This window comes from Liolophura sinensis, chromosome 5, assembly GCF_032854445.1.
Source record: "Liolophura sinensis isolate JHLJ2023 chromosome 5, CUHK_Ljap_v2, whole genome shotgun sequence".
NCBI lineage: Eukaryota > Metazoa > Mollusca > Polyplacophora > Chitonida > Chitonidae > Liolophura > Liolophura sinensis.
The window spans coordinates 1,971,392-2,115,570 of record NC_088299.1 but is presented as its reverse complement, the minus strand read 5'-3'; the positions used below and the strand labels follow the sequence as shown (position 1 = coordinate 2,115,570).

Sequence of the window (144,179 nt, the reverse complement as noted above, 5' to 3'; positions counted from 1 at the left end):
AATGTTTTCGAGCCATTCTTTCAATATCCGTATCACGTATTAAACGTAGAGCATTGACAGACAGAATGTAGCCCAAAAGTAAGCCAGTAAATGCCAAGAAATCGAGCTACGTGCACTGCGTTCTTTATTACCAACCGTTACACTCTCAATACTCCAATCATTAATTCAATTTTGTTACTCTATTTAATACACCAAATACACCCCTAGTCTGTATTGTTCCAGTACAACTCTGGGGAGGGGGGGAGCTTAAGTCTTACGCCTTATTTCAGTGAATTGGCAAAAACAGCATCATGGAAGATCCGAAGATTTCCGTGAATTCCAGTTATTCACATATATTAGCCAAATCATCAAATATTCCTTCAGAATCAGCACTACCATTTGCGTCAGAGCGTATCAGGGGGAATAACTCTGGCGGCTTGTTGACCATGCAATAGATGATGAACAGTCTTTAGCAGTTTAAAAATATTACGACAGGTATACGTGCTGGAATTTCTACCTAACCGTAATCCTTAGGTATATTTTAATATAAGAGAAATAACTCTTTAACTCATATAGTCACAGTTCCTTCAGCATAACACTAAATATTTCCTGTGTGATACACTGAACATAGCAAATCTCCGGAGGGATCGAGCAAATCTCCCGCCAGATCATATACACAAACTCCGCCCGCTGTCAATCAAGAGTGGCTCCTCTTGGGAAGAGCGGCGATCCCTGATGAATCTCTATGCTGATTCCCTATGAGATGCTCGTCGATGTGTAGGCTGCATCTTGAGAGCGTATGGCCGCCTTGCATCTGTAAATTTTCATCTGTGATATCTTCGAATTCTCTGTGCCTTTTCTTGATCTCGCCTTTGCCTTGATCTGGCCTTTGCTCTTGTCTTCTGTCTTCGATCTTGCCTTGCCTTTGCCTTTGCCTTGATCTTGACTGTCGTAGACCTCCAGGACCATCTGTCAGACGCCATGATCGTTGCCCTTTTATACCGTGTAGACAAAGTAGGCGGTGCTAATCACCAAAAATCCTAGACTTTGATTGGCTGTCGTGCATTGAGCAGCGTTTGCCTTCTACTACGCTACGTGACCACGACACTTCTGACGATGTGTCTCCAGGGATTGAGTCGATTGCAGAGCAGCCATTACCAGCGAGATGTTAAAGTTATCTGTGTTAACAAACTCGCTTATTTCGTCCAAGGGGTATCTTCCTTCAGAAGAATACAACCAAGTGTTAGGGGTTTGTACTCTTTGTCCAAAATGAACACATCTGCTCGCAAGTGCTTCATCCATTATGATCATTAATATATAGACAGTACTCGTCCAAGAAGTCACAACCTATTTATGCGATTACATCTGATTTTACCCAATCAAATCTCTTCTTTATTTTCTGTTTCTTGATTATGTCCGTGTATTCTCTCAGTGATATGGTCTTTGTCTGACATGCCGGCTTCCGGTCCAGCCGTTCGTCCCAGCAACTTGTGGATGGTCGTAAGTTTCCATCGGGCTCCGCCTAGTTTCCTGACTCCGTAATGCTGGTCGCCATCGTATAAGTGAAATATTCTTGGGTGCGGCGTAAAACACCAATCAAATTAATATACAAATAAATTTATCTGACAAACATCTCGCTTCTCGTATCCGTTGTTACAAAAAGAAAGTAATGGGACAACGTTATTTGTTAAATTACATAACTTGTCACATAACTCCCGTTTTTTTTTCAAATATATGGTTTCTTCTTCAAAGCGGAATATTAATGTCACATTTAAATGAAATGTTCAGCAGAGGATTCGCATGACACTTCTACATACAGAGAGTATTTAATGTTTCAAGGCAGGCCTTGGACGACATCAAATATGAACAACCTCATTTCTGTCCATCATTACATCCAGCCACAAGAATATGCCTTGTCACTTTAGTTTGATTCTATGCTTCGAAACAAACATTCGTATACCAGCCGTCAACGAAGATGGACGTTCCAGTTCCATAGTCATAAGGCCAGTTCCAAAACGGAGTTGAACACAAACCACCAAAGAACTAAGAAAGTGTGTGAAGTACGAAAATAGAACGGAATCATGCATAGAGAAGCGGTCAACAGTTTTCAATGGTGTTGGAAAGACGCAAGGTATGTTCTCGGCGACTGAGTGAAATCAGCATTCCAACGGCGTACCATGCCAGAATATAAGTTGTCGATAATTAAATATGTATCTCAGTTGCGCTTTGATTGAAACTGGTCATATAGCCAACGTAGCGATCTAATTCAATGAATATACAGCCCCTAGCACGACCAATCACGGGTTTTCTAAGAACTTCCGAATTTCTTTCTAGATGCCCTATGCTGCACTGTACCGGTAGCAGTATTCAGTTGTTTTTTATTCCTTCAAGGAGTGTCCGTCGTTTTCTCCATGCTTCTGTAATCTTAATATTTCATTTGGGGAAACAAATCATTGTTGAGAACAGACAAAATCTTCTGTCTGGCAAAGACAGATTAAGCACTGCCGTTGGCAAGACTGGTATAAAGCAAACACCCGTGGTCATGTTCTAGGTTCATGGACAAACAAATTGACCAAGTACTCGAATGCATGTTAGAATGCGTAGAGAATAGTCATCTACTTGGGTGATCATCCTCCATGGGTTAAAAATCTCCTCTGGCGGCGAGTAACTCCTAAATAGCCTATATGTTTAATAGGAGACACTGAGAAATGGTTTTTATATAAGCGCTCTCCAGACAGTTGATGGCCACCTTATGAATGTGGATAATCTATATGCTCCATAGAATGTATAATATTGCGCTCTGACAACCCAAGCTGACAAATGCAATTGGTATTGGACTGTTCGTGAGTATCTATCGAATCTAAACTGCTCACTACTCTACCAATAAATAATGTCAAACTTTATTCAAGCAGGGATTATCCGAGGTATTTAATTATTTCCATGTCACGTCATAAAAGCCAGTTTCACTGACTGTTTTAAAAGATGAAATGATTGTTTTTATTAAATTACTTTTCATTTGCATAAAATCAGAAGCATTCTTAAATCCATTAACCGCTATGTACACTGCTGTCAATTGTGTGCCAATAGAAGCATTTTTGCCAGGGTTTAGTGTCGAGTGTTATCCCCGACTCCTCATGGTGGCGAAGTGTGATACGCTTTACAAGGGAGTCATGTCTCCTAGAGATATAACAGCCAACAATGTAGACAATGTAATCTACTAGTATCAAGAGAGCAAGTCTGCATAACAAACCAGGCGACAGGCGACGTGCTACGGCCATGGAATAAACTATTGCTTCCCTGATCATTTTGTTAGGACCAGAACACTCAAAATGTGATCTGGTTTGATTTGCTATCGACTTTTCAAGAGAGCCTAAAACGATGGAGTGAAGACAGAATCCATTTATTAGAGCTAACTTGTAGTGAAGGTGTGAGGCAATTCGGCGCAACACGGCCGCCACGTTAGGGCTAATTGAAGGAGGTCGGAGCTAGCCCTTGAACCCATCTCCACCAGTTCCACTAGATGGAAAATTGGCTGGGCCTGCCGTCCACAGTCACGCACGTCTGGATGGCGCCAACAGAACACGTGATTGACCAAGCCTCCTATCGTCGCCGCCTGTAACCGTGCGAAAGTTGCCGAGAAGCATCCTCTTCTCCCAGAGGCAAATGCTGTGTTAATCTGGAGGTTTGGTCAGTCACACCACGTGAGGGAGGAGGAAGGAGTATACTTATCCGTGGTTATGTCGCCGGCTGTGGAAAACTGTATTATCGTGCTCTGCAGCTGTACTAGCATGATATGTTCCGTATCAGGTGGTTAGCTCGTGGGATTGCTATATTATATTCTCTACATAATGTGGTCTGCTGACCAGCTATATATCAACAATAGCATAACCTAGTGATGTGCTCTAGCTATCTAAAAGACTACAGCATAGTAAGTGAAACCAGAGCCATGACTACCATGTAATGCTTGGCAAATGCAAAAAAAACGGTACAATACAGCCTCCTTTTAATTTACCTTAGGGTTTTTTTCCAACTGCTCATGTAAATGCTTAAATAGCATGCAGCAAATAACATGTCCTTTAAAAAAAACTATGTAGTTATGCATTTAATTGATATACCTTTGAGTATTGCTCGAAATACTGCATTAGAGCATAACCGAGATAACCATACTCCCTGTCCAAGCTGCACTTGTTCATCTCCGTGTGTAAACGTTTTTAAGTAAAGTCACATCTTTACATAATCGGTTAATTTGATCTCTTCCAATGGTTCATATCTCCAAGAATTCCTACAAATACATCGTTTATCTTCTGTACAAAACTTCGCTTGTCTTAAAGCGGTCCATTATTTGCCTGATTCTGACAACTTTAGTGCCCGCAATCTGGGATGACGCAGTGTTGAGTCCAAATTCATCATCTTTAATCTCAAATGCTGACAGTGATAAATAATCACCAGCCTGCATACGATATTCACCTATTTCTCTTCATATCTCCCCTCTGTTATTCTAATTACTGGCAAAACTACTGTTAATTGTTTTCAGTGTCTTGTAAGAGCCAATCGACCAACAACTCAATAAAATTCTCTCCGCTTATCTTCTGCCCATGCCTGTGCATTAAATGCTTTTTCCTTAACTCAATCTATAACAGAATCGCAGTGTACAACCGCTATGTTATTGAGTAGACACTGAGGAAATGTGGTAAATGGTAAATGGGTTCTTTTGGTTTTGTCCATGAGGTCGTTTTCAGGCAGAGAGTAACAGCTGGTGAAATCTGCCCGATAGTAAATCTGTCATCGTGTGAGGTGTAATTATGTTTGGCACTAAAGCTGATACCCACGCCGAGATATTTAGAGAATTGTATTTAATGTGAAGTAAACCCGCCTAATAACATAACCAGTGTCAAAAGGTGTTAAATATGCTGTATGCTTTCTCAAATTTAGAGAGAGTATCTTTCAAACATGTTATAAAATCATCGCTAAAAATGGAGGAAGCATGATGCATTTGAAGTCTTCCTCAATTCGCCATATGCCCTGATTGCCCGAGATACTATCAAATTGATTTTGGTACCATTTTTCCGATGAAGCAAACGTTTTGGCTGTGAACAGCAATGTGCGCCCGTTGCAAGAAATATTATTATGAAAATCTTTTTTAATCCGGTAAACGGTGATTGGGTTGGGTATTTGCATTTAACATTGAGATATTGCAGACTTTTCACAATATTTCCCAAATGGAATTCCATGAAGACATTGACAGGTAGCTCATATACGAGACAAGTAAACCGTTCTCTGCAAATGTTGATTGTAATCAACTCATTGACTAGGCAGTTTTAACACTTTGTGAAAAAAATATGTGTGAAATTACATCTACGCACTAAATGGCGGTCAAATCCTAATTTAAGGTTACAATATGGACATAAGAATAGGTTTTTTACCTCACCAAAGGGACTGGGAAAACTTTTGTGTGCGATTGTGTCTGAACTGAATATCATTGGCTTACCCTCTGCAATGACCTTATCTAATAAGCTAGATTAAATTAAGTATGGAGAATGGCTTAACAAGCTGAGTGCTTTGCTGTCTCACCACGCCACCAGGTGTCTCTGGGCATGCGAGTATCTGCCTCCAGTGAGATATGAGGCTTGTCAAACGTGACAAGTAGTGATTCACTGTTGCAGCACAGAATGAGCATGCGAGTGTGCCTCCTGCGATATATGAGACTCGTTCAACGTGACAGGTTGTGATTCACTGTTACAACACAGAATGGGCATGCGAGTGTCTGCCTCCCGTGAGAAATGAGGCACGTCCAACGTGACAAGTAGTGATTCTCTGTTACAGCACAGAATGGGCAGGCGAGAATCTGCCTTACGATGCTCGCCCAACGTGACAAGTAGTGATTCACTGTTAGACATGAGGCTTGTCTAACGTGACAAGTAGTGATTCTCTGTTACAGCACAGAATGGGCAGGCGAGAATCTGCCTCCTGTGAGATACGATGCTCGCCCAACGTGACAAGTAGTGATTCACTGTTAGACATGAGGCTTGTCTAACGTGACAAGTAGTGATTCTCTGTTACAGCACAGAATGGGCAGGCTACAATCTGCCACCTGTGAGATACGATGCTCGCCCAACGTGACAAGTAGTGATTCACTGTTACAGCACAGAATGGGCAGGCGACAATCTGCCACCTGTGAGATACGATGCTCGCCCAACGTGACAAGTAGTGATTCACTGTTACAGCACAGAATGGGCAGACGACAATCTGCCACCTGTGAGATACGATGCTCGCCCAACGTGACAAGTAGTGATTCACTGTTACAGCACAGAATGGGCAGGCGACAATCTGCCACCTGTGAGATACGATGCTCGCCCAACGTGGCAAGTAGTGATTCACTGTTAGACATGAGGCTTGTCTAACGTGACAAGTAGTGATTCACTGTTACAGCACAGAATTAGTCAATCCGATAAATGAAGAGTCATCGAACGAGTTTGGTCTCCCTGTACTCGCATCTGCTGGCATCAGGAGTTATCTTTCAAGCAATCAGATATAAACAAGATTACTTGATCTCACGAGCTGTAATAAAACCAGGTTCATGTAATAACCGACTTACACAGATTACACAGGAATGTCGTGAGGAGGCAGTGGATCGTGGCAACACCAAAATGAACGTTAGATTGTACAGCTGTGACCCAAAATTACTTTCGACACGAAGGATTCCTTCATTCATGCAAGACCCTATATAGCGTTTTCAAACCTTATATACGGCAAGCTTATATCTGTAGCATAGATACCGATGTAGGTAGGCCTGTATACGTGACAGTGGTATATTTCTCGTTTCTTTGCAGCAATACAATGACACGTACCGTTTCGAAATCAGTGGATTACTCCCCTGGTTTATGATGATAAATCGTGGAAGCCTTTGATTTTGCAATTCCTTTCCTTATATTTTCCTCCTGTTGCACGAGGCGAGGGACGGAGGTTAAAAAAAGGAGATATAGATAAACAAATTATCCCTATCACTAGAGAGACAGAATAGCTACATTCGGATGTGATATATTTTTGGTCGTCGCCTCTACGGAGTTTTCAGGACTCGTAATTACCTGATCACAGACAATGACGCGAGGTTTCTAGTCGGGCGCAAGTCAAGGCTCAGCTGCACTGTTCCTGGCATTAACACTCGAGCAGTTTTTTCGTAACTTAGGGACATTATCTTGGAATTTCGGACAGTCTGAAGGATAGCCTGAGATTAACGTGATCCAGGCATCTAATACATCTGAACGGCATGGTTTGTAGTGTAAACTCCTGCTGATGAAGTCTCGGGAGAATCATATCAAAAGGGAACACATCTATTTAGCTTACTTGCACTAGAGTTTTCCGGTTAAGGATTTTACATCAAGGAAATCTTATCCATGTGCATTCTTCCCCGTGGCTATCATATCCGACTCACTGCCAAAAGACGTCACTGTAGTCGCTCCTTTGTTTGCCCAGTTAGAGGTAAAAATCTTGAACTTTAAATGGTAGTGGCTAACCTCTTGCCTTAGTTTTGAGCCATTTCCAGTATTAAGGCTGGTATCTTCTGTTACGGCCCAAACTGTCTGTATTATAAAGAGATGGCTTGTTCGAAATACACGACAGTTTAGCCGAACAAAAAAGTAACCAAAACCAGCAGATTTTATTTTACAACAATTTATTAGGTTTAACAAGAACAGATAACAAGACTTTTACAAATACTAAAGTACTTAAGTTTAACAAGAAAGGATAGCAGTATCTATACAAATACTAAAGTACTTACATGTACAACGGTGTCAAGTCCAAACGGACGCATATATTCCACAATGCGGAAAACCATACAGGCATAAATGCACAAATAAGAGGGAAAATCCACAGTATAACTGAGTGTATGACGAAATACACACAAAATTCCACAGACAGGGTCCGTGTACTAATAAGCACTGTGTACACAAGAGCACAAATTAAATATACAAGTTCAGACTGAACAAGTGCTCGGTGGATATAGGATATAACAAAGCCAGAGGCTATAAAGACACCAAAATTCAGCACAAAAGGCCTACTAAAGTAATACACAGCGAAAGCATCCAAAACTCTCAATAATTCTCCTTTCTCCTCCTTTGGCCAGCTTTCATAGGTCTTAAATAAACTTTCTAGAATAAGAAAAGTCTTAAACACTTGTGGTAAACAAACAGGCCCCAAAATGAGCGTATTCTGGAACATTCTAAGGCAGAGGCAGACAGCAGCCCCTGAACTCAGCATATGTAAACAGTGGCAAGCTAAATTTAGAAGCTGACGGCTCTTGTGCACATAACATACCCACCCTTCAAGAAAAAAAGTTTTCCTAGCCTTTTTTTTTACTTACAATATATGTTAAACAATAATATATACAACATTGTAAAACCACATGCAATTAAAGATTTTATACACAACTTATACACGAGGCAAGCAATCTGCAATAACATTATCTTTTCCCTTACCACGTTTGATTTCAAGATTGTATTCTTGCAACAATAAACTCCACCGTAACAATCTCTGATTCTTTCCCTTAACTTTCTGTAGAAACACAAGTGGATTGTGATTAGTATTTACAATCACAGGTTGTGTCGAAGCTGTTACATAAACTTCAAAATGTCGCAGAGCTAAAATAACAGACAAACATTCCTTTTCAACAGTTGAATAACTTCTCTGAAACTTGTTAAGTTTATGGGAAAAGAAACAAACTGGATGATCAACACCAAGATTGTCTTCCTGAAGCAAAAAAACACCCAGAGCAACATCGTGAAAAATGACATCAGTCCTTGATGGTACATCCAGAAACAAATGTGAAAACTCATAAACAAGCTCAGACAGTTGCTGTTGCTGAATGGGTTCCAGATGCAGTTTAGAATCAAGTTGTTTTAAGACATCTGAATTCTGAAGCTTTAAAGAATTGAGTTTAGAATCAACCAACTGTTCGCCAATGTCATCTGTATTACAGCAACTCTGGTCAATGTCAGCAGCAGCAACAACATTAACAGAATGTACAGCAGTGTTGTCAGTGTCATTTCTGCTTACATAGGGTTTCAACATGTTAATGTGACATAACTTGATTTGCGTATATCAGGTGTTTTAACAACATAGTTAAGCTCACTCAGCTTTTTGTCAACAACATATGGACCAAAATATTTGACATCAAAGCATTTACCAGGTACAGGTAACAATACTAAAAATTTCTGACCAGGTTGAAATGACCGAACAACAGATTTCTCATCACATCTACGTCTCATATTCTCCTGAGTAAATTCAAGATTGGCTTCAGCCAATTCACATGCTCTGACAAGCTTAGCACGAAAATCCAAAAGATTTACATTACTTGTGTCATCATTGAGAAACTGTTCCTTATAAATTAACAATGGCCCTCTAACAGTATGTCCAAATACTAAATCAAAATGGACTGAAATCCAATCATTCTTGTACTGACTCTCGAACAGCAAATATAAGAAATGGAATACCTTCACCCCAGTCTTTCTCTGTGTCATAACAATAAGTCTTAATCATGTTCTTTAATGTTTGGTGAAATCTTTCAATTGCACCTTGACTTTCTGAGTGGTAGCCAGAAGACTTGTATTGTTTAATCCCTAACTGGTACATAACTTGCTGAAAAATACCAGACATAAAGTTTGAACCTTGATCAGACTGTATGGATTTGGATAAACCAAACAGAGTAAAAAACTTTGTTAAAGCTTTTACAACAGACTTGGTGTTTATATTCCTTAAAGGAACAGCCTCGGGAAATCTGGTTGCTGTACACATAATAGTTAACACATACTGATTCCCAGGCTTCGTCTTAGGTAGAGGGCCAGAATCAATATTCTGCTGAATGACTCTTGAAAAGCTGGTACAGGCTTTAATGGTGCCTTAGGAATAGTCTGATTAGGCTTTCTCACTACCTGGCATATATGACATGATTTACAAAACTGGGTTACATCTCCCTTTAATCCTGGCCAAAAGAAGTGGTTCAGTATCCTGTAGTAGGTCTTGTTAACATCCAAGTGACCAGCTAATGGCATTTCATGTGCCATACGTAAAATTTCAGTTCGGTATGCCTTAGGTACAACATTCTGATGTTTAACAGCCCAGTCATCATCAACAGATACATCAGGTGGTCTCCATTTACGCATAAGTATATCAGACTTGACATAGTAACACACAGGTTCAGATGAAATAACACAATCATTGAGAGCTCTGTCAAACAAACATGAGTGAGTGCTTGGGGTTTAACGTCGTACTCAACAATTTTTCAGTCATATGACGACGACAAACAAACATGAAATTTCCCGGTCTTTATGCTGTTCAGTTACAAGCTGATGTTTAGAAACATGTGATATGTCACTAGGTGTACAATGGTCTGATTCATCATTATCAATACAGTCGCCTTGAGTAAACATTTGTGTAAGAATTGTATCTTGTATGTCCGTTACTGTGTTTTTGCCGTTATCAGAAAGTTTGTTTGACTTAGACCTCGTTACAGCACAAGAGGGATACAAATCTGGAATTTCTTTCTCAACAGGATCAACAGTTTGATTTAAACAAGGTTTATCAGTCACAATAGGATTAACCATTACTTTGTCACCAGCAAGATCATTACCAAGTAGTAGATGAATTCCTTTAAAAGGCAAAGTAGGCCTAATGCCGACAGTAACAGGACCCGAAATAATATCTGATGACAAGTAAGCTTTGTGAAGAGGCACAGATTCAAATTCAGCAGAACTTACACCTCTAATTAATACATTTGATCCAGAATATGACTCATCAGAAAATGGCAAAACATCTTGTAACAATAAAGACTGAGAAGCTCCAGTATCTCTTAATACCTTGATCTTTGTATCACAAGAAATGTCACTTTTAAGTTAGACTTTACCGTCACAAATAAATGGCTCATACAAATTCATAACATTATCCTGTGAATTCTGTGTACAATCTACTGGTGGAGTCTTAACATAATCAAATGCATCAACATTGTTCACTATGTCAGACTTTTTAGCAGTAACACACAAACCAGTAGGCTTGGAGCCACCCTCCTGTTCTTGCTTTCTCTTTAAAGCATAACAGTTTGACATAACATGGCCTGGCTTCCTACAATAATTACATGTAACCCTGCTAAATTGTCTATCAGTAAATGTATAGACAGACCTTTGTTGAGTAGTGTTTGAATTAACAGGTCTTCTTTCCTCACCTGATTTGTCAAAATTTTGAGTCTGTTTCGGTGGGCCTGAATTTGAGTTAAATGAACTGCTGGAAAAGGGTTGAGGCTTTCTAAATCTAGACGGCTTTTTCTGAAATGAGACCTTATGTGTAACAGTGTAAGTATCGGCCATAGTGGCTGCTGCTTCTAATGTATCAGCCTCTCAATGAAAGTTCTGACATCATCATTAATACACCTTTTCAAGTCTTCAATCAGAATGATCTGTTTTAACTTTTCATAATCTTTATCTACACTTTTAGCAGAACACCACCACTCAAACAATTGTTCCTTCTGCCTAGCAAATTCAATGCAAGTCTGATCTCTTTTCTCAAAATTTCTAAATTTCTGCCGATAGACCTCTGGCACAAGCTCATATCTTTTTAAGATAACATCTTTCACAAAATCATAATCTGCAGCCTGTTCTGTTGATAACTCTGTGTATATATCCATAGCTTTGCCTGTTAACACACTCTGTAAAAGGGTAGTCCAAAACTTTTTAGGCCACTCTAAATTTTGAGCAATCTTCTCAAACTGTAGAAAATATTTATCTACATCAGTCTCACAAAATTGTGGCACCAATGTTATGTTTCTAGCGACGTCAAATTTTGGAGGCATATCAGAAAAACTTAAGCCAGACCTATCTCCTAGTTTCCTCGCTTCAATTTCGCTCTGAAGTCTCCATTTCTCCAATTCGAACACTTTCATTTTCCCTTTCTATAAACAATCTCTCATTTTCCTTAAACAATCTTTCTTTTTCATTTTCTTTCTCTTAAAACAATCTTTCATCTTCCTTTCCTTTTCTTTAAACAATCTTTCATTTTCATTTTCTTTCAGTTCTTACTCCTTCAGTCTTATTACAGTAGAATCATCGCCCTCAGGCCTGTACGCATCTAATGCACTTTCATCAAACTCCTGTAATTCTACCAAACATTTAGCAATGCTAAACTGCATATCTTTCTTGCGTAAGGATCTTTTGATGTTAAGATTCAGGTACTTGCTTAATGCATAAAAATCATTCTTATATAACACTCCAAAAATGTCCTGATCTGGCGCTTCCATAAACTCGTCGGGCTTAAAATCCGACATGATGAATAAAATCTGCTGGCAAAATTTTCTACAAAGTCAAAGACTAGAAAAATGACACAACTTAAACAAAATTCAAATTCAAATTCACTTCCCGGACAAACCCCCAATTTGTTACGACCCAAACTGTTTGTATTATAAAGGGATGGCTTGTTCGAAATACACGACAGTTTAGCCGAACAAAAAAAGTAACCAAAACCAGCAGATTTTATTTTACAACAATTTATTAGGTTTAACAAGAACAGATAACAAGACTTTTACAAATACTAAAGTACTTAAGTTTAACGAGAAAGGATAGCAGTATCTATACAAATACTAAAGTACTTACATGTACAACGGTGTCAAGTCCAAACGGACGCATATATTCCACAATGCGGAAAACCATACAGGCATAAATGCACAAATAAGAGGGAAAATCCACAGTATAACTGAGTGTATGGCGAAATACACACAAAATTCCACAGACAGGGTCCGTGTACTAATAAGCACTGTGTACACAAGAGCACAAATTAAATATACAAGTTCAGACTGAACAAGTGCTCGGTGGAGATAGGATATAACAAAGCCAGAGGCTATAAAGACACCAAAATTCAGCACAAAAGGCCTACTAAAGTAACACACAGCGAAAGCATCCAAAACTCTCAATAATTCTCCTTTCTCCTCCTTTGGCCAGCTTTCATAGGTCTTAAATACGCTGGTGAAACTTTCTAGAATAAGAAAATTGTTGTAAACAAACAGGCCCCAAACTGAGCGTATTCTGGAACATTCCAAGGCAGAGGCAGACAGCAGGCCCTGAACTCAGCATGTGTAAACAGTGGCAAGCTAAATTTAGAAGCTGACGGCAGTTATGCACATAACATTTCCTTGTATTCCAAACCAGTGCTGCAAGAAAACGCAGACATTTGTTCGTTCCCGATTAGTCATACCTAGGCTAATATGTCTGGGCAGATAGAAAAATAGCTTGTTACAAAGTGTAATGATCCAAGGAGTAAAACCATTCACTCACAACAGACATTGGCTTGATGGATGTCTTGTCAGTCACAATAAACTATCAAAACTACCACAGTCTTCCATTGGCATCTGCTAAAGTGACTTCAAGCTTTAATATATTTTATGAGCCTTTGTATATTTTATGCAGTCCCTTGTTTTAGGAAGTCTTGAACAAAGCTCTAGCCATTGCGATGGAAAACGTATCCCATTAATACTTTAATCAATCTCTCACAATCCTAGAAGTGGTTAACATTATTGCTGGCATCTTGTTACCTCTGCCACAGCTGTTGTCTGCCACCTGCCGCTGTGCGAATTGAGTAAACGAGGTTATCGTACCCAAACCACTTCTCCAACCACACAGCTCTGGCGCCTAGAGTGGCATAGTGACTCAGGAGCCTCTCACTAACGCTGCCCCTGTAAGTTCAAGTCCAGTTCATGCTGGGAAGGCCTGTCAGCAACCTGTGGATGGTCGTGAGTTTCCCCCGGGTTCTGTCCGTTTTCCTCCCACCATGATGCTGGCCGCCGTCGTATATGGGAAATATTCTTGAGGACGGCGTAAAACAATCTATTTAGTGTTTTACAAGAATGTTTCACTTATAGGACGCCTACCAGCATTATGATAGGAGGAAACCGAACAGAGCCCGTGAGAAACCATGCTATTCGCAGGTTACTGGCAGACAGTCATGTCCGGCCGGAGAGGAAGACAGCATAAGCTGGACGAACTCAGAGCGACCGAAATGGGGAGAGGCTCCTGGGTCATTGTGCCGTGCTGGAGTGCTAACCACATCGACCATGGAGGTGATTCAACACTAATCAAATAAATGAATAAAAACTTATTGTAACTGATGGTGTGATTAGAGAGGTCCGGAGCCAGGCAGAATTGGTTTCCTTTTATTCCCTCCATTCATATGTATAATTGTGAGGGTACCACTATCGGAGAGTAAAGATGAGAAACTAGCTTGTTTAACTCTCAGATCAGCGATAGGCCTTACACAAGATCAAACAAAGAAATCGCGAAGATGCTTGAATCAGTTCAATACATATATTTGAACAAGACAGACAAATAATACAACTGACAATAATATACAAAACAATAAAAATAATTACAAAGTATATGTATATAGTCAGACAGCCTCCAAATCCGGACTATTCAGGCTTCCAAAAAGGCGCGTCAGTCGACATATAGAATCCACAGTTAAGACGAATTCCTCAATCTACAGATGACAGTCCGATAAGTGGTTTATTTCCCAACTGCGTGTGAACTTTGAAGGCGGACGGGTTGATGGTGTCCGCGATGCCGAGCTGTCGATGTAGGTTTCTTTGCAAATATACACAAAGTCACTTTCAGGGTAAACTGAATGTCATCTTCTTGTGGTGTGTATCATGTCCTTAATGCTCACCCGCATGAATATTTCAGGACTGGTAACGAATTCTCCGAGATCAAAATTTGGCGGCGAAAAATCTGGTTGTCTTTTATGGAATTTTCAAAAACGACCGATTTTCAGTTTGCGCGTGCTCATTAGCGTAAAAGTGCACCTGCACCTTAATCCTTGACATATCAAACAATGTTTTTTTTTTGGGGGGGGGGGGGGAATCTTTTGTTGCACTGTTTACATTCACTTCCTCAGGACACATCCGAGTGATGACGCTCCATGTTCGAAGGAACTTCGCGGATCTTCTGAATGCAGTCACCGTAAAACCTAGTCTTCTCCGATATTTTCATTTGGCCTCCGTCCCCTTTGTCGTTCTTTCATCATTCATTACCCTAGACACTGACCTAAGCCTAGTTCATTAACCTTTAAAGTTCACGGTGTCCGCAGTTTGAACCAGGTTGAGGTTGATCATTGTCGATCAATACATCCATGCATTGCCAATCCTTAAATAGTCCAGTTTGAATTGGACTTCAAGGGAAATATAAACTACAGGTGGAAGATCGATAGCACGGAGGTACTTTCTGAAGTTTAAAATGAAAATGGACACTATGTTATCCCTTTGAATGTGAATGACACTGACGTGGTGGATGAAGACCAGGACAAGGGGGAAATGAAGTTATGTAGAGCGGGGGAAGGGCAGATGTTGGGATGGAGGCAGGTGTTGGGAGGGTGGGGGGCAGGTAGATTGAGTGGAGATGGGCTTCAAATCAATGATCCATACGTTTTTGCGCTGCACAAAATGTGGTTACACAACGTTCAAATTACGAATCGGATATGAATACACGTCTGTAAACTACACATACGTGAAAGACCAGTGCTCAGCAAACGCCATCAGTCCGTGCCTAATATGAAGCTTTCATTCCGTGCTAGTGGACTTTTAAAGATTTTTTGTCAGATTTAGAAAGGCTGTTTTTTTTCTCTGCCAGATGCATTGGATTTAAGATAAAGCAGAGTCTCCCCGACCCAGCTGTGTACTTTACTCCAGGGATTATTTCCCTTAAAGTGCTTTCGGGGTTTTCAAAGTTATTGGCAAATAGGTTGTAATCAGGCAGTTCTAAATTTATTAAACTTGACGTGTCATACTACACCTTATTAATCAATATGATGTAAATCCTGAAATTAAACCCGAAGTATAACCTTTATCTCAGGCTAGCATTATCTTGGGATACAAGCCTTATGAATTTGGCTCTTCCTCGAATAAACAGTTTTGAAGTCTTTCAGTGTTCTGGAATTGCGTATCATTCGTAAGTCTCATTTACCAATCCAGGATCGACGAATCTAGAAATTACTTTCTACGGTCGTGTGGAAAGAAAAAAAAATGGGTTCTGATTATGGCATCGATCTGTGTTTGTCGAAACTGTGCTGCTCGGTAAATCGCAGGTGATTAAGGCACCAGTAACCTTGAATACCTACTGACCTACACAAATTACATAAACAAAAACTTCGAGGGTGAGGGCCGCGGCCGAGTGGCTAAGGCATTAGCCTTTCAAAGGCTCGGTAACTCGAAATATAGGGTCAAACCCGGGATCTTGGTGATAGTATATCATGTTCGTCTGTGCATGTGTAAACCCAACAGTGTATATTAAGGAAACGCCTGCTGGTGATAACCCGAGCTTTCAAACAGGATTTGATACAAACTGATCTTGCCATGCTTAAATAAGAGATCTCTTTAATATAATAATAAAGAATTTTTTTTTTTGGCAGTCTATGCCAATCTCTCGTGTTGACTTGGATGACGTTCGCTGGAGATTACTTGGTTTTCACCACTGTGGTATGTAGGAGAGTTAACCAGTGGCTGGACAAAGGTCAGTGGTTTAATCCGGTCACTTCAGTTTCCCCCCTCAATAAAAACTGACAGTTTCGTATAAAAAAGGAACTTTTTATACCTCTAGGTTTGCGTTATATAATCAAAATCAATAAACGGCATAGTATCTGAATGCACTATTACGCCAGAAAACTAGGCTTTTCAAGAGTAGCCTGTGACGACTAACAGTTTTAAATCGTGCGAGTTAAAAAGGTCACTAATCTTTATACACGAGGTCACGTGTTCGAATCCAACTCAGACGGTCTCATTTACGGCCGCGAGTCCGGTTATCAGGGAAACTACCAAGGTGCGGTGCTTCACGTTGTCTAGTTTCCTTCAGCTATAAATCCGGACACAAAAACAAAAAAAAAACAAAAAAAACAACAAAAAAAAACCGTTGTACTCTATTTTTCTCTCCCCAGTTTTCTGTTAAATAGAGGACCTAGCTATTGCATCTTAGTCTCCGTTATATTGCTGTAAAAAGAATGGTTTCCTTTCGATTACTCTTTTCTATTCCATTTTGTGTACACAAATTAAGATATACTTACTGGGCTGGAGATTCGGCAACATTCTCACGAAATAATTATTCCCAGAAAACAACCGTTTGCACATCTTCGCTAATGTGGTCACGTGTTTGAATCTAGCTCGGGTTCGGTTTGTCAAGTGCTGGTTTCTGGTTTCTTTTAGTACACTTAAAAATTAATCTTAATTTTAACAGAAAGTCTGTCCGAGTGACCCTAGAATGTATTCTGTTATAACAATATTCAGTCATATTCAATATAATGTCCCGCTAGTCTCAGAATCTTTATGTGGAATTAATACAATGTGGAATTAATACAAAGTGGAATTAATAAAATAGGCTATATTTTAACAGAACAATCTGCTGCAATTGCAGAATACATTCTATCAGCACTAGGACAGACTTCCTGTTAAAATTAACAGGTTAAATTTTTTGGCGAGTGTAAGTGGTCATAAAGTGTTTTGAATACTGCGTAAAAAACACCAAATAAATAGTATGGTATGGTTCATAAAATATGTCTTAGAACCGCATCTATGTGTACAGAAATACACAGAAACAAGCTCAAGAGTTGACTCCTAATGAGATTTTAATGACCCGAAGAATCCAGTGTGTTGTACAAAGGTCACTGAGTTCAGGCTTGCTGATCTCGCTAACGGCATCAACGGCCTAGTATGTTGTAAAAGAGGAAATCGTGTCTGTATAATTCATGGATAAGGCAGCTGTGAAACTTCGCATGAATCGGCTTTGGTACCGATTTCCGTGTAATCCTCCGGAAACCTGATCGTATAACAGGATTGAACACATGTCGGTTCCAATCACACAAGTTATTTTTAAGCCGCGGCGTGAGGACATATCCGGCCCCAATTTGGACGAATAGCGTTAAGTTACGAGGTGAGTTAGGGGTGCCAACAAGGGAAATGAAGAATTATGGGTAAACTCCACTAACACTGCGAATATTAAAAAAAAACAAATGAAAAAAAATATATAAAAAAAATCAATCTAATTCATTTGTTATAGTTGGAGATTTACGAAAATTCGTGCTAACCACCTCGGCCAATGGCACAGGACATGGGGGAAGTTGGTCTGCAGCAGTTTCATTAAAAAAGCTGCACAAAAACAAATGCAGATTAGAAAAGTACATTATGCCGTAAGCCTAGGTGAAATCGACATCAGGTTAAGCAAAACAGTCCTGCCTTGTACGCAGGGGATTGATTACGCGACACCATACCAGTGATGATTACGTCCAGCTTATGGTTACTCCGATCAGTCACTTTTAAAGTTTCGCTAGAAGGTAGTTATAATTTGCTCAGTCTCCGAATAAATCAAAAAGAGCGGCATATGCGTTGCAATAAGTATGGTTCCCGTTTTGGACGTTCGCGCGAAAGGTGAACACCTTCCATTTTCACCCTCACTCAGTCGAGATGAAATATCACCATTTTTTTTTGTGGTCTTCTAATTTAAAAAAAAAAAAAAAAAAAAAATGCTCTTTGGGCTAACAATTTACAATAGATGAATGTAAATGAAAAGAAAACACTTTTACACCTATAGTCAGGTACATTTCTCGAGTAGCATAGAAAGAAATCAGAAATTTCAAAGCCATACATTTAAGTTGTTTGGTCATATCGATGGCTGGTCATCTGGGGAGTCTGGAGTGTGGGTGGTACAGTCTTAGTGGTAGAATCTGAAATGGAGCTTTAAAAGAAAAATATATATCATCCCCTCCCCTACCCATACAATGCAATATATTTCTCCTCGTTACAAAATACATTTTAAAAAACTAGAATTAAATAAGTATTAATATTTAAGTTTAATTCTGTGAATAATATAATGAAAGGTCAGATTCAACTTAATTTTACAAAGAAAGTTCAAAAAGACGGTCAAAGACTAAATATTAAAAAAAATCCATTTCCATGTGCGGTTAACATCCGGATATCTGCTCTGACGAAGACTGGGAATGTGGGCATGATTGGGATCTGCTCTGGCTAAGACTGGCAATGTGGACATGGCTGGAATAAAAAAAAAAAAAAATTAAAAAATAGGTTAAAAAACGATGATCAAAATATTTTGATAAAATTTTTGGCTGCATGTACACTAACTGTGCATTGATAAATATATATCTGTTACTTTTACATCCATCCGTTGTTGGTATTGCATCGCTGTGGCGTCAAAGTCATTAACTGAGTGATGGTGAAATTGAAAGTTCGCAAGACGAACGCCGGGTGTGTTCACCTTCCGCGCGGGCATCATTGGGCCTATTTTACAAAAACCGTCGCGAATTGCGCCTGGCCTAACTTCCATGACAACACGTAGTGAAGAGGGACATAACCAATGGGAATGGATGTCCGAGACGATTCGCGTTATGCAAGTGTTGGCAAGGGCTGCAATCTGTTTTACAGGCAATGCAAGGGCCTTGCAACTCCGCAGGCATACCATAGGCTGGATTATGCTAATTTCATGTCTGGTGTTACGACAGGGTTACCTTTTCAGATACATGTTAAACATTTGCATCGGCCCAGGTCCGATTTTCTAGCGACCAAAAACTGTTGGTTTAAAAAATGCAGGAGACCAAAATGATTACCAAACGAGAAAAAACGTCACTTGGTCCATACCATTCTTGCAAGGTCCGAATTTTTGTCACCACATATCCTTATCTCAGCTGAACATCAACGTATTCCTAAATAATATATTTGTATTCGATAATATCGTGCACAGTTACCGGTTTCTCACAGAGAAAAGGAATATGCCAGTCTGGGAATTTTAGAATACATACATTTACGTTGTTAAGTCAAAAACGGAAGCTAGACCTTACTAGGTGCTATGCTGCCAGAATCGGAAAGTAAATTCTAGAAATAAACACTGAAAGCCAAAATTTAAGTCTCATACCAATCCTTCACACATTACCTGAAAGTAAAAGGTAATGATTATAAAACATTTTTAAACGTAATTTTATAAAAATATACGTGTTAAATGAAAAAGATACCCCGATAAGGCAATAGTAATCTGTATGGATGAATAAATACTTGAGGTTGGATAACTGAGGTACAGTTCGATTATCGGGAAATGGCGAGAACGCAGATAAGTGGAACGTTTTGTGGATAAAAATTCCCGAAGAGCTCTTCTAGCACCGTTGGTGTTATTCCCCAAACCTGTTACTCCACAACACCGAGTGCCCATAAAACAGTCTCTTCGCCTTCTGTCACGCTTGCGAAACAGCCGTTCCAGCTTCTGAGGCCTTATATACTGTACTTGAACGCAAGCGCCCCCACGGATCTGCTGCTCGGCAAGCTTGATTGTGATGGAATACTAAAGATATGCAAACACGGGGAAAACTGTGATTGTTTGGCAACTACTAGTGGGAATGTTAGGTAAGACATTTCTATGGGGCAGGCCTACGTCATGAGTGGTTATTCATTTAAGGCGACATCACGCTTTAGAGCGAGATTTGCAAGTCATTAAACAATCATTGCGTTCACCTGCCAGCCCTTTCATTTTGCAGGAAATTAAATTGAGAAATGGGATTTTACACTACTTCAGCTTTATCCCCTTAGGTTGACGATATTCCTCCGTCTTGTGCACAAATTACGGCTTTTTCTTGTCGTCTTCAAAACATATGAGGATTTTTGGCATCTTCAAGAAATTCTTGTTCATGTTATTTTCAGTATGTGCAACTATAAATATAGGTCGCATTAAAGGTCTAATAAGACGACGTAAAATAGTCCGCGAGGTTATTAGATGGTTTGGGTACCTAGCTCCTTGGCCTGGAGAGGAGTTGCATATCATGCCCTATGCTATGAAGATTCAATAACAAAATTTACCATCGCGAGTACATGTTCTTAGTGTTATGCATAAAGAAACATGTTAGTGAACGCGCCTTTCGGTATTATATATGAATGTCTACATTTTCAGCTGCAATATATATATATAAATGTAAAATATGTAATGTAAATGTATCTTGATGTGACATTTGTCAGAAATGTGCATATCTGTATTTCACAGTATGTCCATCTTTTATACAACACTGCAATATCGAAATAATCTTCCAAAACCAGTAAATTTACAGCACATATCAAGACTATGCATTAATTAAATCCTTTCTTATTGTTGTATTGGGGGCCTCCGTGTCCGAGGTGTCTGGCGTGACAGCACGGCGCAATGGCCCAGGGGCCTCTCACCATTGCGGTCGTTGTGAGTTCAGGCTTCCTTTCCGGCCCTACCTGGGATGGTCTGTCAGGAACCTTCCCATGGTCGTGGATTTCCCGCGGGCTCTGACCGGTTTCCTCTCACCATAATGCTGGCCGCCGTCGTATAAGTGAAATATTCTTGAGTACAGCGTAAAACATCAAATAAATAAATAGATCGTGTTGTATGAAATTCTAAGATTTGGTTTTATGCTAGAACATGCAGAACTTTTTATATTTAAACAAGAAAAAAGTTGGACATGTCTGAGTTGATTTTACCTGATTTGTTCTCACAGAAAGAGACCATAGCACTTTAAAACCTTTTGGTTCACAGTTTTTTTGGGGGGGGAATTGATTTCTGGGGTCCTGTTGATCCCTGAAAAGTCGTAAAGTCTAGTTTCGAAGGACTGCTGTGCAAAGACGAGAGCCGAGGAGATATTACCTGGTTCCATTGCGACAGAAAGAGAATAAAGACTTTCTTTCGAGAATAAATTAACTGTTTCCTTCTCGGTCAATTTGTTTTCGTGATCCAGATGTAATAGAAAATCGGGAATAGAGAAAATGGGAGTCAGTAACTAACTCGTTTCATGTTAAGGGTGGGGTGGGAGGGATGGGGGGGGGGGGGTGGAAATGTATCTAGTGGTCAAAGGGAGACTACTTCATCTCAGTTAATTCAGAATGTCTACGCCATGTATGTATGTGGAGATACACGGCGTGATTTACTATTCCACCATGACGGAGAGATCAACGCCATCATACAGTCATCTCTTTTTCTCTGTTGAACCCAAGTGTGCTTCAAATCCCTATACATTTCAACACCCCAATTCTACTTTTTGGCTGTTAAAGCATTTTGGAAAAATTAAATTTACTTTTCCTCCGAGCACAGGCCTACATGTATGCCAATACGAAAGTCGTGGCATAAACCATCACGTTCACATAAGCAATGAACATTTCACTCTGCATCTTCAACTACAATGAACATTTATATCAATCAATATATTTAATTTCTTGATTTGACAGGTGTTTTACGCCATGCTCAAGAATTTTTAGCTGATCTGTCGACAGTCAGCTTTATTGGTGGAGGAAATGAGGGCCTGGAGTAAACCACCGACCTCTGCAGGTACCTGACCCACCCTCTGACTTCAGGATGCATTCAAGACGGCCAGAGCTGAAAACGTCCACACAACCACATTGGTGACCGTCCCAGAAAAAACACCTGAACCATCCTGAATCAGTGAGGTTCCTATATTCCACAAGCACTCAACACATAGAAGATTAATATTTTCAGATTTATTAAGAATTAACTTTACACAAATTATTATCACAGTAACTATGGCGATTTCAGCTGCATCATACCACGTTGTGCACAACGTCTGCAGCCAAATTAAACTACATGTACAAATGATTTCTACATTCTTTTTTTTTTTTTCACTTTGTCTCTCAACTGACATAATTTTTTGCTGAAAAATAACATTAACATTTGGTGCCTGAGTTTCGTTAAGCCACAACTTTCATGTCCTTGATTAAAAACAATTTAATTAGTAAACACATTTTGAAATCAACATCTCCAGGCTCTGATCTATAATCTGCTAAAGCAAATTTTACAAGCTCGTCTTGTACAAGCTGTAAGTAAACACTCTGTGATTTTGTAATTACTAAGTGCCCTGTGAGACTTTCAGCGAGACACGTACAGTGGTAAATGTGGTTAAGATGAGCGGAACACTTTCACAGAGCTGGAACATTTAAGCGTGCATCAGCCTCTTGTTTAAGCCTCTCCATCTCATATATCAGTGAGTAGGTCGAGTTCAGGAGGTTGTCAGAGGATTTGCTCAAACTTGTGGACGGCTTGCTGCTTTTAGGCAGGCTGTAGGAAAACTGAATACTGCCTCCTCCTTTTGATACACTTGTGTCTGGCATGGAAGCTGTTGGAATGTCAGTGCAACTTCCCCTGGATTGGAGGCCCTCGAGCAAAGAATTATAGCGTTGCTGAAACAGGGAGTCCTTGATGACACGGCGGTCAGTGTGCTCTGTGCTGGAAGAGCCACTGTTGGGCCAGAAAAAGCTGGATGCTACCTTCTCTGCCTCCTCAAGGGTCTGTTATGGCAGAGGAAAAAGAAGTTAAAAATGTAAATTGGTACATAAACATGTTACATCCGAGAATTCATGTCCCACTGTTGTATGCACAACCTGTGCAATGACCTGGCTGCTTTTCATATCTCATCTTTAATTTCCATAAAAAGAGTCTGGTTACATGGTTTTATCAAAATCTGGTCCCATTTGCTTACAGCACGGAAAGCAGGGTTCGAGGACCAGGCAGAAGTACAGACCCCAATTAATCTTTTCACGCCATACTCAAGAATATCTCACTCACACGACGGCGATCTTGCTCATACCATACTGGCGTCATACTGAAGATACCAGATACAGTATAACATTCCATGCAGTCTTACTTACAGTGGCAATGTTGGTTTTGATGCCTCTGCTAGCATCCTTCAAGGCAATGTTTGAGGCAGTGGGCAGCATAGCTGGTCGAGAACTTTCCCATCCTAACAGGCAATGCTGAGGAGCAGAAATATTATGCATACAAACTTCCTTTGGAAGAGGAGCATATACATGTAGTAGATCTCCTGAACACCTAGTATTTATGTATTTATTTGTTCCGTACTCAGGATTTACTTCACGTATAAAAAGGTGGCCTGCCCAGGTTTGCTAGGTACCGGACACACCGCAGCCCCACTGGACAGGACTTGAACATGCAACATCCTCCATCAATGGCCTGATAGTTGCAGCGAACAAGCCCTTAGGTTGACTGAGCCTGGGGCCAATTTCACAAAACTCCTTAAGTCACATTTCTCATAACCTTTTTCATAAAAGACACTGTCTAGGTTCCAGTGTCAAGAGGCAACTTTATTTAACATAAGGACAGATTTATGACGATTTGTGAATTTGGGCCCAGCACTTAAACAATCTCAGCCAGCAAGGGCTTTCCACACCAAACACAGCGCCATGAAGACTCAAATGAACATTTACAATTTTGAGTGTACGCATCTTGATCAGATACAACATAATGTGACATACGAAAAATAAAAACTGGCATATACATACTGATACATGCACAATTTTTAATGAGGTGGCACACCTAATTTCTGGGGCATATTCTCTGGGGGTTTTTGGTTAGTAGTTAGTCCATATAATGAATAACATATTCCTATCTTAAAAACTGAGAAATAAATGGAGCTTTCTGCTTTCAGCACTACTACTATCTGTGCTAAAAACTCTCCAGCCATACGTGGGAAGGTCTGCCAGTAACCTATGGATGGTCATGGGTTTCCCTTGGGCTCTGCCCAATTTCCTCCCACCATAATGCTGACCGCCATCGTATAAGTGAAATATTCTTGAAACAGCGTATAATATCAATCAATGCATACATAAATAAATCTATGGTTAAAATTAGAATTACAATAAATTGAGTACCATGACGCATTTATCTAGAATGTCTTTAAAAATATCAGATTAATGCTTGATATCTGGATGGACTTTATTCCTACCTCTCTGAGCGCCATGGAATCTGTGGCGTCAAAGCTGCGTCGTCGGTGAGGTTTGAAGCGGTGAGGGGACCCCAATGTTGAGCGAGGTATACTGACCCTGCGCAAAAGAATTTATTTATTTATTTATTTGATTGGTGTTTTACGCCGTACTCAAGAATATTTCACTTCTACAACTGCAGCCAGCATCATGGTGGGTGGAAACCGGGCAGAGCCCGGGGGAAACCCACAACCATTTGCCAGTTGCTGTCATACCTTCCCACGTACGCCTGGAGAGGAAGCCAGCATGAGCTGGGCTTGAACTCACAGCGACCGCATTGGTAAGAGACTGCTGGGTCATCACGCTGCGCTAGCACACTAACCAACTGAGCCACGGAGGCCCCCTGTGCAAAAGAAAACATATTTATCAGTGTTATCACATACTCAGATATAGTTCAGATATCCATCCTACAGTGAAAGCTGCATAAAATGTTTGGATCTTACTCTGAACTTTCCCATCACAAAAGGCCAGCATTAAAAAATTCTTTGTAACCCAGACCTGTCAGAAAAAACGGGGTAGGAATCCTTTTTCTTTCCTATTTTTTATTCTGTCAGGGTAGATCTTAAGTGTTGATGCCTTGCACAGGTTGATAGTTAAAGTTCATACTCCAAATTAGGGGGCCTCGGTGGCTCAGTTGGTTAGCGTGCTAGCACAGCGTAATGACCCAGGAGTCTCTCACCAAGGCGGTCGCTGTGAGTTCAAGTCCAGCTCATGCTGGCTCCCTCTCAATCAATAAATAATTAAATTATTAAATAAATAAATACTGCAAATTACCGATATACTTTTCAAAAAAGTTAGCAGGCCAAAGCTCAGAAATCAAAGAGGCTTGGATGAAGATAACAAACTACACCTCTCAACATGAAGTGGTGGTGGACACGAGCAGTAAATGAAACATTTCCACGTGTACAAAGAAGTGTAATTCACACCAGATGAGCTGCAACATTCCTTGTTAATGACATGCTGCCCGCATACAGTCAGACCTTTCACTAAAGTGAATTACCGGTATTAAAGATAGGAGGTCCACCTTGAAGTGTACACAGTATGAGGTCCAAAATTTGACCAACTGGCCAAGTTGCCAACCGACAAACAGTTATAAGAAAAAAAAAAAGAATTGCTTAATCATAGCTTATACAGACAATGAGCTTTGATCTTGTCAAGGTATGAAAACAAATGAGAGTTAATATAAAGATTTATAAATTATTTGCTTTTATATCTTATTATTCTCAAAAGTTTTATACTAGCAGATTTCCCAGTCCGCTTTAAAGGCTCACCTGACAAATCTGGGAGCATCGTAAGACGGTTCCTTGTTCTCTACCGTGTCCTCAGTTGGCTCGCCTACATAGCTGGCTAACAAGTCGTTCTTTACAGGAACAGTGAACAACCTGTCATTCACAGTGTAGGGCTTCACTTCTGTCGAGAACAACACAGTCACAAGGAGTGAGACATACTCCTTACAGCGCATGTGTCACTCTCTACATTCTCTTCACATAATTTCCACCACTAGATAAGAAGGTCGGCTTGTTCAGGTAAAGCCTCACCACTTAGGTCTGTGGGCAGACTTATGATCAGCATTCATCAATAAAGTTGTTTCAAGTGTCCATTAGATTCATGCTGTGCATACTTTAGATAAAAGGATACATGTGTATCAAGTTTTAACACAAAGAAAAGTTGAGTAAGAGACAAAATTTGCAAGTGCTGGCAGTGATGCAGCACAAATAAGGATTTAAGCTCTCTGAGACTGTGACTTTGTACGAGGCTTGGTGAAAAGATTTATTTACGTATTTATTTGTTTGATGTTTTGCACTGTACTCAAGAATATTTGCCTTCTTTGCTCTCAGCCAGTGTTATGGTAGGAGGAAAATGTGAGAAGCCCGGATGGGAAACTCTACACATAAATATGACTGCCATGTAAGTGAAAACTTTTTGAGTACCGATACGATGTTGATCACCAATAAATTACATGTAATAAATTATTCACGCAAACTAAATTATAGTAGTGTTTGGTAATAAAGGAAAAGATATCGTCAGTTAACTGACATACCCGAGGTACATCTAGCCTGATATACACCACACCGACATTTTGATAACATTCATTATCTTTTGATACCAAAAGAACCATCCCCACTCCCCACAACACTCCCCCCACAAAAAAGTCGACATTGTCTTGCATTTCAGCCCCTCATAAGGTCAACAGCCTAAGTTAAAAGATGGGTCAAAAATTTTATCAACTGGCATAGTTTGTCAAAGTTTGAAAGGCCCACAGACTAACCAATCAACTAACTTTTAAAAATTTACAGCCGTTTGATTGGTCCTAAGACCACCGCACTTACTAGCTTTCAAAGCTTCCTGTACCACTGACGGCTCTCTGGCTCTTATAATACTCAGTGGACCCCTGCAGTGAAGATGAACAATCAAAACAACACAGTTTCAAACACAAAGAATTGAGAATTTACCAACGGCATCCCTAAAACAAAAATTGCATTATAAAGCTATATATTCCTGCTTTGCGGACGTTTTAACATTGTAAATTAACTTAATCATGATATAGTTACATGCATATTTAAGAAATGATAATCTTTTACTATGTTCTTTTGTTGTTGGTTTTAGCACAGTAAATTTGCAAGAGTTTGAATTTTAGAATGAGTAGCTACAGGAGTCTGAGCCCTAAAACTTCAGTTCACGTTAACCTCACATTGTACAGGGAATTTGTACATGTAGGTTTCACTATGTTGGACACTGGTTACAGACAGCGGTCAATGACACTCGTGTGACTGTTTGGACGGTCCAACGTCCGTCAAAGACCACTTGTCTTCCACCAATATGACGACCATCAGGAACTTGCCAAAGGTTAATGGTTTTGGAAGATTTTTTTTTTAGTGCCCAAAGGCTGGTGATTTTTTAAATATAAATCTCATCGCTGTAGTATAATTGAGAGATCCTTGAGCTTGGCGTTAAACAACAGATAAATAAATACCAGTGAATATTAAACTGTTCCTGCTTTTAACAACCATGAACTCACTCCATATAAGCTTTGTTCTCGCACTCTTCTTTGTTCACACGTCGAAAATCTCGCAACTCCTCAAAGAAAGCTTCTGATTGGTCAATAATGCTTGGGTCATTGTCGATCAAGCCAGCTATCCAATCATAACCCAGCAACTGTCTGGATGTTTTGTCCTCTAGGAAGCTGGGTGAAGTGCGTCCACATTGTGAGGTGTCATTAAAACTGACTCGGCTGAGAGACTGCAAGAGATGATCAAGTATACAGCTGAATAAAGTGATCTACATGTATTCACCAAGTATACAGTGGTATACAGTGATCTTCATGTATTCACCAAGTATACAGTGGTATACAGTGATCTTCATGTATTCACCAAGTATACAGTGGTATAGAGTGATCTTCATGTGTTCACCAAGTATACAGTGGTATAGAGTGATCTTCACGTATTCACCAAGTATACAGTGGTATGCACTGATCCACTTGTATTCACCAAGTATACAGTGGTATATAGTGACCTACATGTATTCACCAAGTATACAGTGGTATACAGTGATCTACAGGTATTCACCAAGTATACAGTGGTATACAGTGATCTTTATGTATTCACCAAGTATACAGTGGTATACAGTGATCTTCATGTATTCACCAAGTATACAGTGGTATACACTGATCTGCATGTATTCACCAAGTATACATATGCACGGATGAATACTGTACATAAATGAACTTTCTGAGTTAATCAATAATGTGCATATTTTTATATTGTAAAATATATTTGGACACATCTGTTGCAAACTTGAAATACAGAAAGTATTAATATAAAATGTCACAGTAACACCGTAACATTCTGATCATTGTACATGTATATGTGTAACTACTTTATATACTGTGTATCATACACTGAAGATTTCAAATTTTCAGACTTTTTCAAGGCTTTTTCCACCCCAAACATTCACATTTTCCAGGCTACTCCACACTCCCCTCCCCCCCCACAAACGAATTTTGGCTTTAATACTATAGACAAAGCCCATGTTGGTTCTGTAGTGTCAATTTCAAGGCTCATCTAGTCCCAACTACAAAAATCAATGAAAACCGACAGACAAGCATTTTGTGTCTATCCTGTCCAAGGAATGTTGTGGATTGGTGGTAATTTAATACAGAAAACCAGTTAGAGCAATAGGCTTCCACTGAATTACACCCCCCCCCCCCCCATCCTTATCAGTTATTTATTTATTTATTTGACGTGACTCGTGTTTTATGCCGTACTCAAGAATATTTCACTTATACGATGGCGGCCAACATTATGGTCGGAGGAAACTGGGTTGTGCACGTGGGAAACCCATGACCATCAACAGGTTGCTGCCATACTGTCCCACATACGGCTAGCAGGATTTTCCTAGTTTTTAAGGCCATCTGCGAATCCTGCCGTGTCTGCATAATGAACACATAAATGTGTTTTATACAGGTGTCTTTAAACACTGAATCACTGACTGTCAAGCATATTGTGTCTATCCAATAAAATAGATGTAGTCGATTGGTGGTAATTTAATACAGAAAACCAGTTTGAGTAATATGCATCACACCACCATCCAAGATGTGATGAGAGATTACATGTAGTTTGTAATGCATAAAACCATGGAAAGTTAAGCCTAGCTAGCTTGTCTCTAGTGTAGATTATAGTCTGTGTCATACAGAGAAGTCACCTGGTTAAGGAAACAATAAATATATGAAAAAATCTTACTCCATTTCGCTTCTTTGCACGGTAAGGACCTGCACTGTTCAGAATGGATTTGGGTTTCAGTGTCGCCTCTTTAATAAAGTTGACCTTTTTCCTGTCATTTCCACCATCTGTTAACTTCTTGTAGTAATAGCTGTCCTCTTCTGAATACTGACGATGATCATGTGACACGCCTTGGTCTCCTGTGACCTGACTGTGATTGGTTGATTCTGTCCTGGGCAGGTCTGAGTCCCTGCCAATCACATTATAGGGGCGGTGAGTTGCAGTTCTTTCTGTGGATAATACGGATGTAACATGATTGCTCTCTCTGTGATTTTTTACTGTCTCCACTCTCACATTGCGGTCAATGATCTCTCGGCCTCTCCTCACAGAAGTTGGGGTCATAATCCTATCCGTGGCCCCACCTCCTTTTTTCACCGGGGTGGTGCAGGTTATTCTACTGTTCAAACCATCAGTCTGACAAAGATCTTTATATGGATCAAAGGCTTCAGTGTCTCTGTGCAAGGAATCATCAAGTGTTATCACCCCTTGCGATAATTTTTTTATGCCCTGGCCTTTTACTTCCCTCGAGTCTGAATTCTCAATATGCTTGCTTAAAAATTTTGTATTAACACTGCCTACTTTTGAACTCAATGATTTTTTAGCTTTTGTTACATTTCCACTCCCTGAACCTAAATCACTCAAGGTCAGGACATCGTTCTGTGCTGTGAGTCCACCATTATGTGCCAATGAGATAGCTTTTCCCAATGTTTCCTGTTTTTCCTTCAGCTGGTCTAGTAACCGTTTGCTTTGAAACCTCAAGAATTCATCTGAAGGCATTCTGAAAACTGTAAGACCTATCAAAAGAAAAGTTTAAAAATGTATCTCTACATGCACAGTAGTCAGTACAACCAGATCCCATCCGTATATGATTATGCTATACTGTATCACCATGGCGACTACACTGCACATGCATGGTGAGCCATTCCTGCATGCCTGGGATCGGTTGATTCTTCATACATCATATCCATGGAATCTAATAAGAATATGAGTATCATGAGATGACGGGTCAAGTACCACCCTGGACGTACTATTGAGTCCGTGATTTTACAATAAAGGGGTACTATTCGTATCTCGGGTATATGGATACACTTTACATGGGACAGTATACCTGTCAGAGTCAATCAAACATAATCAAAGACACAGTATCCATGACACTCCCTTCACAAAGTGCTACTAAAGAGTTGTCTTTCCTGGTTTTAAACTCTTTTAACCTGTACTGTACAAAATAAGTGTGAAAGCCTGCAAAAATGTAAATATTTAAAAGCGTTGCAGTTTTACCAAAGCAGTTGTCCACGTGCAAGGCTCAGTGCTCATATTCTGTGACAACGTGTTGCACAAGAAAAAATGTTTCTCATCATAAAATGAGGACACAATGGGTCAGCTTGTAAAGTCTGTATCTCCAGATCTTGTATTCCTAATAGAAAACAATCTACAACTCAACAACATCAGCATGCTCCCAGAATATTGCACGGACCATCATTAAATTTAGTACTGGGGTAAAGCCAAATAGTCAAGACATCACTCTTAGTCAGCCTTTCCTTCCCTCAGGGTGAAATGCTGCTGTTTCAAGCCAATGTTTTGAAATAGTCAGATATGTGAAGTCGATGGGGGCCTCCGTGGCTCAGTTGGTTAGCGCACTAGCGCAGAGAAATGACCCAGGAGTCTCTCACCAATGCGGTCGCTGTGAGTTCAAGTCCAGCTCATGCTGACTTCCTCTCCGGCCGTACGTGGGAAGGTCTGCAGCAACCTGCGGATGGTCGTGGGTTTCCCCCGGGTTCTGCCCGGTTTTCACCCACCATAATGCTGGTCGCCGTCATGTAAGTGAAACATTCTTGAGTACGACGTAAAACACCAATCAAATAAATAAATAAATAAAGATATGTGAAGTCGCAAACTATACATTCAGGCGTGCACATTTTCCCTCCATTTTCTGGGAGCATCAATTTACGTATATCAGCATTCAGTTTTCTTATTTTATACTTTAAATTTATCTGCTGAAGAAAGGTAAAGGTATAGCTTTTCATAGTAAACACCCTTGAAACAGCATAGAAACGCTTGGTCGTTCTTCTGTTCAACTTACCCACTGCCATGTCACTTTCTTGACTGGACCTGCAAACTGATGCTCCCTGCCATGCTGTGACAGACAAGCAGGGTGCAATCAGGTAGAAATCATAGATTTGCTGGTTTCAAAACATCAGCTTGAAACCGCGGCACATTGCTATGACAAAAGAAAACACTGACAGGGTTCGGTACCTTGGCTATTTACGGCTTCACGCAGTACCAAATTTATGATGGTATGGCAATATCCTTCGTGCATGCTGTTATTCTGAGAGGCAGGTATAGTTTTTACTCAGGATTACAAGACCTGAAGACTGGACTCTGTGTCAAGTCAGAACTATAGAGCCTATGACTGACACGAATTCACAGGAGTTAGGGGTTAGAAAACGTTTCATTCCCTCAACGCTCATGTGTGAAGGGTGTATCACCAGGGTTCTAACCCCAACTCCCAGTACATACAGAACTCCCATGAATCCATGTCCCTCATATTGCCTATAAAACACTGTCACTAGTATTGTTTCAATTTTCCGGGAGAACCATCCTAACAAATACTCTGAAATTGTAAATCATACTTTGATTTCATAAAAGTTGACAGCACAGATTATGCAACTTGCAAGAAAAAAGTCATTTTCTACAATACCACCCATAATATCTGATAATTACTCTTTCACAAAAATGCAGAAAAGCATCTGTTTCTAATGAGCAGTTTTGCAAGTTCCGCAGAAACAAGATGAAACACGTTGATTCACAACAACAACAACGCCATTACGTTTAACACAGCTTTTCCAGAAAAGAACAAAAGATATTCTTTAGACCAATGAGACCTAAACGTCTGACATGCAGTGTCATAAATGCGGGTGTTTTTGGTCCTCCTTTCAAGTGCATGTTTTACAAAAAGAAATCCAAAGCTCACCACGGTAAAATTCTTACCTGTTAACCGCCACACCACATGTCAAGCGAGCTGTTGACATCACGTGGTATGCCGGTTACGAGATATGATTGGTTTAGACATTTCAACAATACATGGTTCGGGAATTTCCGCTCAACTTCGGTCCAGAGTACATCTGGGACTGACTCGTACACTCAGGAGAAATGTGAAAACAATCGATGAATGATGTGAATTTGTTCAGGGCTGCCTACACGAGACTGGGCGTGTATGAATAAAACTGTAAGTCCAAAGTAGGATTTAGTAATTCAAATACAAACTTTGTAACAACGCACCAAAATCTGTGTAACTAAATAAGCAAAAAAAGTGAATAAAGTCCGATAATAAACAATGGGAAATTTTCTGTCATGACACACACGTGCACACTCGCGCACGCACTTGAACCTTGAAATGTCTTCGGATTCCGAACGGCGTTTCATGATGTCTGGATATAAATGCACATTTAACATGTAACTTTAAACCTTTTATAGTGTTCGAATGATTTCGGATACAGGCACCAGGCAATACTAAACTAAACAAGGAAATTAAACACTTACAACTAAATAAAATTTCCATGACGCGTGAAAACCTATCTGTACACACACATAGGCCTAAGGCTTATCCTCATGGGGTGCCATTGTGCTATTTATTCCTATTTTTTAAAATTTTTGAATATATATTCTTGTCTTTGAAATTCAATTTTAAGCTTTATTAGTGATTTTAGGAGCTCTGAAAATAATTTTCAAAGGATTTGAAAATGATATACTTTTAAGGCTTTGAAAAGGAAAGTATCTTTATAAAATCTTCGTGAGAACACTCGCTCTGATGACAAGCAGGTATTTTATCAAAGCTCACATCACAAGTGAGGCATTTTTAAAGCTTTGAAAGTCTATATAAATGACATTTTTGAACTGAGTTGTAAAGGTTTAAAAACACAGAATAAAGCACAGTATCCTACATTCTTGTTGGTTCATGATAACAATGGAAAAAATTTCATAAGTGCATATGTAAATGCATATATATTTTCACATCTCCAAAGTGTAGAATATTTGTATATATGATTATGTAATAGTAGCTGTGTTGCATTTACCACCATATTTTACCTTAAAAATTGTAAAAAGCATAGTCTGTTGGCAGACCTAAAATAAGCAGGCAGCCCTAAAATAAGCAGGCAGCCGATTAAAAGCGTATTGGTGCTGCGAAGTCAGTGTTTACAATCGCTGACTGGTACCTTTCTTCAGATATGTTCATGCAACTATGACAATGGTCGGTGGACGCAGACAACTCTTAGCTCAAATTCTCAGATCTCGACAAGCACAGCTCATTTTTGTCATCAGTGTAGTCATTGCCAATGTGTATCTGTTCTATAAGAGCGGAAGGAGTGGAACTATCGTCCCAGAAAGGGGGAAAATTCAGCGTGAAGATGATGTTGACAAACGGCGAACAGTTGCAGAGAAAGATGTAGTTGACGTGGTAGACCAAGGGCAGATAACTCTGCGCAAACATTATGAGGTTACGGCATTTGAAGTAAATGTCATCCTCCCGTTTACAAATGTAGAAAAGAAAAGTGACTTACAAAAGAAATTCAAAATTTGTTTAGAGTCGATGTTGACGCATACATCAATTCCAGTAGCACTGCACATTATTGGAGATGAAAAAAGTTGGGCCATAGCCAACAAGTATCTACTGGACTTCCAATCTAGGTCAACTAGAGTGACAGATAGACAGCACCGAGTAAGTTTGACTTTGTCATACTTTTTCATTTGAGTTAATTACATGAATAATTACATTTAAATGCTACAGATTATGCATTTGTATATGCAAGCTATTTCAAATGTATGAGTATACATGTAATCTGGGAGTGAGCGATGTAAAGGTTATAGTAAAGTAAAATATATAGACGATGAGGCAGGTTCAAACCGGACTTGAACAGGGAATTTGTAAATTCTCCTGCTGTGACTGCTAATGGGTAATTAGTGACAATCAGCAGTCAGCGACCTTCATTGGGCCATTTGCACTGTCTAACATTCGTTGAGGACCACTTAATTGTCTGAAGTCTGAGATTGCTCTGACAATATGTTGCCTGTTTTTGCCCAAGATAGCCCCAATCAACATCAAAGCTTGCTCCAGTTAAAAACCTGATGGTTTGCGTCCGCTGATTTACCGCAAGAACGATGTCTATCGGCTATTTTTCAAGCAGCATCTTCATGAGATTCTTTGACAATGCTCGAAAGAGACACACTACTCTACCTTCCTCAAAATATTTGACAAAGGCATTAAATTGCATCGGGTTTTTAAATGGGGTGTGCTCTGACAATGGTTTGGCCGAAAAAAATTTTGCCCAACCTAATAACTTGTCCATCAGTATGGTATGCCTATCTGTACATCACCATGATCACACGTAAGTTGAAAGTTCAGTAACTGGCCAAGTGCCAGTGGTTTAACCCAAATTCTCCAGCTTCCTCCACACATGAAGCTGACTTCTGTTGATACAGAAGTGAAAAGTTCTTGATTATTGTGTTAAAACAAATCAAACAAAATAGTAAGGTTTTTTAATGAAGTTTGCAGAGGTTAAAGGTTAAATCAGTAATAATTATTATCATATCTGTTTCAGATAATTCGTCAGGATGTCATGACCCTGGCTAATCATCTCAACCCATAAAATGGACTGCCATTATCTTAATTATGGTGTTAAAATAACAATTAAGTGAATCAAATAAAATATTGGTAGTAAGAGTTTTAACAAAGTTAGCAGAGGTTAAAGGTTAAATCATTATTATCCTTCCTGTTTCAGATAATTCGTCAGGATGTCATGACCCTGGCTAATCGTCTCAGCCCAATGGTGCAGGCTATGCAGCGTCAGTTTAGCTATAAACCAGGAAACTACTACAGCCATCCTTTGTTTTTCCTCTCGCTGGCCCTTCACAAAGTCCTGCCCAATACACTTGACAAAGTCATCATGCTGGATGCTGATCTCAAGTTCAACGCCGATGTCAGCGATTTATATGCAGAGTTTTCAAACTTTCAAGAGTCAAATGTCATAGGGCTAGCTCACGAACAGCAGCCTGTGTACAGACATACATTCCAGATATATCGTGACAAGCACCCAGGTACATCCGTTGGAGAATCCTTGCCCAATGGGCACCCAGGATACAACAGCGGCGTGTTGCTCCTGGATTTACAGCGTATGCGGCAGTCAAAACTCTACAATGATTTACTGGATGCGAGCAGGGTAGAAGATCTCGCCAAAAAATACATTTTCAAGGGACATTTGGGAGACCAAGATTTCTTCACTTTGGTCTCGATGGAGCATATGGAGTTGTTTTATACATTGCCATGTAACTGGAATAGACAGCTGTGCCAGTGGTGGAAGAACAAAGGCTATCAGAGTGTGTTTGACAGATATTATAACTGTACTGGCACAGTCCATATATACCATGGAAACTGTGACACACCCATTCCTGTTGATTGACAGTCAGCTGGAGTGGCAAAATAACATTCCAGTAGCAGAGGTATATGTACCTTTATCACATGACATAACTGCTTTAATACGTAAACTTGTTGAGAAGGAGGGAGGAGCAGTGCTAATTTTGCTTTGTGACATCTCCAAATTGATTGATACAGAATCATCAAAACAGGGCCCACTTTTCACAACTTTCCAAATTCATTTCCATTATCAAATTAAATTTTCTGTGTTTACCAAGAAAGGCTCAAATTGTTACCTTTCAGTATATATCAGACTCCTACCTGTACTACCTGTATTTATAGTGTTAAAAAGTTACAATCCATCCCAGTTTAGTAATTTTGGAAACTTTATTTTTCAAGTTTTATTGAGTTTGTGTTGAATTATGTTTTTTGCAAAAAACCCCAGCGTATACCCTCGTCAAATGAAGTTAGGCCTCTTGTTTATGCCATTTGGAGAGCAGTCCTATGCTTTAACCTTGATCACACTCTCTAAAACGAGAGGATATGTAAGGGCCAAGGCAACGTTATTTTAGAGAAATGTTCACAAAATGTTGTCAAAGTGGGCCCAAGCTGTAAGGTAACCTCTTTTATATATCTCTGGAGGGAGTGGCTATTACGGTCTGTGAAGACAAATATGGTTGTTAATGAAATTCATGAAGTTTTTGTTTATATAATTAAATTATGTACATGTAATTTCAATTTTTTTTATGAAATATATTGCCAGTAAATATAATTGTCTGACACATTATGAATAGTCCGCCTGGAAACATATCACTAGAATAAAATGTACTGACTTCAATTCTTTTTACTGGTGGAGGTAAAACAAGAAAAATGTAATTGTGTCATCATTAAACCTACATGTAACTCAGTCATTAATACTGATAAATTCCATCATTTCTGTACTTTAATGTTTTCACATGGGTTCATCACTGATACACCTGCTGATTATCATATGTTCAGGAATTTTATTTTTAACTGTAATAATTACAGATTTCATGTATGAGTAGGCAGATAGATATACGGTGTATCATATTGTCATATGGTAATGTGGAGAGTTCATTCATAAAATATGTAGAAATATTTCTTGTATACAGCCTCGGCTCATTCCTGCTTTTATTCCACGAACCACCTACTAAAAAACAATTGTTCTCTCAAGTTTTCCAGTGCTTCATTTAATTTCCATAAAGTGACCAACCATGCAAATTTACTTCTTTCCTGCTGAAAGTCTTTGTAAATGTCTGTTCCTTGACAAGACCCAATGCCAGAGGAAAACGTTGTTAGCTTGTGATCATCATCAGGCCATCATTAGAAATAGTGGATGTAACCCAACCAACATACTCTTAAATAGGGTCTTATTCTTATTCACAAGTTTTTGAGATAAAATAGGATCATGGACAATCAGACTTCTTTGTGGACACATTTTCTCAAGAGACCATTATGTCTCTCCTGACATCTGAAATCTCAGAGCATGCAGTCTCAGGAAACATGTCTATAATTGGCGAGGATAGTCGTTCCGCTTACCTTCGCATACCCCACCCCCTGAGTACAGGTTTTCAAGTGGTACTGGGTGAAAATCTTTTCACAGTATTTTATTAGTCAAACATACCATATCACATATCACACAAAAGATATATTCCCGATTACAGTACATGTATAAATTTGCTTTCACGTATCCATGGACATTTCATGTTTAGTTCTGTATGTATGCATCAATACAGTAATTGTTGTGTAGAAACTATGAATTTTGTAAACCAGAGGTATATATATATTGGTGACTGCTAAATCTTTCTGTTCAGTGTTCATTGTGTCTTCAAATTTCCTTCACAATAATCTTTGATTTAGCCAATAGGCTCCCTTTAAAGTTAAAGAACAATTATCCCCATAAAGGAAATGTGCACAGAAATTGCACTTTCTCGTATGAACGTCCTAGGCATTCCATTGCGAAGATGCTTCATGGCACATTGCTCAAGTTTTGCATGCCTGCCTGATCAGCCAGTAAATTGGCCAGTACACCAATTAAATCTAGTTTTTAGAATCAGCCTTCTTGACATTTTGTTTGACTCATGTCTGCCAATATTTTAGATTATAGCTTTTTTTTTTTTTAAAAAGCCATGAAAAGAGGTTTAAGCAAAAATAATAAGTTTGTTTTGTAAAAATCATTCTGGAAAGGCCTCTTGGTGATATTTATGTAAAAACTCAGGTTTTATATTGCCTCCAACAGACGTATGAATTAACTCCTTTATGAAACCAGCAGAGTTGAAGAAGGTCTTATTTAGGGTGCCTGAAAAAACTTTTATTTTACTGTAAATTCTTCAACCTTTTTGCATCTCTGCAAGGTGTTTCTTTAAGCATATTTTGAGGGCATTATTTTGTGACTCATAAAACTTTTTGTGAAGCTCTGAAATTGGCCAACCCAACCAATGTAGTTTTGTCTCTAAAATCAAATGAAAAAGGTGCATACATTGCACTGAAAGTTGCTCTTTCATGTGAGAAAAAGTTGAGGAATTAGGGTAGATTAGACACATAAGAGAGTTAGTATTCAACACCAGAGAACTTTGATGTTTTCGTAATTAAATCTTTGAAGCTTCAATTTACAGAACAGAATATGAAGTTTAATATGCTTTTCCTTTGAAATCTCAAAGTTGTCATCATGAGTGCTTGCAGGCCTGTGATTTGTCTCAAAGATCAAAACTCAGACAATGTCAAAGAGCAATTTACCTTTTTCTTTTATTTTTTTTAAATATATTTATTTTTAATAAATGGTCATTTCTTACAAAGAGTTCAGCTTCTAACAACCAATGGGTTCATTTTACTTCTGAACTTGTTTAGATTGTATATAACATTGTTGTTAGGTTGGTGTTTAGTACAAAGTTCTTGTACTTAATTTGTTAATAAAATGCTTGTTGATTGTTCTGCTAGTCACCTAAAATAAGGTGATTTAAATATGCCAAACAAAGTACATCTCCATTAAAATACCACATTTTTTTTGTACCAATCTTTTAACTTAGTGTTATTTTTTGATTCTCTTCAGCATGGTCAAATTTTGAATCTTTTGAAGAGGTAAAAAATGTTTCATATTCATGTTGTACATGTATATTGCATGTAAACTGTTGTTGTTTTTTTAATAATTTGCTCATTTAGAACTTGTGGCAAGACTTATTGTGTTGTTAAACACATTATATGTACTGGTATATGTGTTTGTTGTCTTCGTTTATATCTGGTCAGCTTTGTTAACATTTTAAAAAGTTTACGATTTATTATTTGAAATTGCTTTTAAAGCAAGTTTATATCTTCTATGTATCTCTACGACCACATTGTAAGCAATTTGGAGCTTTTTGTTACATGATATACAAGTTTGCATGCTTATATGTAAATGTGATGTACTTTTATACTGCCCTTTTATTAAGTTCCACCAAGTCGTTAATTTTTTACACCGTTAACTGTCATTTCTGTTTATCAGAATCAAATTAAAAAACGAGTGCTTTTCGTTGCTTTACAAAGGCACACAGAATCTGAACTGCAACAAGCTGTTACTTCATAACTTTGTGTACAGCAATATGTGCATGTCATAAACGTACCATAGCTTTATTATGTTGTACTTTTTATGCATTCCCTGACAGACTTTTAACCTTTAATATTGTAACTCAATCCACACTAACCTACCCCAAACACTATGCTGATACCACCCTATGTTTAATCATGTGCAATTCTAATAAAGCCATTGAATTACAAGTGCCAGGTAGAATGTCGGTGGAAATTTCCCCTGGGCTAGTGGAATATGTGCAGGCTTCGGTCCCAAAGGCCACTGATTTAAAACCCAACAGGCCATCCTACCCTAATTTTTGGGGACCTGGCAGTAGGACCTTGATGCCATTTTATCGACACACAATGTTTCCTGCGATTTGACACTGTCACATTAAAAACAGTATGACATTATAACATTACAACATTACAGCACAAACTGATATGTTTACAATTCATTTATGGTGTGGACCGGCCCGGATAGCACAGTTGGTAGAGCGTCCGCTTCGGGACCGGTAGATCCAGGATCAATCCTTGGTCGAGTCACACCTAAGACTTTAAAAGAGGAAGTTGTAACTTCCTCGCTTGGCGTTCAGCATGAAGGGGATAGTGCAACGACTGGTTGACCCGTATCAGTATAATGGCTCGGGCGGGGCGGCTTACTTGCCTTCGGTAAGTCGTCTCAGTGATGCAGCACTAAATAAAAGAGCGGTGGAAATCCGTCCTGCAACAAGGAGGCACATTACACGTGCATGCACCCTAATGATTCCTTCGTCGTCATATGACTGAAAAATTGTTGAGTACGACGTTAAACCCCAAGCACTCACTCACTCATTTATGATGTAACAATGGCTCAAACTGTCACCTCCAGAGTCGCGCTGCGATCAGGGCGAGGTTAACTGCAGCATTGATATCTAGAAGAGTCCTGCTGGTTGATTCTCTGCCTGAGAACTGATTTATTTATTTGTTTGTTTATTTATTTGATTGGTGTTTTATGCCATACTCAAGAATATTTCACTTACACAACAACAGCAAGCTTTATGGTGCAAGGAAATCGGACAGGGCCCTGGGGAAACCCACAACCATCCGCAGGTTGCTGACAGACCTGCTCTCGTATAGCCGGCGAGGAAATTTGAACTCGCAGCGACCACATTGGTTGGAGGCTCCTGTGTCATTGCCCATGCTGGCATGCCCTGTACTCTTTGCCAGTTATCAGACCTAAAGAAGGTTGAAATGTTGTGGCTATCTATGAACAGGCAGGTACAAGTTTCTCTTTGGGTTAGTTATTCTAGTGCTAGAAGCAAATGATATGTTCCCAAAGGTTGTTGGTTCAAACCCCATGACATAAGCGAAAGCGTGCTGATCCAACTGCTCAAGAACAATTCTCGCTGCCTTGACTGGCCCTTCAAGAGGGTGCACATTTCATTTCAGTTCTCCATTTTTTGCTATCTCTTGGTCAGCAAGTTTGTCAGGTAGCTGGCAAATTTAGGGGCCAGTTCTGCCCAGTTCACTTTACTGATGCTTATAGCTGACCAACATTATTATACAAGTCAGTGAAATATTCTTGCATTCAACATAAACTATAACAAAGTTTTATCATATCAATGTGACCCAAAATCTTCATTCATAAGGCAAGCTCAGAGTACATGCCATATTAATGAAAGGCAAACCATCTTTATGTAATTGTGCAATTCAAAATCTATTTCAGAGAGAAGAGATTCCTGAAACATATATAAAAATTAAATAAATTTCTTAAAAATTCAATCATATACATACATTTTAGCAGTGCCAGAATAGACCGTTTTGATGGCCTGATGGTTAGATCATCGGCCTCTGTCGGGGACCTGGGAGCAAGCCTGGGTGGTGTAATACCAAAGACTTTAAAAATGGCACATGTTGCTGCCTTGGCTTGGCAGCACTGAGAGGTTAGAGCAAGGAAATGTGATTAGTTGGCCTCCGGTGGGGTTTCATGCTTGGTATCTTTGGCATGATACTTCAGTAGCAGCAGCGCTTTTGAGGCATGGAGGTGCCCTGCTACAAGAAGACAACATAAAATTCCAAGCACTTATACATATACATACATCTATACTTACATACATACATACATACAGTACCAGTACAAAATAATCTAAATAAAAATCTCCTTAAATAATATTACATATTTTTAAAAAGATAAATTTACTACTGCAGAGCCAAACACAGAAGTCCATATTCAAGTCCTTTTCTGTCTAAATATTTTAGCATACTCTGCGTATTATAATATTTTGCATGATTCTGGGACTAGAGTTCTATTCATATTAGAAAAATGGAGTACATAAAGTTTGTTTGGAAACTAGAATGATATCCTACTTGGAAACTAGGATGATATCCTACTTGCAAAATAGGATGATATCCTACTTGGAAACTAGGATGATATCCTACTTGCAAAATAGGAGTTTCAGCACCATAAGTAGAATAAAGGTAGAAAACATATATTTAACATATTTTGCCAAAGCTGTGTGTATCTTGTACATGTACTCTTTCACTACAGGATTTTAAAATTTCCCCTGAATGGTTAAAAAATTATATAATGTTTATCTGGGCTTTTGAAATCAGTTTAGAAAATTAACCTAGATCTTCAACTAGCTTATGCCACTTCGGCTTCGAAATTCATCATTAGCGATTTTCTGTATCAAAGTTAACATTAATATTTAAGGAAAGAAGTTTTGCTAAATTGATGGTGACTTTCTGCAAGTGGACCCTGGAACATTCGTCAATCAGATCTTAATGACTGAATGACTTCTTTCAGATCAGTAACAATCACATTTATATCATCCCTAGAGGTTTCTCGCCCAACGCTCAGACGGAGTGCATTTCTTGCCACAGATTCTGGGATTCCTATGGCCAGTAAAATGGGAGAGGGTCTGAAAATATACGGAATTTAAAAGATGTGAGTGTTTATGTTGGAAATATTTAAAACAAAAAGGAGTAAAGTTGGTCCACTGACAAATATTGTAGTTCAGGTACATAAAACTATTGGCTTCTGTTACCTTAGGGTCTCATTAGGTGGGATATTCAAACTGTTTGTTCATTAAAATCAACAACTCGAACTTCATGAATGCAACTGATCACAAAAAATCTATATTTTAATTACAAATCTCCTACAAGCAGGTGGTGTAAACTGTGGCTGATGTAAATAGAAAAAGAAATTAAGAAAAAATAATTTTATAGTGACTGATGAAACTAGCATTTAATTAAAGTTTGTTGATCATATTAACAAGGCAATCAGTTATTAGCTCTCCCAGCAATCAAATTCACGTTAAACAAAGTTGTCCCCCTTAATCCCATATCAGGTTTGTCTCCCCTGAATGCGGCCAGGGCTATTGATCATACTGGCCGCCATTCGCCTGGCAAATAAAACAATCAACCAATAATGATAAAACTGAACTGAATTGAACTGAAAAAACCAACACTAAATTCATGTAAACAAAAAGGTTAACCCAGTACTTTTCTAGTTGCTTTACAAACCTGTTTTGAGCGTGGCATGCTGCTCCAATACTTGCCTGTAACCTAGTGCATTTTGACAATATTCGATGACCTGTAACGAAAAAAGATAAAAAAAAACTATTTTACAACATTTAAAAGATGTTTTTTTCTGATCTTTTTTCATATTATTGGGGGGGGGCGGGGAGTTAAGCAATAACATGTTTATTCTATCTAGCCTGACACACTATGCAAGATGAAAGATGGCAGATCAGTATTGCTAACAAGCTGTCAATCTCACACACTTACCTTCCAGGCCTCTTCCTAAAAATGAGACATTACAGGTGTTCGGGATCCGACAACTTTTTTCAAAACGACCATTAAAGGTAACGCCTTCACCAAATTCCTCCTGCAATGAAATATGTAAGTCTACATAAATCATTAATCTAGATGTGATCGTGGTATTAATGTCTAATGTTCACAGTATTCATTCTGATTTAATTATTTTTCTAGGCAACATTAGGTATTAACCTACAAAGACATCTTTAACTATAGCAAAAAATAACTGACTGATTGATTGATTGGTTTAACTTTATTCACTATGAATGCTTAAACTTCCCTTAGTTAAGAAGAGTAGTGGTGAGATGGAAGTCACTGACGCTTGCTCTATCCTAAATATGCATACAAATTAAATAATATATATAATAAATATCATGGAACAAAGTTTAAATTCCATGAACGGCTTTTGTATTTTCTTGGCTATTTTTCACCACTCACAAGGCGATATTAACGGTAACATGTCATGAAACAATATCCAGATCTTCTATATATTATATTTATTTATTTATTTGATTGATGTTTTACGCCGTACTCAAGAATATTTCACTTATACGACAGTGGCCAGCATTATGGTGGGAGGAAACCGAGCAGAGCCTGTGGGAAACCCACGACCATCCGCAGGTTACCAGACCTTCCCACTTACGGCTGGAGAGGAAGCCAGCATGAGCTTGACTTGAACTCACAGCGACCGCATTGGTGAGAGGCTTCTGGGTCATTACGCTGCGCTAGTGCGCTAATTGACTGAGCCACGGAGGCCCCTCTATATATTATAAGAATGTACTGAATTTTACAGTCTGTTAAATGGAAACAATTGTCACTGCAGTCATGAAGTGAGTCCATCATACCCTTAGCTCCCTGCTTAGCACTGAGAATATGGAGCAAGAAAACAGGACTGGTTGACCCATGGAAAATGAGTGGAGTGTCATGCCTGGCGGCAGCACTGCCACAAAAAGATACAGTATCTACACATGCACTGGATGACTCGTTGTTGTCATATGACTGAAATGTTGTCAAGTGGGATATACAAACTCAAGTGTACAAGCGTACACTGTTACCTCACAGAATTCTTGACCTACCTTTAACTTCCTCTCTAAATATTCCCTAATTTCTCTCATGTGCTTTTCATAACGTTCCAAATCTTGAACTACCAGTTCCGCAGCCTGTGAAATTAAAGTAACATTATATTAACACTGTCATTCTTTAAATGTGAACACAGAAAAATGAAATGTATGGAATGGTAATGAAGAGTGATGAAGGGTGATGAAGGTTGTTTTTTCTCCATTCATAATCCTCACTGCTTTCAAGCATTTGTTTATTGTTGATGTTTAACACCAAGCCTAAGAATGTTTCACTAACAAGGCCTCAAGCAGTAGTATGTGTGGAGGAAACCACAGTACCTTTGGCAAGTAACTGTCAAACTTTCCCCTGTGTGGCAAGCGTATTTCCTTATACGGAGCACTCTAAATGTATATCGCAATTATAGAGGCAATATCAGACCACCAAAATAAATAAACATATAAAATAAATGTAGTTGCACGATTCTACGCCATCCAACAGTAAACAGGTAACAGTAAATTTCCAAAAACTGCCACAGTTGCATAGACATATTTGCATATTTTGTAATATTTTAACAGCATGAACGCATCAAATAATTTATTAGATCTACTTCTAACTTACCGAACTCTAAAACATGTACAGATAACGAGTCTGCATATAACCATTCATGGCTCTAAAACAAAGTAACACATTGCTAACCAATTCTTGCATTACAAGAAAAAAAATGTAAATTTTAATGTTTCATTACAACATTTGTAAACTGTAGAAAAAAAGAATTAAAATAAACTCCTGAATTCAACATAAACTCATGCATGACAATAGTGCTAAGTGCTGTTAAATGAACATTACCTTTCCTAATCCAGCAATCATTGGTGTATTCTCTGTTCTGAAACAAAACAGTCTTCAAAGAGCCATTGTTTTCAGATATTTTAAAGTTTTTTTATCATTGTTTTTTTTATTAACTATGAGAAGACATTTATATTTTTACTGTGGATCCTTACAAGTACTGCTGCAGTTTTCATAATCATTTAGTCGTGGGTGGAGAGGTTTACTAAGTAGAAACGGACAACATTTAAGAAGGTGAGAATGCTGGCAGATTACAACCTTTGCTACTTACCCTGGTCTAAAACTCCTCTCCTGACCACCGCCGAACAGTGACGGGTACAGCGGAGTGGCCTTTCCAGGTTTCCTCACACATAGGGCACCAATTCTGGGGCCATAAAACTGGAAAACAGATTTATGAATTAAATGGAAATTGTACAATTGAACAGCAGGCAAAAATCACTTACAAGGGTTAAACATTCAGCTGAAATGAGTGGAAGTTAGATAAGATCCCTTCTGTAATGTGACACCATCTCTAACACAAAAATACTAAACCTATAACTGAAAAAATCACACTACCAGTCCATTTTCTTTTTAACTCCAGTATACATTACCCATTTGTAACAGCAAAATACAAAAAGCTGAAAAACCAAGAAGCAAACAAAAAATCGCTACCTGTATTTACATATTCAAACATCCAGCTGTGTTTTGCTCCACGTACAGTAATCAAAGGTTTCAAGTCCTATAAGATTTAAACTCACTTTGTGCCCAACAATAGTGAGGTAGTCAACACCAAGTGTTTTGATATCGACTGGTATTTTGCCTATGGCTTGTGCAGCATCTGTGTGAAGTAATATGCGAGGAAAGTCGCCCTTCTGTCGCCCCAGACACCTCACCCTCTCTGATATTTCACTGATTGGCTGAAACATTGAGATAACATAAAAACACATTATATTTAAAGTCTTACATAATGTCTGTCTCATGATTAGCTTGTCATCTTCATACTCATACAAGTTAGACTACCTGTCATCACTACACTCATACAAGTGTTAAATCTCATAACTCACTTGTGTCACACCTGTCTCATTACTAGCTGTCAACACAGCACTCATACAACAGTTAGATCTCATATCTCACCTGTATCACATTTGTCTCATTATAAGCTGTCATTACTACTCTCATACAAGTGTTAGATCTCATACCTCACTTGTGTCACACCTGTCTCATTACTAGCTGTCATCACTACTCTCATACAAGTGTTAGATCTCATACCTCACTTGTGTCACACCTGTCTCATTACTAGCTGTCATCACTACACTCATACAAGTGTTAAATATCATATCTCCCCAGTATCACATCTGTCTCATTACTAGCTATCATCACTGCACTCATACAAGTGTTAGATCTCATACCTCACTTGTGTCACACCTGTCTCATTACTAGCTGTCATCACTACTCTCATACAAGTGTTAGATCTCATACCTCACTTGTGTCACACCTGTCTCATTACTAGCTGTCATCACTACACTCATACAAGTGTTAAATATCATACCTCACCTGTATCAGACCTGTCTCTTTATCAGCTGTGATCCCTGCACTCATACACGTGTTAGATCTCATACCTCACTTGTGTCACACCTGTCTCATTACTAGCTGTCATCACTACACTCATACAAGTGTTAAATATCATACATCACCTGTATCACAACTGTCTCTTTATCAGCTGTGATCCCTGCACTCATACAAGTGTTAGATATCATATCTCACCTGTATCACATTGGTCTCATTGTAAGCTGTCATCACTGCACTCATACAAGTGTTAGATATCATATCTCACCTGTATCACATCTGTCTCATTATCAGCTGTCATCACTACACTCATACAAGTGTTAGACCTCATACCTCACTTGTGTCACACCTGTCTCATTACTAGCTGTCATCACTGCACTCATACAAGTGTTAAATCTCATACTTCACCTGTATCACACCTGTCTCATTACTAGCTGTCATCACTACACTCTTATAAGTGTTAAATCTCATACTTCACCTGTATCACACCTGTCTCATTACTAGCTGTCATCACTACTCTCATACAAGTGTTAGATCTCATACCTCACTTGTGTCACACCTGTCTCATTACTAGCTGTCATCACTACTCTCATACAAGTGTTAGATCTCATACCTCACTTGTGTCACACCTGTCTCATTACTAGCTGTCATCACTACACTCATACAAGTGTTAAATATCATACTTCACCTGTATCACACCTGTCTCTTTATCAGCTGTGATCCCTGCACTCATACAAGTGTTAGATATCATATCTCACCTGTATCACATTGGTCTCATTGTAAGCTGTCATCACTGCACTCATACAAGTGTTAGATATCATATCTCACCTGTATCACATCTGTCTCATTATCAGCTGTCATCACTACACTCATACAAGTGTTAGACCTCATACCTCACTTGTGTCACACCTGTCTCATTACTAGCTGTCATCACTACACTCATACAAGTGTTAAATCTCATACTTCACCTGTATCACACCTGTCTCATTACTAGCTGTCATCACTGCACTCATACAAGTGTTAAATCTCATACTTCACCTGTATCACACCTGTCTCATTACTAGCTGTCATCACAGCACTCATACAAGTGTTAAATATCATACTTCACCTGTATCACACCTGTCTCATTACTAGCTGTCATCACTACACTCATACAAGTGTTAAATCTCATACTTCACCTGTATCACATTTGTCTCATTACTAGCTGTCATCACAGCACTCATACAAGTGTTAAATATCATACTTCACCTGTATCACAACTGTCTCATTACTAGCTGTCATCACTACACTCATATAAGTGTTAAATCTCATACTTCACCTGTATCACACCTGTCTCATTACTAGCTGTCATCACTACTCTCATACAAGTGTTAGATCTCATACCTCACTTGTGTCACACCTGTCTCATTACTAGCTGTCATCACTACTCTCATACAAGTGTTAGATCTCATACCTCACTTGTGTCACACCTGTCTCATTACTAGCTGTCATCACTACACTCATACAAGTGTTAAATATCATATCTCCCCAGTATCACATCTGTCTCATTACTAGCTATCATCACTGCACTCATACAAGTGTTAGATCTCATACATCACCTGTTTCACACCTGTCTCAATACTAGCTGTCATCACTGCACTCATACAAGTGTTAGATCTCATACCTCACCTGTATCATTATTAGCTGTCATCACTGACTAGCACAAGTGTTAGACCTCATATCTAACCTGCATCACACCTGTCTCATTACTAGCTGTCATCACTGCACTCATACAAGTGTTAGACCTCATATTTCACTTGTGTCACACCTGTCTCATTACTAGCTGTCATCACTGCACTCATAGAAGTGTTAGATCTCATACCTCACCTGTATAATTATTAGCTGTCACCACTGCCTAACACAAGTGTTAGACCTCATATCTCACCTGTATCACACCTGTCTCATTATTAGCTGTCATCACAGTGATCAGGCACGTGCTGGGTCTAATGGCTGATATCACATCATCAATTTCCACTCTCCCTGTCTTCTTGGATGCCGGAACATTGGTCACCTCTGAAAACATACCATGACAGGTTTTGTATTCTTTTTTGTTTTTTCACAATCACTTGAACTACATACTTTCATTTAAAATTTACCTTTTCCGTCTAATAAAATAAATGTGGTACTTTCACACTAAAACGCTGTAACACCATGAACCACTTTAAAATGAAGCTAGGTGTGGAATTGTGTGCATTCACATGACCATGTGATCAAGCCAGTTTTAAGCCAGTTCAGGAATTTCTGCACTCATACAGTTATATTTAAGCCACTTCAGCACTAACAATAGCCCCGTCACCCTGAAAATGCATATCCAGCACATTTGATCCAGTTTCCTTTCACGCATCATAGATAAACCAGCTCAAACCCTGAAACTGGCTTAAAGCAACATCAATAGCTGGGGAAAATAAACTAGATTTTATCCCCATGCTTTGCGTTTACATGGGTGACATTAAACTAGCTCACAGTCACCTTTCCATTTTAACAAGTTTAATTCTGCTCATGTGAATTAGGTGTAAATTCAATAAACACTGTATTCACCAATTTACCTGCTAACTTTTCCTCCTCAAAGTGTTGAAGCACTAGCTTAATGGAGTCATGTTCCAGATTTGACGTGATAAAATGGGGAAGACCTATCCTCCCATCTGCCTTGTCCGATTCTTGGTGGAAATACTTCAGAGCTGAGTGTAATACCAGGTTATTGGCCTGTAGACAGAGATTCCCTTCTTCATTGTCTGGTTCACCATTTCACAATTTTGTTGTTCAGTGATTGTGTAATTAAGCTGTCAGCTGATTAGTTCAAAGGTTAGTGACACATTTTTCAATACATGTACTCGTGTTCTTTAACAGATCACTGTAAAAGAATTTCCTGTCAATCATATGTCAACTGTGACTTGAGAAAGAGGAGAAGTCACTCTTGCTGGAGAGGCATTTTACTTATTTATTTGATTATTGCTGAACACCATACTCTGGTGTTTTTTTTAATTCTACACTGGCTGTCATTTTTATGGGTGAAGGTAACTGGAATGCTCGCGGTAAAGCACCTACCACTGACAATTTACTGACAAACTTTCCCAAAAGTGAGGATGGAAGACAAGTGGTCCCTCAATGAACATTAGACTGTCCAATAGGTTACGTCACTGACTGCTTCAATAGTGTCAATGAGGCCCAATGAACATTAGACTGCCCAATGGGTCACATCACTGACTGCTTCAATAGTGTCACCAAGGCCCAACGAACAGTGAGAATGAGGCACTTTACATATTATAACAAAATGATATTCCACTACTTCCATTACGTCTTACCTCTGTACCTCCAGATGTGAATATGATATCTAAAAAAAAAGATAAATGTATAATGACATAATCATTAAATTTCAAAGCTTCACAGTTCATTCATTTATCACAAACAAATCTGGTAGATGTTATGAAAATACTAAAATCTTTAAAATGTCACAAACAAAAACAGGAAAAAATATAAGGATGAGCTGCCTGTTACACAGTTTTCACATTTTCAATCTTACCAAACTGTAATGCATCCCTTTAATAATTTTCTAATTCAAAAAATGCTACTGAAGAAATGTAGCCATCTATTTTTTTACAAAATCTAACATGTAAAACTCTATTTCTTTGTTACCTTTAGCATATGTCCATTATATGTTCTTACCACTGGTCAGTGCACCAACCATATCTGCCAAATGTTTTCGAGCCTTGTCAATCATATGTTTAGCTTTCTGACCTAAGAATAAAAACATGCAAAACAAAGACATTTATGCGACAAAATACACTGTGCATGCGGTAAAAACAGCTATCATACCAACACCAGCTTATTCTGATACCAAGGTCATAAAAAAATGCTGTCAGCAGTTATATGAACAGGTTGGCGCATGGAAAAATCTCGAAATTAGTTGTAAAAGTATAGCGATAATAGTCTCCTAAAAATGTACCGCCGTGGTGTCACAAGGTCAGCCCTGGTTTGACCTTTGTGGAGTGGGTTTTCTGATGTTTGATCACCAAATTCTACCATTTTTCTTCCAGTTTTAGCTTTGTAAACAATCAGAATGGATTCAGGGAACATAAAAGTAACTATCTGCTGTTGGAAGGTCCAGCGCTGGGGTTCTACTGTAAGGATCGTACCCTAAATCACTACATGCTCAACAACAAATTTACTGAGTGCAAAATTAAGTAAGGATTTGGTAAAAAATAATAATTGGAGGCTATGAAGTACTTCATATACTTTATATTTCAGAATATTTTGAATATAACTGTAACTGTGGTTACTTTTACTTCGTTGCCAATGCCGGGCCATTCTAAAAGTAAAAGCTATTTACTGAACATGATTCATCTTTATGTTGTTGTTCATTGAAAAGGTTTCATCATAAATATTAAGTACAAACCTGCACCATGGGAGCTACTAGGATTTCCCCAGGCTCCTTCCAGAGCCTCAGTGACAGCTTCAATGACCTGGGGATCCAGTGGGGTGGTGGCATTATAGTCCAGGTATACCCTATAAAGAACATAAAACACTTTTGTGCTGGCTTCATCTATGAAGGTTCTGTGTTAAATACCAGGAAAATGAAACCAGAACAAAGATTTAAAATTCTGTCAAGGTTAATCATCATTAGCAATATCAAATTGAAATTTTTGATTGATAGATTGTTAGTTATTGTCATAACCAAGAACTTTTTATACGATGTCAGTAGGCATTATGAATGGACAAAGCGGCTTTAAAAGTGTAATTAATATATAGACAAACATTCCCATGATTGACATACTGGTGGAAGAAAGTGGTCTTGAACAAATGCAATACTGCATAAATGACCCTGCTGGCACTGACCACTTTTTGCTACAGTCCCACCAACAGTGAGAATGATGAAATCAAATTACATGTCCAGGGTTACGGCTGTACATACCTATCTTTTGACATGTTCGGTTCTTTCACACTCTTTTCAGATCCAAATCCAAATGGCACAGTATACCTGAAAATTCATAGAAAAGAAAATTATGATCAAAAGTATACCATATATGCAAGATACTCTCATAGGACACTTTGAAGACAAACCATGCAATTAACAGATTAATACAGTATACATGGTATTAGCTCTGTAGGGCTGTGATTACATAAATTATCACAGCCCTGTCTTGTTCCGTAAGCTTACCTTGAATGCATTCAAACATGGCAGTAGGAGTTAGAATTTGTCCAGTTTCCACTAGTTTTATGCTTGTGTGGATTTATTAGTGACGACACATGTGAACACCTACCTGGAACTGATAGCTGGGAGGCCTATGACAACAGGCAAACAAATTATTTGGTGCCCAGCAGTAGCATACTGAAGCCAGCAAGGGTAGTACAGAGGTGTTCAAGGTAAGCTTATGGAACAAGACAGGGCTGTGATTCCATATATGCATGCAATCTATGAAGCTTTAGTTTTTCTTACACAAAGACAGTTGGAACTTTTAACGAACATCACCACATACTAATAACTAACAATACCTGTGCATGAGTAGTGTTGAAAACAATGAGATTAAATGCTTTGTTGATTACTTTGCACAGGGTGATTTGGCAGACAGCTTTAAAATGTACTACACACATAACATTTCTTAAATGTTGAGGTCTGCACCGAATTTATCAGTTTCTGATATTTATGCTAGGTAAAGCGATATGGCAATTGGCCAAGAACAGGGCTAAACATTTAATTTATATGAATCAACCACTTCGTAGTTAACTTAGCTCTGATTTGAGCACCCATTAAGACACTAAGCGTTTGACCCTGGATAGGTGTTGATTGGCCCTTCAAAAACACAGCAACCCTGTTTTCCCAACTCTCCCATTCAACATGTTAAATAAGCGGCGTTTGGTTGCGTGGGCATTGGCTTAGCCGATTCTAGCTTTCTCACCACGCTGAGAGTTTTTTTTTTTTTGTGCCCATATGATATAGGCGCATGTAGGCCTATATGGGCACAAAAATACTTACCCGTAATTTTACAAGACAGGCTGAACAAATTAAGATCGACGAAATAAATGTCCTAAAGGTAATCTAGAAGTAAACCATGTATGTTCAAAAGTCTGCCGTTTCGTTCGATTTCTGGTAAACACTCCGCAGTGCTTAAACCGCATCCACGTGTGATTGTTGATGCCGAAAACTAGACATATGTTTTCCTCCCTCCAGCGCAAAAGAGCTCTCTAAAGCAGTTTGGTCTGGATTCTCTTTTTTATTTTTATTTTTGTTCCCTGTAATTACACTTACCCATGGACTACTGTACCCAAACATCAATTATCCTCCAGTTGCACTTCGTAAGTTAGTGTACAGCAGAGTGTAAAATAAACGGAATGTTTCTATCCATTGAAGTTAGCATTGTTATAGGAGGCCCACTGTATGTAAACAAGAAAGGCCATTGGGGTCATTGAAAACATTAGATGGTGATAGAATCTTTGACAACTTTTTAAGTTATGCGTCATGTGATACAGTCATGGCGAAGTCAGAAGGAGAAGGGTTATTTATTTTTGTGACAGACGCATTGAAAACAACTGGTTATGTGATATATTATGTGGTAAAGTCGCTATTGTTGTGGGTTTTGCCAACACAGTACAAAAGCATTGAGGATGACATTATACTGATAACAGGTGGCGGGCGTGGGTTGGGCAGGCAAATGGCCCTGGAGTTGTGCAAATACCGACCCAAACATGTAAGCTGTTGTGAATTCTCCAAAGGTTAACCAAACATAGAAAATAACTTTAAAAAGCGTTAAATATTGCCTTCAGTCTCAGCTGATATGAATGTATGCTACATGTACAAAATTTGAGCATACACTAAGCTTGCTTATTCATGATGATTATGGCAATAATATCTATGTTATTTAAGGAATATTTGTTAAATGTATGGCTGTTATAATTGTAAGCACTGCCTGAATAAATATTCTAAGCGCACTGGACAGAGGGCTGAATTGTTCATCCGAAGATGCATGCCTTGCCACTAATTGAACAACGTTAATGTACAATATATTTTTGACATTCATTTGGTCGGCCAACAAGGTATAAATGTCAGAATGTTAAATAAGGAGGGAGTTCATTTAGCTCACTGAATTAGAGTTTTCCAGTAGTGTTCTTCGTGTGATCTTCATGAAATCACATGCATGAAGATAGCTTAGTAAGCCCTACATGCTTGTCACTCTGTTCCACTGGGGCTTGACCAGTATGCACTAAACACTTTACCTTTCTTTATGCAGCAACACACGCATCATGCTTTCTCAAAGTATGACAGCACTTCCTGGATATTGCTGAGTACATGCGCTCCCCAAATCTGTGACTTTATAAACACGTGCGGTAGTCATACAGTCAAAGCTTTTGTTCATGCACTATAGTGGACTTAGATGAAGGCCTGCTGACATCATGGATCTACACTGTATAGCACAAGTATACCATGATGCACAATATTTAGGACAATTAGACCGTCTCTGGTAAATATATTCTTCCATGTTGGAATTCTTTAATAATTGTTTCTATTTCGGCAGTAAATAAACCCAAAGTAACAGAGTTTTAGATCTGCAATCATTGGTATCTCTTACTGATATCTAATATTCACAGTGACCCTAAGTGACCGATGTCTCATTTCATGGTTGACTGGTCAGAGGTTCAGTTAAAAATGCAGACATCCTCAGCTGATAGTCTAGACTGTGGTCAGTCAATGGTCAGTCTGTGGTCACTCAAGCTTGACAAGTGCTTTTTGCATTGAGAAATGTGAAGCAGTAGGCTTTTTTTTATATTAAGCTTAATTCACATGCATTGAGGAAGATACATGTAGCAGAACTGGGCAATCCACATAGCAGAAGCTGGACATTTTTACATTTAGTGATCAAAAAAGATGCTTTGGCTTGAAAGTCCTTGCTTATTTACAACCTTTTGTCTTTAACTTATGCTTTATATTGTGCATCCTCAGACAGACAGGTGTGGGTGAAATCTGGAGTCATTTTCCATATTCATTAAACTCTCTATATTTTGCAGCTTGCATACTCGTACATATTAAGATTGACATCCATGCAGAACAACCTGTTCTACTATAGGGATATTTGCAGACCTGTTCTACTATAGGGATATTTGCAGAAAAAAAATGTTTGGAAAGAACTTAACTTTGCTATACTGTTTGGCACGTAACAACAGTATTATATAAATATGTCCATCAAAATTATTGTAAAAAGAAAATGCAACTTTTTGGCACTGCAGGTAATACTATGGGGTCGCCATGTTGACACATTGTCCAGGACAAGTAAAGAGGTGATGAGTAGAGGTGTGAAGTGTACATATATGGTCTGTGATGTGAGTGACAGGAAACAGATCTATCAACAGGTAGGTGCCGTAATAAATTCATCAACATTTTTGCACATGAAGGAAGAACTTTCTATGCAATTTAAGCACATTTTTAATTTGATTTTGGGGCCAAAACAACATTGCTTTGATTGGCCAGTTTCAGGGCTTCACAAAAAGTATGACTTTATCAGTCAACACAGAAAAATGACCTCAGAATATGCTTGAATAAACACCTTGCAAACATGCAAAAAGGTTGAAGAATTACAGTATTGATAATTTAGAAATGTCTTAAAGGGTGAGTTCTACATCTGGGAATGTAATATAATTAAAAAATAAACATGGTGCAGGCGTACATGCTGCTTTGCATTAGAAATAGTTTGTTTTAGATATCTATAAAAAAAAGCTAAAAAAACTGAATGAAGGTAGTTTCAGGTACGGTTTTTAATGGCCTTTTCTATTTTTGAATGGAACCAGGAGCCTCTCACCAATGCGATCGCTGTGAGTTCAAGTCCAGCTCAGGCTGACTTCCTCTCCGTCCGTAAGTGGGAAGGTCTGCCAGCAACCTGCAGATGGTCGTGGATTTCCCCCGGGCTGTGCCCGGTTTCCACCCACCATAATGCTGGCCGCCATCATATAAGTGAAATATTCTTGGCGCTAAACAACAATCTAAAAACTAACATGATTCGATCCGTTTTCAGGATGAAGTCTATGATTTATGCAATTCTGACCATATTCTGGAGGCATTTGATAGAGTAAAATTTGAATCATGTGAATATCCTATTTCAATAGGCTGAGAGAGTGAAAGAGACCATTGGGGATGTGAGCATTCTGGTAAACAACGCAGGCATTGTGTATGGCCACCCCATCCTGGAGAGTAGAGATGAGGACATTGAGAAGACATTCCAGGTCAACACACTAGCACATTTCTGGGTAAGATGACAGCTTGTACACTTGGTGGTACAAAGGTTTTCTACTTTATAATGAAGACTTGTTTGGTAAGGTTCCATTTGTCAGATAACATTTTGTTTTGCCAGGGACTTCTGGCATAAAGATTCCCTACATGTACTGCTTAGGGACAGTGGGACCATTTGCAAAGTTGGTGGAGGTGGGAATGGGGGTTTGGAGGTAAGTTTCAAATTGGGTGAGAGTCCAGGGACCTGCCCCAACAAAAATATCTAATCACTAGAAAAAGTGTGGACGGGGGAGGGGAGCACAAGTGAATGTGGGGAAGGGGATTACCAGTTCATGTTAAGGAATGATCATACTTGTACAGGAACTCACATTTCCAGGAGATATTTTTTAAGCATAAAAGTTTAGATTTGAATTTTTTTTTTTTTTCAGTTTACACCTACCTCTTTGTATGGTTTCACTTATAAATATTTATCTTTCAGGTTTCACACCTTTTACTTATTTGACATTCTTCAAGGTTAAATTCTAAATGAAAGTTACAGTGTAAACTATGAATTGAATGACATATGTGTGTAGATGCATGTCATGGAACACTTAAAACAGAAGTCAATTTGGTTGTCTGGGTAAATTACTCCCGTACGGTAATATAACACTAACTGATGATTTATTTTGTGTTTACATACTTGTTAGATGTATACAGTGCAGAAGGGAATTATCTGTATTCTTTTATCTTCAGACATTTAAATCCTTCTGTCCTTATCTATTTCAGACAGTTAAAGCCTTTCTACCTTCCATGGTAAGAAATAACCATGGACACCTTGTTGCCATGGATTCCATGCTTGGCCTGATGGGATTGAATGGGGCAGGTGATTATTCCACATCTAAGTACGCCACGACAGGTATGGCCGAAGCCTTGCTGTATGAGCTGAGGCACGAGATGAATGCACCAGATGTGAAAATCACAATTGCCTACCCTTACCAAGTGGATAATGACATGTTTGCAGGTTGCAAACCAAGGTAAAACAATATGGAGGTAAAGCAAAATTTTAATATTAGGCCAAGAAGATGTTGCTACAAGCTATAAATCATTGAGTCCTGGTGTTCACATTCTATGGTTTTGTGTCTGAAGGCTTCTTGCTACGTAGATGTACTTAACTGGCAAGATTTGTTGATGTTAATTTTGTTTCTCTGCCGTGAATCTGATTGCTATATTATGTTATTGAAAAAAAAATGTATAGTACAGAGTGAAATTCCAGTCAAAGAAATGAATTAGGGTATCAGATGTTTGAAGGCCTCTGTTGGATTGTTTATTTATTTTATTTATTTATTTGATAGGTGTTTTATGCCGTGCTCAAGAATATTTCACTTATTCGACGGCGGCCAGCATTATGGTGGGTGGAAACCGGGCACAGCCCCGGGGAAACCCATGACCATCCGCAGGTTGCTGGCAGGCCTTCACACTTATGGTCGGAGAGGAAGCCAGCTTAAGCTGGACTTGAACTCACAGCGACCGCATTGGTGAGAGGCTCCTGGGTCATTACTCTGTGCTAGCGCGCAAACCAACTGAGCCACGGAGACCCCTCTGTCGGATTGTGCCTTTCCTACAAAGTAGGTATTGTGACAGCACTCAGCTACACGTACATGTTTATTTAACATGGCTCGGTTTTGGTATGGTTCTTGATCTCTTCCACTGTAGGTTTCCAAAGCTATTTCCACCTATTCCAGAACAGTATGTGGCAGTAAAAACTGTCCATGCCATCCTGACCAATCAAACCCAAGTTGTCATACCCCGGATGTTTTACTTCATGGCATGGGTTAAAAGGTATGGAAGTTATACCACTAACATTTTCTCATGTTTAAGTAAGTGAGATACCGATAGTTTTGTATATAAAAACAGCAATAACTATCTCAGTGGACTGTAAGAACTTAAATATTAGTATACCTTCACCAATAGGGGAATTTCGAGTTTGAACTTTCTCATTGCTAATGAAAAGCCTATGATACATGTACCATATGACCTGTCAGAAATGTTACACGGCTGGTTTTTATTACATTCAATGGGCGTCTAAAAGTAATTTTCAAAAAAGCTATTTAGAGCAGACGAACAATGCAGAAAATTGTGGAGCTGAGCGTTCCTGAGGGAAGAGGGTGTCATGTGGGCCTCTGGAACACTCTGAGACAAGTAATCAGTCAATTAATGTCAGCAAATGTTGCCCAATGTTTTTGACAAGTCCCATGGTACTGTAGGACTTCTTTTACCTTACCTTTAGCTACATAATTTCTATATAACAGAAATAGAATTCTTATAGAAGAAGAGGCACGGAACACTAGATTTGCAAGATCCCCACACTCAGAGTTCTGTACCCCGAGGTTTACTGTCTTATTTTGGTTTTGAGAGGGGTCGCCCTGTTCTTTCAAGAAAAAAAATAGGATTACATTTTATATGAGGTTATAATATGAATATATATGAGCAGTATATATGAAGACTGCGAATATGTGCATCAGGACAAGATCGTTACTTATATCCTTCATTCAGTAAGACACTTTAGTTTTAATATGTCCTATATTCACATGTTCATTAACAGAATATATACACATGTAATTGATCAACAATTCAAACAGAAATCAATGAAATGTGCAACTCTGAACACATCCAGTTAATCTACAAAGCATTCAGGCCTTCTCCAACTCAGATGACTCACTCTGTTCAAAGTGTCAGTGCGACCCTGTTCGGGTTTGAACCACTGACCATTGGGACTGTACCTAACTGCTTCTTCCACTAGGCCAAAGGGAAATAACCAGTACATTGCCCTGGTCGTACATGATTTGTGATCAGAGAGTTTCCATTTCCCGATGTTGTTATATAGCTGGTATAAATGAAACTTCACACACATCTACAATATATGTGCACTTCTGGGAAAAAAAGTCTGCATCTTTGTGTAAATTGTGGTTTGTACATTTCAGCTGGCTTCCTGTGCAGGCCTTGTGGTCGTTATTCACATTTCTGGGCGTGGATCGTGCCATGGAAACATTTGAAGGTGGAGCACAGAGAATGGACAATCAGCAAAATGGGTGATTGTGAAGCACACAGTTAATCTGTTTTGATGAGACATATATGGTATTTCTTTTATTTTAATGTGCCAACGTTTGTTTTGTTGTAAATATTGTTAAATTAGGGACTCTAAGGTGTCAGTAAGTCTTCGGCTGATACTACTTCTATAGTGGTGAAGAAATGGCTGAGCTGATAAATGTTCTGATGTCTCGTTGATGTACTTGCTCTACATCTTTATGATCAGTTGATCAGTTGCCAGATCATCTTATGCGTTGGGGGATCCCAATGGCTTCAGACTAGCTTGCCACTCGCCTGCCAGTATCTTTCCAGTAGCTTGCCACTGGCCTGCCAGTATCTTTCCAGTAGCTGGCCACTTGCCTGTCTCTGGATCATGCCAGTCTCCATTACCACTGCTAGACTACTGGAGTAATGTGGCATCATAACTCAGCAGTAGAAAGATAGTGCTAGAATCCTGCTAAAAACGGACACATGTTGAGCACAGTGAAATTTACTGTTTTGCAACAGGAAAATCATGTGTGTGGATGGTGAAATTTACTGTTTTGCAACAGGAAAATCACGTGTGTGGATGGTGAAATTTACTGTTTTGCAACAGGAAAATCACGTGTGTGGATGGTGAAATTTACTGTTTTGCAACAGGAAAGTCACGTGTGCTTCAGTCAGTAAATCTGTACCACTTCTCCATTCATTAGTGAGTTATAATCAAGAATTCACTGTGAGAGGTATTGAAAAGCAGGGAATATACTATGTTAGTTTTGACTACATAAGATGGTCTGTTGCCAAGTGATGGTGAATTCGCAGTGAGTCTGCAGTCAGGTGGTGAATCATTAGCGAGTCAACCATCAGGTGGTGAATCAGGCAGTAAGTGAACTGTCAAGTGGTGAATCAGGTAGTGAGTCAACTGTCAAGTGGTGAATCAGGTGGTGAGTCAACTCTCAAGTGGGGAATTAGGGGATGAATCAACTTTCAGGTAGTGAATTAGGTAGTGAGTCTGCTGTCGGATGTTGAATCAGGTAGTGAGTCCATCAGATGGTGAATCAGGTAGTGAGTCTAACTGTTTTGGTAATGTATCTTTCCGTTAGTATGGTATGGACGTTCTTGTTAAGCTTTGGTGTTAAACTGCTGTTGTCATGCTGAAATAGATTACCTGATCATGGGACTATTTTTCAGCATTTTACTGCTGCATATCTTTGTTACAGGTAGACGTGATATTGTGTAGGAGAAATATGGGATGGGGATAAGATCCTTACCTTTGTCTGTGTTGTGAGGGTGATAGATTTTACATACATGTTGACTACATTATTGCACTGATATTTGTATGTTACGAAATGAAATGTACGTGTACATGTGGTGGTTTCAGATATTGTGATACTAGCACTGTTACAGTGGTCCAGCCTATGTCATTGGTCTATGAATGGACAGGAGTTGTGAGCGCCAGATGTGAGCACCTACATGTACATACTGTACAAAAGCACTGTTTGCAGATCCTTATACTTCTATAATTACCAGCAGAGCAATTTGTCTGTATATATAATGCAATATATAGTACGTGGTACTGAAATTGTGTTGCTTATGAACCAATATATTTTTTATGAATGTACACATAATATGGTTATTGTTATCTACCATGAGAATCATCACAAGCTTGTGTTCATGAATGTACACATGATATGGTTATTGCTATCTACCATGGGAATCATCACAAGCTTGTGTTCATGAATGTACACATAATATGGTTATTGTTATCTACCATGGGAATCATCACAAGCTTGTGTTCATGAATGTACACATAATATGGTTATTGCTATCTACCATGGGAATCATCACAAGCTTATGTTCATGAATGTACACATAATATGGCTATTGCTATCTACCATGGGAATCATCACAAGCTTATGTTCATGAATGTACACATGATATGGTTATTGCTATCTACCATGGGAATCATCACAAGCTTGTGTTCATGAATGTACACATAATATGGTTATTGCTATCTACCATGGGAATCATCACAAGCTTATGTTCATGAATGTACACATAATATGGTTATTGCTATCTACCATGGGAATCATCACAAGCTTATGTTCATGAATGTACACATAATATGGTTATTGCTATCTACCATGGGAATCATCACAAGCTTATGTTCATGAATGTACACATAATATGGCTATTGCTATCTACCATGGGAATCATCACAAGCTTATGTTCATGAATGTACACATAATATGGTTATTGCTATCTACCATGGGAATCATCACAAGCTTATGTTCATGAATGTACACATAATATGGCTATTGCTATCTACCATGGGAATCATCACAAGCTTATGTTCATGAATGTACACATAATATGGTTATTGCTATCTACCATGGGAATCATCACAAGCTTGTGTTCATGAATGTACACATAATATGGTTATTGTTATCTACCATGGGAATCATCACAAGCTTGTGTTCATGAATGTACACATAATATGGTTATTGGTATCTACCATGGGAATCATCACAAGCTTGTGTTCATGAATGTACACATAATATGGTTATTGCTATCTACCATGGGAATCATCACAAGCTTGTGTTCATGAATGTACACATGATATGGTTATTGCTATCTACCATGGGAATCATCACAAGCTTGTGTTCATGAATGTACACATAATATGGTTATTGCTATCTACCATGGGAATCATCACAAGCTTGTGTTCATGAATGTACACATAATATGGTTATTGCTATCTACCATGGGAATCATCACAAGCTTATGTTCATGAATGTACACATAATATGGTTATTGCTATCTACCATGGGAATCATCACAAGCTCGTAAATTTAAGGTAGGTTTTTGTTTATATGTGAGACCTACATGTATGTGTTCTGAGTATCTCTCAAGAAAACGTTCTTTCAAAGTAAATTAAAATGATTGCTAGAGAGGGAATTGTATCCTTTCTTTTGGTACCTTAAAGAGACATATTGCCAAAAAAAGAATTTTTGAATTTAAATACACAAATGAGTCACATTTGAGTCCTACATGTAACTAATGCCTATATATAAAAAATGCCAAGTAAGAGAAATCAAAGGGTAAATCCATCACTGGTTAAAGGGTCTAGCAGACAAGATAACATGCAAATGAGGCAGCACAGAGATTCCCACAATGCAACATTCGCTTGTGGATCACACATGTAAAAAAAAAATATAACATTTGAAAGCGAATTATAAGTCTACTAAACCAAATACGATCTTCCTTTCTATCGACCACATGTATTATAAAGTATCCGAAACTCCATATGATCTGCACTGCAAAACTGAGGTTACATGGTAGGCTTCATAATTACAACATAATACCGTTTCTGACATTTGAATTTAACTGACATATCTCCTTGTCTACACTACAAGGGGAGGGAACCCAGTGAAAAACGCCAACCTTGGATATGTTTCTGTAGCGACTTGAGTGCATTAGTGGTCTAAGGGAAACCCAGGATAAAACTGAACATTCGATTGTCCACTCAAACTCAGATAAAGGTCAGTAGACAAGTGGAAGAGCTAACTTTATCTGGATGACGTTTAAAATAGCAGGACAAAGTTTTTTGCGGCGGTAATATGTCCCAGTTATTGCATCGCAGTTGGTTTCATTCCATTGATCCATCTCTATTAGTTCTAAGTGAATAAGTCATACATTTGTCTGGCTCCATTCATCTGTCTTCGTTCTTTGGTGTGGCTCTGGACTTTTATGATCGTTGGTCGGCCTACACCAGTTCTGAAAGACCGGGGGCCACTTTCACCAAACTTAATACGTCATATTTCTCATAACTTTTTGCGTAAAAGACATTGTCTAGATTATAGCACCATAAGGTTTCGTCATTTACAAGAAAAGCAATGAAAAACTCATTTGCAAAGTTTTGTGAAAGTTTGCCCAGGCGAATGAGAACATATTTTTGAAATGTATTTTGTTTTCTTTCATGAAGTGAGTGCGGTCTGTCATCATCGGGAAAAAATGAAACAAAGCACCGTGCTCAGAAGCATTCTTTGATCTCTATTCATAGTGGTCTTAACCTAGCAGGGTTGTTGGTCTTCTTTCATACTTCGCCCGTATGTGTGTTTCGGTCCTGCATCAGTCTGTTGAAATGGAACACAAAAATAGCATTGCCCATTTAACACACTTTCCTTTGCACATGTATTGTTCACAGTGTATAGTATAAGTGACAGTTTACACCCATTCATAAACATTGCTAACCGAGATCTGTAGGTCTGCCAACTTAAACCAAATGTGTATATTTGTTGATAACGAGTCACATGTAAAGTTTTAAAAATGTCACTTTTATTTTTGTGATGTAGGATAACAGAGATATCGCTGTTCAAAGTAAGGAAACATGCCCACGTAGGGAAAATCAAATGGGCTGCCATGCTCACAATTTTAACCAATCAAGGGCGAGATGTTTCTACCACCCGAGAAGGCATCTGTTCCACTGTGACATCATCCATTCATAGTTCACACAATTTGCCATGTAGAAGTAGTGTTAAACCCAGCTGTTTTCCTTCTGAATGCAAGACAGTGCTGAAGTCTCATTTTCACCGAGAAATACGGAATATTTCCTACCGTCTCAACCAGGAAGTAGGCCTAATAATAAGGGGGACCGTATGTTTCTGATTTCTCTAAAATGGCGTATCCCTTGGCCTCATAAGAATTCAGATTAAATGGGGTGATTTATAGAGTTAATTACCAAGCACGTAATAAAGAAATACCTATGCCCATAGTAAAAGTGGTATCAAATAACAAATAGTTTTGCATAGGCCTAGCTACATATATGATTGGGTGGTCACGTGAATTAAATAGCAATGGGACATTCACATGAAGTTATAGCATGTCACATGATGAGTACACAGATTACAGAATCAGTGGGGTTCTGCCCTTGTCTAAACTAACGATTGTGTGACATATGCAGGCCTAAGTTCACGTGAATTATTACATACATTAAGTCCGGTATATTTTTAACATAACTAGATAATTTCATTGACAAGTTGCACCAACTTATCTTGAGGAATATACCATAAAATTTCAGTTAGAGGGCTCAATATTAACACATACAAAAATAGTGCCAAATAAATATGCAAATGAATTGAGGAGAGACCATGCATAGTCTGTGAACTGAAGGCAAGACCTAAGTAAAAAAAATGTTTGAACACATCATTTCAGTTTTTCAGTCAATAAATGTTTTTTTATAATATTTTTCTCTTCTGTGCAGTGGTAAGATGTGAACTGAATTTGTGACCAGTTGCACGCTAATGGTGTGAAGACATCAATTTTCATGTACTAATAGCATTTGTCCTTTCCAACTTGTGTATCCTGCTTGCACCATTTGGTCTATCATGTGATAAATATGACTGGCCGGATTGGCTTACAGAGCTGTATATTGTCTGAGCTGCTTATGCACACCATTGTGGCAATAATCAAAGCCATTGTACTTGGTTATCCGAACAGGTGCATTAAATAATGTCAGTATGTCTTCCTGTACATGCAGTTACATGTACATCTTATCAATGTGTGACACTTGGTGTTTTCAGCAGGTTGTGGTATTGACAATTGAGGTCATTGTGTTTGAACCCATGCAGTTCTTGCTGTTTTAGCAGCAACTAGTTAAAGAGATTATCGAGTACCTGACAAATGGCAGTGGGTTTACACCTGATACTCAAGCTTCCTCCACCCATAAATATTACCATATAAATGAAAAAAAAAAATGAAAAAACATTAAACACCTATTAAGTACACATAAGTATGAAATAACGTGTGACACTACTTGTGATTTGGGCACATGTAATAAAAGGAGCCTGTGTAATTGTATTGTGCTGGTGTTTGACTGTCTGCAAATATACAGCCATTGTGATATGGGGATTTAATTAAATGAGACATGTTTAAATTTAATAACATGTATGTTTGAAATTTGATAACACTTATGTGTTCAGATTGTCCATGGAGGTACAGACGCATTTCACCCTAGAGTGTGAATGGTTTACTTGTGACCAGATATAAGTACAAACTTGCAGTATCATTGAGCATATCTGAGTGTATTTTGTCTAGTTCATATATAGGTATGTGTTTTGGGGGTTGTTGTGTGTGTTTGTTGTTTTTTGTGGTTTTGTTTTTTTTTGTTGCAAACAAAGCCAAGACATTGATTTTTTAGAAATTCCTATAATGTTTCCATAATTTTTTCAGATAGGACCAGAAATGTTTCCATATATGAAGAAAATATAAAGGAAAAAAAATAAAAGAAATGAGATGGTGTATTATGCTTTTGTGATGCAGGAATCAATGAATGATGGTTGTGTTTAATTTTAATTTTTATTGTTGGAAAAGTATTTGCATTTGTATTTTGATTATATTAGTTTGCCTTTTCCCGCAAATTTTATTTGTACAGGTAGCTATGCTCCAGTGTTATTTTGTTTTAGCCTTAAGTAACATTTTTACTATTGTAAAATGGCACTATACTACACTATTAAAGAGCAAAAAATGAAAATAGTATAGGGAAAACCTTTCATCACAAAGACAAGTGTCTACTGTTACTTAATCGTTTTGTGTTTGAATTTCTGCAGATGTATCCTATAAGATACCAACATTTATAATTTCATTATTGTGCAGTGTGTATCCAGTAAGCATTACTGTATATTATTACTCACAGGGGAAGAAAAACTGGTTGAATAATGTGGTATACGTGTATACAATTTTACAGGATACAAAATACTTTACCATTTATTTACAAAACTTTACAGAAAATCATTTATAAATGTTACTGTATCTTTGTTTCATGTAGGACTTCATTTTGTGTGCCCTTTTCTTTTCCTGAAGTTGCAAAGTTTGCCCATCTGTTAAAGTGTACTGAATGGAAAGTAAATGTGCAAGTACATTCTGTGTTTTTGAGTGATCATAAAAATGCTTACCCCAAAATATCTTTACTTTGTGTAGGCTACTTACCATAAATGTGGGGTTAGCATGCTGTGGCGGCACAATGACCCAGGAGACTCTCACCAATGCGGTTGCTTTGAGTTTGTCCACATCATGCTGACTTCCTCTCCAGTCAAACGCGGGAAGGTCTGTCAGCCTGGGTTTTTCCCTGACTCTGCCAAGTTTTAAGTTTACGTGAAATATTCTAATTTTGGCATAAAGTACCAATCAAATAAATCAATATTGTACTTGTGGATATATAGTAGACCTCTTCAGTGGTTGACTTTCAGTGGCTAGACCTTGAAAATGGTATTTACTACTATTCAGTGGTTAGAGCAAAAAAATATGACTGCTCGGCCCATTGTCACTATAATTTGACTGGACGGGGTGTCATGTTTGGTGTCTTCGACTTGATACTTCAGTGGTGGCACCACTTTGGCAGCATGGACTCACCCTGCCACAAGACACAGTATGCATATGCACAACTAATGACTTCTTGTCGTCACATGACTGAAAAATTGTTAAATTCAATGTTCAATGCCAAGCATACCTACACACATCATTACCCAACCTTGCGTTCTTTTATATTAGAATAGAAAACATGCAGAACTATTATAATAATTAACAAATATCACACAACTGAGGCACATCAGCTAATGTGATGTCTAGAGCAAATATGCATATTTTCCATACACAGTGTAACTGCATTCTCCTTATGCTATCAGAGCACCAAGCCATATAGGGGGCTCACTGACCCAACTTGTAAATCTGCAGACAAGGGTCATCACATATTACCAGTACTGAAAATAAGCCTTCTAATATAATGAGGTACACATCTTAGTTGCTCTGCTCGAAAGATATTTTTAAGTTTTATACCAGGTGTGTTAATGAATTCTTCACTCAGTGACTGTGTCTAGCAATAACAATTTAGGCAAATTCTGACTGACACACTGTATTTCACGTATAGTTTAGCTGGGATTAAGATAGATTATTCCGCTCTTTTAAAGTGACATATTTTCCTTGATTCTGATTGATTCATCCACGTTATAGGGCCCATTTTTTGGTTTAATTTCGACTTGAGAAAAACTTAAGTGTATTCATCACAAAGTGTCATTTTATGTGTTTCTGAAAGCATATTTTTACATGCCAAACTTAGGTGAAATACAGTAACTTTCCTCTAGACAATTTAGTAGCATGACAAAAACAATGAGTTTACTCATACTATGCCAGTGAAATTCAGATGTTCTTGCAATTTATTCACACACGTTTTAACAAGATGAACATGCTTGGTAATTTCTTAAAAGACATGAAGTATTATATGGAACATTCAGAAGAATGCTTCTGTGTATTAAAAAAATCCCTGAACAACTTCATTTCTATCAAAAATTTAAAAAGTATATTTATTCGTAAGTTTCACATATGGAGTGCATACAATCTATGTACAGTGATAGGATATGAATACCTATTACTTAAAGTAAACATGAACAGTGTACAAGTGATGTTGTGATAGTATATTTTACTTGAATCCATGGGATCCATAGCTTCAAAATTTTTCTTCAGAAAAAAATGCTTTGCCTCAGTGACATGAATACTTATTAGTTACAGAAAATATATATATAAACCAACCACATACATGTAACAGGTTTTGGCATGTTCAAAGAGAAATTGACTGGTTGCAAAATTTCACAATTTTATAGGAAATAAGGACATTGTTTGTCGCTGGAGAAAGAGATCATGCCTCTCAGAGCATGTCAAGCTGGCAGCCTGACAAAGACGGTTGGCGAGACACTACATTAGTACCTACAGGTCAAAGGGGCAAAACAGAGATCTTTTCTTTGATGTCCTCAACAGTAGAATATGAGCACAATGCTGTAATGAAACCTTGACTTGCCATGTGACCTCTATATGTAGCTGTTCGGCACACACTGTCAGCTCTGACAAATTCGGCACACAGGCTAAGAGATAATTTCTTGAGGTGACACTCTGAACCCACAGGAGCATGATGACACTGTGTGTGCAAGAGCAGGTGATGGGTCATATTCTAAGATCACACTTCGAGTCCACAAATGCAGGAGACTGGATTACTTTCTGTGAACAGATCACACTTTGGGACTACAGGAGCAAAGCAATATGGGTCGGATTCTGTGACCAAATGACACTTTGCAAGTACATGTAGCAGATGGATCTTTTTCTGATGATCAGATCACAGTTTAAATTCAGGAGAACAGGATATGGGACCACGTTCTGTGATGACACTTTGAGCCCACAGGAGCAGATGGATCAATTTCTGTTCCCAGATGACACTTTGGGCCTATAGGAGCAAGGAATGGGTCACGTTCTGTGACCAGAAGACACTTTAGGGCCACACAAGCAGGATATGGATTGTCACTTTCTGCGCTGACACTTTGAACACACAGGACCAGGAAATTGGTAATTTTCTGCAGACACTATTATCACATGAGACAAGGAGATTGATCATTTTCCATAATGGCAATGTGGCTGTGCAAGAGCAGGAGATAGGCAATTTTTGCATGATGATGCTTCTTTCCCATAAGAACAAGAGATTACTAAGTTTCTTTGACTGCATTTCCTGGTGGTTAAGAGTAGCAAATCTGCAGGTTTCTTTAAAAACACAGGACATAAAAAACTCCTTGGAAGGTTGGTCCGTTTTGTGCTGATCTGTTCAACCACAAGAGGAAGACTTAGATTTTGTGACACTTTGGGCCCTGACAAGAGCTGGAAACATGTCACATTCTGTGGAGTCACAAGATGTGGAGGTGAATAATTTGGCTCACATAGCTGGAACACAGTCCACATCTTTCTTACCCATGTCTCACTGTGTGAAAACGACCCAGCACAACCTACAAGTAAGATGTATAGATAACAATATATTAAAACAAAACTGCATGCAGAGTTGTTCATATGGTGCAATAAATTGCACTCGTTGATTAATATTTGAGTTTTGTCATGTTTAAGACTGGTTCTAGTACACCAGGTGGAGTTTCATTGTACACTATATGATAAATGGTGGAGTTCTGCATGATAAATAAAGTCTTCAGGAATAAACTTACAACACAATGGGCCTCCTGATAGCTATACAATCAGTCTGCGTTGGATTACAGACGGATTCCTGCAAGGGCCAATGAGGTACAAGTGTCACAGATAAAGCTCTGAAAAACAAGTACAACGGTATGATGAATCCATTCTGTTTATTGCCCTGGCAGCTAGATTTGACTAAATTCCAACAATGGGGTTATCTTGCCTATATACAGCAGGATTTTTCTAACTTGCATGTATAAAGTGAACCATGGTGAATATGTTGTGCCCAGTATGTAAAACAGCAACAGAGCAAATTGAAACCTTGACTAGAGTGGAGATGTGTTTTAGGCAATATGGCTGATTAGTAATGAGTCCTTATTCATGTGTTCATGGGCAGACTACTTACAACTCGATGAGCCTCCTGATAGCTATACAATCAGTCTGCAGTGAAATTACAGACTGATTCCTGCAGGAGCCAATGAGGAATATCAGTTTCACAGGTGAAGCTCTGAAAAACAAGTACAATGCTATGATGAACCCATTCTGTTTACTGCCTTAGTGCATCTACATTGAAGGCTGAGGTTACCAGCATGTATAAGTTGAATATGAAGTAGGATTTTCTAACATAGAAGATTAGCCATGGTGGCATATCACACTGTGAAATAGCAAAGAGAGAACAAATTATTTTTACCCATATGTATACAAGTGTCTGGGTATGAAATTGATTTGTGTTTACTTTCATGCAGTACTGAAGAATATTTCACGTAATATACGGCCAGAGCCAGACTCAAGTGGCGGAAGGAAACCGGGCAGAGCCTGGAGGAAACCCTTGACCATTTGCAGGTTGATGGCAGACCTTCCTCTACATGAGCTGGACTTGAACTCAATTGCATTGGTGACAGGTTCCTGGGTCATTGTTCTGCACCAAAATGTTAACCACCAGAGTCCTCACTTTCACCTTTAATAGTGAAAAAGTGTCTTAGAATGCAGTTAATGGAGTCCTCTTCATGTATTAGGGAGGACAGATTACTTACAACACACTGGCCTCCTTAACGCTCTACAATCAGCCTGCGGTGTTATTACAGGCTGATTACTGGAGGGTGCCAATCGGGGATGAGGAAAGCTGGATGGAACTCTGAAAATTGGCATATTGACATGGGAAGTTTAATTTTATCAGGTTTACTGTACTTACTCTAGAAAACCAACAAAACCCTCAGTTCACATCCACATTGTTATGGGCCTAAATGTTTAGAATAAGTTATGCAAATGTACAGCACATCACTGATTTGGTCATAGAGGAATTTTGAGAAAACTACATGTTTACAGACGGCTCACTTTGGCAAAGAGTTGTATCAGCGAAGGTTGTGATGTACCATAAACTGATGGTGCTTGTATAGAAGATACATTTGTAATGTCAGTGGTAAGATGTATATTTGCAAAGGCTACTTCTGGCTACAACAGAGATCAAAAATGTTTGGTCATTCACTTCTTTTTAAGAACTAAAATAAACATGAAATCAAATAGGAAACTCGTAAAACTCCTTCCTGCCTGTATCAAGACGGCTCAAAGCTCTGAACTCATTCATTCTTCGCTTTATTACATCACAATTATCGGTGTACATGTATGTGTGCTCATGAGTACACATGCACTGCAACGTCAGAGAAGAAAACAATGTGTTCTACTCTCATCTGAACCTTCTGTGTAGTTTGTCCACGAGTCTGCTGTTGAGCCCAGGTGATCACAAAGTAACTTTCTATCATGTAAAATAATCATAATTTCAGACACATCTGTGATGGTTTCCTCCATATTCTCCACTTCTTTGTTATTTTACAATGACATAAATAAAATTTAATCCATTTCACACCTGAATTTTTGTCGAGGTCATCATTCTGAAAAGCTTGAAATACTGTACACCTATACAAGAGTGAAATATTGAGTTCATTAATATATCCACAAATAATATCACCATTACACCAGAGTAATTTGTATTTTATATAGTTATTTATTTATTTGCTTGGTGTTTTACACTGCACTCAACAATACATATACCTATGACGGCAGCCAACATTATGGTGGGAGGAAACCTGGCTTTGGAAACCAGTGACCATCTACGGGTTCCTGGCAGCTAGGCCTTCTCACGTGTAATGTAGCATTATGGATGAAGACTTTTATCCATAACTTACCAGCTGGCATTCATGTGCCTCCTAGGACCCGCCGAAAACCCAACACCTCGAACTGTTCGGCTGGGCACCCTCGCTGTATTAACTGCAGCCGAATGAGTTCTTCCAGATCAAGGAGGTTCTCTACCTGGGTGAGGACAGCCCTCCCATCCGGGTGAAACATCCCTCCGGGACCACGGCTGTGGCTATCCCACACTCTCAGACCTCCTTCTGGGTCCGGGATAATGGCAGTGCTGTAATCTCCCACAGTGAGAACAGCCCCATCGGTGGTGAGCAGGGCTGTCTGTAAAGCCTCGCTAAAGGAGACCATTCCAAACTCTCCCATAGGCCCTGCCTGAGGGTCAATGGCAGAAACCACCCCCAACCCATCAGTCTCCGCACAGCCCTCCATTATAAAATGGCGGCTGCCGAGGCTGAGGGTGACCCTACGCCCAATTAATTCATAAACACCTACACGCTGGTTGGGGTCAGCGATGCGGCCCAGGTCGGCTAAGATGGAGCCGTGATTCCCGTCACCACTGAACAGGATGAAGTCTAGTTCATCCTGCTCCCAAGTCTCAACGGACTTAATGGTAGACAGGGTCACGGCCACCAGTGACATGGTTGTGCACTGGCTGCCAACCCAGCTAGAATTTAACCAGGCGGATGAGGCCTGATGGAATGAGGCTCTAACAGACGATTTGGCCGGCCAGGAGGGAGAATGGTGCTCCACAAGACTTAACAGACACGTGTCGGAGACTGTAAGAAAAGGACAAAACAAATCATTATCATTCTACATATGGGAACTGCAATAAGACGAGCATATCATTTATACAGGTTATACCTAAATATGTAGCTCGTTGTTGAAAAGGGACATAATGTTGTCTGATGTACAAGAATCAGGATGAGTACATGAATGAAGTCAACTATACTGAATCTTAAATCAGGAAAGTGAATCTCTTCGATCAAAATCACCTGAAGTTTCTTTTACTAGCTGACCCTTATTAGTGAAACAATTCGGCCATTTTGGTTTAAGATTGGATACATGTACTTTGAGTCTCACCTGTTTGACGACAGTCTCCTTCCTTGTCCCCTGCTCGTTTTGTGGCAACAGTCTCGCTGTAGGTTTTCACAGCAGGTTTAACCAGAAGCACAGAAGGAAGAGGAGAGGGGGACAGCAAGTAGCGCAAAGTCTCGGAGAGATGCTCTGCCTGTGGATCGGACGGAAGACTGGAGAACTTCTCGGTGCTGAAACAGAAAGTAATATTCCTGGTGAATTAATATATGCGTAACAAGAAAGAAGATTTCTCAGGTGTAATTACAAGCATGCCGCTACACAATCATTATGATCTGAAGCATCAAGGCGTCATTCATGCAGGAAACAAAAACTGATCACATAACACATCTTTAGGCCTCATGATCATGTCTATGGCTCTCCTGAGACTTAATATTCAAGAACATAACTTCATGATGAACTTTCTTGCTTCATCATTAAAAGGTTTGGGTTTGTATTTTGTTGCATACTTACACCTGGGTGGTGGTGGGTTTGTCAGGCGTGTCCTTAGGTTCCTCTAATTCACCGGAATCGTCTTCAGTAGAAGACTATAAACAAATAAAATAGAACAAGCGATCTGATTATAAGTATTAGGGTTATAATAATTATACATAGTTCTACTCTGATGCTCACACATGACTCGACTCCGCATGTAGCCTGCTTTAGCATTTGTGACTTAACAATACTCACAGTAGAAAGTGCAAAGTGTGATTAGATGACATGCAGTAGTGATCACACTACACAAAGTCACTTTACAACATGCAATCTGTGCTGCTTTTATGCACTAACTTGAAGTTCACATAACATAATGATCTCTTGCAGTGTAACAACATAATTTCAACAAAAAATGCACAAACTTAAATGTCAGTTACCTGAAAATAACACACTGTATGATCATACCGTACTGCTTAAGTCTGAGAGTAAATAACCGTTATGTTTAGCAAAATGGTAATGACATTTGGGATGGGTGGAGTTGCATTACAGTTGACATGTAAATGTAAAACTACTTTTCACAATCTGTCAAAAATGTTTGCATACTTAAAATATGTGAGGCAATTTGTGAGTGCTGAGTGACAGTTAATGCACACTTAATCCAGTATCTGGACCCTTGTTACCTCCCCAGTTCTAACAACATGGACATAATGTACATGTATGTCAATCATGTATGTAGTCTGGACTGCGTTTACAAACGCTGCCGACAGAAAAGGAAGGAATTCAAAGATCATAACAATGAAAACTTCTTACAATGATTTAGATATAACAGCATAAAATGGAATGCTTATGAAAAGGGATGCTACAATTGAAATAACAATCATTACATGGACACATTGGCCTAATGGTAAATAAATTAAATTCGAATTTTTACAAGCATGCAAAAACTGCACGGAGCCTATAAAGGCTGAAACACAGATTATGGTGTCGTGCATGATCAGTTAGGGTGGCTGTTGTTAAACATTGTAGATAAATGATCATAAGGTGAAACTGTCTGCAAGAATCGTGTGGAAAGAAGCCAAAATCGTGCAAAACAATCTAAACTTCACAGACAGCACACAAATTATTCACAAAACAACATGTATAACTTACTCCTTGTAGGCGTATAGATCATACGACTGGCTGGGTTCTCGTCTGTGTACATTGAAACAATTATTAGCAGTCATTAAATGACTATACATGTACTGCTGGACGTAGAATATTGTGTAAAATATTTGTAACTGAAGACAAACTTACCGGGGCTTGTAGGCTGTAATTGAAGCATTATCTGAATACAAGGAACAATAATTTACAGGGTAACATTATGAAGCATACCGACGTATCTCACGAAATGGTAACAGTCGGACCAAGAATGAAATAAGCGAGCAGTTCTGTTGTTTGCTGATCCATTTTAGTTTTTACGCACATAAGCTTGTTTACCAAAGTAAATCGCGAAAAGAAATAGTCCGCTTTAATGGCCATCATTACTTTTTCAATGTGTTTCATCGGCAAATAATTATCATCGAAGAAAAGTTTCGTAATTAATATTTTTAATATGGATAATTTGAACTTTTCAAAAGGGCACTAAAACTTTCGGGGATTTTTTTTAGGAGGGTTGGCTAAGGCAGGAATACAAGGCGATGACGTCAGTGATCAAATCCAAAGCGGCGTCTGCTACGATCTGAAAAACAAGTTAATTCTGAAAAATCCGAAAAACATGTACATATTTTCACGGAAACAACTCCAGGAACCAAAGGGCTTCAAAATGGAAAGAACTACAAAGGTGTATGAACCAACATGGACTTCTGCAAAAAAAACCTACTGCTCGAAGCAGTGCACTTTACATGTACTTGATCAGTTTTAAGTTTCATGGCTTCATGCAGTTATCATCGCTCGACTGAAAATCTGTCTCAACGCCAAGGAGAACTGTGAAGTGCTGGCAGGTGAGTTAAAGTTTTTAAAAATTGCCAAAGTCACAGTATTACACGTAGTCAGAGATAATGTACTGTTAAAAAAATGGTATCCCGTCAGTCATCGGCTCATATTAATAAGTGCATGAGCACCTGTGTTTATTATATTAGGCCTACATAAAAGCCACACTACAGAAAGAAATTGTACACTGAATAATGGCATTACATACGTACAGTTCTGTGCAGGTGGTCCTAATTTAAACTTTTCACTTAAATATTTCTGCTTTTTAAAATGGTAAATGGAGTAATACCGTACATGTAGGCTTTCAGCCTACGCACCCCGTCCTGAACCAAGGTGTTTATAAATGAGGGGTCACGTGAGGGGTAACACAGAAAAAAACATTAGCCTGGCTGCACTTAACTGCAAATAACATTTTACGCTACCGTGTTCATTGTTTCATGGCCATATAAATTAACGCGATCAATGGCAAGGCGGTATATTTTTAAACCCTTGCGGTGGCGCTAGCGTGAAGCAGGATCGGCTGTTATGTCAGCGATTGATTGTAGCGCAACGTCTACAATGTTTGTGCTGTAACGTTCTCTTATCTGTCATGTGACGTCATAATGGGTTGGGAAGGAACGTTTTGACATCAAAACTTGCGCCAAGGTCCTGCTGTCGGACATGCCTCCACTACACTTTAAAATATTTAATTAAAAGTTTTTTAACTGCCATCCCCCGTCCACGTATTGGTATTGTACCATTCCACTATACCTGTAGAAATTAAGTAATAAGTGTTTTTTACACGTCATAGATATGGTGTAATGATACATTAAAACCCTATCTTGGTTTAGATTTCCGACTATGCCTAAACCCTAGCATCACTCACCGAAACACAACATAGAAGGGAAGAGAGACAGTTCAACAGTGATGTAAGTACACCTCTGCCTTTCTTCTTTCCCTTTTTGTTGCTCTTTTTCTTCGCCATAGTACGTGACGTAGAAGTGTTGTACACACAGAACTCAGCAGCGTGTTGACAACTGAAGACGTTGCTAGTGTTGCGACGGACTCCTTGGAAACGTGACCACGTGATCTACGAACAGCATCCATCGAACTAGGTCAACAGTGTTTCTTAAGTGTAATGAAAGAGACGTTTTCTTTAAACATTATGAATTAAAATTCACATCAGTAGCGTAGTCTTGGAGACACCTTGCTCTTATCACTTGTATCAGATGAAACTGAACGATATGGAGAGCTAAACGAGGTTTTTTGGCAAGAGTTTTGGAATTTTGGCAGAGGGTTAATGCAACTTGCTATGTAAACTCCTCGTTTTGCACAGTACACTGTGACGTGTAACCTTGATCCTTTGTGGTATCAAAACACAACGAGGCGACAGTATTATTTAAGTGCCGTTTGGCCTTTAATATATATTTATTCAAACCCCGTTTGTTGCCCACGTGGCATACGCATAGGCCAAGTTTAGTTTGTATCCTGATCGATCTCTGAGGCGATCCGAAATTTCGCTGACGTCCGCGTTCTGTGTAGCAACTAAACATACCTGTGTGTTAGGTGTCGTGTGCAAATGAGCGTGTACATGTACAACGATTGCGAAATTTCCACAGTTCTATAAAAGCTAAAAATATTGTTCTACTCGAATGAACATCTTAGCAGAACAAATGCAAACACCTTTTATTCCCGGTTGTTAAATTTATAAAAGTTAACACTAAGGTAAAGGCAATAATGGTTAAAATGTGTTTATTTTTGGAAATTTTTCTGGTTTAAAGCAAAGTAATGAATATCTAATATTAAAAGCCAGAGTATCAGTCCCTTAAATCAAAGTTTCGGACATTTATTTATCCTAAATGATCTGTTTTCACCCGTTGTTTTATTCAACACGTTTCTTGTATCACAGTGGCCACATTATACGGCAAAAGGAAATGCAGTCATGAATCTTCAAGGGCATTTGCTATTTGGTTACTTGGCATACGCCTAATCCTTGAAATACGTAACCAGCCAGTGAAATAAATTAAAGTAAAACAAAAAATTGGTGTCTTGAAAAAAGTGCTTATCTTTAATATTTCTTTTATACATGTATTTGTAAAATATGAAAGTTCATCAACCGTGATGTGATCGGTTCGATGTCATGTATATATATATGTATATTAAATATCATGCAGGGATTTACCGGACGCAAAAAACACGCGTCTCTGACGCGTGTTTTTTGACTTGGACGCAAAAAATGCATCGGCAGGGGTCCCATGCCACGCAACAAAAAAAAAACCTCAAAATTTACAACCACGTCCAAGTGCCCATGGAAGCTGATTTAGTCACTAAAATAATTCATGTATCCAGTTATTTTCATAAACCAGCATCCACGTGTTCTACGGTAGCAACATGGCACATCCAGCGCTAAAAATAGCACGCGTGGCCTACAATTGTGACGTATGCTGCTAGAGGGGGATCAATGAATTGACGCACTGCTTCAATGCACACAACACGCGCTGTAAAGTGTAAGCGGTCCGCTGAGCAAATGTGCTATCATTCAAAGCAAATCATGAGCAAACAGTCCAAGTTGTCAAAGTTTTTCGGCGGTGGATCCGAGTCTAGCCACACTGTTGTCATGCGTGATTCTGAATCACCTGAGCCGGCTGAAGCTGAAAAGACTTCACACACTGACACAGACGCGGTATCGGCACCTAAACGGGCTCGCACTCGATCGTTTCAAACCGGATGGCAAATGAAATTTCCATGGTTGAGTAGGGCCAACTCCGAATCCCAGGCCTCGGGTATGATATGTAATACTTGTAAAAGTGCAAATTTTGACAATTCCTTCACAACAAACCAGGGCTGTTGTAACTTTCAACTCAGCGCATTGTCCCGCCATCAAGATTCTAAACAACACAACGAGGCTGTAAAGATTTTACATATGCGCTCTCACACAGGTGCGGCCACGAAAAAAGTTCGCGAAGTCAGCCAAAATACGTACGACGAAAAAATGAACAGCGAAATGATTCAGCTAAGAACTGTTTTTGTGATGGCCAAAAATAACATTGCCGCTGATAATTTTCGAGACCTAATGGACTTGCAAGTTTTGAATGGTGTAAAAGTGAAGCAGTACTACAAACGGCCGCAAATTGTCTCCGAAATGGAGGAGTGTACAGAACAAGTCGCGGAGGAAAGCATTCTTGACAAATTACAGGCAAGTGACTTCATTGGCATAATGTTGGACGAGACTTGTGATGTATCAGTGGGAAAAAAAATTACCATTTATGTTAGATACATTGACAATGGAGAAGTGCATGTGTCGTTTATAGGCAATGAACGTATAACAGACAGTGCCGCTGCTGGTATTGAAACTGCCATTATCTCAGTTTTGGAAAGGAAAAACACTTGCCAGGATGACATGCAGAAAGTCCTTGGTCTGGGAACTGACGGAGCGGCTGTAATGACTGGTCGTCACAATGGACTCGGCGCAAAACTGGGTCGTCGAAATAAGAATATTGTCCATATCCACTGCGTGGCTCACCGTTTGAATTTAGCTGTATCCCAGGCAGGAAAGTCGATTGAGTATTGCAAGAACTATCACGCCATGATCCACTCACTCTATCAGTTTTACAGGGATTCTTCTGTCAGATACGATAAGCTAAGACAACTACAAACTGTTCTTAACGGCAAGGCAAAACAAATCGTGGAACCCACATCTGTTCGTTGGCTTTCTATTGAGTCTGCTGTGAAAATGATTCTAGACAGTTATTGTGCTATTATGCTCTCCCTTGATGCGGAAAAATCACCGAAAGCAGTAGGACTATCGAAGTTTATTGGTAAGTCTTACGTTCCAGAAAGATGCCGTCAACTTTTCTCATCAAACACAGTGTTACTTCTGCCAAGAACACATTGACTGACATGAGAAAAGGGTCCAGCAAGGTTACGGAAGTCCTCAATGCTTTGGGTGAGATGCCATCAACAAGAGAGGCAGCCAAGTACCATGATGTGAATGTTACAGATAATAACATTCTCAGACAAAGGTTTAATGATATCAGAAATACCTACCTGGATAAGCTCAGCAGTAACCTTGATGACAGGTTTCCCAGTGACATGTTAGACAAGCTTAAATGTTTTGATGTCCTGTTCAACCCAGGGCGATACCCTAGTGACCTTAACCTCTTAGATTATGGCGTGCAACAGTTTGGTGTGTTAGTAGAGTTGTACCAAGAGCTTGTTAACAAAAAGAGAATGGAAGCTAGCTTTCTACAGTTCAAACACTTAGCTAAGTCATACCAAGTGCTTTCATTTGAAGTTTTTGTGAAAGGGTTGATCAGAGAGTTTAATGAAGAGTTTCCTGACTTTGTGTTACTTGGCAAAATTGCATTGGTGCTTCCAGTTTCCTCTGCCCCATGTGAGAGGGGATTTTCCATCCAAAATGCAATCAAGAACAAATCCAGGAACCGGATAACCCCAGCACGTCTAAACAGGCTGATGTTTATCAAACTGAATGGTGGTAATGTGGAGCACTTTGACTTTGCCAGAGCAGCCAAAATTTTTCACTGACATGAAAAAAAGACTTCCTCATTGATAAGTTCTCTCAGTGTACAGTTAGTCAGACTGTCACTCAAGGCCACTCAGTGACTATATAAGTGATAATCATAACATAAATTGAGAGTTTGACTTTAATGATAGAGAAAAAAAAGTCTTTGTAACATTGAAAAAAATAAACAGAGCACAAAGGTCATTAATATATGTATGTGTTTTTATAGGTCATTTATATATTAAAAATTCATTGGACCCCCATTATGGTATGTGGGACCCCACTTTTTTTTTTGAATGGGGTCCATTGAACCCCACAAAAATTACAGCCAGGTAAAACCCTGAATATGGATATTTAAACTTGATTGATCTCTTTACTTAATAGGAAGTAGGAAACACGTAAGTTTGGATTTCACTCACCGCTGTACAACGATGATGTTCGAGCTTCCTTCAGGATCTAATTGTTGTGAGTATTTTCTTTGTCATGACTATATTTTACAAATTTCGGCTTTCGCCTTAGGGTAAGTCCTCAAGATCTGAAATAGTTTCTGTTTAAGTGTCATTTGACAGGTACTTGTGCCCATTAATAAATTGTACCCCTATATTTGTGTGAAAAAAAAAAAGCTTATCGCAAATGTTTTTATAAATCTTGCAGTAAAAAACATTTTCAGTTAAAGTAAATTTATATTTCTTTTTTCTCCTTTACAGTATCAAGAAGACGAAGTTGGATATCTTCTGCTGATTTCACAGAGCATGTCATAGATACATGTCTCAACCCAGCAGCTCTTGGAACAGTTTTAAGATCGTTTGGACAGTACTCAATGAAAACTTATCGGTTTGACTGAACTCTTATAAATCTTCTGGTTCTTCACTAAACATACCTACCATCCTTTCAAGGTAAGGTAGCAGCACCATGGTATAAATTCTGATCAGCATAAAGTCAACCATTGTGTTTTACCAAATCAGCCACCATATGTTGGTAGCTGGCAAGTATGCATTAACTTAAAGGGACCTTACTTCATGAAGCTACCAATTCAGTTAATTAGAAAATCGGGATTTTGCATTGGGTAACGTGGTTAAAAGGGCATGTTTAGTACCTCTTCGTGGTGGTGCTTAGTATATGCCACCGTTACTTTTAAAGTATAGGTGTACACTTGATAGGATAAGTACAAGTAGGTCTTAACAAAGTCAAAACTTTTAAATGTGTGAAATGTTGAACGGTTGGCGATGGATGCCACTGAGTGGTGGAGTTCAACGATATTGTCTATTAAACCTAGCATACTTTAATTGTGAAAAGAGACATTTTCTTCTCGTTTATGGGGGTTCGAAAATCGCGTTAACCTCTTTAAGGCGTTGAGTAGTTATCTGTACATGACATGGCTGTCACCCATTACTGTAAACATCACCCATTTAATAACCGACACTATTTGATCATACTTTCTTCGCCCAGGTATTTATCTGTGTTGTTCTTACTAGGTTTTCAATTTGTTTTTACATTGAGGGTTATTCAATACAAATTATGTAAATGTAGAAGCTTGCAGTAGACCCATAATGTTTTTTCTTGGCGATATTTATATGTACTTTACGATTTCTTCACTCTTCTTATTCGCCATCCAGTCTTCAGCGGTCTTTGTTTGGGGGAAAAGGCTTTGGTATCACTTTTTGGTCTGAATATCTGATGGTTCCGACAATGCAGGACGGATGGCTGTCATGTGACAAGAGATTGGCACAGCGGTTTGCTGTCATAATGATAATAATAATAACTTTACATATAATTATTAATGCTTTCCAAAAAATGATATAAAGTAGAAATCATAATAATAACAAATTGAATATAACATTTAAAATGAAACTGTTCATTTTTGGTTTTCTCCGTTGTTTCCTCGTTTGATAATGTTCTTTCCGCCTTTCTTTGCAAATGTTGTTTAAAGCAAAGATGTGTGTCATCCAGCTCTGTGATACATGCTAATACTACAAGTAAAGTAAATATTAATAATACTTTATGATTAAGTAAAACTATTTAGTACTGTAAGTACACCATAACACACCATTCAAATAAAGAACACTTTTAAATACTCCAACACATACACATACTATTGAGTGATATAAAGTCTTTTTACCTTTGACATTCCATTTTATATTCAAACAATGCTGTACCTTGAGATTCCCTCGTCCCGTTTTCCTTGTAAGCCTCTCTCTACTAGGAGATTACGATTTCTTCGCTAGTATATAGAGCGAAGCCAGGCTAATCCTGGTCCAAGGTTTAAATCGACTTGACAAATCTCCAAGAGTCGTCTTTCGGACACCTATGGAGGATGGCATCACTTGGAGGTTTTGCTGCATCTCCCCAACACGCAATGCCGCCGCACTATACTGGTAAAAGCTGCCAAATACAGCTTTGGGCAACTCCAAATGGAAGTCTCAGTGGACTTAATGGTAGACAGGGCCATGGCCGCCGGTAACATTGCTGCCTTCACACTAAATTAAACAATGTATACAGCGGTAGCTAATTATGAATAAATAATAATATGGACGCTAACCCTTTAAGTAGAATTGTTTAATACTATATAAGTACAACGTAAATCACCATTCAAATATATAAAACGTTTTAGTACTTTATCACATACACATACTATTAAGTGATAAAAAAGGATTTTTACCTCTGACAAATTCCATTTTATTTTCAAACAAAGCTGTACGTTGCGATTCCATCTCCCCATATTCCTTGTAAGCCTCTCTCCACTGAGAAATGTGGATTTCTTCACTGATATAGACTGATTGAAGGTTTAAATCGGCTTGATCAATCGTTACCAGAAACAGCAAATGATTGGCCTACTCCAAATGTATGTCTCATTGGGCTTAATGGTAGACAGGGTCACAGCCACCAATGACACGGATTTGCACAGGTTTTCAGCCGAGTCTCATTTATCTGCCAACAGTCTCCTTCCTTGTTCCCTGCTCGCTTTCTGGCACTTGTATCACTGTAGGTGTTTACAGCAGGTTTAACAATGAGCATAGAAGAGAGGGACAGCAAGCCGCGCATTTCTCGGAGAGATACTCTGCCTGTGGGCCGGAGGGAGGACCGAGAAACTTCTCAGCGCTGAAACATTATAAGAAAATAATGAAATATCATAAGAAAGTAAAGTACTAGGACTGACAAATTCAAACAAAGTAAATAGTATTTTATGATTAAGTAGAACTGTTTAGCACTATGGGTAAAACACCATTGAAACAAAGAAATCGTTTTAGTACTCTTTAACACATATACATATTATCAAGTGATATAAGCCAGGTGTTTTTACCTCTGACAAATTCCATTTTATATTCAAACAAGGCTGTGCCTTGCGATTCCCCCTTCCTATTTCTCTTGTAAACTTCTCTTCACTAGTATAGAGAACGAAGCCAAGTTTATCCTGATTCAAGGTTTAAATCGACTCGACAAACCTCCTCCAAACCCGCAACTGTGTCGTCTTTCGGCCACTTATGGAGGTTTACATCACTTGGAGGTGTTTCAGCACCCTTCCAACACGCACTGTCGCCGCACTGTAGCCAAAGAAGAAACTGCCAAACACAGCAACTGCTTTGGCGTTCTCCAGTTGGAAGTCTCAGTGGACTTAATGGTAGACAGCGTCACGGCCACCAGTGACATGGTTGTGCACCGGCTGCCAACTCAGCTAGAATTTAACCAGGCGGATGAGCCCTGATGGAGGGAGTGAGGCTCGAACAGATGATAGAACAGGCCAGGAGGGAGAATGGTGCTCCAGGTGACTTAACAGACAGGTGTAAGAAGAAAAATAAAATAAATCGTTATCATTCTACATCTGGGAATTTCAATAAGATGAGCAGATCACTTATATAGGTTATATCTTAATATCTAGCTCTTTGTTAAGAGGGTCCAGGTACAGAATGTAGTCTAATGATGTACATTAATTAACCCCTCTGTTTTGAAAATTAAAGCGGGAAAGAGAATCTTTTCCATCAGAATCACCTTAAATTTCTTTTACTATAGCTGGCCCATATCAGTAAAAGAAATACATGTAGTTTGGGTTAAACACTGGGTGCACATACTTTGAACCCTGAAAATTCTGTAGAATTGTTTAGTACTGTAAGTATAGCGTAATAGACCATTCGAAAGTTTTAGCACTGTAAAACATGCATACTTTTGAGTGAAGTAATTTTTACCTCTGGCAAATTTCATTTTATATTTAAACAATGCTGTACCTTACGTTAAATAATCCCATGTATCTGGTTCTAACACAACTGTCACAGTGTCTTGGACATGTTATTCGCCCAGCCTCTAGTGACGATCTCATTCCGTGTTCCCCGCTCGCTTTTTGTCGACGTCTCTCTGTAGGCGTTTACAGCAGGTTTAACCAGGAAAACAAAAGGCAGAGGATGAGGCGGGGGGGGGGGGGGGGAGGGGGGTGCAGTAAGCCACACAAAACCTCGGAGAGAGGACTGGGAAACTTCTCAGTGCTGAAACATTATACATCATATGAAGTAAATTACCACTACTGACCAGTTCATGTGTACAAAGTAAATGATTTTTTATGATTAGTAGAATTGTTTAGTGCTATAAGTACAGCGTAACACAACATTCAAATAAATAACGTCTTAGTACTTTAGACACATATAGAAGTACTTAAACACATACAGACGTACATATTATTCAGACATAAAGTCAAGTATTTTTACTGTATTAACTGCAGTCGAAGAAGTTCTTCCAGGTCACGAAGGTTCTCGTCCTGAGTTAGGACAGCCCGCCAATCGGAATGAAACATCCCTCCGTGTCCACGGCTGTGGCTGACCCCATTCTGGGTCTTGGACATCCGCAGTGCACAATGTCGTCGCCTTGTAGCAAAATAAGAAACTGCCAAAAACAGCAACTGCTTTTGGCCAACTCAGTCTCAGTCTTAGTCTCAGTGAACTTAATGGTAGACAGCGTCACGGCCACCAGTGACATAGTTGTGCACTTGCGGTTGACTACGCTATACCAGGCAGGTGAGATCTGATGGAATAATGCTCGAACAGATATGGCAGGCCACGGGGGAGAATGGTGCTCAACGTGGCTTTTTTAGTGACTAGTAGTAACATAAAGTAAACAGTAATATTTATTCAGTCATAATCATTCTCACCGAACTGTTCCCTCGCTGTATTAACTGTATTAACAATTCTACAGAAGTTCTTCCAGTCATGGAAGTTCTCGACCTGGGTTAGGACAGCCCTCCCGTCCGAGTGAAACATACCAGCGGAACCTTGGCTGTTGTTCAGACCCCTTCGTGTCCCGGGAACCGCAGTGGTGTAGTCTCGCATGATACGAACTGATGCATCCGTTGTGGATAGAGCCCTCTTTAATATAATTAAGTCGTACAGCATACAGAGAGAAAAAAACAGAGCAGTTACAAAAGTGTGATAGTTGGCAAATGGTCAAACGTAACTGGTGAAATACGGCCTCTTGTCAATTTACTACAGTCAGGGTTTTATTCCATCTGTTCATGTAAATGCATAAATATTAGGAAGAATTACGTAAAAAACAAAATGCAGTGATGTTAATTGCAGTTTATTAGGCGTAAAAGAGATTATCCACACTTCTCTCTATGGGTCTACATAGGACTCATGGCCAGGCGCGACCTTCAGTCCGTCTGTCTCTCTACAACTCTTCATGGTAAAATGTATATGCCAACACACTGGATGGTATCCGTTTTTGTTGTAACCATTAAAGATGATAAAATCAACTTTGTCCTGCCTCCAAACCTGAACGGCTACAGGTGACATGGTTGTTCACTGGCTGCCGCCACAGCTAAATTTTACCAGTAAATTTGCCCTAATAGAATGAAGCCCGGGTCGTTGTCGTCTTCTATGTGTGCAGAAAGCTATGGCAGTGTTTGTCCAATGTTAACAACATTTTCCCGATCTTTTGTCAGAAGCTTCGTGATGTTGAATTGAAACTTGATACATCTTTTGTGCTTCTTAATCATAACTTTATGAGTTTTTCCGGTATTTCACGTAGCATGAATCATGCGTTTGCATGTATTTCTAATCAAATATAGTATTGAAAATACGATTCATTCTTTTTTCTGCGAACTACACGATTATGGCACCGATATATTCTTTGTCCTGCATAGTTGTCAGTGTTTCGCCGTATACGAGATTATACCTTTTATTACTATAAATGATAACTGTGCTAGAATAATTGTCTAGTTCTGGGTTGTGGTTGAAATAACTTTGCTCTTAAAAGAAGTGCTGACATAAATTTCTCCAGCAGGGAATACCCATAATTTTAGGAATGTATATGTGAGAAGTGTTTGTGAACTGTTGTATTCTTCTGTTTATTAATGGTACACGTAGTTTAATATTTATAGATGTAGCCTCTAGTTTTTTTTAATCTGTAGATGCGTATATTTGATTCCGGTAACATGTTTTTGTATAGTTTGCTAGGATAGGAAAGTCAGTTCTTTGTTATCTACAAGATATCCTTTTTAAACTTTTATCGATGCATGTAAAACACCTGAAGGGCCGTGACATATAATGTATGTATATTTTTCTGGTTTTTTTTCTGTTTTTGTTTTTTTTTTTTTGTTTTTTTTTTCATTTATCTGTTTCACTCAATTGTGGCTCGAGATACAAGTATTGCACACACAAAAAAGAAAAACGAAAAAAATAAACAAAACATACGATTGTAGCGGTGCCATGTCAGTGGTTTTCTGGAATGTATCAATAATGTACTTATAATTTAGGTTTGGATTACACTGCACCAGCTCAGGAATATTTACCCCACACGAGGGTGTTAAAGTTGAGGATTGCATATAAAAGCTGTTTGATGCTGCAAACTTGTGCATGGTTGTATATTACTTCTGAAGCTTTGGAAACGCTGTTGGATGCTTTCAAAAGTTTTCCTTAAATACGGGATAGATGAATATTGTTTATGAAGGTATTAACCCTTGGCATTCCCATAGACTGCTTCGTTACTTTACCTTATTACCATTCTATAACTGTAATGCAGTAGCATTAGAGAGAGTAAATTTGTTATGGGAAGTGTTTTTTGTGTCACTTGTCAGTATGTTCATGAAGTTATTATTTCTCTTAATTTTCAAGAAGTATTTTCACAATCCTGTTCACAATATTATGTTTTTAGCTAGTATATGCCGTTTAATCTCGCATGAGGTTTTGAATACATTTTCAGTTATCTTTGTACTGAACGAACGCAGTTAGTTTTCGGACTTCCGCTAAATTTAGATTAATTTGTTAATACAGCTTTCAAACTGTAGGGTCATTAATGTCGAAATCTCATAAAAATTATATGTTTCTATAGAAACCTCTGTACCTTGTGTGTTTAACCTCATTAAAAGCTCAACTTAAAAAATCACAAGTGTGTTTACAAGCGACTTTGTCTATGGTTTATATTAGTTGGTATAGAACTGGGGCATCTAGGTTGTAGAAATCGGACATGGATTTTCCCTCCATCGTTTGAAAAAGATTTTATCATTTACTTACTTTAGGTGAAAATTCTCATAGCCTCCTAAAGTGATATGAATGAAAATAAGGAAGTTTCCAACATTCATCATCTGTGTTTACAGCCTGTAAAAACTGCTATTCTGACCGATTAGAACATCCGATTTTGGATGACTGGTTTCACTTATACATCTTGTGGAAACCTATAAATAGGCTGATATCTATGCTTTTGCAGACGGCATTGGTATGTGCCTGGAATCAACACCGAGCTCTTGTTAATAAGCATCGTGGTAGTAAGTAGATATTTTGATAACAGTGTGAAAATTCTTGTAGGATGAGGGCCACAGGAATGGTGAACGTTGTTGAAGAACTCCAAAACAGTTTAACTTTTAGTGGAATCCAGCTCCAGGAAATCAGGAATCCAGTGTCAGAAATCTGGGGAAAATCTGGGATTTAATCCATACATGCATTCTCACAAAACCGAGAATCCTGGAAACTATCCGGGAATTCAGCAGTGGACAATAACCAATGCCCTTAGACTGATTTACAATGAACTTGATGTTGTCTTTTGAGACTCTATGGGACACTTCTCTGTGCCTTTCATTATACAATGGACCCATGCAGCACCTTACAAGTCCTGGTTATTTGGTAATTTTTTCTTTCTCTTTATCGTAAATTGCCATCACCTGATTCGCTGAAAAACTGTTTTGGAGAACCTTCATTTCATACGAGAATCTCGCGCGTCCCATATGAAAGTGGTAAACTTATTAGTCCAGGGAATATTGTAATATCGAATCCAAATATAGTACCGATGTCTCCATATTCATGGGAGATAATCCTGATTGAGTCAGTTGTTTAACCACCTTCACTCAGCACGTTAAGTATCAAACAGGATTAATGTGAGTGAATGCACGGTGTCGCACCTACTACCAAAATTAAAAATTTCTCCAGTTTTCTCCTAAAGCGGTATATGTCATAATCTGATTTGTCATAACTCTCAAATAAGTAGAATAATTTTATATTGCATCCCACAACATTCGCATACTGAAGTTGAATGACTGCTCATCCAAGCTTACGACGGCAGATTCAGAATATTTGAAAAGAGACTAAGAACTGCGCGGCTGAATCACTATTGATGTACTAATGCGACAGGGCGCGTTTCATGTCGTTGGTATGACTTTCAAATAACTAATATAACTCCCGACTTTCATCGTAGAATCCAGAGTAATCACTTTACCACCCCCAGCGAACTTATCTAAAATCAGGCTTAGACACCCGATCATTTTTTACGACAAAGGCCCCAAAATTTTAAAAAAATGACTCAAAAACTAACCTGAAAGTTTTTTTCCGAAAATGATTTTTGTCCGGACAATAACTCAAGAACACCGTATCTGATTGTGTCCAACTTGTACAATGTTATTGATGACATCAACAAGATTGCGGCTGAGATGGATTTGAAGGGAGGGTTAAACAATTCAGTAAGACGGCCCTGATTTTGGAGATAACGTTATCACTCTGGCGTGGCGAAAACAAAATGGCCGCCCTATGTTGACGCATAGGGGAAAAGACCCACCTTTGTCGCTCTACCAGTCACCAGTAATGCTAGATTGTACGAAAAACATCACTCAAGCTCTACCGATAAGGTCGTACTATCTGGATAACTAAAAATTATACAAACCCAAGGAATACATTATCGCTGACAGCGATACAAAAACTGGCATTTTCCTGTGCTATTACGTTGGGAGTAGGCTACAATTTTCTTCACCCACGATGTCTGTTACTAAAGAGATCATGTGGTCTCTAGCTTCCGGGCCGTCTTGCAGAATATGGCCACAGTGGCTTTCCAGTACTCAGACTTTTATGAAACTTGAAACTTGAACAGTGGTATGACATCATTGAGAGAACTGTTGGGAGAGTTTTTTCAGTTATGTATAAAACAATAAAGACGTTTTCTTTCCGGTCATTGAATTTCTTTTGTGCACATCAAATCTTGGGAATTTAACTGATTACCTTCAAACTAGTGATTGTTGTATGATGCCAAAGAGAGGTCATAGATTCGCGTAATACAGTAAGTTTTTCGGAATTTATTTGCAATTCATCATTTCTATCACTAAATAAAAATCTAATTTCTTTGGAAATTATGAGAAGTATACTGAATATTTATATTGGCTACTTACGGATTTTTATCCTTTTTTGGGGGGCCGCAGCGGCAATATTTGTTTCCCATTCGTAACAATAATACTTTGTTTTCAAGCTTGCACAGTGCATGGTACATGTATGACATTAAAGGAAGGCACGACGTAAAAAAAACATGCAAGTATGGGTATATATACATCAATGAGTGGCTGCTACGGTTGATTTTAAGGTTTAAACAAGCCTACAACCATATAGTCGTAACGACCATCTTTTGCTTCAAGTCGTTGAACTTCAACCAGACAGAAATTTGAAAACGCTTTGACCAATTGTCACGAAACTTGGAAGGTGGTATCGGGGTGAGGACTGCTGGGATCGATATGTACATGTATATGGCTAAAACAATACATTCAAATAGCCACAGGGGCCATCTTGGTTAAACTGTGTCAATAAAACTGCACGAGAGCAAAAGAAGTCAAATCACAATTGTTACGTACTTGCATCTATGTACATGGTATCTCTGTCCCACCAATAAATATATAGAACTGTCTGCAAAAGTGGATATACCAGTATACAAAAAACAAGTCAAACACAAGCTAGAGCATTTTCATGGTTTTGAGTACAAAACAGAGAAGACAGAAATATAACCTTTGTCTGCGTGGATTAACATGACTTTGAAATAAAACAAGCTTGCGTGGTAAGTTCCAGTTTACATTTGGGCTGGGTCTTCTATTCGGCAACACGAGGGATATATTGGTTTCAATGTATCCCTTCGTAGATCACATTGCGGAACTTGCCGATGGCATGGGTTCAGCAATCCGTTCGTCTGTCTTCACGATCCTCGTTTAGGAATACCAAATAGGCCTACACTGACATCCCTCCACACAGCACACGGATGACTACACTGCCCATTCATTGTCGGCTCATTTCTCATTTCACAGTCCTGAAAACCAGAAGTGTAACAAAGTGAAGAAAAGCACTGTTGAACCCTATATCAATATTATACCAGCCGCTAAGTGTTTCAGTAATTGTTTTAACTGAGGGGGAAATGATGGTTCCATCTGCACGTACATTTAGTTCATTAGATATATATAGTACTGACTGTGCCGAGGTTTCACACACGATCGAAGCTAGCAGAAAACAAAAACCTTTTCAAATTGAAATTTTAAAATAAAACAAACAAAATTTAAAAGTACATGCATTTTTGTATAATGTACACGAGTTGTAGCCTACATGTAAATGAAACGACAACACATTCTTCTGTCTACAGTTTCATGAAACATCGAACACGTTACTCATGTTGTATAGTCAATTGCCCTTAATTGTAGCTCGTTTGTAGTTTTACCTATTGATTCTTTATTTTCTTCCAACACAATAAAGTCCGGTAAGCAATAACAGAAGCCCTCGTGACAAATAGGGATACCGTGTAAGCACCAGCATAGGTTATGATCTGTACAAGGAGTGTGGGGCTCAGGTTTTACGGAGCATGCGCAAAAGCCTTCATAACAGATGGCGTATTGATACTTGGACGTCTCCGAACACACACAATCTGTGCCGTTCACACAGGCAAGTGACGTCACCTGTATTTCTCCTGAACATAAAACAGAACACCTCAAGAGATTAAATTTATATCGTTACCGATAACCATATATACCTGTACCAGATGACTGGGTACTGTACCAGTTAAATCCTATTACGTATAGGCCGTACAGCTACAACCTGTCTTGTATTATAACCCATAAACATTTAGACCTATGTCCTTTATGGACCTGAGTGTAGACTCATTGTAGGCGTCGATGAATTTATTTTGCCTTCTGTGTAAAGCTTTGAAACTAACTCGGGGATTAGAAAATATATCTTGTATGTGATACATGTATCCGTATAAAACCAACATACACCTTACGGATTATACAATTAAATGGTTTCTTCGCATAGACTACTGGCCTCACGTTTTCACATATGCGTACATAAAACCACTTTAACAGTTAGACTGTGCAAGATACTCCACTTGTCAAAAAAATAATAATAAATAGATGAACATCGCCAATGTCCAATAAACAGCAAGACAACTTACATTCAAAATATAAATGGTTACTGGCATATATATTCACATCAGTCAAAATGTCTTCACCTGTATTGTGTATATTCAAGGTGTATTGCCGCTAAAGTCGTACACGCATTGCCTCTCACTTACCCGTTTCATTTTTGTCGACGGGCGAAGATGTGGACAAATCGCAAAATAGTACCAGACAGAGTAGAACTCCAGCTGCAAGACGAACCCACCAAATCGCCATTGTGGCTACATGGCATACCCTTGACATTTGATTGCCTTTTGTTACCTAGACCACGTGACCCTGAAGCTATCTTCAACCACACAGGGTCATCTGAACTCAACCACACAGGTTCAATTACCAATGGGTTTGCCGAGCCTTCTCATGACTATATATATATACCTTACTGTTTTACTCAGTTTTACTGCTTTAAGATTTATCTGGAATGTGCTCCAGAGGAGTGAAAGAGGATGGGCCAAGACCGAAATAGCTCGGCCAATGAAAGCATAGACCTAAATGTCGGAATATGATACGCACTGCGGATATAGATACATGTACATATACGGTAAATGATCTACGATTTCGCCCCACAAAGTGCATTTTCAAAGCAAACAATGCCATAAAATATTAGTGTTGCTTCTGAAACTTACATTTTGCTATTATGATTTCAGCCTGTATGCCTTCCAACCAAACACGGACCTATGACCTCAGAACTCTCAGAATCATATGAAACGAAAATGGGTAGCTTGGTCATGGGCTACAGTTTAGCTCAATCGTGTGCATGATTTCTACACCACATTTGCACGCCTGTTTATATATGGATAAAGTTAACGACACGGAAACCAAGATGGTTGCAGGGTTTTTACCGTTTCACACGAGTGAAAATCACTCTCAGCCGCCCCCTCATTGATGTTACACCTCTACCGAAGCTTCAATTTAGGAAAGCGGTCAGAGCTTTTAAGAGATGTTGTCCGGACAAGTTCGTACGATAACATAGAAAACAGAGATGGAAAACTGGGAGTATGGGCTCTGGTGGGCTCTGTAATATATAGAGGTGATAAACCTGGGATTAAGATAGATAACTAACCCCAGGGTAAACTATAAAATATTAGGCACAAGACTATATTGCGAACACAAAGCAGTACAATTCCTATAAGCGGAACCAATTAACGAGAGGCCTTAGAGCAAGGCGACACAAAATTATACAGCGGAGGATGCCGCAGCTATTGCCAGTTTGCACGTGTTAAACCTTAATTCTAAGAACTTTAGCTAAAGCCAGGCAAATACTGACAAACCGTGTTACATTTACCTTTATACCTATGCTTTATAATGGCCGCTGTTCACACCGGCATTAAAATTTACCATAACTCCGACACATTTGGAGCTGTTCATCACTGTCACTCTCACAACTACACTGTGTTCTCAAGTGAGTGTTATCACACTCTGCCACTAACCACTGACCATTTGGATATAACTGACACGTTACGTAACTACTCCACTGGCGCTCAATGTGAATGCCATATAAGTGGGAGGCAAGTTTTCACCAAAAAAACTTCATGTAATACTACAGTATCCCAACTAGAGCTACTTGCCACGTGGTCACGTACTCCCAGCGAGGCATCGCAAACAGTCAAGATGTTGTGCTCAAAGCAAGACAATCGACAATTTCGATAATCTAGCACGGTATTTGTTCAAGATACTCAAACACAAGCATCCTAACCCCCCTGCAACCACCCACCCACTAACTGCGAGAATTAAAGATTATGCCTGCAAACAGATTCCCATTAAATACACAAGCAAAGCAGTTATTTCGGTAAATATGAATTCAAACAGGTGATTTTTTTTTATTATTACTGTTCGTTATTGATACATTATACACAAAATGGTATGGGCAAAATATGAGACACAAATGATGATACCGTCTTTGATTCCAAGTGAAACAATCATCACCTTGTCTTCTGGATTCGCACTAAAATAACAGTGACATTGTCAGCACTGAGTCTTAAAACAGCTTCAGAGACAAGTTTATTGCAGGCTGCCTGAAACTTTGCATCAGTTTCCCTTCCTGCTGTATCACCACATTTCTGCACAAAAGAAAAAACAAATATATTTTGGATACTGGATACAAAGCTTTGGATCATACAACGGAATGTACTTAATGCCACTTGTCCATAAGATAGTAATGATAGTAGAGATGGTATAGTAACGCCACACTAATTTTTCGCTTACACAATGGCAGTACAAGATAATGTAGGGATACGTCCAACCACCTTTACTCGATGCCACTGTGGTACCAGTTTGATGAAAACTGCTTAAGGGTTTGAGGAGAGGCCTGTCCAAAAATATAACTCAAATGACCCCAATGACATTGAGAAATTGACCAATATTACACTGACTATTGTCTAAACAGTTAGCGTTCTGGTATCATACAGTTAAGTCTTTGCCCTGAACAATTTATATAATAGTTAATCGGTAGGGACAGGACACTTTGCTTAAAAAGAACAAAGCACACAACAAAATAAAATAAAAGCTGGTTGAGACAAAGGTGGTTGGGTCAAATATCAATAGACCATACCAATGTGAGATACAGACATACCTATTACAAGAGAAGGCTTTCAGAAGTTTAATAAAAAAATAAAATAAATGAATGTAAATAATATTGTGACAATACCAAGCAAAATCATAGATTAAAAAACTGAGTTACACAGAAGAAATAGTTATATTAAACAGCTGTTTTATCACTAACAGACATCTCATTCTTGTAGAAGACGTTAAGGTCCAGCGGTCAGTTGTTCAAAAGTGTACTAAAAGTTAAGCCAGGCTGAAGCCTTAACGGATTATTGTCCAGATTTAGCTACTTGCCCTAAGTATAAAGATTATAACCTGTTTAACAGTATGTTACCAGAAGGGCTCTGAGAAACGTAATTCTGCCTTTAAATACACCAAAAAACAATAGATTTACTTCTCCAGCCGATCTCCAGTCAGCCGCCCGGAAAAGTTCCGCGGGTGACGTCATAGATGACCAACCCAAGTCTAGCGGGCCTGTATAAACTGGGAATTTGTATTAAAACGATGTCACTTTCGAGATAGATTCTAGCTACACAGAAGCAAATGTACAGCCGTATCAATTTGAGCCAACAGTTCGCGAGAATTAAGTTTTGTGCATATAATCAAGGCAATACTGAAAAAAACAATTCTTACAACTATTTATTTTTCCTAGTTATACTATAGCCGGAATTACGCAAACACGTCAAACAGGTCTTATGAAAGGTGGATTTAATCCTCTTTTGTTTTCAGCGGTGTTGCTAATCCTGGTAATCTGGATGAGAGAAAAAAGCAATTGGGGATGGATCATGACTATGTGAGATTGCTTTCTCACCTACCCTGAGCAGTATTGAAAGAGGTTTCACTTGTTTTCGCACCTTTGATGAGTACTTTTAATCAACAACCAGTATTTCAACCCCAGTCATTAATTCTTGATTAACTCAAACAACACCATTGGTTTTGGATTGTTTTCGGATTTAATCGTCCTGGATGGCCGGTCAGATACTGCTAGCATTGCCGCAGTTGTAATTGCGTTGTTGTACACAGTTAACAATTTGTTAGGAGCTCACTCACTGGTTCACACAGAGACACAGGCTTGAATAAATAACCAATCTGGACATTAATCCTTTAAACCCAGCCTTGGTACACTAAAAAAAAATAATGGCACTTTAGTCTAGACTAAAGTTAATATCACATTTAATTGCTGATGCACTTTTGAACACCTGGGCCCAGGACTTATGAACCATTTAGAGCTTACATTTAACTGCTGCTCAATAAACTCAATGCTTTCCTGTATGGAGAAACTTTTCCACAATCCATCACAGCCAATGAGTAAAAACCTCAGAAAAAAATACAAAAGAAAAGTCAATCTTAACAACAAACTTCTGAAATGAATGATGTTTTTCACAATGAACATTTCATTTCAGTATGGAGGTATATACAGACCGTATATGCCTCCGTGATTTCAGCAACCACAGATTTCAAAAGTTCAAGTCTGTGCATGCATACTGAAAAAAAAGGTCATGTTTTATTATTTTTTTTTTAAAGAAATTTCCACGGCATTCGTATATCACTACTACATTAAGACAACACAATGAATCGTCTTTTTCACAATGAATATCTCATATTTGCTGACCACATTTCAATACGATGATGCAGTGTATGAAAACTTCAATGCAGGCCCAGTTTTGTTGGCACGGCAAATCATTTCACACAAGTCACATACAGAAAGCACAATGGGCTGCATGGCGGGCAACGAAATTTAAGCTGTAATGTATTAATACCCATTAAAATCAGGAATTCGCAGTATTTCGCAACAGCTTAAAGTAGGTTCACACACAACAATTTTGTTCTAATACTTCTATCCGATTTCTATGGACGGCAACACTTCCATTACATTTAGATTGCTTTCCCCTGCAGACAACATCTCCTCTCCGGCCTTACGTGGGAAGGTCTGTCATCAACCTGCGGATGGTTGTGGGTTTCCCCCGGGCTCTGCCCGGTTTCCACCCACCATAATGCTGACCGCCGTCGTATAAGTGAAATATTCTTGAGTACAGCATAAAACACCAATCAAATAAAAAAATAAATAAACAGACAACATCTTATCAGTCGAACCGTGTGTCTGCTTGTCAAGTATCAGACTTTACCAGGCACCAGTGCAATCATCGTATGACTCATAGTTTAACGCTTTTGGATTAGCTAACAGCATTTTGCCTCCTTCATCCAACTCAGTGGTAGAGCTTGTTAGATGATTTGTCATATGTTTCTTCACACATTTGATTTTTCTTCCCCCACACACAATGATGCAGTCGTATACATCTAGTCTGATGAACAATCAGTTCAAAATTGTTGTGTGAGCCAATCTTTACACCAGAGCTGACGGACTACTTCCCAGAACAGGAGCAAGCCTCGTGTACTGACAATACTGTTGGCTGTAACCTCACCTATCCTTGTCTTTCAGCTGACATTTCTTGACGTCAGGTAAACATGTGACCCCAAAGGTTTTGTACTGGCCGTCTCCTATTGACCGTGACACCTCGAGCACACCCATCACACGACCATTTCTAGACAAACACATTTATTGACAAACAGATCACATGACTACATTTGCAGGCTAGACTGACTGACTGATGTTGTTATCTTCCAGAGTCATGCATTATTGACTTCTCCAAAGGCATCAGTCTTACGGGTAAAGGAACTAATAGTAAATCAAATAACCTTTGGTAACTTATTGACAAACTTAGCCAGAGCTTTTGGAAGATTTTCTTCCAGTTCCAGAGGCTGCGAAGTGAGCTAGCCTAAAACATTCAACAGTAAATAAAGACAATGAGTAGCAGTGTGGCTGGGACTGACAACCTACTCTGTCTAGGATGCGGTGGGTGTGGGGACAGAAAACAACACAAGTGAGCAGCAGTGTGGATCTGACTGAAAACCTACTAGATATGTCCTCCTCCACTGGATGTGGTGGGTGTGTGGACAGTGAGTAACACTAGTGAGTACCAGTGTGGATCTGACTGACAACCTACTTGATGTGTCCCCCTCCACAGAATGTGGTGGGTGTGTGGATAGTGAGTAACACTAATGGGTACCAGTGTGGATCTGGCTGACAACCTACTTGACATGTCCCCCTGTCTAGGACGTGGTAGTTGTGTGGACAGTGAGTAACACTAGTGAGTACCAGTGTGGATCTGACTGACAACCTACTTGATGTGTCCCCCTCCACAGAATGTGGTGGGTGTGTGGATAGTGAGTAACACTAATGGGTACCAGTGTGGATCTGACTGACAACCTACTTGACATGTCCCCCTGTCTAGGACGTGGTAGTTGTGTGGACAGTGAGTAACACTAGTGAGTACCAGTGTGGATCTGACTGACAACCTACTTGATGTGTCCCCCTCCACAGAATGTGGTGGGTGTGTGGATAGTGAGTAACACTAATGGGTACCAGTGTGGATCTGACTGACAACCTACTTGACATGTCCCCCTGTCTAGGACGTGGTAGTTGTGTGGACAGTGAGTAACACTAGTGAGTACCAGTGTGGATCTGACTGACAACCTACTTGACATGTCCCCCTGCCTTCTGTATCCTAAGTCTCTCCTCATATGCAGAGGGAGAGTGGTCCTGGCTCAGGGGAATCCCCACACACCTCTTCTCCTCCTCATTATAACGACACAACACCGCCTGAAATCAAATGTCACAATATCAGCAAAAGATGGCATAGTTTTCTAACCTCTCAGTGCTGAGCATCAAGGGAGGCAGTAACAAGCAAAATTTTTTTTCTTTGGTATCAGCCCAACTTAAAGGTAGACTCTCTCACCATTAAGCCAGCAAAGCAGTTTGTACATGATGGTGCTGATCTCCTCATTTGCAAAAGGCATCAAAAATATATTCAGAAAAATACAAAACCAAGTTCGTATAATGCTCATGATGAACATCTGCCTCCCATGATGGAACCAATGACAAACAGAGAGATTACACACAGACTCACCTTGCTGTCCCCTAGATTAGCCACATATACAGCATCGTTAACACATACAGCAGAAATAGCTGTGGTCCCATCCTTCCAGGCTGGTTTACTGTCAAATATGGGACACAGATAATTAAATTACAAAGGTACTGACAGAATATGCCCACCACAGTTTCTACTGCATGGGCTGGTTCAAGTTTAAAAGCTAGGCCACAATATAATAATACAGTTTAACACTCTAATACAGTTTGTCTTCATATCCAAAGGAGCGAGTGAGTGAGTGCTTGGGGTTTAATGTCATACTTTCTCCAAAGGAAAGTACATTTACATATAAATATAACATATATTTTAACTATTTTTTCCCAAATATTAAACATTCTCATGGAAAAAGAACAGGAACTGAAAACCTTTACATCAATCCACTTCTCAAACATGTACTTCTTTTTTTTTTTTTATTTATTTATTTTGGGTAGAATTGGAGTTTTATCAAGATCACTCACTTTTTTGCAGCCTCCTTCAGGAAATCTTCATCTGTCTTTTTGTATGCCTCAATGAAACATCTTTTGATGTCAGACATAACTCGAGATGTGTCTCCTGTAAGAGAAACATGGTAAACAGGTCAACTTGGAGACTAAGCGACTTTTCTAATTTTAACTAGACAAAATACATTTCTGAAATGTTTTCAATTGGTCAAATCTTGAAATAAAATATCATTTTACCCATGATCTTTTCATATTTCATAATTAACTATCAAAATGGGCAATTACACGTATTCATTGCATAAATTATTTTTTAATACCAATAAACTCTTATTGTTCTGCTAAACAAACATTAGTTGTCAGGAAATTTGTACATAGTTTATGTACCCATACAGAATATTCCATATGCACACACAAGCCTCAGGATTTGCAGCTCCTACATGTAAATTTTTCTATTTATTTCTCCATAAACAGTCATGTAAACTAATAGTGAGTGACATGTATTCATTTGATCAGTCAAGTATTCAACACATATTGTTTATACTACATCTCAAATTACTAGACTAGCTGGTTTTCATCTTATCATTACCCTTGGGGAATTTTTCCCGCAAATTGAGGGGTAAACTCTCTGATGCAAACCTTGATGCCCGCTTCCCACCGTGCCCATCCATGACAGCGTACAGCGATAACTGTAATCTACAACAACACCACCATAACTACATTCAAAAGTGACTGTGTGACTGGTGAACAGGGCCCCACTGTCCCCTACTGTTAAAAACATGCATTTTTTAGCAGAAAATGGCTAATGGCAAAGTTTCGGAGTTAAAGTGGCACAAGCTGGTTGAAGTCATACAGCTTTAAGACCGATTTTAATTTTGTAAGTACAACACATTTTTTTTATCTGTTCAGTTGCCTAGAAAACATGTGTCACTACATAATGCATGCTTTAATAGACACAGTCTTGCTTCTCGTAGTTTGACACCTTAAAAACTAATCTTGTGTTACGTCGTCACTGTTTAACAAGGGAGGTAATTCACAACAGGCCTATTTCAGAAAATGAAATCGATCTTTTTCCATTTTCTGCACCTTAAAATATGGCTACCATGAAATATTTATTTATTTGTTTGCTTGTTGTTTAATGCCATTGTCAGAAACTTTTCACTTTTATGATGGCAGTCAGTTTTATGGGTGCACAAAAATGGAATTCCTGGGGTAACCCACCCACCTTTTACAAGTTACCATGGTTACTGTTTAGCTTTTTCACATGATATTTGTAGAACTGGAAAGTAAATGGTCCATAAGGATTGTTAGACTGTACAATGGCAGTTATTGTCACCAAGGACCCATAAACAGCGAAAAGTAGCAGGGGCCAATCCCGCAAAGCCATTTTGTGAAAGGATGCATGTAAAACGTTGATATAATAACCACTTTATGGCCACAGCAGTTCCAGTTTTAGTATGGTTGCTTTAATATAAGACTCGTTTATATATTCCTAATTTAACTCAAAAATAAACATTTAAATCACATATGAAATTGGCTAAGTGTTATCAACTTCAGTGCCGTATTACATAAACATCTTATTTAAAGCCTATTTCACCTTAGAATTAGCTCAGAGCAGCTATGACATAACCGCAAAATTTATTTTTTATGTATTTGATTGGTGTTAATGCTGGCGGGAGGAAACTGAGCAGAGCCTGAGGAAACCCACGACGATCTGCAGGTTGCTAATAGATCTTCCCACATACAGCCCGTGAGGAAGCCAACATGAGCTGAACTTGAACTCATAGCAACCGCATTGGTTGGGGGCTCCAGGTTCATAGCACTGTGCTGGTGTGCTAACCGCCTCCGTCACGGAAGCCCCCATAATTGCAAAAATATGAACAAGGTTAACAAAGTCATACATAGGAGGTCTGTTAGCTACCTAAGAGTGGTCCTGAGTTTCCTTTCACCATAATGCTGGCCACTGTCGTACAAGCGAAATATTCTGAATATTGTGAAAAACAACAATCAAATAAATACCATGCTTAAACATTTATCTGCAAGGTAGACTCACATAGATGGGTCAAGGGAGATAAATCTTGAAGTCCAGTCATCTATAAGAACATGAGCATCTTGCATTTCATCTCTCTCTCCCTGATGCTCTGCAACAAATCCTCGCAGTTTATATGTCGCTGGAAGAAAAATATGCCCTTCAATAACACTGCGATCTGATTCAATTTATGCATAAATAATATTTCTCATAATTAGAATAAAGACAGGCTTAATCCCAGCGACAAATGATTTCTTCTTCTGATATGATGCATAACTAATTAAAATTATTTATACTTCATGATGATATACTTTCTTTTGATTGGTTTACAAGCAAAACATTTCATAAAAGTTAGTTTATATAGATTGAAATCATGAAATTGGGTTCAGCGCTAATTATAATTCTATGTAGGTACCGGTATTATACATCCTTACCAATGAAGCATCGTAACAAGTCAGGATGAATGCATATAAGACACTTCCAGCCTATCCCAAACTGATCAAAGTCAAGCCATTCTATTCCTCTAACTGTATTGGGGTGTACACATAAAAACGTGGGGGGAATCTGATTTTGATTTCGTCTACCACAAGTTATTCTTTTTTTTTCTTAACAACCCATTTACTTTATCCTTGGAGAATGAAGTCAATGTGTATCCTGTTTCTTTATAGTGTTTATTGCATGAGCTGTTGAGTTGATAGGTCATACACAGGAATTAAATTTACAGGCACTGAGAAAAGAATACGGTATAAATATTTTGCTGTAATACATATACCGTACCTATTCTATGCAACTTATTCAATCGCCGACGCTCAGTCACAGTTTACTTTAACCAGTTACATGTAAACATCGCATCAAAATGTTGTCTGACTCAGGTTTTCTAATTTAGTTTCCGTCCGTCGAGTATAATGATCAAACACAAAATACACATGCACCGGTATCACATTTGTGTCTACACTGGCGGAAATTTGAACACAACTGCATACCGTGTTCCACTCTTTTCTTCTTGTTTTGAGTGTCGTCTTCGGACAATTTTCGCTTTCCATCACTTTTGCACGTATTATCCACATCTTCTGCGTTAGTAAGTGTCATATTCTTGGCTGCACCGAGCTTATTTGGCTCAGCCTTACCTCCAACATCCTTCCCATATGCTGAAAATGAAAGAGGAGTCACGTTACAAACTGAGAACCACGCAGTGTGCATTTTTCGTTATCAGGTGATGGCCAGCCATATATTTATAAAAATAAAACCTCCTGATCTCAACTTACATGGCTCTGGGAGATCGTCAAAAAGATCCATCACAATGGACACAATTCAAAAAGCACATCAATTTGTGTCACTTCGTGTTTACAATTTTGCATTGGACAGGTTACGTACGCTCTCCGCTCTGGAGAACCTGAGCAAGGGCGGATAACTCTCTTTGTACTTGAACCATGTTTTCTGGTGGGCGTACGTAAAATTACTTATTACGGATCCGTAAAAGAGACATGCGAAAAAGTAAAATTAATGGAATTGTCCAATGGTATGTGAAATGTTAACTACAAAAGATAATTACATGAAACAAACAATAGGACAATCATGTGAATCTGTTCGAATCAATCAGAAAATAATGATATAAGCTGTATTGATGATTTCGACATGTGTGTGCATATTTGAGCAGGACTCAGCTCTTATTTCAGATAAAAGTATCTGTAATATCCGTAAACCACAGAGCTTTACTCAAGTAGTGTTTACATAAAGTCTTCCCTAGATGATATTCGTATGATGTGATTTTGAAAATCATGCCGAAATGATATGTACACAGATTAACCAAGGGGCCTCCGTAGACGAGGTGGTTATACCCAGCGCGAAGGCCCAGGAGCTTCTCATCAATATATAGTACGTCCAGCTCATGCTGACTTCCTCTCCAGCCCTGCGTGCGAAGGTCTTCCAGGAACCCGTGGATGGTCGTGGGTTTGCCCAGAACTCTGCCCGATTTCCTGCCACCATTATACTGGCCGCCGTCGTGTAAGTGAAATATTCTTGAGTACGGCATACAATACCAATCAAAATCATAAATAAATCAAACGAACCTATGCTCTAAATAAGTTATGTTTGCTACTTAATGTAGGCCTCTCAATGAAATAATCGAATTAAGACAACATTTCCTAGACCAATGTGAAGATACTCTTGTTGGCAATGTTATCAGAAAATTCAGATTGTATTGTTATTATGAGAAATTGTAATGATTGGTGTTGTGACTGGACTGGGAGTCATGGGATTTGGGGAGTTAATATTGGATTAGTTTGATCTCCTTGGTGCGAACAAATTTTTTCAGAATTTTTTTTAGCCTGACCTATTCTGAGCAAAATAATGGTTCTTTAAACAGACTGACTTGTTCTGGAGTCTTTTTTCGAAAAGAGTAAGTTGATGTTTCTTTCGAAAAAGCATTTTCGAGAAGATATAGAATATAGGGAAATGGTTAGATATATCTCTTAAAAAAAAAAACCCGGCGAAATTGCGTTGAGATTGCAAGTTTGTGAAGATGTTATCTATAAGGGTAGCAGAGCGAGAACATACTCGAGTAGGTTTTGTAATGGAAGGAAAAAGGTAATGACACTTCATTAGTTCAAAAAAAGCTTTTGATGGTAAATGGCTATCACAGTTGAATAAGCCTATATTGAAGTCACCCAAGATAATACATGTTTTGTTTGCGGGTATATTACGAAGGGCTGTGCTTAGTTTTTCATTAAAAAGAAACAAGTTTTTGCCCGGAGGGCGATAAATAATTCCAACAACATAGACATTTGACAGAGCAGCGATCTCCACAAATGAAGGCATCATATCCAGAATCGTCATCGAGAAAAGAAAGATCATCGCGTATCTTGCAAGACTCAAAAGAGCTATTAACATAGAGTGTAACACCTCCTCCCGTCCGTTTATCTCGGGAGGCAGAATATTAAGTGTGGCCTGGCATAGAATATAAGCATTCGGTTAAAGGGCGGAGCCAACTTTCCGAAAATCCAAGGACTGAAAAGTTAAGATTGAGAGTAAGGATAAAGCATGTAATTTCGCCAAAACTTTTTGCTAAACTACGGGTATTTAAATGAAAGGTTGAAAACTGATTTTGATTGTCATAATCGAGGGTTTCTAGGTGTTGAGTAAAAGTTTTAGGGTCATAGTAGTTGGACAGGTGAGAGCCTAAATTACCCCAATAGGCAATTTCATGTTCGTTGTCATCCATATGTGTTTTAGATGCATCATAGTCATTCAGTTCAATTGGACTGAAGCACATCTTGTCAATAATATCAAGATTATATGGTGGGACGGTGAACGAGGCAATTCATAATGAAGCAGGTGTTATGTAGGGAACATCATGGAATGGCAGGTGGGAGAAAGAATTCTGAAGTGGAACAGGCATAAAAGAGTCTGTGTCATTATCCATATTTAGTTGAGTAATATGCGAATTATTCTGTACAATTATTCCACATAAAAAGCCAGGATGAGTGTTAACTATAGGTGTAAGGTACACATAGAGAAGTAATTTCATTTAAAAAAATACTTAATGAGTACAAAGAAAGTGAAAAGTCGATTTGTAAAAGAGCCACAATATATAGGCCTACACAAAAACTAAAATTAACCACACAGTTGTGTACGATTTTCTACAAGTCACACGACAAGGTAAGTGGATGTAATTAACATGAGTTGTCAGCATAAAGTCGAAAGCACATAGTCCGTGCAGTGTGGTGAACATAATGATAAGATGCCGTTGGTTGAAAAGTGTGCACGCGCTGTGGCTATGACGCGGGGGTTACGGGTAGTGTCATGGCACATTTCATAAAGGGTCATGAGCTGGACTTGAACTCACAGGTTTCTAGGTCAATGCGCCGCGCGGGCACGCTAACCACCTCGGTCACGTAGGCTCCCTTCATTCCAATAAGCTCTAACTATAAACCTGCACATATATCACTTTGAATCTTTGGTTTAGATCAAATGTTCTTAACAGTTTTAGTTTCACAGCTAAAGGCCCCTATAACATTTATGCCAATTAGGCTGATTAAATTTGAAAGGTTCAGATTCATACAAGAATGGATCTGAAAAGGCCAAAAGACATTTATATTTAAATTTAAAATAATTCAAAACTTCTCATTTGACACCTTGACTACCCCAGGTATTATCATACATCATTACTAAGAGATTATATGGCTATTTACGTGAACTATTGAACGTAATATCCATCCTTTTAATAGATACAGTAGACACTATAATATTAAACTGTAGACTGGTTTTTGTACTGGCAACAAATAAAAGAAATATCAGAGCTGATGTGCAAATCATTCATTAGCTATTTGTGGTCATTAGGAATCAAAAAAAATAATTTGTTCATTATAACAGAAAGATTATTGTCTGGGTGATGTTAGAATATATTCTGTTATTGTAACACAGTATTGTGTCATGTTTAACATAATATCCTGTTAGTCTAATAGAATTGTTATGTTGAATAAATAGAATACGTTTGTTATATTTAACAGAGTAATCTACCGCAATAACAGACTACATTCTAGCATCACTCAGATAACAGACTTTCTGTTAAATTTAACAGATTACTTTTTTGAGAGTAGGAGGTTATCATTCCTGATACGAAGTTTAGTCCTATGTTTCAAATAGTGAAGCGTAACCATCGTAATCTTCCATGGAAAATATTCTTGTATGAATGAAGACTTTGTATGAATGAAACGTGTCCATTTCAAGCTTCCGCTGACTTCATTGATTAAAGGTTGTCAGGTAACATGGAAGCAATGCCTCAGTGCTTAATTTTTGTGGACGTACATGTGTGTGACAAGGAATGTACCCAGATACCAACCTATATCCGGAATCAACTAGTTCGTGCATGGAAAGAAAGAAATAAAAGAAATACAACACCACACAGAAGGGATTTCACAAACTTTTGACGGGCATGTTTGACATGTTTGACTGAATGACTCATTGGTGAGTAATACAAGAAATATTTTTTTTTATAAAAGTAATATTATGTTATATTATACTATACGATATAAATTACTGTTCAAAAAAGAATAGAACATATAGAAGTGTCGGTCACCATAAATAGGCCTATAAGCACATTGAGAAACAACCATTGAGGAAGGTTAAGGCTTTATTATGAATTAGGGGGATCAATAAATCAGATTGCTGGTGACGCATTACCTGTGACATTGTGCAATCATAGTGCTGTTAAGTCAATCAGATTGTGGTGATTATTACCTGTGACATTCTGCAGTCATAGTACTGTTCAGTCAACCATACTGCTGTTGAAGCCTTACCTGTGACATTGCTGCAGTCATAGTAGGCTACTGTTCAGTCAACCATACTGCTGTTGAAGTCTTACCTGTGACATCCTGCAGTCATAGTACTGTTCAGTCAACCATACTGCTGTTGAAGTCTTACCTGTGACATCCTGCAGTCATAGTACTGTTCAGTCAACCATACTGCTGTTGAAGTATTACCTGTGACATTCTGCAGTCATAGTACTGTTCAGTCAACCATACTGCTGTTGAAGTATTACCTCTGACATTCTGCAGTCATAGTACTGTTCAGTCAACCATACTGCTGTTGAAGTATTACCTGTGACATTCTGCAGTCATAGTACTGTTCAGTCAACCATACTGCTGTTGAAGTATTACCTGTGACATTCTGCAATCATAGTACTGTTCAGTCAACCATACTGCTGTTGAAGTATTACCTGTGACATTCTGCAGTCATAGTTACTGTTCAGTCAATCATACTGCTGACCAAGTATTACCTCTGACATTCTGCTGTCATACTGCTGTTCACACCCGGCCAGTCCATACATCTAACCAAAAGGTAATATTTGAAGTAAAGTTGATGAGACAGGCCAGAGAAAACTATGACACCTTAATGCTTAATAATACTTTGATTTATTTATGTTTTTAACATAATTTATTCCCTAGGGACAATAACCAGGAAAATATTCACATATAGGACGTGGCAGGGCAAAGAACTTAGTGACTTGACAGATTATAAATAGGTCTCTATACGTAACAGATAAATTGCGGTCTCATTGCATAAAATCCCGACTTGTGTTGTATTTATTTCCTTTATATAAGATCGAATTCGGAATACGTGCTACAGATATACGTGCGATAAAATAAGGTGAATATAAGACCGGATGTCGACAAGTCGTGCGTAATGGTAACACGCATGAAGGTCATCTGTCTTCCAACAATACGATTTATGTCACACGTGCGACTGTTCTCCAGTAACTCACCAAAGGTTACCTGATTTACAATACCGCTGGACACGTGACCCATAAAACTGGCCGCCGTCGTGTAAGTGAAAAACTCTGACATGATGTTAAATGACAATCTAATAAATACAACTGTTTTCAAAGCATCACTTATTCATCAGTATTTAAGCTGTACTTCTCGTCACCCTGCTCATATACAACCAACGGTCAAAGGCGATTGTATTCGGATTTGAACCATCGATATGGCAGTAGGGCAGTATTTAGCCCGCAATTCTTCTTAGATCAACTGCTTTTAATTAGTATGGTTGTGGGGGGTCAGTACATTCTACTGGAATAGAAATTTATTTATTTATTTATTTATTTATTTGTTTTGTTGATTGTTGCTTAGCGCAGTACTCAAGAATTTTTTACATATACGATGGCTGTAAGTTTTATGGTTGGAGAAAACCAAGCTTTCGCAAGTTACTAGCTAAATTTCCCACATTTGACGTGCAAATATATATATACCATATTGGTGGAAGACAAGTGATCTTCAGTTGTCGTCACCAAGGCCCAACAAGCAGTGGGAGCAGGTAAATCTACAAATTATCTGTCCATTGCCAGGTTTGAACCCACACCTCGTGTGTCCTGTAACCACTAGACCACGACTCGCTTCCTACCGGATTGTGAGATAAGGAGGGTAATAAATGGATGATACCTTACTGTCAGGCTTATTGAACTGCCTTGGGAATAGCCCCCCTTTTGCTTTCCCGAGTGAAATACTTATAGTTTAACAGTAGCGAAAAAAAAAAAAACGGTGAACTCCCAAAACTCCGTGGCTTGAACTCATCTTGAACCTGAAAATCACAAACCAGCTTCGTGGTGACCTGAAAGCTCTCAGCAAGTTTATTCCATGTACCAACATAGTTTTAATTTCCGAAAATAAATGTGACTAAATAAATAAATTCCTTTCAAGGACAGAGAGGACCCTTGACTCAGAAGTAAAGTGGTTACAAAATCATCTGCGGGGAATCTTACGAATGTTGTATCGGTAAAACACCTAATTATAACTCAGAGGCTACTTGAACACGATGTCAACAGCTTCAAATACCAATTTTCTGCTGTAGGTTTTTCCACATTTGCTTCAAAATTAGTCACAGTCCACATGAACTGATACTCACGAAAGTCTTGATCGCAGTTCTACCGATTTGAAACTGAGAGTAAAAGAGTCCATGTGTAAAATCAACCACAAGCCTTCCCTGAAAAACATGATCTTCTCAGCACCATTGCTCTCATGCTTTGTGGCTTCAAGTTTCTGGTATTTTTTGTCCTATACACAAATCTGTCCAACGTGAATCTTATTCTGTACATGTTTTGCTCTGAAACGTACGCTCTGTTATTGTTCACTCTGGTGGCAAGGCCGATATGCAGACTTTTATGTGTTTTTATAATTTGCAATCATGTGTATGTACCGATGGTGCACTACATACAGTTGAACACGACGTTAAACCTCAAGCACTCACTCTCTCAGTCATTCACTCACTACGTACATATACATGATTTTGGCCCGCTGCCAGATTCGGGGGCACTGACAGGAAAACTAAAATAAATACTTTTCATTTTCTTTCATTGATTCAAGGTGGCCATGTAAGAACTTCCTTCTGCTTGGATTAATTGTCTGGCCCTTTTCATTCTTAATTTATTTATTTATTTATAAGATTGGTGTTTTACGCCGTACTCAAGAATATTTCACTTATACGCCGGCGGCCAGCATTATAGTGGGAGGAAACCGGTCAGAGCCCTGGGGAAACCCACGACCATCCACAGGTTGCTACCAGACCTTCCCACGTACAGCCGCTTTTCATTTTTTAATTGCCTAACCCCGTATTCAAACAGATGGACTGAATTACGTGATATTCCGTCATTATCTAAACGTTTATTTATTGTATTTTATTTATTTGATTGCGATTTTACGCAGTACTCAAGAATATTTCAGTTATACGACGGCGACCACCATTATGGTTGGAGAAAACCAGTCGGATCCACGACCATCCACCGGTTAATTACCCAAATGTGTCAAGTGATTTATAAACATACATTGTAAATATGCTTGTCATCAAGGACATCATGACTCACTCTGTATCCTTTTATGTATTCGATAAAAAAAATTTAAAAAAAAACAACATGATTAGCTTGAGCCTTGGTTTCAGTTTTACTTATACCAGTTAAAGATTACAGTACGAGTTTACCTCACCTGTCAATTACAGCATCAGATAGTACATTAAAATATGAAGTGAACAGAACCCTAGAGGCTGATATCTACTCACTCAAAAATCGACAAATATATTTGAATCAAGTAGATTCAAGGGAAATCGACAACTACTGATTCCAGTTACGATTTTAACCAATCAATTATCGATTCCAAAATGGACCAGTCATTAAAAGTCATTAAGGTTAGTATCACTAGGGGCCTACTGATTAGAGTCATACTCATATAACCGTACAATTTTCAATTGTAGTTAGCATATTAAAATAGACAAAATCTTCCTGATATATAGCGACTTCTGCAAAATAAACTGACGATATCCAATGGGAAGGTAAACAAAATGTATTGTTCGTATGTAACTGTCTCTTCCATGGAGATCATTACTAAACCGTGTAGTAAAGGCTGCAGCACGATATAGAAAGTCATCAACACAGCCTGAAAACGATTTATGGGTAAAACCAGAAAACCTGTTGTTTACTGTCCGCTTGTGAATACGCCAATCATGGATGATGGGTGTTAATAATATGATTTGATTGACTTCGTTAATGCACTTTTCTGTTCCTTTGGATTCGACTTTAATAACCGTCAACAATCCGGTTAAGTATGTTTCGTTGATTTAGTATTTTTCTTTTACTTCCGTTAACTTAAGGAATTTACCGTTCTTGTTAACAATATCCCTAGCATACGATACGTTCTTGTTAACAATATCCCTAACATACGATACGTTCTTGTTAACAATATCCCTAACATACGATACGTTCTTGTTAACAATATCCCTAACATACGATACGTTCTTATTATGCAAATCTTGTAAAAGTATAGGCTTATATGTGCTGAACAATTAAACTATGGCAACTCATCCTATATATCGAGAATTGTCTAAAGTGGTTGTGTTTTTTTTTTTAAATAGCTTGCCGCCAGACACGAATCTAAATGTATACCTGTAGTAGTTGTAACAGGGTTAATTGTGCTAAAAGACTCGTTGAGAAATATTGTTGTCTTCGGTGCTTATACCAGGTGACAATGGCAGATCGGTACTGATGGCTTTTGGACATTTTCTGTTCAAGTGTTAACGAGCGTTTCATTAGGAAATTTTGGGAAGTACACGTAGCTGATGAAGTCAGTCCTCTTTAGACTATAGTTGTAGTAATGCTGTACTAAGAAGATCCGCTGTATTTTTATCATTGCCATCATCACATATAAATTAAACTAGAGATTGTTTAATTGTTTGATGAAGTTATCTAGAGGGTTTGCTTGAGCTGGAAAAGGGTAAGTTGTTTTTAACAGAGCCATGGATTTCAGTATTGTAATTCTTCCAAGAAGCGTAAGGTTTCGTCTTTACCATTAATGCCTCGTTAATTTTCCTTTCAACATATCTGATTTAGCTAAATAGTTAATTTTCAAAAAGTCTTGTAAACAGATTGAAGACATTTCTGCACCAAGTATATTAAAATCATGTCAATGTACCTTATTTAAATGTACCCTATTCTAATTTTTGGGACACCTGGTCTGCTCTTTTTAGCCAGTATACATGTTACTGTAGCAGGAATATTGACTTTCTTTTTTCTCACATGGTTAGGCCATCTAATGAAAAACATACTCATATCTTTTCCAGAAATCTGTAAAAGAAATGTCATATTCTGTCTTCAGTACTACTAATTTCTGTCCCAAAAATTAGAAGAATTAGGGTATCTGGTATTTAATAAGGGAACAATTAAACTTCCAATAGTATTTCCGCCATCTGAATTTATAGCCTACATTTTTAGGTTGCTACTGAACGATGTGCCTTGTAGCCAGGCTTTATCTCTTCGTTCAGTGATTATATTGAACATGTCTCCGGATATATGTGTTTCATATGACGGCAAATATACCGTCTTTTATTTCAATTCCGTCTCCTCCAAAAATCTATTTAATCATTTTCATTTATGATGTGCAAGACGGATTGTCTAGTTCGAGGGTTGTTAATGATTTTCTGTATCTTTGTTGGGGTCAATTGCCAAGTTCCAATCACCACATAATATACGAGTCTGGTTTTCAATTCCATCTATTATATCACTCACGTTTTGGCAAAACCAGTGTTTGTCATTGTTTGCACCATCAATTTTGGCCAGCGCTATTGGGACGTCAAAAATATTTCGGCTAAGTATGAAAATATTTCTGTCTGATTAGCTTTCCACTTTGTGAATTTTATATTTACAATTACTAAAAAAAGAGAAATATCACACCCCTCGAATTCGCCTTAAATGAGATCTTATAACACTTTCTTATAACACACGACATAATAAAGTCTGCAACCACACCATCTCCCATCAAGTCTGTATCCTAACAGGTTACATGTAACGGAGTCATTTTTCCCCAAAACCATTTTTAATATGAAAATACAGTGATCTCCTAATCAATGTTATCCAAATCATTCAAATACTATGATTGGTTGTTATTGGTTTTTAATACGTGTGGTCTCTGACCCGCTTTAAGTTCTAACCAATCAAGATTAGTACTGAAATTTTGAGTGAAGTGTTTTACATTGATCAAAACAGCTGTTACTGTCTTAACTGATCAGTTCAAGGAGTATTCAAACTAGATCCAATCGTATTCATCAGGTGTGACTGAACATAGACGTAATTATGGACATCGGTGACGTTTTCAAGCAAGATAAGCACTGGCCGGTGTTTTAGTCAGGACAACAAATCTCTGAGTATGAATCCATTCATGATTATCACTGTATTATATACACGTAAGCATGAAACCCACTCTCCACGTTTGAGCTTCACGGGATTGTGGTTAATTCACAGGTCTGAGGTTAATACTATGTCGTAACATTTAGTACAGTTCATTCCACAAGTTCAGTGAAGGTCAGGCTGTTATTGAAGAGAGGTGAAGCAGGAACAGGGAAATTTGAGAGATGGTGTTTCGGGTTGCGCATGTGTGCTGTAAACTTGTGGGAACATGTGCGTCTGCTCGTGGATTTTCTCGTTTCGTGACCATGCCGAACAACTAAGTGGGGTAATTGCTCAAGATCTCAATAGAAACTGCTTGTGTTGTATCAAATTTCACTGATTTACAAAAATTTCTGTTCATTTCCGTGACTTAAATACAAATGTGGGGAAAAAGTGCTGACAGTTTCAAGCCCTGGAAACACAAACATGGGCCATAGTCACTGGAGCATAAAAAATATGCAGCAATAATGCCCTATTCAATGTAGAATTGAAACAGATTATACAATTTATGATATGGAGTCGCCAGCTACACCCTACATGTAGTTATTTCGTCAGTAATTTTGTTAACACGTTCATATGCATAACAGGTAACTTGCCCAAAACGAACAACAAGATACCCTGAAATGAGGAAGTTTACTTTAATGTACCATATATTGGTAAATAAGGGGATCTTATATCCAGCAAACTCCTTTTATCAAAGGAGTATTGACTCAACCTGTACAAAATGACCTAACCTGGAACTGTTTGAAAACCTACACCTTTGTAAACCACGAAGACAACACGCCCACTGAATACAAAAGTTTTATTGTGTATCATTTTACCAGTCCAGACTGTAATGCTAAGTAGGCCTATGTAGGAAAAACAGAAATGGGTTAATGAGAGACTGAGAGAACACGCCACCGGCTGCCGGTGAAATTTTCTCACATATCCAATCCTTTCAATACTGTAAAGATATTTTACACTTGCCCAATACGTTGAACGGGAAATCTCCCAGCCCACCTCATTATTCTCCCTGATGCTACAAAACTGCAACCCTGTAGACTCTAGCAAACACTGGAATGCGATACTCCTAAATTATTCAAAGACGCCTTGGTCATTAGACGATAATCCCCCAGTCTGATCACGGCAAAAAGCAAGCAAGGGACTGGCTTTGTTCCAATAGCCCTCGCCGTTGTTTTCACCTTTCTATTTACTTCGTTTTCTTTTCTTTTCTGGTCTTTATTTCATTGCACGCTTAGCTGTTGTGAACTCAGCTTTTTCTTCTTAGCCTATACAATGATTGTTGTCTGAATTATGCCATGTATGACGACGGCATAAAGGTATGTCGAATATAGATCTACTACAATGAAAGCCTTGACTTTCTACGAAGTTATCAGTATTCTCTATTACCTGAAACTAATCAGTGGATCCAACAGATTGTGTTGTTGTTGTGCAGTTATTTGTGAAGCCCAAAGATTTTTTCTTAGATTTTTCTCAGATCAGATTTCTTCAACAATGCGTTTTAGCTCTGTTCTTTCCGTTTTCCAGGTTGTTACTTGCATAGAATGTATGTAAGCAGCTAGTCGTATTATAGCAGCACGTGAGGTTAGGTCAAGTGATGAACACAGGCGTAATTGGCGACTGGCTCGACTGGTCATCTGTTTTCTTACTGGGCCCCAAACTGGATGCAAATGAATTCTTCCAGTTTTATTTCAGAGACTTTAAGGCTTCAAACTAAAGCCGAAAAAATACTGTGTTTTAAACTTTCCATTGTTAGTCTAAAGTATCAAAGAATAGAGTGTATTCAAAATAACCACGGGTAACTCACTGAAGTCACAGATTAAGACTAAATTATCACAAGTATATGTATTTGTTAAACACAATTTGTGACAAATAGATATGTTTATTACTAGTCTTAAATTGATAACGGCGCCTCCGTGGCTGAGGTGGTTAGCGCGCTAGCGCAGCGTGATGACCCAGGAGTAGCTCACCAATGAGGTCGCCGTGAGTTCGAGTCCAGCTCATGTTGGCTTCCTCTCCGGCCGTACGTGGGAAGGTCTGCCGGCAACCTGTGGATGGTCGTGGGTTTCCCCCAGGCTGTGCCCGATTTCCGCCCACTATAATGCTGGCCGCCGTCGTAAAAGTGAAATATTCTTGAGTGCGACGTAAAACACCAATCAAATAAATAAATAAAATTAATTGATAAAAATGTGCCGTTGTAATTTCTTACACAGACTGACTTGTACGTTAGTATTTCAGTATTTTTTTAAATTTCACTGATATATCATATGTCGTATACGTAATACATGTCAAAGAAAATGATATGGAGAGGGCGGGTTAAATTAAACATTTAATTTAAACTGACAAAGGCTTAAATAGTATAGGTGTTTTACATGGGCAGAGCTAAGGTCAAAATGTGTGAAAGGGTAAAGGTGTGAAAACAAATTATGACACAAATTGACATTGCTGGGAAAATCATATCTGCATTGCTAAATATTTTAATAGGCCTACCATAACGAGCGACATACTTGTATTCTGCGATGAACGATATAATTGTATGCTATTAATTTGATTTAAATTCAGGGATTTCATCCGTAGTAGTCCAAACTGAAAGTCATTGATTGTAAAATGCAAAATAAGTCATTATGTTCAGAGTTGGAAAGTCCTGTTTATATCGAACGCAGTGAGTCGAAGGCCGAGCCGAGCGAAGAGGGACCTATAGGTATTGTGTAAGTTTAATTCATTTACCCGTCATGTTCGTGAGAATTCGTAAATTCTCGGTGACTCTTAGCCGTAGTTGGCGTAATTATAGCCCAAAGACGAAGTTCAGCCTTCGGGTATCCTAGCAACCGTGCACGCGCAAACCAGCGATCGGCTCATGCTCTAGCCTACATGCTAGCTGCAATGAACTTTTCACATGACTCATTTGAAAGTTAATTGATGTTTTTTCGATCGGAGAGGGTTCTGTTGACATTTGCCAAATACTTTACTCAATACTTGTTCACAGGCATTGCTCTTTTCATTCTTGGGGGGTGGGGGGGGGGGGGTGCTTGGGCGGTTGGGTGTGGTGGGGGTGTTGTGCTGAGGTAAGAATAGCACAGGTTGCACGCACGCTCACGACAGCGATGGTATCAGGTAACCTAAGGCGAATTCAGATTAGTGAGGCTATATAGCGTTATTTGGACTTCGTGGTCACGGACTGACTACCCGGCAGGAAATGCAAATTATATACTGAAATAAACTAAAATTTCCGATCTTCCACACATACTGTACTCAAATGTAAAACAAAGACAAAATAAAAATTATTGTTCTTAAAATCTTAATCATTGGATTGAAAGCAACAAGAATGAGTCTCATTTATCTGTAATGGCGTCAGACTAAATACACAAGTTCGGCTACTATACAATTTAGAGCTACATTCTCTGCTTTTCACAAATAACGCGAAACAGGAAAGTATTAAATGTTAAATTAAGGTATTTGTTATTCTTTATTTTCTGTCGATCAAAAAAGGCTCTTTCACAAAACATTTTGCATAGAGAAAAAATTCCGACAAAAGCGCTTATCAGTGCCTGTCATATAAAATCGGGACCCCAGTATTACAATGGGAACCACGACTCCTAAACTCGCACTGACTTTTTAAATTTTTAAAATCTTTTTTAAATCTTTTAAATTTTTTGTCAATTAACTTTGAATGGCAATCTAAGGTTGTTTTCTCGTATCTAAGTAGAATGTTTCATTAGTTGAATTTTCCTTACTTCGATTATACTGCGTCCTTATATACGTTTTTTTTTTTTCAAGATACCTGCCTTGTCCAGGCTTTCATGATGTTATTTTGTCCCAAACACTATACGGTTGACACTGGTCCTGCATTGTTCATTCATAATGCACGCTTAAGCTTGTCTTGGGTTGAGCACAGTAATTGTGTAACCCCGTGATTATGATGTTAGCACCAGACTTTCTCAGACTGACGCAGTGCCCAGAGATCTTGTCCGTCTTTTAAAATCTCGCGGGAGCAGAAATCTCTTTAGTCTTCATAGCATGTCCCGGCACCTTCCCTGCAGAAGCTATAGAAAGCCATTAGCCCCTGTGCATGCGCTACTAGTTTTAAGATGTGGCAAATGTTCTCAGCTTGGCTTTGATCTCAAGATTCCATGATGATTACCCTATATTACCCGTATGATGGTATAAGCTGCATAGATCAAAATAGGAAGGATTGTTTCTTCTTTACGGATTTTTGTCCCGAGCCAAAATATCCCCCTCATCTCATTTAGGGCCTGATGGGCTTAGGAGATGGAGTTGTGTAATGCGGATTGTTTTAACACAGTAGCATCTGGTCGGTAGGGATGGCCTTTTTTTTTGACCTGGAACGCCCATCCTGGTTGACGGCTGGAATACGAATGTCTGTTTGGACGCGTAGATTTATACACGTTTTAAGTATGATCAATTGGGACGTGGTGTATATATTCAGGATAGTTTTACACGAATTTTATACTTACAACATCCACTGACCAAAGAAATGAAGTCAAAACGTAAAATATCCAGATTTTCTTGTTGAATATTGACTAGCTTGTAAAAGCTGTTCATTAAATATGACTAAAATCTTAATATTAATTATCTTAATACATTGTATCCGATGGTTTACTTATATTCATTGTGTTCATCTGCTTTTCCGTTACCCAGGGGTTAGAGCGCAGCACAATGAATCAAGCGCCTCTCACCAATGGGATCCCTGGAGAGTTTAAGTCCATGTCATGTTGGCGCCATCCCCGTTGCATGTGGAAGGTCTGTCAGCAACATGTGTAAGGTCATGGGTAAACACCAGTCAAATAAATAAATATCTTTATTTTATATATCTCAGAAGATTTATTTGATTGATTTATGTGATTGGTTGGTGTTTTACGCCGTACTCAAGAATATTTCACATATACGACGGCGGCCAGCATTATGGTGGGTGGAAACCGGGCAGAGCCCATAGGAAACCCACGGCCATCTGCAGGTTGCTGTCCGACCTTCCCACGTTCGGTCGGAGACGAAGCCAGCATGAGTTGGACTTGAACTCACAGAGACTGCATGGGTGAGAGACTCCTGGGTCATACCGCTGTGTTAGCGCGCTAACCAACTGAGCCACAGAGGCCCCTATCTCAGAAGAAAAAATAAAATAACTGAAAATTTTGTCCCGGAATTCATCGATATACATGACATTGATTTTAACAAGTGTGACGTCATCGCGCCAGCTATCGTGGGCTATTGCACATTTTCTGGTAGACCCATGACAGTATTATCAGAGCGGTAAATTTAAGACTCCTTGCTATTCTAATTAAAAATAAAAAAAGAGTATTTCCCTTCATAAGTTAGATTCAGTTTAAGATGTAAGTCATGAAATAATCCCAGGGTGCATAATGAGTCACAGATTTACCCCCCGGGATCGAAATCAAGTGCACCCCTTTTAATTCTAGTGTAGTCCGTGCTCCTTACTACCTGTGTAGTAAATTTGGTGCCTTATTCTACTCGGAAACGTCCATACTTGAGGTTAAGCAACCGGACTGTAACGGTGAATGAATAACAAGACAAAATACGAACACATATAATTTACGTGCTTTATAAAAACAAATGCATCTGAATATTACAATGAAGAGAAGTATATTTCACTAACTTAGAGAAGAGAATCTCAATTCAAAGAAAACCGAGCTATGTTTAGGAATTATTTCTCTGTAATACGTTTTTAGAAACATCGGGCCCATATAATAGTTTTCTAGAGGATAAATGTCAGAACTCACGTGATATTTCAAAATGGCCATCGACGGCGAGACACTCGGTACCGTCAAAGTTCTAGCAGATAATGTGACCACAAGACAGCGCGTTAATTCGTGCCATCGATTATTTAATTAAAGGGATAGTATTCGAGATTCCACTGGAAAATCCAATGCCTAGAAATGAGCAATTCCATGCCACGTTTGGGAAGGAATTGCGAGACCGCGCCAGATTTTTTTGAGAGAGAGCGATGGACGTAATGTTATGATGAACATCAGAAAGTTAAAATAGCAGAATAGAAGAGTTCTTCTAGATGGACTATGGATACTAAACACGACCACTGTGCCAAAACGAGGAGACCTGTGTGACATACCAGCGCTTCAAGTGTAAGATAACTCTATCACAGACAACGCCCTTAGCAGTAATGCTAGTGTAGAGAGCAATGTATAATGGTCAACAAATGATGTAGCACCAGAAGAAATTGATGAGCCCATTCTCAATGTAAATTTTTACGCATGGCTCTTAACCGAGCCATGCGTAAAAATTTGCATATTTCATATGTCATAAAGTGGCTTATCAAATTTATTGAAATAAACAATAGGTAAAATAATATAATAGAAAAAAGCAAAAATCGAAATTTGTATAAATTCTTTTGATAGTACCCTTGATTTTTTTTGTTCGCCAAGCTTTTTTACTACTGCGTCATAAAACGTGGTATTGAGCTTGGCATCCGCTTTTAAGCTGTGGTGGTAGATCTAGTAGATTAATCTGGCATGGACGCCAGTTTCAAACGAAAAATGCATTCACCTCTTATTTAAACACATTCATGGCTTCTGGGGAAGTGTGCCGTCTAAACGTAAATCTAAGGGATAATCGTATGCCTATAGACAAGTTACTGAAGCTCAGTAAACCAGGCAGATGAAAATCCAGGCGAAAACAAGCATAACATTCGAAAGACTGCTTCCCCCAGGGCCAGATTTCGCAGTCTATTCGCAATCAGACAGGCAATGTGACGTATAAATGTAAAAACTGCTATAGTCAAATTGTAGCTGCACTGAATCATTAATAAACCAGACTGTTAAAAATACATATTATGTGAAGGGACATCCCGAGGAGACAAAAGGCTGAAAATAAAATAAAATGTCACAAAAAAGTCAATTAAGCTGTTCATTATCTGACGAATTAATAAATAAACATTCTGTTTGCGGAACACTGCCACGTAAAGCGATGAACTGCTGAATGGAGACCGGAAGTGGAAGCTGTGGTATTCTCTTGAGGATGGTCGTGTCACCGCCAGCATCGTTCAGAGCGTGTCGGATGGCTGTTCGTGACAACTCGCAGAGACTGAACGGCCGAACCACCCTCTCCCGGAGCCACTGAAGGGTCTCGAGTTGTCCTTTTCCGTGATCGATACCCGGGAAGGTCAGCCGGAGGAAGCTCCGGGAGAAAGTCGGTACTCGTTTTGAACACTGTTCGACTTCATCCTGCGTCACTTGGTAACCTGCGGCCACAAAAAGTTTCACCAGATGTGGGTCACACCTCGTGAACATCTCCACCAACAGGCTCCGGCTGTATTTCCCAGGCGCCACGATTTTACAGCCGTGAAGAATCAGCAACATGGCAATATAGCTGTTTTCCAGATTTACAGTGGAAGACAATGGCGTCCACTGACCGTCACTTTGTCCAAGCTGCGCATGATTTTTGATAAGTAGTTCCAGTATAGGTTCCAAGCAGATATACGTATTGCGTTGCGCAATCTTAAAATAGAACACAGCAGTCAAAAAGGGCGACATTTTATTTTTAGACATTGCATTGACATCAGCTCCGTATTGTATAAGTCTCCTAACGACGTTTTCATTCGCAGTTCGCATTGCCTCGTGCAAAGGTGTGCAAAGGTAGGCGTTTCTGGCGTTGACGTCTGCTCCAGATTCACAAAGCAGGTCCACCACCGACTCCATGTTTGAATGAACTGCTCTGTGCAACGGAGTCATGCCATTGAATCCTGCTATATTCACGTCACATCCAGATTCGATCAGAACTGTACAAACTTCTTGACGTTTATGAAGGCATGCCAATAGTAATGGGGTTTGTTGTTTGTGATCCATACAATTCATATCCTGTTGGAAGGCTATCAGAGTGCACACCACCTCCAAATAACCGTACTCCGCGGCCCAGTGAAGAGCTGTCTTGCCGCCATCGTCCGTTTCGTTGCCATGGTAACCGGATGTAATAATTTCCTTCACCTTTTCATCTCTGCCTAGTTTAGCTGCTTCTATCAGCGGAGAACCTCCCTCAACCGACGGCATCTTCTCGGTGTCTGGAAGAAAGTCAGGAAGACATGTTATTAAATAACGGTAAGAAGGTCTGTCGGCAACCTGCGGACGGTCGTGGGTTTTCTCCTGGCTCTGCCCGGTTTCCTCATACCATAATGCTATCGTGTACGTCAAATATTCTTGAGTACAGCGTACAACACCAATCAAATAAATAATTAATAAAGCCGTTTTTACATAAGAAGAGAGCAAAGAACCTTTATTGTTACCACATCCTAAACTCTATATTAATAAATAAGAACTAAACGTTTCATGTGTCCTGTAAATTAAGCGAGCTCCGGTAAAAATGACACTTGGTTAAAAAAAAAAACATTTGTGGGAGGGGGTAAGTCAAAAAGCTATTCCCGAATGATGAAAACCAGTTGTTTTTGTACGAGGTAAAGGTCAGTGTATACACAGTCTGGGTGTAATCTTCAGTCAGTATACATCACGGAGGGCAAGTATTCATCGGGAGAGTGTGTGATCAGCTGCAAGTCATTGACCGGATTTCAAGAGAACAGGGTGTATGCAGTCTACACCACAGACCTTTGAGGATCGTTCAGCGTCACTAAAATGACGTAACCTGTCCCACTTTGCACTTCTGCAGGTGTAAATTATGCCCATATACAGGTATTTTGCGCTCACGTTAGACAAATATTCGGCGATCCCCATTTGCTATTTGATTTTATCCATTCCCACCATTACTTTTATAAATTTCCAAATTGTAACAAAATTATGAGAGTTAGGAGTGAAAGAAAGAGCTATACATATATCTCAGTGATATGTAATATATATGTGTATAGCATACAGGAGTAAAGGTCAAATGTGAATGCATTTTAAATGCTTCTTATACAAAAAAAAAAATTTATTCCATTTTATTTGTTCTCGCATCAAATGCTATCACTTCATCATTTTTTAAAAAATAATTTGAGTGTTATAATTTACCTTAAATGTCAGATGTTCGGAGACCGCATGTCGGAAACCACGTGTCACGCTGTTCCGTGATTATGTATCACGCTGTTCGGAGACCATGTGTCACGCTGTTCGTGGACCACTTGCTGTACAGGTCACGTCGACTATGGAAATGTGGTGAACCGCTGTGCAGGGTATATCTTAAATCTGAAACAATCCACACATAGAATTATCGGAAAGTGAATAATTTATATGAGCCGAAACACACACATTCAATGCGCATATAAATAAAGGAGGAGAAAATCACAAACAAGCGAATAACATGAAGTGAGAACTACATATGTTCCCGTGGCAATCAAATCCACTGTGTAGGCATTTAAGTACTTGGCGGCTTAACTTGAGGAGCTGACCGAACGTTATCCTTATATGTTAACAAATCAGTAACTATACCTACCTGCATTTATGTTGCCACTCGTGGAGTTGAAAAGGCTTGTGCTACCAGGCGTTTACCATGAATGCGGACAACCTATATACTTGTCGTTGTTTCGCCTTTGCTGCCCATCATGCATTAAGGAAACCAGTTGATTGGATACTTGGGTTGTGATTAATATTCATTAGCTATCCAGTTGGATCGGTTGTCTCTCCCTCTTGTATCAATGTAGTAAATGTAGCTATATGTGCTATCTCTGACTTGTTAAAACTAAAATGTGTGCATGTATATGAACAAAGCGTAGGATATATCCAGTCTAAACATGGATTAATTAGCGCCAACTTGCGTCGATTTATTGACCTCACCAAAGACGTGTTTCATGATATCCATCAGATTTGTGAGTGACTTAATCCGGATGTAAAGATGGGGCCTCCGTGGCCGAGATGGTTAGCGTAACAGCCTCCCACCAACGCGGTCAGTGTGAGTTCAAGACCAGCTCATACTGGCTTTCTATCCGGTGGGATACACTTGGAATGGTCTATCAGCGACCTACGGATGGTTTTCTCCCACCAAAATGCTGGCCGCCGTTGTATAAGTGAAATATTCTTGAGCGCCAAACACCAATCAAATAAATAAATGTTAGAGGTAAAAGGATAGGCTCGAAACTATACCCGCACGTACTGTTAGGGACAGTGATGTACACAACACTATACCTGTACGTACTTTTAGGGGTATTGATGGATTCGACACTATACCCGTACGTACTGGACTCAACACCACACCCGTACGTACTGTTAGTGATATGAGTGGACTCAACACCATACCCGTATGTACTGTTAGGGACAGGAATGAACTCAACACTATACCCGTACATGCTGTTAGGGATAGGAGTGGACTCAACACTATACCCGTGCGTACTGTTAGGGACAAGAGTGGACTCAACACTATACTCGTACGTACTGTTAAGGATATAGGAGTGGACTCAACACTATATCCGTACGCACTGTTAGGGATAGGAGTGGACTCAACACTATATCCGTACGCACTGTTAGGGATAGGAGTGGACTCAACATTATACCCGTACGTACTGTTAGATGTAAGGATGGACTCGACAATATACCCGTTTGTACGGTTAGGGGTAGTCATGGGTTCGGCACTATACCCGTTTGTACGGTTAGGGGTAGTTATGGGTTCGGCACTTCATCCCTACGCGGTGTTGGGTGTAGGGATGGATTTACACCAGGTCAATCTATACATTCACATGCAATTTGACGCATACATTGATATTTATCCTGCATACATCCATATTCATCCCTACGACCCATGCCAAAACCCAAAACCCCACACTGAATGCATGTTTAAATGATTACAATATTCATACTTGCCAAATGTGAATCTTGATCTCAGCTATTAGACGCACATGCTTTGATGTTCTACCAGCCAGGGCAGCATCAGATATCCGGACCAGTCCGAGCGCTCAGCCTCCGACAAAGGGCTTTGTGCTAGATCCGTTACAAACTGTAGGCCCACTGCGCAGCATGGAGCCTGGTAATACATGCGCGTACTTTGACCAAGGCTTACTCTCAGCGAAAACTAATAGATCGATATTGCCAGCTGGGTACATTCCCCCTTTGGGCACAGGCTAGCTGATGTCACCGGGCGCAGATTTTTGATGCAGCACTTCGCCTTATTCACTCTTGATCGAAGGTGACATTGTGGTTATAAATTAACATATATATATATATATATATATATATATATATATATATATATATATATATATATATATATATATATATATATATATATATATTACATTTTTATTCCTGTACATACTCCGTGCCATATATAACATGTAGGCTTTATACGACTAACAGTGGTTTCGTTTTCCCCATGTATATACCCACAGTACAATACATATTTATGAAAATCGAGGAATATTGTTGGGAAAGAGTAGTACTACATGGAACCCTACAATTCAGACTTATCAAACACAGACAGGCATTCACCAAGCTCATATATCTTAAAACTAACCTGTATAACGCCTTGAAGGCAATGGTCTTCCCGGGTGTAAATGCGTGTAAGCGTAGGAACTGTCTGTGATAGCATATAGCCTCTCGCGCCCTAGTATACTGCTTCCTTCATCTCTCGGTATACGTATTTATCTACACTTGGAAGCTTAAAGTGGTTGCATGTACCTTTTTGTGATGGCCGAGTTCCTATCTAAAGCGGCTGATATCAATGTCTGGGTTATAGGGATGAGAGCATATAGCATCCTGTAAGCGCTTGCTGCCAACTGGGCGATTAATGGCCCCACATTGCCTATGTAGTGCGCAGTGAGAAATCGCGGCAAGATACCAGTAGCGGAAATGAGTAAGGCTTCGCTGAGCCATCTGCGTGGTGCAAGCTGTCTAGAAATGTTCTGTAACTTTACTTATTTATAACCTTCACATATCAACTTTCCTCTGAGACTATATAGCGTGCTGGCGTGAAGTGCTTGCTTACCCGGAACTCACCCCTCATGTGACTATAAGCGTCTCCCACTTTCGGAAAGTTCCTTGTTCCATTGGGTTATATATATATATATATATATATATATATATATATATATATATATATATATATATATATATATATCTAACGGTATATATACCTACCGCACGGATATATGCCATAACTGATGCCCTATTTCTTTTAAAAATTTGGGACACCTGTTCTGCTCATTTTAGCCAATATATGTGCAATTCTAGTAGGAATAATGAGTGGGGTTTTTTTTGGTTTTTGATACTACATGGTTAGACCATCTAATGAACAACACACTTATATATTTACTTTTCCAAAAGGTTGCTAAAAAACGTAGTATTTTGCTCAGCTCATGCTGGCTTCCTCTCCGGCCGTATGTGGGAAGGCCTGGGCGTGGGTTTCCACCGTGCTCTGCCCGGTTTCCTCCCACCATAATGCTGGCCGCCGTCGTATAAGTGAAATATTCTTGAGTACGGCGTAAAACACCAATCAAATAAATAAATAAATAAATAGTATTTTGCTTTCAATACTACTAATATTTGTTCCATTTTTAAGAAGAATTAGGGTAAGCATCGTACTGCGATGTGTAGCGATCAACACAACGGAAGTGAACAAATATACATTTGATGTATCCACTTTTCTTGTCGCCTTTCTTGTTTTTTAAATACCACTGCTAATGTGGCCAAAGAACAGCCTTTGAACTGAAGAAGTGGAAGTGAATAAACATCTCAGCATTAATTTTAACCAGGTACTGTAAAGGCAATTTAAATCATGGAAATACACACAATTTAATTTATTTATTTATTTGATTGGTGTTTTACGCCATACTCAAGAATATTTCACTTATACGACCAGCATATACGGCCTTTCACCAGTATATACGGTCTTAGACACTATTGTTTTGTGTTTCTGTGAGCCTTGTCAATAAAACAAAATAATTGTTGGCGAATTCATGCCATGTGTACGTGCAATATATATAATATAGACCTGCAGTATACGTTTATACAGTTTAACGTAGGTGCCCGTACTTGTCAACAAAAAATTAATTACTGGCTACCCGACGCTATGTTTAACACAACAGGACGTAGAAATTTCAAGAAAAAAGTCGAAATTTTGAGAAAAAAAGTCGAAATTTCGACTTTCTTATGTCATGGAGCTGGTATCGCAATTAGGAGCAAAATATGCGCATACACCTTGCGTATTACTGCATACGATGTCTCCGTGTGTCATAAAAATGTGTCGTGAACAGGATATCGAAATTTCGAGAGAAAAAGTCGAAATTTCACTCCCAATTTTTTTTACCGTGACAAAGTGGGCTTCTGTACTAGCCCGTTCAGTCAGTCTTCCCCATCCACTGAAATTTTTAATGACTGTAGCAAATACAACACCAGACTAAGTGTATATATATTCATCGGTGAAGTATTCCACATAATGTTCAAAAAGTGTAACTTTTTGTCTGCGTGATGTTGTATAAAGGAGATGTCGTAGTTAAAAGTAAACACAACGGCACACAATTAGAAATTCGTAAGCGCGGCCATGTTATCAATTTTGACCAATCAGGCGCGAGTTAGCTCTCCAACCCGAGAACGCAGCTGTTTCCGGTTACGACACACAAACCCTGGTTTTCGTATTAATCGTATGTGCGTGGGGTACAAGTGACGCGACATCGTGTTCCAGGTTGTTTTAACATTGCGCATTTCAAAATTTCAAATTGAACATTGATTAATTGAGCTATCAAGCACATCAGAAAAAAATGGATGTGGGCGTTAAAGTCTGTTTCCGGCTCTCTTCCTGAATAACTCAGGTTGTAATATTTGTTGTTCTTTCTTTTAAAGGATTTCTTCTGGAGATCTCAAATCAAATCTCCACGTGCAAAGTCCAGCACATTTTTCAAGTTGAGCCAAGGGTAAATCCTCACTAACCATACCGCTAGTAGACGCTCAAGAAAACTGCTCTTATTATACACAAGTGTAATGGTGTAAGGATTTCCTCTGTGCCATCTGGGATTTGAACTCGGGACACCACATCTCAAGTCTATGTCAAGTGAGCTAAAAGTAGACTCCCACTATCTACTGCTATGAGAAGCTCAGGAAATCTGCTCCTGTTACAGTCAAATCTCTACACCAAGTCCAGCATTCTACCATGCAAGGGAGCTAAAAGTAACTTCATTCACCATCGCCGCTTCTACAAATTAAATTGTACTGAATAAAAAGGAAAGGATTCATACATACCTATATTTGATTATTTTGACACCTGTATTGGAAATCAAACACATCAAGTCAGAACTACATATTGCACGGACCTGTGGGAGCTCATCTGGACATGCCCGAAAATATATATATATACATGTATAATATGTTGTTACATTAGTAAACAAAATTTTATTTTACATTATCCTTTCAAATTTGAAATTCTTTCCAAAAGAGAAAGATAATGAAATGTTACAAAGATAAGTTAATGACTGATTTCTTTTGATCATTCCTATTTCTTGGCGTATTGGATACCGGTGATATAGGTCTACAACTGTTGATGAGAACTGCTGAAGAAATGTTGACCTTTAATCAAACACTGCTCGCAGACCCAATGAAGTCTCTGGACTATGTAGTATGATAAACCTCTTTCCTTGGCTGAGCTTATACTGTATTACCTTGGGATAATCATATTCTTGGTGTGCGCATGTGCGGAGTCATACTCCTTACAGCGCAGAAGTCCCTCCCTTCATTCGCTTTACATCACTGTCACTACTAGCAAGTTTTGCACAGAAATCTTGAACAACGCCAAGGTCACTGGGATCACGGTGATGAGGCAGGAAGTGATTTCTGAAATTTCAAAATCTCTAGAGAAAGTTTTGTTTCTATTAATACTTAACCCACATGGATTCTCTCTATCGGAAGTATGATTCTATCGATTACCTAACGTACAGTTTTGTTGATAAATTCTGATTATAGGTGCACGCAAGGACATCAGTGGTGAGGTTAAAGTTAAATGAGCCCACATTCGTCGACCACTCTCCAAAGGTCAAGTTTGCTGAGTGGCGGCAGTGATGTAAGGCGAGCGTAGACAGTGGCTCATGCGCTGTAAGGAGTACTAGTATAATGCGGGTTACAGAGAAATGTTGTGCGATGCTTTGGTATACTCGGCCCTCGCCACCATCAGGTCAAAGGGAGACTACTTTTACCAGAGAAAATCCGCCGTGTACGATGTGCTTTAACGCGGGAAAATTGCAAGTTACTTAAAGTAGGTTTGACGAGTTGATTTAGATTAAAAAAAGAGCCATGGTTTTTACATTTCTGCTGAGAAAACTCGCAGCACCACTGTTTGACGGAGCACCACTGGTCCAGCCCACGTCGAAAGGACCTGGTACGCTAAGGCGCGGAATAGGCCCCGGTCAAAGAAACTGTTCACCTCAAGCAGCCAAACTGACTATAACTGTGGGTGACAGCTACTGACACATTAAGGCAGCTTCTTATTTTCAGTTCTGTTTTACCCTTCTTTTCTTGCTGTTTGGCTACCATGCGACTTATAAAGCTCCAAACAGGCACTGAGGCGATGTATAGTTCATGAAATCCAGTGACACTGAAAGATCTTTTTTTTTTTTTTACATTAGGCACTGCATAATTGTGAAAATCACTGCACCACAAATGTAACTTTCTAAAAAATTCTTGAGCAGATAGTTGAGAACCAATTAATTAAATAAATATATAACAAATGTAACTTTTTTATTCTATGGAGAAAATGGTCAGAATCAATTCGCTCGACACTGAGCTGTCGGTGTGCAGTTTGTCAGGCCTTGCAGTGAGTATCTACATGTACTTTAAATATGGCTAGTGCCGAGGTCTACATTATGGGAAGTTGGCGGCCAGTAACTGTGACTTGCTGACGTCGCTTGATACACGTGATCCTCCAGTGATGTGAAGCATTTCATCTCACATGGACCACAACCCAAAGTTCTGCTGCATAATGGCCCACCCCAACCTGCTGCTACATAATGGCCCACCCCAACCTGCTGCTGCATAATGGCCCACCCCAACCTGCTGCTGCATAATGGCCCACCCCAACCTGCTGCTACATAATGGCCCAACCCAACCTGCTTCTGCATAATGGCCCAACCCAACCTGCTCCTGCATAAGGGCCCACCCCAACCTGCTGCTGCATAATGGCCCACCCCAACCTGCTGCTGCATAATGGCCCACCCCAACCTGTTTCTGAATAATGGCCCAACCCAACCTGCTGCTGCATAATGGCCCACCCCAACCTGCTGCTGCATAATGGTCCACCCCAACCTGCTGCTGAATAATGGCCCACCCCAACCTGCTGCTGCATAATGGCCCACCCCAACCTGCTGCTGCATAATGGCCCACCCCAACCTGCTGCTGCATAATGGCCCACACCAACCTGCTGCTGCATAATGGCCCAACCCAACCTGCTCCTGCATAATGGCCCGTCCCAACCTGCTGCTGCACAATGGCCCAACCCAACCTGCTGCTGCATAATGGCCCACCCCAACCTGTTGCTGAATAATGGCCCAACTCAACCTGCTGCTGCATAATGGCCCAACTCAACCTGCTGCTGCATAATGGCCCGTCCCAACCTGCTGCTGCATAATGGCCCAACTCAACCTGGTGCTGCATAATGGCCCAACCCAACCTGCTGCTGCATAATGGCCCAACCCAACCTGCTGCTGCATAATGGCCCACCACAACCTGCTGCTGCATAATGGCCCGTCCCAACCTGCTGCTGCATAATTGCCCAACCCAACCCGCTGCTGCATAATGGCCCACCCCAACCTGCTGCTGAATAATGGCCCAACTCAACCTGCTGCTGCATAATGGCCCAACTCAACCTGCTGCTGCATAATGGCCCACCCCAACCTGCTGCTGCATAATGGCCCACACCAACCTGCTGCTGCATAATGGCCCACACCAACCTGCTGCTGAATAATGGCCCAACTCAACCTGCTGCTGCATAATGGCACACTACCCACCCTGCTGCTGCATAATGGCACACTACCCACCCTGCTACTGCATAATGGCCCAACCAAAACTGCTGCTGCATAATGGCCCACCCCAACCTGCTGCTGCATAATGGCCCACCCAAACCGCTGCTGCATAATGGCCCAATTCAAACTGCTGCTGCGTAATGGCCCTCCCCATTATGCAGCTCAGCTCGCAGTTTTTTTTTCCCTTTTTCCTCTTCACGGTATATATACACTATTCGCCATGACCAACATAACTGTGACATTACAATCACACGGACTGAATTGGCAACTGGCTTGTAGAGTGATAATCCGATCTGTTTCTATCTAGCGGAGAAACACTGAACACGTGTAGGCCTATCGCTTAACCCTCTTCACAAAACCATGATTTTTCGGATATAAATTCGGCAAAGGCTTTCAAGCAGTCTAAAAATGCGACAGAGCCTCTATCAGAAAGCAAAAATGCCTTGAGATCAGCTGTATGCCTTATTTTTCCAACATGCATTTGTGAATCCGCAAACAACTTGAATCAGTATTGTGACAAATCTACCACAAAACTGAATTATGACTAAATCTGTGACGTGCTCTACGACCCCATGCAGTTCCCAATTCAGGCGCCAGTTCGTATATAGTTCGTATCTCCACCAGAGAAAAGCGAAACTAACGTCACCATTCTAAAACCTAGTTAGGCCGGGAAAGTGGTTGAGAAAACAACTGAAAAAGGTAGTCGGTTCCCCTCATAATTGTAAACATGTAACTCTGATTTGAGTGGTACGGTCTCGAGAGTTACTCTTGCTCCACGTAAGAGATATAGGTGTATTAGGGTAGATTTACCAGACTAAAACGGGCACCTAGAATTATGCGATAAGTATTAGTTGGATGAGAAAAAAAAAGTGTGTAAACGGCGGCAAAAATGGGAAATATGAGGTTATAGGTGCTTTTCTTAGCACTATAAGTACATATGTAGACCTAGTTGTGGAGTGGGGTAACTCACAGAGCAACGCAGTTGCGAGAGAAGCATGTGTCAAATCGTCGGTAAGGAACATTTACAGCTTTTTTCTCGCGTATTATTGAAACTTCCCTTGCGTAACTGGACGTCAACCGTGTGGTCTCCGTAATTAACTAGCTGAGACTTGCCGAACCAAAAGGGTCCATGTCAATCAAGTATACGTTAATAAAAAAAATAATAATCACTTCTTCTATCATTGCAGTCAGTAAATCATCGATTCGGTGGCCACAGTGGGGTAGACCCTGAATATTTATGTTAGGGAAGATCTAATGCGCGAGTGAATAGGTGTAAATTAATGTTCCATACCGGCATTCCAACACATTTGGGGCTGTTACCTTCCGTAACGCTTGCACATGCGTTGCTCGATGAGAGTTACCCCACTCCCCAACTAACCTGAAAGTACTCAAACACGGTGCACAATTACCATTAGCAGTTAACTGGGATGAAACCGTCGCTTTTATTTGAAGAAATCGTGCGCAAAATATTCTCTGTCACTTCCCCACGGTAATTTTCGTGGCTCGGCGACTTACTCGAATCAGAGATACACTGTGGGCCAGCTCGAAGCGGAGAAAAGCGAAACTAATGCTACCATTGTGTATATACATGTAGGTCGTGTGCAGTTGTAGTTAGGCTTAGTCATGATCGTCTGTGGAATAAGTATTGTACAACGTAAAATGTTATTTGAGCTTAAAAAATGATTTTAACCTAAAGTTGCCAATTTAGCTACCTATACATCGTTTCAGCTAAAAGTTAGCCTATAGACCTACAAATAATACAGAGAACCCGTACGTTAAATACGCTACACCATTTATTTTTTAAGATGTTGCTCACGATTTTCTTCAGCTTGCCAAAATTTAATCATTGGTTTTCAAAGTCCGAAACTAGTCATTCTACAAGGGACGGGTGCATTGTACATGGGCCTTCTTGCAGATGGATGAGTAAATTTCAACCTGTCGCACTGTCACGTGCAAATGATTGCCTCTATCAAGCCAGCGGAGGAGAAGGTACGTGATTGTCTGCCCACTGCTGTCTACCGGCGCGTATGCCACGCCAGAACTGCCCATCGCTAACATCAACGAAAACGATGTTGTGATAGAGTAAAATAAGATAAAAGAAAATGTGCGTACCGTAAATCTGTTTGAACGTATGTTTATTTGCTGACACTCCGTCATATAGTTATACGCCTCTGAAAGGGCAGGGTGGGAGGGGGCGTAATGGGGTGAGTATTTTGGTTGATGTAAGTGGGAGTCAGTCCTAACATGTAGCTAGTCCCATCCTGCGGGTTCTATCTGGTTAGTTCTGTATATGTACAAACAGGAACTGTCAACAGTCAGAGGTTTGATCGAGTTGCTATAAGAATATTACCATGGATGGTAAGTACAATCGGTGAAAATTCGTTTGGGCGCATAATACAGTGGCTGTGTCCGAAGTGCTACAGCTAGCCATCATGTAATTCTAAGCATTTCTCAACCGAACAACCACTACAACAACAACATCACCATGTTATTCTGAATATTGTGAAATATCTTATTAACTTCTCCGAAGTACTACGGATGATCGACCGGATCATTTGTAAACTAAAGTTTTAGTTTAACTAGCTGTATACGGTGATAGTTACGGTATACAAAATGTATAAAACAGTATGTGGGTAGGGTCACCGAAAGGGATCTGAGAGTGAAAGGCCTGTTTTGTTTTCAGGTCTGACTCATTAAGTGGAAAATTCAAAAATTTCTACATGTTCTGGGTCATGTCATTGCCTCCCAAAGTAAGACAGAATTAGAAAGGATTTAGTTGGTATGTAGTTTTGATAGGCTATAAGTCCTGTGGATATTAGGGCAGGGTTATTTTTGTGTATCTGCTGTTACGGTCTCCAAAATAGGGACAAAGGTGGAGTCAAGTACAGGTTTGTACACTTTCTGGCAAGTGTTACATATGGAAACGGTTTAAGGAAGCTGCATAGTTGCAGATGGTTTGCCTCTCATTCCAGCAATGCTGTTACAATAGGGATGACCTCCATTGAGGTCACTCTCGTTTAAAGTGTGTTTTTAGGAGTAAGCTGTGGTTAGATTGGGCATCAAGAAATCGTTGATGGCAAGTTTTAGAGTTAAAGCAGCATAAGCTAGTTGAAGACCTAACTTTAAGATAGATTTTAGTTACGTAAACCCAGGATTTACCAGGAGGTAAAGATTCTGCCCTAATTATATAGCAAACATTTCTTATGTGAAATATTAAATATTCTACCTTTAAGCTTTAAAACATTGACTTCAGAGTTGGTGACTTCAAAGAGAGCCTTCCATTGATGTGTCAGATTAACCAATATAAGGCAAAGTTTAGAGGGTAGAGACAGCTTCAGTGGCCTAATGGTCAGAACATTTCATTGAATTTTAACAAAATGACAATCTTTGGTCATTGTCCCTGTAATGTATTATCTGTCTCTCTCTCTATTTCAGAATGCCATCTATACTTTTGAAAATTTTAGAGGAAATGATCTGAATTTCTTTCATTTTTCTTATGCTTTAATTCCTTTTCCATGTTTCTGTCTTTCAGATATGCTGTTTCAGCTTCGGGTATGTAATTTACTAATGTATATATTAAAACTTTGAAGACTGTCATTTAGGTTAAATATGTATATATGGATAGGTAGTTCAAACAAAAATTTTGTATCCATTTCTGTAAGAGTTGCAGTGAATCTTCAAAAACATGTACAGTTATTGTAAGATCTGCTTTCAAAACTGCCTGAAAGTTGTTTACACTTCGGATAAAGTAGAAGACAACTTTTCATGTATGAGAGCACGCTATCCACCCAGAGTTTATTTGGAAGAGCCCAGCTTGGCTTGGCCTTCACAGGTGAAAGTCGTGGCAAGATGCCAGCATATATTTGTAGACATTCTATGTGGTACTTGCCTTTCCTACGCTTTCTAGGCTAAAAAGTCAGCAGGTCTTTTAGAACTTTTCATTCAGTATCCAAGTGCATCTTTTTATGGCCAGTTGAATTCTGTTTGGACAAAGGGGTCAGTGACACTCTTCTCTTTGTCTGCCATCACCTTTGCCTGACATCCAGCATTCCACTGGCAGACATGCAGGTGACGCCCTGCAGGGGGTGTGTTATGACCATTCACAGGCTGTGATACAACTCCAGTGGGTGTGATAAGACAACATGTATTAATTGGGGTGTGAAAATGCATTGTAAACCTTCAGCCTTCCATGTAAGCAGAACTCAGATATAAATGACAATTTAGTGGTTTATTTTCCATCAGTTTGTTTGCTTGGATGTGGGGTTGCTAGAAATAGTGTTTGCACAGCTTCTGTCACATTTTCTTTTCACATATGTCAAACATTTCTGTAATGTTTGTAAAAATGAAACATGCAAAGTTCTCTCTGTTTTCTCTCTTAGTTCACAACTAAGCAGTTGGAACGTCTGGCCAAAAAAGCAGAAAAAGATCAAAAAGTTCAACAGACAAAAGTCAAAAAGGTGAGTTTATGTAATCATGTATGTATTAAGTTCAGCATTTGAAATTTTGAGCAGCACAGTGAGAGGCTTTAGTAGGACTGTATTTAAACCTGATAATTCCTGATGTATGGTTCGACTGCATTGTAATATATTATTATGGTGTTGAGCGGAGCATACATATACACAGGAACTTTGGATGCAGCTTAGCTGATCATATGGAGTCAATACCAGTGACCTTATGACTTTAGGATTGAACTGCATACAGAGAAAAAGTCCAGTTGTTCTCACCGGATTGATTACCGCATTCGGATCCAGTATGGCTGCCATCGGCCATCTTGGATTTCTGATCCATCACTTTTTTATTGGTCATGTTGGTAGGGGGTGGTCAGTTACTGAGCTTCTTTTTTTTTGTTTTGATTGAATAGGCTATGTCTTATGGTTTAAATATCTTATCATACTAAAAAGTATGAAATTCAGATGAAGTTAGGTACCCTAGGCTCGTTTCCAGGGGGCTTACCAGCTGGGGATTTGAACAAGCAATCTCAGCGTTACATGACTGTGCTTCTACCACTAGGCTAAAGGAATTGTATCAAACATGTCAGTCACTATCAAAAAAAATATGCTGGCGATTCCACTGAATGTAGTTTGTCCACTCCAGCAAATTTCTCCAATCAAAACAGACGAGCTCACCAATCAAAAAACAAGGAATTATGTTCACCTGTGACATTTTTTTTTGTGTCATAAGATTTTCTAGGTCACATGACATAACTTACTAACTATGACAGAGAGAAAAATCCGTTTTGTGTGTCTGCAACTATTCCGAGAATATCACCAGCGTATTTCGCCAGCGGAGAAGTTCTTTGTCCAAGCGTAAAATTCTGCCTACTGTGTCCCTGGCTTAAACCTTCAAAAGCCAACCGCCTGTGACTGGACTCCACATGCTGTTCGTGTCTCAGCAGTGGAACCATCTGTTGTGGAGTCATTATGTATAAAACATGTGATTCAGCCGCGAAATGTAGTTATATGTGCCATGTACAATATTTGGTACCAGCAGAAAGTTTCATTATTATTGAACAATAATGTTAAATGTTTGTGTGAAATTGGTTAATTTGTAGTGAAGAAAGAGACTGGTAAAAGCTAGTGTTGTCGGCTAAGAGGGAATCCTCGCTCTTCTCTCTAATAGTCTATATACTGTGGTCAAATCCATGTGTGTTGGCCTAGAATTGTGCCATGTGTAGTTTTGTACTTTACCAGTTTTTGGTCATTGTGCAAAAAAAAAAAAAAAACATTTTAAGCTTATTTTGTAGATAATGAAGGAATGTTTTCTTCTTTTGTGTTCAAAGGCTTTGCAACAGAAGAATGTGGAAGGTGCCAGGATATACGCAGAGAATGCCATTAGGAAGAAAAATGAGGGACTCAACTTCTTGAGGATGGCAGCCAGGGTTGATGCTGTTTCATCTAAAGTGCAAACAGCCTTAACCATGAAAGCGGTGAGAAGCTGAACATGTAGTTCCCAAATTATAAATTTAAATCAGTTTAATCAAATCTCATAATATATAGTGTAGTAGATTAATAAATAAAGATTAAATGTATGTGATGAAGGACATGAACTCGAGCTAGTTTATAGGTACTAGATTACTGGAAGCTAGCATTGAATGAATGCACACTTATGCAGACTTAAAAAGAGAAACACTACCTTTATGGCAAGTAAGGGAAAAGTCAGATTGGGTAATCTCCCATTCTACGTGTTACAGATTTGGGGATTAAAAAGGAAGATTGCTTTATTATCCGAGTATACTGGCCACTTGATAATGCGATTTCATGTTTTATGCTGTAACTTCTGCGCATTAATGCCTTTCAGAATAAAAGACAATTGGTATAAAAGTAAATCTGTTTATTCTATTTTAGGTCACAAAAGATATTGCTGGTGTGACAAAGGCACTTGACAAGGCCATGTCGTCTATGGATTTAGAAAAGGTAGGAATGTTATTTGTTCTTTTGCTGTGATAAACTGAGGTGAGTCCTGTCAGTCTCTCATGATTTTTTTCTCAGGTTGAACAAATGCATTAACTTCTGAGGCTTTTACCTTGCTTTTCAAAACATTTGTCAGTACACTGTAGACACAGATATACATATGTGTATGCCAGCCATGTTTTTTTTCCAAATTAAAGGACCAGGTCAAAATTTTAATCATTAACTTTGGTAAGGTACTTTCTGTTGTTTTACCCGACATTTGCTTTATAATACCTTACCAAGAATTTATGCTGTCAAGCAATATTTTGACCTTGTTACACAAGAAATAACTATCTTAAAGTGATTTGACATTTTGACTTATTAAGTCTAAGATTGCTTCATGATCCAGGGACCTGATATATTAAAGCATTGAATTGGCCCCAGTGCAATGAAGTGTGCAGTTCTCAAAGAGAAACTGACTATAGCTCTGACTAATAGCTGCTGCTACCAAGTCCTTTCTCATGCTGTGTCACTGGTAGCAATTCTCTGCCATACCAGGTCCTTTCTCATGCTGTGTCACTGGTAGCAATTCTCTGCCATACCAGGTCCTTTCTCATGCTGTGTCATTGGTAGCAATTCTCTGCCATACCAGGTCCTTTTTCAGCCATACCAGGTCCTTTCCCATACTATGTCACTTGTAGCAATTCTCTGCTATACCAGGTCCTTTCTCATGCTGTGTCACTAGTAACAATTCTCTGCCACACTAGGTCCTTTTAGCCTTTAATTCCAACCCTTGCTTTGTTTTGTAGCATTATAACTGAGGAATGAACTCCTAATTTTAAGCCATTTATGTGTTTGTTTTTTCAGGTTGAAAAGATAATGGCCAAATTTGAGACACAATTTGAAGACTTAGATGTTAGGTCACAGGTGAGTGTGACCTCTAACTCATACTATAACTAGCTTTTACCAAAAAATTGTGAAATTAATGTTCGTCCAGTTTTAAGGTCTCCTGTACAAACATGGATACTGTATGTCTCTTAAATTTTAGCATTTTTCATGTGACACATTTTGCTTGATTCTGATTGATTTATTGAGCTTATAGTCCCAAATAAGAGAAGGTTGTTGTTTGGTAAATTTCTTGTCAGGAAAACATAAGTGTTGGTATTAAAAATGTCATTTTTAGGCCTTTTTGTGCTTTTGACAATGTGTGTCTACATGCCAAACTTTAGGCAAAATACAGAATACAAACTTTTGTTTATAATGAAGGGGCTAATAGTAAAGCCTTCACCACTCCTGCCCTAAGAAAGGAAGTGGAAACCCAGTGGAACAGAGTTAACACCATGTTCCAGAAGAATTTACAATGAATAATACTATTTAAGCTCTGTAAGTGAACTCCTCGAAAACAAAATCTTTGTCAGTTTCCGTAAATTTGCAAAGTGCCTGCTAATATTTTACTGTCTCAATCCTGATGAGTTAATCTAGCCTGTACAACATATAGGTTTTTGCACTGATGCAGCTCTGTAATTTGTCATCCACATATTATGGTCAGAAGATCACATAGCCATCCATGTAGGCGTATGGTTCGTGCACAGTCATTGTCTTGTGCAATGCAGAATGTAGTTTAAAACTTTTTCTTCATTACTGAATTATCTTTACTGATCAATTAATGAACTGTTAGCATTCACTCTGAGTACATAGTAATGTTCTTGGTGCCACAAGAAACATGAAGTTTTATGAAGCATACTTTACCAAGTCATTATCTTTTTGTTTGGTTGGTGTTTTATGCCCTACTCTAAAATATTTCACTTATACGATGGCAGCCAGCATTATGGTAGGAAGAAACCAGGCACAGCCTGGGGTATACCTATGACAATCCGCTGGTTGCTGCCAGACCTTCCTACATACGGCCGAAGAGTATCATTATCTAATCAACTACATTAAACTTGAAAAGATTAATTATTACCACAGCAAAAAATATTTCTCAACAAAGCCATACAGATTGTGATGTATACTTTGATTTTCGTGAACATCTACTTTTGCTTTACTTTTGCAACACATACCTAAGTTTAAGTCCTGCTGACCAGTTTAGTATTTTAGCAGCCCTTAGCTAAAAGTACTTCACATGTCTACGACATACATTGTCAAGTTACCTATGTGTGCTTATTGGCCCCATTACAAACTGATTAAATTTGAGCTAACTCTTGAGAAAACAATGTGTTTGTCAAGTGATCATACTTTAGGAGTCTCTGTGGTCCAGAAATTGCATAGCAATGGGTGGACATCTGTTTGCTTGACTGTCATATTTTGAAATTTAATGGTGTAATCATTATAGCCATAACGACTTGAAGAATTATATCTGTATATTACAGTGTCCTTCTAGGGTCCTCCATGGCTCAGTCGGCTAGAGCAGCATAATGACCTAGGAGTCTCTCACCAATGCTGTTGGTGTGAGTTCAAGTCCAGCTCATGCTGGCTTCCTCTCCGGCCGTATGTGAGAAAGATTTCCAGCAACCTGCGGATGGTCATGGGTTTCCTCCCACCATAATGCTGGCCGCCATGGTATAAGTGAAATATTCTTGAGTACGGTGTAAAACACCAATCAAATAAATAAATAAATATAGTGTCCTACTTTATTTTAGACGTAGACATTAATATGTGACTCGATACATCCCTTGGTTATTCAAGCTTTTGGTGTTCTTTTAGTTCCTTGTTTTCATGTCTTTATCTTCCATGCATGTGGTGTTTTTCATTGCCAGACTCTTGAAGATGCCATGGGTACTGCAACTACACTTACTACACCTCAGAACCAAGTGGATGCTTTGATACAAGAAGTAGCAGAGGAGAATGGATTAGAAATAATGGACCAGTTGAAGGAGCTTCAGCCTGGCGCATCATCCTTGCAGGCATCTAAAGAATCCAAACAAGAGGATGATTTATCTCGAAGGTGGGTTCTACAAGTACACGGTTATCTGGGCAGTTCCATCTTTTATTCTCTGTTTCTCAAAGTCCTTTAACTTCTTTAACTGTCCCTTATATACCAAGGAGGTCACGTGTTATAATACAAATAAACCATCAGTTTTTCCTCTAATGGCAGAAAATCATATGTTGTCATAGCTGACCAGACTTGTCCTGTCTTGCAAAGATTTATTTTTATTGGCATAAGGATGTGATGACAATAGATGATTGACTCTCAGATAAGGGTTTCATATTTGGAATGCCAGTTTTACTTTGGGGAGAACGTATTCCCCGTTTAAGCTGAGACTGTTTCAATCAAATGTCCTTTTCCCATGGCAGCAAACAAGAATTTGAAAGGTTGAAAGATGTAGTACATTGCAGTAATCATCCATTTTCGCGCATGAATTTCAAATTTGGTATACACAGCATTACTGGGGCCCCCGTGGCTCAGTTGGTTAGCACACTATAGCGCAGCGTAATGACCCAGGAATCTCTCAAAACACCAATCAAATAAATAAGCACAGCATTACTTGACTTTTGGGTGAAGAGCAATTTAGGTTAGGTTAAATCAGCAAGTTGTAATGCCCGAGTTTCACTCAACCACGTAGAAAGCTTTTAACCCAAATGGGAAGGGGTGTGCAGCTTTCAGTAGTTATTCTTTACTGTTTTCTGTTTAGTGCGTTTTTAATTGCCCGGGTGATTTTGTCTGCTGGTTGTTCAAAAAACATATGCCTTCTTTATCTGCAGGTTACAAGCATTACGGAACTGAAGCTGTGTCCCAGCCTCTACCATCTGCTTCCTCTCCAGTTTAGCCAGTGGACAGTGCTTTTTTAGATGATGTACAGCGTCCATGTATATACATTTTGTACATTGAGATGTACATGTATTCATTTTCACAACGTTAAGAAGCACACTGTAAAAAATTTATATTTACAGGGGTATTCGTTTTTTTTTTTGGTATGTTATGTATATTTATTATCATTCCTGTCATTTCTATCTTTGCCATATCACCTATCATGGGTCAGTTCATGAAGTGTACTTAGTGCTAAGTAACACTTGGCTAAGTACGCTTCATACTCTATTTCTTCTAATTTTTGGGACACCTGTTCTGCTGATTTTAGCCAATATATATGTAATTGTAGCAGGAATATTGAGTTTCATTTTGCTCATGTGGTCAGACCATCAAATGAACAACATAATCATATCTTTACTTTTCCAAAAGGCTGTTAAAGAAATGTAATGCAACACTTTGACTACTGATATCTGTCTCAAAGATTAGAAAAATTAGGGTATTTCTAAAACATACGTTGCCATGGTAGTTAAGGGCTTAGGTGAGCTTCATGAAACTGGGCAGTCATCAGCTTGGATTCTAACTTCTGAGTCCTCCACAGATCCCAGTTGTTGAGTAAATATTTTGACAGCTGACTGATACATTAGCTATAGAGCCCTTGGCCAACCAACAAGGTTGATTTGGTACCATAGTCTGAGAATCACTCTGTTGCTTCTATGCGTCTGGTCCAACAACAGAAACAAAAATCTTTTAAGAAAAAAGATGTCTCCATTTTCAGTCTTTTCAGTTTTCTCCATGGATAGCTTGAAAACACAGCAAAACAATATGGCACTGAAGAATAAAATGATGAGAGATTGTTTGCTGAACAATACGCCTGTGCACTGTGAAATTTGCCTTGTTGTTTTGTTCGTAATGGATCATAAGTTTCAGGCCTCACTTCTCGGCCAAGAATTCCCATTTATTAGCCCATGTTTGAAGAACTTTGTGCTATTAGATCTACAAGCCACAAGGCTGGAAGCTCTGTTGTAATTGTTCAATGTTATTATTATTATATCCTCTATAAATTGCTCGGCAGCTGATACTGTGAAGAATCGCCGATTTTTACTTAAGTGATGATCAAGGTCCAAGAGCTTATTTGCTGCGCTGAATTGTTGGAAGTCGTGTAGATAGAAAGATCATGGTTTTGATGGAAAGTTATGATAAAAAAAAAATTGTCTTTAATTTTTCATTTTTGAGGCATAATTTGCACCTCGTTATTACCCATCTATTTTATGCATATTTTCCGTCAAGCAGTGGATGGGAATTAACAGAAATGCTGTCAACGATGAACTTACCTGCTTAGTGAGACCATTATTGTGCCCCTCATGCTGGGTCTGTTTTCCCCAGAACAGGGTTGTTTTGACATTCATCACTGTTGATGTCACGATTGTTTCTGGACTGACTCCTCAGGTATGAGGAAATCTGCTGCTTAAAGCCATTCTTATGGTCAAGAAGAAAGTTAAGAAGCTTTTTATTGTACCTATGTGTTAAGACTCATCGTAAACTGTATACTAGTATTAAGAAATGAAAATCAAATGTTTCATGCATACTTGAAAGTAAAAAACTCTTGAGTTTTGGAAATATGAAAATTTTGTTGTCTGCAGGAAGATAGTGTATTGTTACTTAGCCAATGCAAATATATATGTAGGTCACGCCACCTTTCCTGCAAGCTACGTACAACATAGTTGAGAATAGGAATTACCTAGGATTTGGTAACATACTGTATTCACCTCATAGTTTAACATTTGTCAAGTGACACATTTTGCTTGATTCTGACAGATTCATCCGCCATGTATTCCCACTTACAAGTTCTTTGTGAAATTTGTTTAATTTCTTATCAGGAAAACTTAAGTGTTTGAAGTGAAAGTATCATTTTTAGTCCTGTATGTGCATCTGAAAGTGCGCTTATACGAACAGTGACAGTGTTTATCTGGTTCTGAAAAGATTTTGGTTTTTTAGGTTCCATTTAAGGTTGTTATGTATGAGGCACATGGGTGAAGCAAAATAGATACAGTATACTGGTAACTGGAAATTAAGTAAAATTTTCATTTTTGCTTTATCATTGTATACAATGATATAATATGCAAACATATTATGTCTAAATGAGATCTGGAGGAAACTTCTGACACTTTCAACTGTCATTGCTTGAAATAAATTGAATGGCCTTATTTAAACTTCAAATACTTCACCGTTTGGGCTATAAATATCTATAAAAAATGTCGTGTTGATGGAAACTTTTGGCCAGATTTACCCACTGTACATACTTGTATAAATGATCATCAAAATAAAAAAGTATCTTTTTGAAACAGTGTGTGTTTATTGCAGTTTTCACGTGTAAGTAGATTATATAACATTCATCAATTTGTTGTGGAATGAAATGTGGCTGTATAATGAAAAAACAGAGGTAGAAATAAGTTTATGCAGCTAAAACAAAGTAATTTAGTCATTAAAGTCATTAATCTTACTGTTGGTGGCATTGTCCATCTTGTAAGGACTAGCTCTATCTGTAAAACATTAGAAGTTGAGTTGTTAGTTGAGATTAGACTCTGCACATATCTGTGGCTCACCTCTACTCTTTACTAGTACCGGTAGTTAAAGAGTGTCAACTGGGAAAATCATGAAAACTGATTTGTTTTGGCAATAAATTTTCCCCTGCTGTGGGTTGACGGAAAATCTCTTTCAGATAACTATGTTTAAGATATTTACACAGGCTACATGAATGTGTTAAAGTTGGTTGGGAATGGGTAATGACCGAATGGTTAAAACACATGTACTTGTCGTTTAATCAATAAGATACCTTGATGACAAGTGGTCACTTGCCCCATAACATGTTTTTGACCACTTGTCTTCAACAAATATGGTGTTCATAGTTCTACATCACATTTGGGAATTAAAGTTCATCAATAATTTACCCAATGTTGGTGGTTTAATACTCTGGACATCTCAGCTTATTTCAGTCATAAAATTGCTCCTACTTCAACTGTACTAGGCCTACAAGTGAAAAACTTTCAAGTACAGGGTATTTTAATTAAACACCAATTAAAATGAAATAAATTAGGAAATAAATGTTTCCTGTTGGTTTCCAAACCAGACATGTTATTAATATTTTTGATAGAAGAATTGTCGATCTTTAGCGTGGATGACTGACATTTTGATCTGGCTTACGTAGATATAGTTCACACTGAGCAAAGCTTAACACGCAGATACAGATCACATTGAGCAAAGCTTAACATGCACGTACAGTTCACATTGAGCAAAGCATTATGAACCCTTCATTCTTCATTGAACTTGTGCAAAGTACGTATGTATTTTTCACTAGAGTAATACTGTACTACTAATCTGTAGCAGGCCCACATACATGTAGGTACCGTTATGTAGTTCAGGTTCCCGGTAATTTGGTCAATCACAATAAAAATTCCTGGTTTCCGTTTTCACTACCCACGGTCGTAAGAAACTCATTATTTCTTTTTTCACAGAAATTGTCACAAAAAGTGAGATCAAAAAAGATAGTCGAAATGCTGATAATGAAAAATGCCACCTGTAATGATTTACGAAAGTGTTCTGGCGGGAAACAAGGAATCAAGTGTCGCAGGCCTTACACTGGTACCCGACATCATATTTAAGGTACAAGTAGGAATTTTTACGGTTACAAGTTGTCTCCCATGAACGAGCTCTCTTGTGTTGCGACCTGCCATGTGCTTGAGTGATGAGATACAGAAAGTAACTCGTCTGATCTTCAGGGTGGAAATCTGTGGAAGAAATGTCGGCGAGGAAGGCTCTATTTCTGGGACATGTGATGCAACGAAATGTCTTAGCACACGACCACGTGAAAGTTAGAGTGATAAAAATGATGCTTGATCAATATCTTCTTATGGTAAGTTAGCCACAACTGCCCCGACAGTTACTGAACTATAGTTCAGTTATGTCCAAAAGACGCGGTCATACTATATGTGTATGTGTTCTGTACATATGAAACAGCACAAGATCAGAAACTAAGTTTTTACTTATTTCAGAAATAAAGCATTTCTCCGTCAGTTTTACACCCATCTGCATTCGGTGGTGACCTGCAAGTCTTACGCCGGCAAGAGTCTGTCTGAATTGTCTACAATGAGGACAGAACCAATGAAAATACCATAACCTAGATTAATGACTTATCTGGACAAAGTGCCTTTGGCGTCTGTCTGTTCAGTCCCATCATATTACGTGCATGATATTATTGGATAGAGAGACAGAAGAGAATGACGCTGTGTCCAATAAATCACAAATCTACGTTACAGCCGGATCCTAGCAGAATGTCCTACGCCCATCGTGGCTGGACTGTCAGAGTATGGTCATACGCGGACCCATTTCCTACTGCTAACCGATTGCACACCCAAGGTGGGTCCATCATGGGTGTATCATCCTGCCATTCTGATCAGAATTTGCCAGTTTTCATGCTGTGTTTTGTTATGAACTTATTTAGGCATATCCGTCTTGTCTTCATGTACACGAGAAGTGTTTTTGCCTGCTCGACAATTTTCTACAAAATTTGATGTATCCGAACAACTGGTATTAATGTGCATGCATACACCGAGCATATATAATGCAATGTAGATTTTAAGCGTGCACACTTGTAGAGATTGGGAACACAGGCGAGTGATGCTGTGACGTTGGCGAGGAATGTCGTTAAATCATGCTCGAATCGCTGGCCACGATGGGACCATGGTGGCACCATGATACACGAATCCTGATTAGAATGTACGCCCATCAGACATGTACAATGGAACATTACCTGACCATGGTTAGCCCACCATACGCAATGATGGGTGTGGGGTATTTATCTTGAATGCAACTGTACTGTTCATGCTGGTGTTTTGATGGATTCTGTCCACATTGTTGATATTTTCAATGAGCCATTGGCTGCATAAGAGTTGACTTGCAGTAAAACTAAAGAGAAGATGCTTTATTTCTAAAGTCAGTAAATATGTATTCAATACATACTGTATATAGTAGTATGGTTTGGCCTGTATGACCTAGTTCAAAGCTGGAAGTTCATTCCGGCATCTTTCAGTTTAATGCGGGCTATTCCCTGCGCTCAGCCTGAAGCAGAAACACTGGCACCCTGCTCCCTAACCATATTTTCCCCCACGTCGCTGCTCACTGCAATATATCTCTGTTGCTGCCATATCCCCACCCACTCACCTGAACAGGTAACTGGCCGCCATGTTTCCATCCAGCTTTTATCGGCGCACTCTGGCTTCCTCCACCCATAAAGCTGACTGCCACTATGGAAGGGAAAAGTTTATGAACTGATGTGGTTTCACTTTCAGCATCTGATTTCAATTCCTGTGGTTACACTTAGATCTTTCAGAAATACAGATCTGTGTTCTTCCATTCATTAGCCTGGAACTCGGCCCTTTCAATTGTGCTGTCCTTAATATGCCAAAGCTGTACGCTACAAAAAACTTGTCTTCTCTAATCCTGCAGCGATTCTGACAACATATCACCTAGTTGTGTATAATAAAGACTTTGCCAACCGCCATTTTCAGTTCGAGTCGGCCGCACTCTGCATCATCGGGAAAAGATAAACTCGTCTGATGATTGGACTAAAACAAATGTGATACGGTACACAGTTAAAAGGGCAATTGACCAATTGTTTAGGAGTCTGTGAAAAAAGGTGCAGATCTTAATTTAGGGAAGGGCAGCGGAGTCTACCATAGTAACTGAGTCACATGATTCGAAAATGCCAGTTTGCGAAGTTTTGATGTTGTCCCAGTGGATGCATTGGTTACATTTATGTTAATTGCGATATTCCGGTCTTTAGTGGTTCCCTTATAGCGAGGGGATATGAGTTCAGAATTACTTTCAGATCATGGGACACTTGTTTTTGAGGCATACATTGTTGCCACTATCAGGACAGCGCAGGGAAAAGGATAGTTGCGGAATGTAACTCTGAAATCGATCAACACTAAGTGATAGGAAAGTTACGGGGAGATTAACTGCTTGTAGTGTGTTGGATCGATGGTAAGCCAGATTTGATCACATCTTCACACGCGCATTAAG

At 39.0% G+C, this 144,179-nt stretch overlaps 9 protein-coding genes across 19 annotated transcripts in view; 4 read left to right on the top strand and 5 right to left on the bottom strand.

Moving 5' to 3' along the window:
• Positions 1–22,630: 22,630 nt before the first annotated feature.
• Positions 22,631–32,575, bottom strand: LOC135465876 (uncharacterized). The gene is made up of 8 exons (XM_064743243.1): positions 32,560–32,575; positions 29,533–30,365; positions 27,813–28,033; positions 27,124–27,185; positions 26,065–26,203; positions 24,757–24,853; positions 23,663–23,767; positions 22,631–23,302 (listed from the first exon to the last, which is right to left on the bottom strand). The coding sequence occupies exons 2-8, from the start codon at positions 30,346–30,348 to the stop codon at positions 22,934–22,936; spliced, it is 1,809 nt and encodes a 602-aa protein (XP_064599313.1). The 5' UTR covers positions 30,349–30,365; positions 32,560–32,575; the 3' UTR covers positions 22,631–22,933.
• Positions 32,576–34,019: 1,444 nt separating this feature from the next.
• LOC135465620 (xyloside xylosyltransferase 1-like) lies at positions 34,020–38,127 on the top strand. Its single transcript, XM_064742898.1, has 2 exons — positions 34,020–34,288; positions 35,349–38,127. Exons 1-2 carry the CDS (start codon positions 34,160–34,162, stop codon positions 36,024–36,026), a joined length of 807 nt encoding a protein of 268 aa, XP_064598968.1. The 5' UTR covers positions 34,020–34,159; the 3' UTR covers positions 36,027–38,127.
• Positions 38,128–41,821: 3,694 nt separating this feature from the next.
• On the bottom strand, positions 41,822–52,938 carry LOC135465887 (selenocysteine lyase-like). The gene is made up of 14 exons (XM_064743255.1): positions 52,800–52,938; positions 51,738–51,803; positions 51,222–51,331; positions 50,492–50,563; positions 50,131–50,159; positions 49,375–49,531; positions 48,714–48,841; positions 45,982–46,140; positions 45,516–45,622; positions 45,248–45,284; positions 44,419–44,502; positions 43,313–43,412; positions 43,049–43,118; positions 41,822–42,444 (listed from the first exon to the last, which is right to left on the bottom strand). Exons 2-14 carry the CDS (start codon positions 51,749–51,751, stop codon positions 42,294–42,296), a joined length of 1,218 nt encoding a protein of 405 aa, XP_064599325.1. The 5' UTR covers positions 51,752–51,803; positions 52,800–52,938; the 3' UTR covers positions 41,822–42,293.
• A 301-nt stretch (positions 52,939–53,239) lies between these two features.
• Positions 53,240–60,735, top strand: LOC135465853 (short-chain dehydrogenase/reductase 3-like). The gene is made up of 6 exons (XM_064743216.1): positions 53,240–53,511; positions 55,046–55,168; positions 55,919–56,059; positions 56,808–57,055; positions 57,735–57,860; positions 59,003–60,735. Exons 1-6 carry the CDS (start codon positions 53,296–53,298, stop codon positions 59,112–59,114), a joined length of 966 nt encoding a protein of 321 aa, XP_064599286.1. The 5' UTR covers positions 53,240–53,295; the 3' UTR covers positions 59,115–60,735.
• A 6,682-nt stretch (positions 60,736–67,417) lies between these two features.
• On the bottom strand, positions 67,418–75,701 carry LOC135465660 (uncharacterized). 5 transcript variants are annotated; one of them, XM_064742954.1, is made up of 9 exons: positions 75,565–75,701; positions 73,881–73,922; positions 72,771–72,844; positions 72,306–72,490; positions 71,267–72,001; positions 70,118–70,218; positions 69,490–69,591; positions 69,116–69,214; positions 67,418–68,905 (listed from the first exon to the last, which is right to left on the bottom strand). In XM_064742954.1, exon 5 carries the CDS (start codon positions 71,862–71,864, stop codon positions 71,277–71,279), a length of 588 nt encoding a protein of 195 aa, XP_064599024.1. In that variant the 5' UTR covers positions 71,865–72,001; positions 72,306–72,490; positions 72,771–72,844; positions 73,881–73,922; positions 75,565–75,701; the 3' UTR covers positions 67,418–68,905; positions 69,116–69,214; positions 69,490–69,591; positions 70,118–70,218; positions 71,267–71,276. The 5 variants fall into 5 exon arrangements, with proteins under 5 accessions (XP_064599024.1, XP_064599025.1, XP_064599028.1 ...); XM_064742955.1 differs by lacking the exon at positions 75,565–75,701 and adding an exon at positions 74,025–74,165; XM_064742958.1 differs by lacking the exons at positions 73,881–73,922; positions 75,565–75,701 and adding an exon at positions 74,025–74,164.
• A 13,524-nt stretch (positions 75,702–89,225) lies between these two features.
• Positions 89,226–101,255, bottom strand: LOC135465662 (integrin-linked kinase-associated serine/threonine phosphatase 2C-like). Of its 2 annotated transcripts, none has more exons than XM_064742961.1 (12): positions 101,124–101,255; positions 100,842–101,006; positions 99,883–100,000; positions 98,419–98,525; positions 97,851–97,944; positions 97,372–97,459; positions 96,943–97,064; positions 95,827–95,946; positions 94,638–94,719; positions 91,486–92,919; positions 90,130–90,375; positions 89,226–89,727 (listed from the first exon to the last, which is right to left on the bottom strand). In XM_064742961.1, the coding sequence occupies exons 1-10, from the start codon at positions 101,152–101,154 to the stop codon at positions 92,782–92,784; spliced, it is 1,065 nt and encodes a 354-aa protein (XP_064599031.1). In that variant the 5' UTR covers positions 101,155–101,255; the 3' UTR covers positions 89,226–89,727; positions 90,130–90,375; positions 91,486–92,781. The 2 variants fall into 2 exon arrangements, with proteins under 2 accessions (XP_064599031.1, XP_064599030.1); XM_064742960.1 differs by having other exon boundaries at positions 92,786–92,919.
• Positions 101,256–116,623: 15,368 nt separating this feature from the next.
• LOC135465688 (serine/threonine-protein phosphatase 6 regulatory ankyrin repeat subunit A-like) lies at positions 116,624–122,684 on the bottom strand. 5 transcript variants are annotated; one of them, XM_064742997.1, is made up of 4 exons: positions 122,477–122,684; positions 121,824–122,138; positions 120,046–120,219; positions 116,624–119,108 (listed from the first exon to the last, which is right to left on the bottom strand). In XM_064742997.1, exon 4 carries the CDS (start codon positions 119,095–119,097, stop codon positions 117,946–117,948), a length of 1,152 nt encoding a protein of 383 aa, XP_064599067.1. In that variant the 5' UTR covers positions 119,098–119,108; positions 120,046–120,219; positions 121,824–122,138; positions 122,477–122,684; the 3' UTR covers positions 116,624–117,945. The 5 variants fall into 5 exon arrangements, with proteins under 5 accessions (XP_064599067.1, XP_064599066.1, XP_064599068.1 ...); XM_064742996.1 differs by having other exon boundaries at positions 121,828–122,138; XM_064742998.1 differs by lacking the exon at positions 121,824–122,138 and adding an exon at positions 120,467–120,566.
• Positions 122,685–130,231: 7,547 nt separating this feature from the next.
• On the top strand, positions 130,232–140,263 carry LOC135465615 (charged multivesicular body protein 1a-like). Of its 2 annotated transcripts, none has more exons than XM_064742892.1 (8): positions 130,232–130,322; positions 131,497–131,516; positions 132,344–132,421; positions 133,744–133,890; positions 134,309–134,377; positions 135,221–135,280; positions 137,110–137,297; positions 138,056–140,263. In XM_064742892.1, the coding sequence occupies exons 1-8, from the start codon at positions 130,316–130,318 to the stop codon at positions 138,075–138,077; spliced, it is 591 nt and encodes a 196-aa protein (XP_064598962.1). In that variant the 5' UTR covers positions 130,232–130,315; the 3' UTR covers positions 138,078–140,263. The 2 variants fall into 2 exon arrangements, with proteins under 2 accessions (XP_064598962.1, XP_064598963.1); XM_064742893.1 differs by lacking the exon at positions 130,232–130,322 and adding an exon at positions 130,746–130,852.
• Positions 140,264–141,853: 1,590 nt separating this feature from the next.
• Positions 141,854–144,179, top strand: part of LOC135465847 (small ribosomal subunit protein uS17m-like) — a 4,658-nt gene continuing 2,332 nt past the window's right edge. Inside the window, exon 1 of the mRNA XM_064743210.1 lies at positions 141,854–142,011. Within this exon, the coding sequence (XP_064599280.1) occupies positions 141,898–142,011 (114 nt within the window). The 5' untranslated portion in view covers positions 141,854–141,897. The remainder of the gene's footprint in view (positions 142,012–144,179) is intronic.

What these genes read in the sequence shown, in the direction of transcription:
- LOC135465887 (XM_064743255.1), bottom strand. An exon ending in TAGTAGCTCCCATGGTGCAG is followed by an intron (nt 50,564 to 51,221) that starts GTTTGTACTTAA and finishes TTTTATTCTTAG; the next exon opens with GTCAGAAAGCTAAACATATG. An exon ending in TGATTGCTGGATTAGGAAAG is followed by an intron (nt 44,503 to 45,247) that starts GTAATGTTCATT and finishes TTAATTTCACAG; the next exon opens with GCTGCGGAACTGGTAGTTCA.
- LOC135465620 (XM_064742898.1), top strand. Translation starts at nt 34,160, where the DNA reads ATGTTGACGCATACATCAATTCCAGTAGCACTGCACATTATTGGAGAT. An exon ending in TGACAGATAGACAGCACCGA is followed by an intron (nt 34,289 to 35,348) that starts GTAAGTTTGACT and finishes TTCCTGTTTCAG; the next exon opens with ATAATTCGTCAGGATGTCAT.
- LOC135465662 (XM_064742960.1), bottom strand. Translation starts at nt 101,154, where the DNA reads ATGGATCTTTTTGACGATCTCCCAGAGCCAT. An exon ending in CTAATCTAGGGGACAGCAAG is followed by an intron (nt 97,065 to 97,371) that starts GTGAGTCTGTGT and finishes ATTTGATTTCAG; the next exon opens with GCGGTGTTGTGTCGTTATAA. An exon ending in AAGGCAGGGGGACATGTCAA is followed by an intron (nt 95,947 to 96,942) that starts GTAGGTTGTCAG and finishes GTGTTTGTCTAG; the next exon opens with AAATGGTCGTGTGATGGGTG.
- LOC135465853 (XM_064743216.1), top strand. Translation starts at nt 53,296, where the DNA reads ATGGCGAAGTCAGAAGGAGAAGGGTTATTTATTTTTGTGACAGACGCA. An exon ending in GGAAACAGATCTATCAACAG is followed by an intron (nt 55,169 to 55,918) that starts GTAGGTGCCGTA and finishes CTATTTCAATAG; the next exon opens with GCTGAGAGAGTGAAAGAGAC. An exon ending in ACACACTAGCACATTTCTGG is followed by an intron (nt 56,060 to 56,807) that starts GTAAGATGACAG and finishes TATCTATTTCAG; the next exon opens with ACAGTTAAAGCCTTTCTACC.
- LOC135465660 (XM_064742954.1), bottom strand. Translation starts at nt 71,864, where the DNA reads ATGTCACTGGTGGCCGTGACCCTGTCTACCATTAAGTCCGTTGAGACT.
- LOC135465876 (XM_064743243.1), bottom strand. Translation starts at nt 30,348, where the DNA reads ATGCCTTCAGATGAATTCTTGAGGTTTCAAAGCAAACGGTTACTAGAC. An exon ending in GTGCAAAGAAGCGAAATGGA is followed by an intron (nt 28,034 to 29,532) that starts GTAAGATTTTTT and finishes CATCTCTTGCAG; the next exon opens with TCTCTCAGCCGAGTCAGTTT. An exon ending in ATTCCATGGCGCTCAGAGAG is followed by an intron (nt 23,768 to 24,756) that starts GTAGGAATAAAG and finishes TCTGCTCCTCAG; the next exon opens with CATTGCCTGTTAGGATGGGA.
- LOC135465688 (XM_064742997.1), bottom strand. Translation starts at nt 119,097, where the DNA reads ATGCCGTCGGTTGAGGGAGGTTCTCCGCTGATAGAAGCAGCTAAACTA.
- LOC135465615 (XM_064742892.1), top strand. An exon ending in CAGCCTTAACCATGAAAGCG is followed by an intron (nt 133,891 to 134,308) that starts GTGAGAAGCTGA and finishes ATTCTATTTTAG; the next exon opens with GTCACAAAAGATATTGCTGG. An exon ending in GAGGATGATTTATCTCGAAG is followed by an intron (nt 137,298 to 138,055) that starts GTGGGTTCTACA and finishes CTTTATCTGCAG; the next exon opens with GTTACAAGCATTACGGAACT.